Source organism: Cervus elaphus, chromosome 19 (assembly GCF_910594005.1).
Source record: "Cervus elaphus chromosome 19, mCerEla1.1, whole genome shotgun sequence".
NCBI classification, from domain to species: domain Eukaryota; kingdom Metazoa; phylum Chordata; class Mammalia; order Artiodactyla; family Cervidae; genus Cervus; species Cervus elaphus.
Window position 1 is genome coordinate 31,937,658 of NC_057833.1, and position 144,179 is coordinate 32,081,836.

Below are 144,179 nucleotides of genomic sequence, written 5' to 3' on the forward strand. Positions count from 1 at the left end.
TTATCAAGCATGTCCTAGATGATGAGGTCCTGAGTTTAACAAAAAGATGTGAATTTGTAAAGTCAGAATGCCTCTCTGTTATTTTGGGAGGTGACATGAAACTACCAAGTAAACTGGGTATTCATATTCACATTCAAGCAACAGTTAGAACTGGATATGGAACAACAGACTGGTTTCAAATAGGAAAAGGAGTACGTCAAGGCTGTATATTGTCACCCTGCTTATTTAACTTATATGCAGAGTACATCATGAGAAATGCTGGGCTGGAGGAAGCACAAGCTGGAATCAAGATTCCTGGGAGAAATATCAATAACCTCAGATATGCAGATGACACTTCACATTATGGTAGAAAGTGAAGAAGAACTAAAGAGCCTCCTGATGAAAGTGAAAGAGGAGAATGAAAAGGTTGGCTTTAAGCTCAACATTCAGAAAACTAAGATCATGGCATCTGGTCCCATCACTTCACGGTAAATAGATGGGAAAACAGTGGAAACAGTGGTTGACTTTATTTTTCTGGACTCCAAAATCACTGCAGATGGTGATTGCAGCCATGAAATTAAAAGACGTTTGCTCCTTGGAAGGAAAGTTATGATCAACCTAGACAGCATATTAAAAAGCAGAGACATTACTTTGTCAACAAAGGTCCATCTAGTCAAGGCTATGGTTTTTCCAGTGGTCATGTATGGATGTGAGAGCTGGACTATAAAGAAAGCTGAGTGCAGAATTGATGCTTTTGAACTGTGGTGTTGGAGAAGACTCTTGAGAGTCCCTTGGACTGCAAGGAGATCCAACCAGTCCATCCTAAAGGAGATCAGTCCTGGGTGTTCATTGGAGGGATTGATGTTGAAGCTGAAACTCCAGTACTCTGGCCACCTGATACAAAGAACTGACTCATTTGAAAAGACCCTGATGCTGGGAAAGATTGAGGGCAGGAGGAGAAGGGAACGACAGAGGATGAGATGGTTGGATGGCATCACCGACACAATGGACCAACCAAACATGGGTTTGGGTGGATTCTGGGAGTTGGTGATGGACAGGGAGGCCTGGTGTGCTGCGGTTCACGGGGTTGCAAAGAATTGGACACGACTGAGCGACTGAACTGAATTGAACTGATCTGTGGACAAATCTGGGAAACCCAATTATAAGCAGAAGTAGCATGAGGAGTACCAAGCTGAGTGAGTAGAGTTGGTTGGATAATCATAGCAGATGATGTTACCAAGCCATACTCATCTGAGGCAGACAGCTCCACCAGGTGACTCTTACACACCTGTTGCGTGGAACGGGTTCTTGTGCTCTGATTACCTGGCATTGCAGTATTACAGACCCTTGGCCTCCCTTCACTCACTACTCACTCTCCCTTCATTATTTTCTTCTGGTCACTCCTCTCCCCACAAGCAAGCTGTTTCTTTCGATGTGGTGAGATTATCAAGTCTTAGGAGCAAAAGACCACATATGTGGGACAACCCACGGATGTTAATGCACAACATAGTTGCCCACATTTCACAGATTTCTGACTTTTCTCATGGAAAAAGGGAATTGGGCAACAATGAGCTGGAGTAATAGGAGCAGCACGAAATCCCCAGTTCACCATGAGCTCCGCCCAGCCCACATCACTCGTTTCTGTCCCCTGTCTCGCTGCTATAGGCACTGAGCTTGCAGCTCTTATTTTCAGGGGCCTCTGTAGAATCAGTCACTCTTCTGAGCCACTGCCCTTGTTCAGTAGCTAAGTCTCAGAAAGTAAGCTTTCTTCCTAGAGTCCAGCTTCAAGGCCAGAGTAGGACATCTCCCTGTTGGTCAGCTGTCTGCATTTGTACCATCTACTGATGAGCTGGTAAAGCTATGAAATAGAGTGACTTTACTGAAGAGAAAAAACCTGAGGCCTGAGCCTGGGGGAAACCCACAGCAGAAAAGTGAGAGAGAGAAGCCTCTCTTTAGAACAAGATTCCTATTTGCTCTTTTCGTTCTTTTTAATTTTTTTTTTCTTTAACAAGATTTCCTGCTTACCGAGTTAAGAATCAGCGCTCTTTCTGGAGCAAACTGTCTGAACTCAGAAACCCTGAAGCAAATCTGTAACGTGAAGTTTCCTCACTGAGTTTTGCACACACTTACTGTGTCACACACACCACTGACACAGGCCTGCATTCTGGTACCTCTATGTTTAAGTAGTGCGCAGGCTGAACCCCAAATTATTTTTGGTCGCCATTACAGATGTTAGCCGGTGTTCCATTTTTAACTCTGACGGAGACACATACACTGGTTGCCCAGGAGACAGGAATCTGGGCAACCCAGGAAGAGTGCCCTGAGTAAGGGCAAATTTTGTTTCTCTGTGATCCTGCTCACTCAGTCCTCCAACCTCACCGTCTTCTTCCCTCCCACTCCCACAGAGACCCATAGTGAACACATCACTGGGGGGGAGCAGAGCTGATCCTCACGACTGGCAGTGCCAGGAGCGTGGAGACCCCCTGATCTCCCCTCATCTGTGTGTTGATTTCACTGTTCATATTTCATCAGCTCAAAAGAGCCACCCCTGGCCTCTCTGACTGGGTCAAATCTCAGTATCCCGCTAAACTCTCAGTTCTGCAGGCCAGTCCTTAGTCACACTTCTCCAGGCAATTGTCCCGTGAGTTTATGTTTGATTAATGTCTGCTTCTCTCACTACGAGGGACCATGTCTGCTTTGCTTGTTGATGTATGCCCAGCATATACTTCCTCTCAGAGTAGACACTCGACAGCCACTGCATAAGTGAATAAATTCTAGGCCATCAGCCCTGGAAAGGACTTCCGGTGGCATTTGGTCTGCTTTCCTCATTTGATGAGTGAAGTGAAGCAGTTTCCCCAGGTCACATGGATTTTCAGAAAGACTGCGTTAAACAGTAGTTAAGGCCATGGACTCTGAAGGTATAACGCCTGGATTCCTAGCCAGCTTCTACCTTTACCGGCTCACTAAGTTAATGTCTTTGTGCCTCAATAGCCTCATCTAGAAAATGGGGGTAGTCGTGAGGTTTAAATGATTTTATGTGTGTATGTGTTTGCTCAGTTGCTCAGTCATGTCTGACTCTTTGTGACCCCATAGACTATAGCCCACCAGGCTCCTCTCTGTCAATGGAATTTTCTAGGCAAGAATACTGGAGTGGACTGCCATTTCCTCCTCCAGGGGGGATCCTCCTGACCCAAGGATCGAACCCGGGTCCCTTGCATCTCCTGCACTGGGAGGGAAATTCTTTACCACTGAGCCACCTGAGAAGCCCCAAAGTGGTTTTAATAGAGTGCTTAAAATTATACTTGGTAAATAGTAAGCACTATTTAAGGGCTTGTCAAAAAAATAGAAGCTGGGATAGGACCAAAGTCTGGGTCTTTTGATTCCCTAAATGCTTTTTACAAAAGTGCCTGAGATTATTTTGTCATTGGGGTAGACCAGTGCTATCCAATTGAATTTTCTGCCATGATGGAAAGGTTCTACACTGCCCAGTATGGTAGCCTGCTAGCCACCTGTGGCTACTGAGCACTTGAAATATGGCTAGCATGATAGAGAAAATTACTTTTATTTTAATTAATTAGAATTTGAATTTAGACTCAATGAGGGACAGTCAGGAGCTGGTTCCTTGCAGCAGCCAAGTCATCATGGCTGATGGAATTAGTGTCTGGCTACCCTGGGAGATCCTTCTGAGCATGAGAAGCTCAGTGTCTTGGAAGCCAAGAAATTTCCCACATCTCTATTTTGGTCAGGCCTCCCCGACCAGGCACCTGGCACCAAGGCAGAGTTGCTATTCTGTCAGGTAGCTGGGCAGGCTGGCTTCCCCCCAGAACTTGCTTAAATAAACGCATCTTTCCTTTTTTAGGGCCATACACTGCAAATTTTAAAACATCAGTTTATGGATAAACAAAAACTTTCAAAGCTCTAATATAAATTTTTTTTTCAACTGGTTTCGGAATATATATTCTTCAAGAACATTTAAAATGCTTCTTTTGGAGAACTCCTTTCCCATACGTATAGATATCTATTGCCATTAAAAAAAAAAAATCAATCCAAGAAAAAGCAAGACCTCAACTGGTTGGATTCCAAATTAAGCTACAGCTTAAGCTAAAAATAGCTTGCCAGTGTTGAGAATCTGTTCTCTGAATTTAAATGGCTTCCTCACTCCCAGAGGACAACATTCACTGTGTTCTGTGGCAGGATTGAACTTTGGGAAAGCACACTTCATGTTTTCTCTGGACTCATTTCTGCTTTGGGCGCAAAGCAGAGTGAAAGTAACCGACCGTAGTTTTAGGTTCTACGCTACATGTTGTTATGTGTAATGAACATAAATATCTATAATGTAGTAGGAGGTGTGTATGTGTGTGTGAATTCAGCTTTGTATTGATAATTCTAAAGGTATGCCTAAAACCTGAAGGAAAATTCTAAAGTAGGTTTTACCTTTTTTCCCCCCAACCCATGTTATCATTTACTGTATAAAATTTATCTTCTAATTATCACTGACTCTGTGCTCCTTAATTTCAAAAACAATCTTTGTTTTGTTTCTGGAATTCTGGGATAGCTTTCCATGTAGCAGTGAAGACTAGAAAAGAAAAATAAGTTGGAGACTCAATATGTGGCAAAAATTTTATTTCAAAATGGATTGGATTACATACACTTAAAATTTTTTCAGTACCACAGAAAGTCAGTATAAGGCATTTATCATGCATAGAATTTTTTTCAAGTTTTCATTTTTGTCATTATTCATGAAGATGTTTTAAATAATCAAGTAATTCTGAAAACCTTGTAAATTATTTTTAGGGGTGAGCCCCTCTGCATATTTACACACCTCAGTTGCCTCCAAAGTCCTCCTCCTTCACTGTCTTGGCCACACAGACCATGCATTTTAGAAATAATAGCCATGCTTCCTGACATCAATCTTCTTCCTCCCACCTACCTCTTTTTAAAGATGTTGGGAAAAAAAATAATAAAGATGTTGGAAATTTCCAGTACTTTTTCTTATTAAAAAAGTAAGGCATGGGCTTCCCTGGTGGCTCAGTGATAGAATCTGCCAGCCAGTGCAGGAGAGACGCGTTCAATCCCTGATCCGGGAAGATCCTACATGCTGCGGAGCAACTAAGCCAGTGCACCACATCTATTGAGCCTGTGCTCTCGAGCCTGGGAACCACGACTACCAAAGCCCAAAAGACCTCGAGCCTGCAACAAGAGAAGCCACCACAATGAGAAGTCCGAGCACCGCAACTAGAGAGTAGCCCCACTCATGGCAACTAGAGAAAAGTCTGAGCAGCACTGAAGACAGCACAGCCAAAAATAAATAAATAAAATTATATAAAAGTAAGGCACGTAAGTCAAAAATTCAAATGATTCAAAAATATAAAATGAAAGATCTCTGAAATCTACTCCTCTAAGAAAAACCACAGTTACACTTTGATGTTTGTCCTTCCAGATCCTTCCTACTCTCTCTGCTCCTTCCTGATTTTCACTGGCATGCAATCAATATTTCATTCAATTCATTTTTGGGGAACATCTATGTAGAATAAGGGGCTTCCCCGCTGGCTCAGTGGTAAAGAATCTGCCTACAATGCAGGAGACTGTGGGTTCAATCCCTGGGTCAGGAAGATCCCGTGAAGGAGGAAACAGCAGCCCACTCCAGTCTTTGTGCCTGGGAAATCCCATGGACAGAGGAGTCTGGCGGGCTCCATGAGTCCATGGAGTCTCAAAAAGAGTCAGACACGACTGAAGTGACTAAACAAAATCAGCAACATGTTGAATAAGGCTTTCTACTGGGGAAGGATTATGGCAGATGAATCAGAACTGGTTGGCACCCAGAGAACTCATAGAGGAGCTAAAACACAGATTAATATAAAATGGAGAAAATAAAAAGTTCTGAAAGGGAGACTTCATACTTTGGGAGCTCAGATGAGAAGAGAGGCTTTCCATCAGGGACGATTGGGACAGGCTTCCTGAAGGAAGCTGCATCTAGGCTGGCTTCTGAGATATAGATGTGATATGGACATGTAGAGATGGAGAAGGGCATTCTAAGAGTAGGAACCAGGAAGACTATAGACAAAGAAGAGTGTACCTCAAGCAAAACAACTTATGATAAATTTTACTTAAATCTTAGAAGAAGCAGGACTTCCGGGTGTCCTGTGGCTAAGATTCCATGTTCCCAAATGCAGGGGACCCAGGTTTGATCAGTGGTCAAGGAACTCGACCCCATACACTGCCAACTAAGAGTTTTCATGCCACAATTAAGACCTGGTGCAGCTGAATAATTTTTTTTTTTTAAAGACATGGAAGAAGCCTAGAAGTGTGGTGGGAAGGAACCCTCTTAGTCATCATGACTTAGGTTGGACCTACTCTCAAGCCAGGTAGGAAAATAAAAATTTTAAGACAAGGGAGCAAGGTAATGTGTTATGGATTGAATTGTGTCCCTGTCCCTCCCCACTTCACCAAATTCATGTGTTGGAGTCCCAACTTCCAATGTGACCTTTAAGAAAGTAATTAAGGGCAAATGACGTCACGTTAATGAACTGTAATCCAGTAAGGCTGGTGTCCTTAGAAGAAGAGAGATACCAGGAGTGTGCATGCACAGAGGAAAAGGCCAGGTAAAGACACAGCAAGGAGGTGGCCACTGGGAAGCCAAGAAAACAGGCCTCACCAGAAACCAACTTTGATTTAGAATTCCAGCCTCCATAACTGCAAAAAAAAAAAAAAAAATCTGTTTAAGCCACTCAGTCTGTGGTATTTTGTTGAGGAAGCCCTAACAGACTAATAGTTAAGCATATTTGGTTTAGAATATTTCTTGATTCTTACTGAAGAATAGACTTTAGAATAGTCACATCTTAATATGATGAAGTTGTCCTTATCGCTTCATGCTTTGCTTCTCCATTTAAACAAGACTGACACCATTGCTGTGTGTTATTTAGTATGACAGCCAGATATTGAATACTCATTCATATTTTCAGCATCCTGAGTTCTATACAAATAATCGAAGGTCACAATCTTAGCACACTGAGTAATTTTAGGTAAAATGGCTTGATAATAAAAATAATAGCAAAAAAATTGACGTAGCAGTTAATAACACTGCTTATAGTGCGGCAGACACTATTTTAAGTGTTCGTGTGTACTGACTCATTTAATCCTCACAGCAATCCTGTCAGGTAGTTACTATTATCATCCCCATTTCATAGATGAGGAAACCAGGCCTGGGGAGTTTACTATTAATAACTCATCCCAGATTTTACAGCTGGGAAATGCAAACTGAGACTCATACAAGTAGAACTGACCTAGTTTACCTAGACATGTGTCCATGTAATTAGCATCCTAATAGGAAGTATTACCACTTGACAATGTGTTGAGGATGACTTGCTTATTTTCAGATGCAAGTCAAAATTTAAACTGAGTATAAGTTCTGTGATGAGACTATGTGCTATGTGTGATGTTGTGAGTCTAAGGCAAGATATGAGTATTTAGCTTCAAACTGAATCTAAACTTTCTTTGCCACTTTCTGATGACAACTTTGACATCACTCAGTCTGCACTCAGTATCTTTTCATCCTTTCTGAAACAATGGGAGAAGTTTTCTGGCCAATATTTGACTTCAAATTGTGAAAGTTTTGGTTGAGAACAACTAAAAATCCTCCCCAGTATCACTGAAAACATATTATAGTCCAATTTGCAGATATGTGACCAAACATTCCTCACAATTCTAATGTCTGAACAAAAAATGGAGCTTCTGGGCCCACAATGCTGAGGGCTACCCTTGGACCCTGGAGGGCTTTTCCCTAAAGCTCTGAGTGATTTGCTGACCTCTCTCCAGACATCTCTATTTCATTCTGTCTAACTCAACACTGTCTCTGCTATCTCTATTGCAAAAGTCTGAACTGTGCTTCTGTGCCAAGACCCTGTCAACTTACACTCTAGACTGAGTTTTCTTAGTCTGGTTATATAAATTTAAAAAAACAGAGAACAAATTCTCTTTTCTATGTCAAGTAGTTCCTTAGATGATAAAGAAATTACAGTGTTGTACATATATAGAAGATCCTCAGTAAACAGTTCTGAGCTACAAAGAAATTATCTCTGACACCATTCCCATTATTCACAGCAGCAACAAAAATTTAATTTTATTTATGAATGGTACAAATGGGTATTGTACAATGCATAAGAAGGCTTATGGGAATGGGGAGGGGAAATCTGTGAAGAGTTTTCCATCCCAGAAGCTAAGAATGCTGTAAATTTGTACATTGTTCTGGGAAAAGGGTCTTTAGCAATTAAAGAGTTAAGCCCCGAGTGAGGCAGGCAGCAGCTGGAGGGAGTGTTTATAGAGCAAGGCAGGAAGTGTGGAGTCCGGGATTTCTGCTGGCAGGAAGAGGTAGAGGAGAGAGGAGGGGAGGAGAGCCTGGAGGGGAGGATTTTTAGTTGTTCACAGCCTGGAAGACTTTCACAATTTGAAGCCAAATATTGGCCAGAAAACTTCTCCCGTTGCTGCAGAAAGGATGAAAAGACGCTGAGTGCAGATTGAGTAATGCCAAAGTTGGTAGATTCAGGCCTTGTGCCCAGAATACATTTGGGACTTCCAGCATTTGAATGGACCTACATGGAAGTAGGAATTGAGGCGCATAAATATCTAGAAACACACTGATAAAGCATTCTTAAATAATAATAGCAACACCTAACATTTATTTAGCAATTTTTATATGCCAAGAGCTGTATTAAATGTTTTATATTTATTATCCTGTTTAATTCTTAAGAACCCTATGAGGAAAATCCCTGTTTTAGAAAGTATTCCTCAGTAAGACTTTCCAAGTTAAATAGTTTGGCCAAAGTATAAATTTAAATAGTATTGAAATTTCCCTGGCCATCCAGTGGTTAAGACTCGTTGCTCCCAATGTTAAGATCCCACTTGCCCCTTGGCACCCCCCCAAAAAAAAGTTACAAATTTTTAAAACTTAGAAATATGATAGTCATAAAATGTATAATGTCCAAGGTTTGCTGACCTAATTTATGAGGGAACCATCTGGTTCAGAGGGGAGGACAGGAAATTGTATGTGTGCACTTGCAACTTAACAATCTTCTAGATATTAACATCTACTTTTAAAGACTTGGAACCCTAATCAGTAAAACATAGTAAGTCAAAATTGCATTCCCCCAGACAATTGGGTGACCTTAGGTGGTCTTATTGGATGATGTTGTCTCTAGCACTACCCAAGGGAACTTGCCATAATGATGGAACTGCTCTATAATTGCACTGTCCAATAAATAACCAGTGGTCACATATAGCTAGAGAGCACTTGAATTAGTGATTAGTATAATTGAAGAACTGAATCTTAATTAATTTAAATTTAAATAGTCACACCTGACTAGTGACCTCTGTATCAGATTATGTTAGGTGACACAGCCCTCCTCCCCTTTTTTGACGTGACTCTTTGACTTGAAAGAGCACAGTCTGCAGAATCTGCACATGTTTCAGATAAACAGTAAATATTGAGAGGCATTTTTTTTAGATGATACTGACAGAAGTCTATTTTTTTAAATTAGACTATAGCTGATTTACAATATTGTGTTAGTTTTAGGTATACAGCATTGTTTATTGTTTTATGCTTTGAAAAGCACTGTTCTAATCCATTCTCTCCTAGAATGCACTTTCTAAAAATGGCACAAGTGGTATTATTGATCCCATTTAACATATTGATAACTGAGGGTCAGCTGTTGAAGACAAAATGATTAGTAGTAAAGTGGGATTTGGACCCAGGAGTGTCTGGTTGAAAGTTTGCAACCTCAAATTCCTACAGAGGCCGAGTAGGGCAGACAGATGGGTCAGGAGCTTTGGTTATAAAACAGACTAAAACAACTAGCCTGCATCTGGTTGATTACAGTTTCAGAATTGCCAGATCACATCTTGTAATTTTTCAGGAAAATCCATAATTCCGGACTCTTGTCTATGATATTTTTGATTTTAAGCCCCTGTATGGACCAACCAAAACAAATTTGCAGTCCTGATACTGCCCACAGGCCACCAGTTTTCAATTCTAACGAGAGTGCAACAGTGGGAGAGCTTTCCTCTTTGCACGGCTGCATCTGCAGTTAACTGAGGACATGGGTTTGGCCTTTCCAGTCCTTTTCAGGCTGAGTCAAGGGCTTCTCACAACAATGACCCTTTTAATATTTGTCACTCTAGATGGTTATTGACATGTTTGTCTTCTCAGCTAGATTGCAAGTCCCTGGAGGAGAGGAACATCTACTCAGCTATCTGTTGCCTATATAACCCTGCAAATAGAAAACATTTAACAGATGTTGCTTGAATGAATATGTAGAAAAATTAGAAGCTTAAATAAATACAGCATTTATGGGCCATGTCTTCATTTTCACTTTAAAAGTTAATTTTATTTATTTATTTTTTTATTGTGCTGGGTCTTTGTTGCTGTGCATGCTTTTCTCCAGTTGCAGAGAGTAGGGGCTACGCTCTAGTTGCATTGTGTGGGCTTCTCATTGTGGTGGCATCTCTTGTTGTGGCCCACTGGCTCTAGGGCAAGCAAGCTTCAGTAGTTGGGACTCTCAGGCTCTAGGGCACAGGCTCAGTGGTTGTGGAACACAGGCTTAGTTACTTACTTTGCCCGGCATGTGGGATCTTCTCGGATCGGGGATTGAACCCATGCCTCCTGCATCAGCAGGTGGATTCTTTATCTCTGAGCCACCAGGGAAGCCCCATTTTCACTTTAAATTTCTTTTTTTTTTAATTTATTTATTTTTTAATTGAAGAACAATTGCTTTATAGAATTTTGTTTGTTTCTGCCATATATCAACATGAATCAGCCATAGGTACATAGGTCCTGTCCCTCTTGAAACTCCCTCCCATCTCCCTCCCCATCCCACCCTCTAGGTTGTTACAGAGTCCCTGTTTGAATTCCCACAGTCATACAGGAAATTCCCATTGGCTATCTATTTTACATATGGTAGTCTAAGTTTCCATGTTACTCTCTTCATACATCTCATCCTCTCCTTCCTCCCCTCTTCTCCCCTCCATGTCCATAAGTCTGTTCTCTATTGCCTGCATTTTCACTTTAAATTTCTGTGGGCCAAACTGATCTATTTCTCTGTTGTGATGTTGTTGTTGTTATTGTTTGTAAGCCTAGACTCAGACTTCCACACAATAATTCAGAAATAATCTCAAAGTAGTAATGGCTACTCTCTTTTTATTTTATTCTTATTAAAAAGTTTTTATGACTATCAGTTTTTTTTTAAAAGCTTGCTGTGCTTAAGGTTCTTTTTATACATGATCTTAATTCCCTCCAATAAGCCAGTGAAGTAAGCATTGTCATCTCTAGTTTACGGAAGAGAAAACAGATTCAGAATTGTTAGGTAATTTACCCAAGGTCACATAGCTCTCATCTCTGTTGCTTCCCAGTATTAACACTCCGTGAGCTCTGCTCAGTGACCCTCGGTGCATTTTAAATCTACCTGGTAAAGTTAACACATCTAATCCCTTTCCTTTGGTGGAAAGGCTGTGAGTGGAAGAAGAAGGTGAGCCAGGGCAGGTCCCTGGGGCCGGGGCTAGTAGGATGAGACTCTCAGTGGGTGCAGTCTGCCAGAATTAAGCAAAAATTAAGGCAGTGCAGAGCTGATGTTGGTGAAGACTGGTAGGAGGTCTAAGAATGTCACTGTAAGAAGGAGAACTAGAAAAAAGAACCCAGCTAGAAAATCTGTGAATAATAGGAGCTTAGGGAAGCACAGATTGTATCTGCACCAAAGAGTCTGTTAGGTTTTCTTTACATGGTCTCTGAAGCTTGATATTTGGGAGAGTCACAGGAAGGCACAAACTGTAATATTCCAGGGCAGTGCCAGACCCTAAAATAAGGGCTCACTCATGCTCAACATTTGATTAACTGTCATAAGTTTGCTTGTAAGAGATGTGCTAATGGATGTTTCTTACCCTTAAAATTCAAGCAAAGCAGAGGTTCAGAAAATTTGAGAAAGCCAACACAACCCAGTGGTATTTCAAATTGTAACTTTCTCCTCCCCGCCCAATTCCCACACTAGCAATTTCTCCACCCCATGAAGATGTTAGCATTCAGCATCTATTAACCCGTCCATTGGTTTTAAGGATCCATTTGCACACTCATGAAATGCTGATCGCTCTCAAGGAAGACATTGTGAATCTGGCAAAGTTCCAAAATAACCCAAGGAGACAGAATGACCTCCAGGGGTTTGGACTTTGAGTCCTGGGCCTCCCGTGGAGACTCAGGAAAGTGGTATGATTCCATCCCATGAAATGAGGAGAGAAGTGTACGCAGAATTTTCCATCAAACTCCATAGCAAAAGGGCACATGATTTGAGGCTTGAATCTTATAATTCTAAGATGTACAAAAAAGAGATATACTACAGTCTTACAAGCTTGGTGCTAAGTTTATGGAATCTTTTGCCCAAGAAGTGATTCAGGCTGGAAATAGAAATTGTCTCCAAAAAAAGGTAAAAACCTCAAAACGTATTTGAGGACAGATTTGTTTCACACCCTCTATAATTGGCATCCTAGAGGACAAGCATGGTCAAAAACAAGAAATCCCTGTATATCATATAAAACATTGAAAAATGTTTGTTCACACATAAAAAGATTTCTGCATCTTGCAAAGATCTCCTTAGAAAATGACTTTTGTTTCATGTTTGGACTTCACTTTAAAGGTAAATAAATGAATTTCAATAATGCCAAAATATACACAATTAAAAGTATACAATAGTAAGAACTTATTTTGAAATGAATGAGCCACTAACAGAAATAGAATATTGAAGTTCTTGCCAGCATGTAATTTTCCAATATTAGGGTGACTTCATTTCAAAACAGAATGAAGTTCAACTGAACTGAAATGAGTTCCTCCTCAACCCACAGTGGTTTATTTATTGCTGCCACAAAATAAAAATATACTTGTCAACGTGGAAAGTTGTAACACTTATATGCTTTTTATTGATGGAAAACTTAGTGTGATGTGACAAATCTGTCCCTTTAGAAACAAGTCAATTAATCATGCTGATTGATAACCCCAAGTATCGTTTCTTAATTTTTAAAAACCACATACTTTCCAAGGAACCTGAAATCTTCCTTTTTGAAACAGATCTCAAATTTTCCCATGCCTGCCTTTGAGGTAAACTAGGTCTTTCTGTTGACTTTACCAAAAATGATTTTATAAAATACAGCCAGCACCTCCTCATATTTTTTTCCCAGGAAAAAAAAGCACGGCATATGTAAAAGCCTGTATGCGGTTTTCAAATAACTCCAGTCATTAAAAGCAGAGCTGCAAACACAGGGCTGGGCAGGGTGGGGGGGCTTAGGGGAGTCCTTCTCTGTACAGTGAAGTCTGGTTCTCTGTGAAGTAGAATTTCATCAAACTGAATGTGTTATGAATTTTAAATATATTTGATGCTAAAAGAGAAAAAATAAATACGTTGTCCTTTCTTGTGGGCCTGTCTTTAGATGCATCTGGTCATTACCTTGGCAACCCTTACAAATGGCAACTGACGTCAAGAAAAGAGGAAAAACACCGCTGAGAGCATACACTCCATGCATTATAGATCATCCTGAGGACTCAGGCTCATGCAGGCACTAAATGGCTTTGAGATGAGCACAAGCAATCTCTCATTTTACAAGCGTTCTTCATAAACTTTTTAAGGACTTAGAGATCTGAAAAGAGCATCTTCGAGTTTTTAATTTAAGCAAAATACAATTCAGCTATTAGCTTAGGTGTTCTGACTCACGATAACTGCCAAGTCCATTAAAGTGTTTGTCACTAGTAAATCTTAGAAACAAATGGAAGCTGTTCTTTTAAGAGTTTTTTCCCCCCAATTTTCATTATGAAAAAGTTTAGACATCAGAAGTTGAAAGAATTTTACAGTGAACACCTGTATACTTATCACCCAGAGTCCTCTGTTACCATTTAACTTTACTGGCCTATTACATACCTGTCTGTCTGTCTATCTATCCACCTGTACATTTGTCCATCCCCTTATATATACTGTAATCCATCTAATTTTTGATGCATTTCCAGCATTGAAATTACAGACATGAGTGTAGTTCTCCCTAAATATTTCAGTATGCATATCATTAACTAGAGTTAAATATTTGCTTATGGGTTTTTTTTTTTTTTTATCGTCTGTGTCACAGGGCATATGGGATCAAACCCATGCCCCCAGAAGTGGAAGCCAGGAGTTTTAACCACTGGAAAACCATGGGAGTTCCTATAGGTTTTCTTTTGATACAACATTTACAGTGACATGCACAAATCTTAAATGTACATTTGCTGAGGTTTGAACAATGCATACAAAGTCCCATCAAGATGTACAACATCACTGTAATCACAGTGCCCATGTGACTCTTCTCATCAGTTCCCATCCCCAGCCACCTCCACAGGCAACCTCTCTTTTAATTTCTGAATTAGAACTTTAGCCTAAATGAGGGCTTCCCCGGTGGTAAAGAATCTGCCTGCTAATGCAGGAGATGCAATAGATGTGGGTTTGATTCCTGGTGGGGAAGATCCTTTGGAGGAGGAAATGGCAACCCACTCCAGTATGCTTGTCTGGAGAAATCCAATGACAGAGGAGCCTGGTGGGCTATAGTCCATGGGGTCGCAAAGAGTCAGACACAACTGAGCACACATACATACTTGACCTAAATGGGAAGGAAATCCAAAGAATAAGGGATATATGTATATGTGTGACTGATTCACTTTGCTGTATGGTAGAAACTAACATGACATTGTAAGGCAATTAAACTCCAATAAAATAAACAAAAATAATTTTTAAAAAGAGCCTTATATTGGGTCTTATTACCTCTAAGAGCCTCTTCTCCTGAACTGTCCCAAGGACTTCATCCATCCTTCAAATTACAAGTGTACGTGTTCAGTGACATGTAATGCTTGCAAAGCCAGCATTTACTTCTCCTCTTTTGTAACTTTCCCCTGACTTCTACCATGTAATCACAATACCTCCGCTCTACTGATGAAAGGCAAGATCAGAACAGGGTGTGTAATTTTCTAGACTCAGTGCAAAATGAAAATGCAAGGCCTGTGTTCAAAATTAATTAAGAATGTCAACATGGTGACAGCCAAGCATTAAACTAAATACAGGGCCCTTTTAAATGCAGGGCCTTTTCGACTGCACAGGTTACACACTTGTGAAGCTGGCCCTAGTCAAAGGTTGAACTGTTATAGTGCGGCCGATTGATCAAAGTGTTGTTCAGCCAAAGCAGCTAAGCTGGGTTGTGGAACTACTCATTTAGAAGCTGAATGGTGAGGGGAGGTCCGGGAACCTGGCAAAGGGTCAGAGTAGTCCGCAAAAAAGTACCTGGGGGATTCTAGCAGTGGGTTTTGGAGAAGGCAATGGCAACCCACTCCAGTACTCTTGCCAGGAAAATCCCGTGGAGGGAGGAGCCTGGTAGGCTGCAGTCCATGGGGTCGCAAAGAGTCGGACACGACTGAGCGGCTTCACTTTCACTTTTCACTTTTCACTTTCATGCACTGGAGAAGGAAATGGCAACCCACTCCAGTGTTCTTGCCTGGAGAATCCCAGGCACGCGGAGCCTGGTGGGCTGCCGTCTATGGGGTCACACAGAGTCGGACACGACTGAAGCGACTTAGCAACAGCAGCAGTTTTATATATATAACAATGTATATGGATGTATCAGGGTTTCAGCCTTGGGGATGGCCCTTCTGCTGTCCTCTGGCTGAAGATGTCCCTGGCAAGTGAATCTGGTTCAGTCTTTCTTAGTAGCACACTCTCCCTGAGTCATGAAGGAGTCTTGTAACCCAAGCTAGACTAACTGGAGATTTTCCCTATGGTTTTTGTGCTTGGAGCTGCAGGCATTACCTTCCCAGTCTCTTCCTTACTTTTCTCCCACACTGTGCCACCCTGAATCAGGGATGGAACTCATGCCCCTTGCAGAGGAAGCAGTGTCTTAACCCCTGAACCTCCAGGGAACCTCCTGTGCTGCAATCTTATAAGAGAACCAAAGTAAGATTTTTCAGGATTTTGATTAATTTCAGAATTTAGTAGTACAGGTTTTCTAGATTTATGGTCCATTTTTCTCCAGGGTCTCTACACATACTATTTTAAAAATAAACTTTGTTTTTAGAGCAGTTTTTTGTTTCATAGCAAAATGGAGCAAAAAGTACAGAGAGTTCCCATATACCTCCTGTCCCCACACATGCATAGTCTCCCCCACTATCAACACTGTGAATTAGAGGGGTAAATTTGTTGTCATCAATGAGCCCACTTATCACCCAAAGTCCATAGTCCATAGGGATCACTCTTGGTATTTTGTATTCGATGACAAATGTGTAATGGTGTGTATCGAACATTAGAATATAATACAGAACAGTTTTAACTGCCCTGGAAATCCTCCATGTTCTACCTATTCATCTCTTCCTCTCCCCTCTTTCTTAGTAACCACCAATCCTTTCATAAACTCCATACTTTAGACATTTCCAAAATGTAATACAGTTGAAATCATATAGGATATTGTCATTTTAGATTGGATTCTTTTACTCAGTGATGTGTATTTAAGGTTCTTCCACATCTTTTCATGGCTTGTAGCTCAGTTTTTAAGTGCTGAAGGATATTCCATTGTCTAGATGTGCCACACTGTATTTAACCATTTACCTAATGAAGGACATCTTTGTTGCTTGCAAGTTGGCAATTATAAATAAAGCTGCATAAAACACCTGTGTGCAAGTATTATGTGGACATAAGTTTCTTGGTTTTTTTTTTTTTTTGGACATAAGTTTCAACTCATCTGGGTAAACACTTAAGGAGCCACAATTGGTGGATCATATGCTAAGACTATGTTTAATTTTACAAGAAACTGTCAAATCATCTCCGAAAGTTGGCTGTACCATTTTGCATTCCCACCAGTAATGAAGGAAAGTGCCTGTTGCTCCACATCCTGCCAGTGTTTGATACTGTCAGGGTTTTGGATTTTGTCCATCCTAATGCATGTGTAGTGATTTTAATTTTAATTTGCAATTTTAAACTTAATTTGCAATTTCCTAATGATCTATAATGTTGAGCATCCATCTTTTCCTATTCTTATTTGCCATCTGCATATCTTTTTTTTTTTCTTTTTTACTGAAAAACTTTTGTTGGCTTTGTTTTAATTTTTGTTTTAATTTTTTATTTTTGTTGGGTTGGGTCTTGATTGCTGTGAGCAATCAGCTTCTGTGAGCCGGGGCCACTCTTCACTATGGTGCATGGACTTATTGCAGTGGCCTCCCCCATTGCAGAGCACAGGCTCTAGGTGAGTGGGCTTCAGTAGCTGTGGCACATGGACTTAGTTGCTCAGTGGCACATGGACTCCTCCCAGTCCAGGATTCAAATCCGTGTCCCCTGCATTGGCAGGCAGATTCCTATTTAGTGTACCACCAGGGAAGTCCTATTGGCTTCTTCATAATTAAATCTTTTCATTAATATATATCTGACATATTATATTAGTTTCAGGTATACTTTCTTGGCCTTTCAGAAAGAAACAGGAATTTATTTGCCAGTAATGATGATCCCATCATACTTCTGCTGAAAGCAGCGCATGGCCTATATTCTAAGTCTCTGTCTGTCCCCATGCAGCCTGTTCTGCCCTTCTGTGATGCTGAAACCTGGCCTACCCAACACCACACATAAGCCCAGACCGTAGACGCCAGTGCTTGGGTCACATTTGATTGCCAGATTGATGTGTTCCTTGATCCCCAAACCAAAGTTTCCAGTATCTGAGCAGTTCTTTTTTTCTTAACTTACACTTCTGTGCCTTTAGACCTCTCTCCAGGATTTCTTCTCCCTTGGCCACACAATGGATGGCAATCTTTTCATTTCTCCTGATACCAAAGGACCTGATGGCGTATCTAGCTTTGGCGAACACAGGGTCTGGCCTGTGGGCTGCTCCTGCCCTGAGGCTGCCCAGGTCAGTCAGTGTCTGCTCTCCCTGCCAGAGAGGTTGAGGCAGAGCTTACAGATGGGAAGTCCCCACATGGGGCTCTCCTTTCCACTCTGATTCTGAGCTGTGATGGAAAACAGGAAGAGTATCTGTGTATCTTCTTTAGTGAAGTGGCAGGTTGTTGGCCCATTTTTTAATCAAGTGGTCTTTTAATTGCTGAATTTTAAAGATTCTTTGCCTGTTTTAGATAGTAGTCCTTTATCAAATATGTCTTTTGCAAACATTTTCTTCCTGTCTGTGGCTTGTCTTCTCATTCTCTTAGTAGTGTCTTTTGCAGAGATATTATTCTTTTTTTTTTTTTTTCACTCAAGAGATAGTTCAGGGCTTCCCTTGTGGCTCAGTGGTGAGAAATCTGCCTACCAATGCAGGAGACACTATTTTAACCCTTGGCCTGGGAGGATCTCACATGCCTTGAAGCAGCTAAGCCCATGTGCCACAATTATTGAGCCTGAGCTCTAGAATCCAGGAACCACAACTACTCAGCCCACGTGCCATAACTACTGAAGTCTGTGTGCCCTAGCCAAAAATAAACAAATAAATAAAATTATTTTTTTAAAAAAGGAATAATCGTTTCAACTGAGGGGATGACAAGAAGATCCTTGCCTTCATAAAACCTACATTTTAATGAAGAAAATGACAATAAATAAATAATTGAATAGACATATGACAGGCATTTATGTGGAGAGAGTTCCTGGGGAGAAAATTTAAACAGGGTAAGGAGTTAGAGAGTGACTAGAGAAAAATCACTCTAGTTACTATGTGGACCTAGCAGAGTCTAAAGTGGAATCAGCTGTAGTGGGAGCCAGAACAGGTGGGGAAGCCAGGTAGTCATCTGTTGCATTCATACAAGCAAGATATATGTGGGTATGGATGAGGTTGGATGCTGTGCAGGTGAGGAGGATTATCCACATTCTAGACAGTATGTTTGTTTGGGTTTTTTTTTTTTTTTTTTTTTGGCCACACCATGTGTCTTGTGGGATGTGGGATCTTAATTCCCCAACCAGGGATTGAACCTGGGCCCTTAGCAGTGAGAGCACGAAGTCCTAACACTGGACTCCCAGGAAATGCCCTGGACATTAGTTTAAAGTGGAGCTGAATTCTATCCATTAAACCATTGATGTCCATCTCTGTCACACACACAAAAAGTGGAGCTGACATACTTGCTCATGGATTGGGTGTAAGAGAAATCAATGATTCAGGGATGAAAGCTAGGTTTGGGCCTAAGCTATCAAGTGAATGGTGGTAAAACTGGGAGGGGAGTGGGAAGGAGTAGGGAAGGAACCAAATAGGCAGGGACCAGGCCTGGGCATGGGACCCTCAAGTGAAAATTTGGGTGGCCAATGGGCCACTGTGATTCAACTCAAAAAGTTAAGGTTGGTGCTATGCAAATTTGTGACTCTTCCACAGAGGAGAGCATGCTGGACATCTTTGCAGGCCTTCCAGATTCTTTCCCCATGCCACTCCACCCTGCTCCCTGCCTTCATACAGACTAATCCATAGGGATTAAGTCAGTGGACTCCAACCTTCTGGTGTCCAGCTGGATTCAGCCGCTGGCAGTGCATCAGAAGAAAGGAGAGCAAGGTGGGGTGACTTATTCCCCAGCTCCCTCCCTTCAGTTCCCCTTAGCTGCCTGAGCCCCTCCATGAAAATTTACAGCTCCTGTCAGGCAGGCCTCCACACAGCTGTCTCTCCAGACGCAGTCACTGTCCCCTCTCTTTACCCCCTTCTAGTCCTGGGGTGGAAGCAGCCCCCCTCCCCCTGCTAACCTCAGAGTACTGCTGTCCGTGAAGTGAAGTGTTAGTTGTTCAGTTATGTCTGACTCTTTTTCGCCCCCACGGACTGTAGCCTGCCAGGCTCCTCTGTCCATGGGATTCTCCAGGCAAGAATACTGGAGTTGGTTGCCATTTCCTCCTCTAAGGGGTCTTCCTGACCCAGGGATCGAACCTGGGTCTCCTGCATTGTAGGCAGATTCTTTATCACCTGAGACACCAGGGAAGCCCCACTGCTGTCCTTGTGCCTTTACAAATAGTCCCTGTAGTGAGCCCTACTTGAATTACTGTAATTTCAGTGAGCCATCTGTTTCTCGCTGAGTCCTTGACTGAATTTAAAACCCTGAGACTGGGTACTTCCCTGGTGGTCCAGTGGTTAAGACTCTGGGCTTCCACTGCAGGAGGTGCAGTTTCAATCCTTGGTCAGGGAAATGAGATCTCACATGCTGTGTGGCAGGGCCAGAAAAAACAATTAATTAAAAAACTCCTGAGATTGGATAAGATCACTTAGGGAGTGAGAAGAGATAGAAGAGAGATTTGTGGACTGATTCCTAGGACTATCTTATTTAGAGGCTGGAAAGAGGAGGTGTATTTCCCAAAGGGAGGTCAGAGGGCAGGAAGAAAATCAGGAACTTGTGGTGATGTCTGGGTAGCAGCTCTGGGAAGACAAGGTGCAAGAAAGGGCTCGCCCACAGGTGGGTCAGTGGTAAAGAATCCGCCTGCCAATGCAGAAGACATGTCTCGGATCCCTGTTCCAGGAAGATCCCACATGCTGCAGAGCAACTCGGCCCATGTGCCACAACTACTGAAGCCTTCCCCATGCTGTAGAGCCCACGCTCCACAACAAGAGAAGCCACTGCAATGAGAAGCCCCTGATTGGCAACTAGAGAAAAGATGCTGCCCTGGATTCCTGGAACCTCTGGTTGGCCTTGCTTATCGTTCCTGATGCCTTAGGTATGGGAGGGAGAGAAGAGGAGAAAAAATACCACGGAACACACACAGGCACACACAGTTACACCTGCCTCAGGAACTGTTCTGTGATTATGGCCAGGGCAGCAACTATTTCATATTCACCCTAATGTTGAGGACCTGACATTCAAGTGGCAGCTTAGTGGTTTTCTGGATGAATAAATGCTTTTTTTTTTTTTTAATGGCTTATACACTATGCTTTTGGTGCATGAAGGCCCCTTTACAGACTTGACCACTAATTCCTTGAATTGCCCTATTATAATATGTCTCTGATTATGCTTTTGTATACTATGTAATGCCTGGGTGTGAATGTACTTATTTTTTTTTCCCCAAACAGAATTGTATTGAGAAGATGACAACATAAACTCTGCAGAAACAAACGCTGTGGGTTTTGGTCACTTGAGCTCTAGAACCATCAGATAAATCTATTACTACTGTACTTCTAAGAACAATCCTCTTTGTTTAAAGTGTGAAACTGCTCTTCACTAATATTTTGGTGTCATTCCCAGAAAGCATGCTTTATGTAATTGGCAAGTTTTTGCAAAGGCTATTCGCTATTTGCAGCCTCTGTATTAGTGTGCTTGACTGATTTCCTCAACTCTGTTTATCCTATCCTGACTCAGTACAGGTGAAAAAAAATCTTCTACAAGGTGAAATTCGAATCCTGGCTGTGCCAACTTCACAAGCAGTGACCTTGTGAAAGATCTTAACTGCTGTAAGTCTTAGTCTCCTTATCTATAAAATGGGATTAATAGTATAGTCGATCCTCATTACTTACAGATTTCACATTCTATTTTTTTTATTCATTTATTTTTGGCTGCGCTGGGTCTTCATAACTGCTTGTGGGCTTTCTCTAGTTGCAGCAAGCAGAGGTTACTCTTTAGTTGCAGTGTGCAGGCTTCTCTTGCTGCAAGAATGGCCTCTAAGGCATGCAGGCTTCAGTAGTTATGGCGCATGGGCTTCGCTGCCCTGTGGCATGTGGAATCTTCTTGGACTAGGGATCAAACCCTTGTCCCCTGCACTGGCAGGCGAATTCGTAACCACTGGACCACCAGGGAAGTCCAAGATTTCATATTTTCAAATTCATCTACTTGCTAGAGTTTATCTCTGACTCCAAGATCAGTACTTGAGGCACTTGTGTAGTCATTCACAAGCACATGCAGTGCAGTGAAAAATTTGAGTTGCTCAACATGTGTCTTCCCAGCTCAGTTCAGACTGTAAACAAGTAATCTTTTTATGGTCTGTTTAGTGCCATGTTTTTTTATTTTTTGTGCTTTTTCTTGTGATTTTGCTATTTAGAATGACTTCCAAGCATAGTGGTGAAGTGCTGTCTGATATTCTTGGTACAAGAAGGCTGTGAGGTGCCATACAGGAAAAATACAGTGTTAGATAAGCTTTATTCAGGCACGAGTTATGGTGCAGCTGGTTGTTAGTTCAGTGTTAATGAATCAACAATGTATATTAAATAAGGCATCTTTAAACAGAACAGGGGGCTTTCCAGTGGTACATGTCTCCAATGCAGGAGACATGAAAGACATGGGTTCGATCCCTGGGTTGGGAAGATTTCATGCAGGAGGGGCAGCCCACTCCAGTCTTCTTGGTTGGAGAATCCCATGGACAGAGGAGCCTGACGGGCTACAATTTGTAGGGTCGCAGAGAGTCAGACATGACTGAAGTGACTTAGCACACACGCATGTGCAGGCACAAACAGAACACACCTAAAACAAATATGTGTTCATTGGTTGATGAAAATGTAATCAGAGGCTCGCAGGAACCTAATCCTGTATTTCCTTTAGGAGAAGTGGTTCAGAATAGTGGCTAAATCAGTGTTTGCAGAGACTTTATAAAAGATAGTTAGGGTTAGGATTAGGGTGTACCTTAAAGACCTCGTTTTACCTTATGTGCTTGCATGCCAAGTTGCTTCAGTTGTGTCCAACTCTTTGCGACCCCATGGACCGTAGCCCACCAGGTACCTCTGTGCTTTTTGCCTTAATTACCTCACTGAAGAATGTATCTCCAAATACAGGTACATTCCGAGATCCTGGGGATTAGGACTTCAACATATAATTTTGGGGGGACCCAGTTCAGCTGGTGACACCACCTATCCATCCTCATCTCCCACACCTGTTTCTCTAGCCAGGTTTCCAAACTGGCCACTCATTACTCCCTGAGGTTTCCTTGCCAGGTTTTGGGACTTTGTTCATAATAATGCAACCTTACAGCATCCCCTATTTCTGCATGTCTAAGTCAGATCTACTTTTCAAAGACAGGATTACTGACAAGTGCTCATTAAGGAGGTGATTAAGTTAAATGAGGTCTTTAAGACTCATTGGTCCTAATCCAATATGACTGATGTCCTTATAAGAAGAGAAAATTGGGACAGAGACATGGATGCACACAGAGGAAGGACCATGTGAAGGCAGAGATAGAAAGTGGTTGTCCAGCCAAGGAGAGAGGCCGACACCTTGATCTTGGATTTCTCTGCCTCCAGAACTATGAGAAATACATTTCTGTTATTTACAGTTGACCATTGAACAATAAAGGTTTGAACTGCTTGCGTCCACTTACATGTGGATTTTTTTCAATAGTAAATACTGCAATACTACACAATTCTCAGTTGGTTGAATTCCAGGTGCAGAACCACATATACAGATGAATCTTGTGTAGGGAGGACTACCTATAAATTATACCTGGATTTTTGAATGCACAGAGGGTAGGTGCCCCTAATTCCTACCTTGCTCAAGGGTCAACTGTATTAAGCTACACAGCTGATAGTATTTTGTTATAAGCAGCCCAAATGGACTGAGACACCAGGCAAAGGACTTTGGGTTGGATTCTGTAGCTAGTAGGGATCACTGAATTTTTTAAAGAGTGATCCATGTTGTCCTTCAAGAAAGGAACTGGAACCATTTTCTGAAGAGAATGAGCTAAAAAGGGAGGCCAAGACTGGAATGTATAGATCTGAGAGTCATTTGCCTGTGGGAAGCTGGGTAGATGATCACTGTTAGAGAAATTCTTACGGGTTTATACATCTATAGTTGAGAGTTTTATAATATGGTTTATTGTTGGGCTCTGTTACAAAAACCTTTTCAGGATAGTAGTGTAATGAGAAAGTCAGAGTCTGGGACAAGACTGGGCAAACATTCTCTAACAAAAAAATGAATTCTGGAAAACCTTTTGCAGTAGCTTGTTTGAAACTTTTCTGTGGGGCCATGAAGACTCTGAAAGAATTTTGTAGCAGTGGCCCCTGAGCATGAGATTTCCTGAGGATATCATTGCAGATATGGAATACTGAGATCTAACTTGTGAAAATAAATAACAGGGGTCTAGCAATCTGGCAACCCACTCCAGTATTCTTGCCTGGAGAATCCTGTGGACAGAGGAGCCTGGTAGGCTGCTGTCCATGGGGTCGCACAGAGTTGGACATGGCTGCAGCGACTTAGCATGCATGCATTGGAGAAGGAAATGGCAACCCACTCCAGTATTCTTGCCTGGAGAATCCCAGGGATGGAGGAGCCTGGTGGGCTGCCGTCTATGGGGTTGCACAGAGTTGGACACGACTGAAGCGACTTAGCAGCAACAGCAGCAATCATTCACCTGAGAGTTCTGAGCTGATGTATGTCCCTGGACAAGAGGTAGCAAACAAAAACTTAATTTCAGTTTGTATCTTTTTATTCCGTTTTGTTTTTTGCCATAGAAACCCAGTTTCTATGGATACTGAAGCAATGATTGCATGAGTCTGCAAAATAGATAATAAAAGCCCAAACTACAAGTATGTTTGTAGTAAGGAGGGTATAGTTTGTAGAAGTACTATAGGGTGATATTGATATGACATAGTAACTAATTGGACCTGAAGATACAGAGGAGAGAAACTGAGATTTCTCAGAATAATTCGGAGCTTGAATTTTGAAAGAGCAGAATAATTTTACTTTTGGACATGGTGACTGTGAGGTGTTTTTCCAACTGGGGCATGTGAATGCAAAAGCCTAGCAGGCCAAGACTGGATTTGAGAGCCCTTTGCCTGTGGGTGACAGATGAAGCCAAAGGAACAGATAACAGGAGTCTGCACACTGGAAGAAAGGGCAGGTAGACGCTTTGAACAGCTGTTCCCTGGTTGCAGTGGAAGGAAATGGAGACACAGGAGTGGTTGGAGATATTAGAAGAAAACCAGGACACAAACCACTAGGAAAGGAAAAAGCGATATGGTTAAGTTTGGAAAGAGATGGCTAGGTGAAACTACATAGGAATAGGGTTTAAGTGGAGAATGTTCAAGACAGATGAATTTGATTTCAGAGACATGAAAGGCTAGCTCGTCTTAGGGAACAGGAAGGGAATTTAGAAGAATAGAGAATGTCTGGAAAAAGGTACCATGGGGAATACAGTAGGAAATAAATAAAGATGAGCAAGAGGAGTGCTGATCCCAGTGAGAATTTAGTTGATATTCTCTAGGGTAAAAGTATAAGGGAAAATTGTATGGTTTCCTGATGTTTCCATTAATGCTTTGCAGCTGTTTTAATCAGCATTTTTTTCAGTTGCAAGTGACAGAAATCTCAATTCAAAATAATTAAATATTATTAGATTTATATAATTTATATATATAAATTATAATTTATTATATATAATTTATATATATAAATTATAATTTATATATAAATTATATATAATTTATAAAATTATAAAATAATTAAAGAATAAAGGAAATGTATTGGCTTACATCACAGGAAAGTCTGAAGAGTATAAGGATTTATGGCATGGCTAAATCCAATGCCTCAAACAGTATCATCAAAACTATATTTTACTCTTTGGACTTCTCTGGAGGTCCAATGGTTAATACTCCATGCTGCCAATGCAGGGGGCGTGGGTTTGATCCCTAGTCAAAGAACTAAGATCCCCTCATGCCATACAGCGCTGCCAAAAAAAAAAAAAAAAAAGAACAACAGTGAAAACTATGTTTTTCTACATTGTTTGCCTCCACTTTCCTAAGTATCCACTGACAGCCCCAAGAGTACAGTCTACCTGCTTAAGCAAGTCCATACAAAAAAAAAAAAAAATTTCTCTCCAAATTTTCCAGCCTAACCCTGATATAAACTATAGTTGGTCCAACTTGGGTAGTGTGACCAACACTGGGCTAATCGCTGGGGCCAAAAGGATGGGATAGTTTGATTGCTTGGTTCTGAGTCATATACTCACCTCTGAAGTCACGAATTACATAAACCCAAAGTGGAAAAGCAGTGGTTTTCAAAGGAATACTGGTCAGGTAAAATACCAGGTTCACTACAGACTGGAATATGAGTGGAGAAAACAGATGGTAGATTAGTATCTGTACAAAAACAACTCCCTAATCTCAAATGCTTCAAGCAACAAAGATTTCTTTCTTCTATTGCTCCATGTTCACTGCAGGTTGGTTGGGGCTACTTTTCTCACTCAGAGTGTGTTGTTGGTCACGGAGGCAAGAGGAAAGAAAATATGGCAAAGGAAGCATTATCTCTTTAAAAAATTTTTTTATTGTATATTGGAGTACAATTGATTAACAATGTTGTGTTAGTTTCTGGTTTACAGCAAAGTGATTCACTTACACACATACGTGCATTTTTTCTTTTGCAAATCCTTTTCCCACTTCAGTTCAGGTCAGTTCAGTTCAGTCATTCAGTCATGTCCAACTCTTTGCGACCCCATGAACCGCAGCACTTAGGTTAATACATGATATCGAACAGTTCTGTGTGCTATACAGTAGGTCCTTTTTGGTTATATTATTTTATTAAAAAATTTTTTTACCTTTTTATTTTATATTGCAGTATAGCCAATTAACAACGTTGTGATGGTTTCAGGTGGACAGCAAAGGGACTCAGCCATACATACACATGTATCCATTTCCCCCCAAACTCCTCTCCCATCCAGGCTGCCAGATAACATTGAACAGAGTTCCCTGTGCTATACAGTAGGTCCTTTTTGGTTATCTGTTTTAAATACAGTAATGTGTACAAGTCCATCCCAAATTTCCAATCTATCCCTATCCCCAGCCTTCCTGCTAGTAACCATAAGTTCATTCTCTAAGTCTGTGGGTCTCTTTTATAAATAAGTTAATTTGTATCATTTTTTAGACCCCACATATGTGATATCATGTGATATTTGTCTGTCTCTGTCTGACTTACTTCACTTAGTATGACAATCTCTAGGTCCATCCATGTTGCGGAAATGACATTATTTTGTTCTTTTTTTATGGCTGAGTAGTATTCCATTCAGAGAAGGCAATGGCAGCCCACTCCAGTACCCTTGCCTGGAAAATCCCATGGACGGAGAAGCCTGGTAGGCTGCAATCTGTGGGGTCGTGAAGAGTCGGACACAACTGAAGCGACTTAGCAGGAGCAGCAGCAGTATTCCATTATATATGTACACATCTTCTTTATCTATTCATTTATCAGTTGACATTTAGGTTGAGGAAGCATTATCTCTTAAAGCTTCTTCCTGGAAATGAGACTTTTCACAATTACATTTTGTTGGCCAGAGCAGAGAGGGTAGAGAAGTAGGACTCTACCAGTTACCTAGAAGTAAGAGAACTGGAAGTTTTGCAGATGGTCCTAATGATGACCCCAGGAACTACCAAGTTTGAAATACTGGCCGAGAGAAGATGGCACAGAAACCAAGATAAGAAAGAATCTAAAATCTTTGGAATGTCCTGGAGCCGTGAGGGAAGGAAATAATGCAAGAAAAAAGCCTGTGGGGTAAGTGACTAGAAAACAAAGGAATAAGGAAAGTCCCATTTGATAACAGTAGGAGAGTGGCAGAAAGCTTGGGGGCTATTATCATATCTCACTTCATAGCTTGTCGCAGAAAAGTTCATTGAAACTTGGTAGGGTAGATTGAATTGAAGCTGGACCAGTCTCCTTGGGTGAGCAGATATCAAGGATAAAGATCCAGCTGTTGGCACTGGGAGAACGTCTAGCCAGGCAGGCAGAACACAGTGGTTAGGAGATACATGAACCTTTAAAATTCAGGGTCCAAGAGAATGGTCAGCCTCAGCATGGATGTGGCTGCTGGATTCTCGACAGAAGTAGTGTTCAGATTGAAGATGACACAGAAAGGCAGGTTTTAAGTGCCAGAAAAATTTGTTACAGATAAAACCCCAGCCTTGAGCTGGGGGAGGAGCAAGGTCAGGACCCCTGGAGGCCTGTGGGGACAGAAGACTGTCACAGGTCTTAAACACAAGGGAGCAAGATGAAAACCATTTTTATCCCTTGGTAACTTCTTGACATCAAGTCAAACCTCAGTTTCTAGAACTGAGAAAAAAGGTCAGAGTTCAACCACAGGAGATCTATTTACTTTCAGATCAGTTCAGTTCAGTTCAGTCGCTCAGTCATGTCCGACTCTACGTGACACCATGGACCACAGCATGCCAGACCTCCCTGTCCATCACCAACTCCCGGAGTTTACCCAAACTCATGTCCATCAAGTCGGTGATGCCATTCAACCATCTCATCCTCTGTCGTCCCCTTCTCCTCCTGCCCCCAATCCCTCCCAGCAACAGGGTGTTTTCAAATGAGTCAGCTCTTCACATCAGGTAGCCAAAGTATTGGAGTTTCAGCTTCAACATCAGTCCTTCCAATGAACACTCAGGACTGATCTCCTTTAGCATGGACTTACTGGATCTCCTTGCAGTCCAAGGAACTCTCAAGAGTCTTCTCCAACACCACAGTTCAAAAGCATCAATTCTTCAGCAGTCAGCTTTCTTTATGGTCCAACTCTCACATCCACACATGACCACTGGAAAAACCATAGCCTTGACTAGACAGATCTTTGTTGGCAAAGTAATGTCTCTGCTTTTTCACATGCTGTCTAGGTTGGTCATAACTTTCCTTCCAAGGAGTAAGTGCCTTTTAATTTCATGGCTGCAATCACCATCTGCAGTGATTTAGGAGCCCAGAAAAATAAAGTCAGCCACTGTTTCCACTGTTTCCCCATCTATTTGCCATGCCGTGATGGGACCAGATGCTATGATCTTCGTTTTCTGAATGTTGAGCTTTAAGTCAACTTTTTCACTCTCCTCTTTCACTTTCTTCAAGAGGCTCCTTGGTTCTTCTTCACTTTTTGCCATAAGGGTGGTGTCATCTGCATATCTGAGGTTATTGATATTTCTCCTAGCAATCTTGATTCCAGCTTGTGCTTCATTCAGCCTAGTGTTTCTCATGATGTACTCTGCATATGAGTTAAATAAGCAGGGTGATAATATACAGCCTTGACATACTCCTTTTCCTATTTGGAACCAGTCTGTTGTTCCATGTCCAGTTCTAACTGTTGCCTCTTGATCTGCATACAGGTTTCCCAAGAGGCAGGTCAGGTGGTCTGGTATTCCCATCTCCTTCAGAATTTTCCACAGTTTATTGTGATCCACACATTCAAAGGCTTTGGCATAGTCAATAAAGCAGAAATAGATGTTTTTCTGGAACTCTATTGCTTTTTCAATGATCCAGCAGATGTTTGTAATTTGATCTCTGGTTCCTCTGCCTTTTCTAAAACCAGCTTGAACATCTGGAAGTTCATAGTTCACATATTGTTGTAGCCTGGCTTGGAGAATTTTGAGCATTACTTTTGAGCTTTCCAAATGATGATACAAAGCTTCTCAAAGCCTTTGACCATGGAACGTCAGGGCAGGATCAATGAGTGAGCATTACTGCTCCAGCTGGCAAGGAGAGGAGGCATGTGAAGATTAAGGAATTATATTGGTCCTCAGAAGAATTGTGAGGTTAGAATGTTGGGAAGTTTGTATGCAGCTGTTGAGGTTGATGGTGGTAGATAGGGTAGACAGAAAGACTAAAATCCTGAAATGATCAAGGAAAGTGGAGAGTATCCTGAATTTCCATAGATAATTAGGGAAGGTGGGGGAAGGGATGTGTAAGTGAATGGCTTGGGCTTCCTTCCAAAACACATATGGTACTGAGAGCAGTGGTGGAGAAAAAGTAGGAAGTAACAATGAAATAAAATATACCAATGCCTCCTTACCCTGTGAGCAATGAGGAAACACAATGGGATGTGGCCTGTATTAGAGATGACAGTGGTATTGGTGGAAAACCAAACTCTAATCGTAGTGAATCATGAACTATATTTAAGATAAACCATGTTCAAGGATGTAGGGGAGCTTGTTGATCCTAGAATGGGGAGTTCCTAATGCCCAAAAGTAGATCTTAGTTTTAATTAAAGGCCAGGCAGAGAGGTGTGAGAATGGATGGAACTGAAGTATGAAAGAGAGGATCTGGCAGCGAGAACGTGGTTGTGTAATTACAGAAATACAGCATTACAGAACTGTATTTGCCCTAATATCCTTTTCTGTCTCTTTTCATGGACATAGCTATCGCCTTTACACTTTAGTTTTAAAACCAAAAAATATTAATGGTGTTTTCCCATTAGTGAGTTATCCAGACAAAATTATAAAATAGGTTCAAGTATGTGACTGGCTTGGGCTTCGCAGGTGGCTCAGTGGGAGAGAACCCTCCTGCCAATGCAGGAGACAAAAGAGACATGGGTTTGATCCCTGGATTGGCAAGATTCCCTGGAGGAGGGCATGGCAACCCACTCCAATATCCTCCCCTGGACAAAGAAGCCTGTTGGGGTCGTCCATAGGGCTGCAAAGAGTCGGACATGACTGAAGTGACTTAGCACGCATGCACATGTGCCTGGATTAGGACAAAATAATGGTCCCCCCAAAGGTTTCTGCATTCTAATCCCTGGACCTTTCCATGGCAGAAGGAACTTTGCAGATGCAATTAAGGTTAGGATCTTGATTCTGGGAGATTATTTTAGATTATTTAGGAGAGCACAACATAATCACAAGAGTCCTTATAAAACAGAGGTAGGAGTGTCAGAGTCAGAGAAAGAGATGTATTGACAGAAGCAGAAATCAGAATGATGTGGGACCATGAGCCAAGGGTTGCAGGCAACATCTGAAGCTGAGAAGGACAAAGCATGGATTCTTCCTTTGAGCCTCCACAAGAAACATGGCGCTGTGAATACCTTGATTTATTCCTCGTAAGATTCAGTTTTGGACTTTTGACCTTTAGCAGTATAGGAGAAGAAGTTTGTGTTGTTTTTAAACCATGAATTTTGTGATGCAATGTTACAGCAGTAATAGAAAACTAATCACCATCTAAAGACACGATTAAGGGAAAATCCAGACTCTGACATCCCAATGTCTCAAAAGGCAGGAAAGCAAGGGCTGGAGTTAGGTGGCAAAATCATAAGAGGTTATCATTTGCTATTCTTCATCTTTAAAACTGAATAGCAGTCATAGCCAAATTCTCTCAAAAAGAAATGCAATGACCCTATGTTTATACACAGATTCCAGGGTGATTTGAAGTTATTTTGTCAGTCTACAAAGAAAGTTGGAAATTTTTTGAAAGATTCAAAGAAAGAGCTCCAAATGACAAAGAGGAGAGAGGATAAAAGAAAACAATTACTGCATTTTAGAAATACTATTCCATGTGTTTACATTTTACAAGATATTCTGTATAATTTGTGAGAAAATGAATTTTTAGGAGATCAAAAAAACAACCTGTGGCAATGAATTCTCATAAACTTCATGAAAGAGTATTTTTAAAAGTTTATTGAAACTTCCACACTGTTCTGTAAATTATTATGCTGTAATGGCATCCTCTAGGTCTTCTGAATCAGTTTATTTTCATTAAAAAATAGCTAATTGCAAAAGTTAACTTTATTAATATAGACACGTCCTCTCTCTCTTGCCCTCTGCAGATCTCTTTGTGGATGGTATTAGAAGTATACTGTGATGTAATTTAGGTATTTGAAAGTACATGTGAGGCATTATCTTCAGCGGGCTAATTGGATTTTTCTTAATAATGGATTTTTTTCTTGAGGTACAAATACATGTTATTCCAAGTTCCATACACTGATAACTATTTGAAGGGGAATTTCATTTGGCATTGGTTCTGTTAGCCTTTCTGAGCTGGTGACCACACAACAAACAAGGCAGGTCAAACATTAAAAAGCTGCAGCCCAGGGTGTGAGCCTAGTTTGGAAAGCATATAAAAAAGTATAGCATTCAGGAAGCCCAGAGAGGTTGGCACTCTGTGAGTTCAGCTGTGCCTGGCTAGCTAGAGACATGGGCAGAGTCATGGGAAGGTGGGACCCCAGGCAGTGTGCCTCAGTGTGCCAGTCAAAATTTGGATTTAGCCTAGAGATAGAGTTCAGCCAGAGCCTGGGAAGATTAACTCAGCCATCAGTCAGAGCACAGAGTGGCTGTGTCATGGGCAGCTGCTCTCCCCTTCCTGCTCTCGTTTTTAGCCATTTTCCTGATATAAATGGAAAAAGAATGAGCAGGGCCATCCAAGTACATATTGGAGAATTCAACCGCAGGTTAGATTTGCTGAAAAACAAGCAAAACAACAAAAAAAACTCCAGTTCCCAGTAGCTATCCACCTTTCTATGCATGATACTAAAGACAAAAATTATAAAAGAAATGACTGATGTATTAACATCAATGTCACTGTGAAAAAGTTTTCAACTTATATACATCAGTCAATATTCACAAGTGTGCAAAGACACAGACTTCCAAAATATCTGTAATATGAGATCAAACTATCATTTAATCTATATGAATATTTATAACAGCAGAACATTAGAAACGATTGAAATATCAATCAATAGGCAATTGCTTAATGATACACGATCCCTACAGTGAAATTTGAAGGCTTTTTTGGTAAAATGCCAAGTAATAAATATTTTGGGGTTGTGGGCCATAAAATTTCTTTTGGCACTACTCAATCTGCAGTTACAGCACGAAAATGTCCATAGAAAATATGGAAACAAAAAAGCATGGAAAACAGTTCGTAATGAGGACGATAGTCAACGCTTTTCTCCTGTCAGGACTAAGACCTTCATTTCCCATTAACCTAATGTGATGGTGAAGTTTTTATTATCTCAGGCAGTCTATATATATTAACCCAACCAAGGAACTTAGTCCATTCAGTTAAAAAAAAAAAAAGCATAGAGTGTTCCAGTAAAAATTTATTTACAAGACTATGTGGGTGACCCACTGGTCATAGTTTGCTGACCCTTATTTTTAACAATCATTTTTTTTAAAGTATGTAAATCCAGGTAGCTCAGACAGTAAAGAATCTGCCTGCAATGCAGGAGACCCAGGTTCAAAACCTGGGTCAGGAAGATCCTCTGGAGAAAGGAATAGAAACTCACTCTAGTATTCTTGTCTGGAGAATTCCACGGAGTCAGAGGAGCCTGACAGGCTACAGTCTATGGGATCGCAAAAAGTTGGACATGACTGAGCAACTAACACACACACATATATATAAAATGGTGGAAACCTGTCCAAATATATTAAGTGAAAAATGCACATTTCAGAACAGAATGTGTACTTACATAGTATGTTGCTACTTTATTAAATATTATATGTGTCAAGTTATAGAAATAGAACTATGTGTAACTATATATAATTATATTATATAATATTTATATTTTATATTATACATAATATATATTTATAATATATAAATGATAATTATAATATTTTTAATAAAATGTTATAATTATATAAATTATATCTTTTATTTTGTTTGTTTTTTTCCATTTATTTTTATCAGTTGGAGGCTAATTACTTTACAATATTGTAGTGGTTTTTGCCATACATTGACATGAATCAGCCATGGATTTACATGTATTCCCCATCCCGATCCCCTCTCCTGCCTCCCTCCCCATCCCATCCCTCTGGGTCTTCCCAGTGCACCAGCCCTGAGCACTTGTCTCATGCATCCAGCCTGGGCTGGTGATCTGTTTCACCCTTGATAGTATACTATCAACACTATCAATGCTATCAATGTTTCAATGCTATTCTCTCAGAACATCCCACCCTCGCCTTCTCCCATAGAGTCCAAAAGTCTGTTCTGTACATCTGTGTCTCTTTTTCTGTTTTGCATATAGGGTTATCGTTACCACCTTTCTAAATTCCATATATATGTGTTAGTATACTGTATTGGTGTTTATCTTTCTGGCTTACTTCACTCTGTATAATGGGCTCCAGTTTCATCCATCTCATTAGAACTGAGTCAAATGAATTCTTTTTAATGGCTGAGTAATATTTCATTGTGTATATGTACCACAGCTTCCTTATCCATTCATCTGCTGATGGGCATCTAGGTTGCTTCCATGTGCTGGCAATTATAAACAGTGCTGCGATGAACATTGGGGTGCACGTGTCTCTTTCAGATCTAGTTTCCTTGGTGTGTATGCCCAGGAGTGGGATTGCTGGGTCATATGGCAGTTCTATTTCCAGTTTTTCAAGAAATCTCCACACTGTTCTCCATAGTGGCTGTACTAGTTTGCATTCCCACCAACAGTGTAAGAGGGTTCCCTTTTCTCCACACCCTCTCCAGCATTTATTGCTTGTAGACTTTTGGATAGCAGCCATCCTGACTGGCGTGTAATGGTACCTCATTGTGGTTTTGATTTGCATTTCTCTGATAATGAGTGATGTTGAGCATCTTTTCATGTGCTTGTTAGCCATCTGTATGTCTTCTTTGGAGAAATGTCTGTTTAGTTCTTTGGCCCATTTTTTGATTGGGTCATTTATTTTTCTGGAATTGAGCTGCAGGAGTTGCTTGTATATTTTTGAGATTAATCCTTTGTTGCTTCGTTTGCTATTATTTTCTCCCATTCTGAGGGCTGTCTTTTCGCCTTGCTTATAGTTTCCTTTGTTGTGCAAAAGCTTCCATGTTTCATTAGGTCCCATTTGTTTATTTTTGCTTTTATTTCCAATATTCTGGGAGGTGGGTCATAGAGGATCCTGCTGTGATTTATATCGGAGAGTGTTTTGCCTATGTTCTCCATTAGGAGTTTTATAGTTTCTGGTCTTACATTTAGATCTTTAATCCATTTTGAGTTTATTTTTGTGTATGGTGTTAGAAAGTGTCCTAGTTTCATTCTTTTACAAGTGGTTGACCAGTTTTCCCAGCACCATTTGTTAAAGAGGTTCTTTTTTTCCATTGTATATCCTTGCCTCCTTTGTCGAAGATAAGGTGTCCATAGGTTCATGGCTTTATCTCCGGGCTTTCTATTCTATTGATTTATATTGATCTTTCTATTATATTGAATCTTTCTATTCCATTGATCTATATTTCTGTCTTTGTGCCAGTACCATACTGTCTTGATGACTGTGGCTTTGTAGTAGAGCCTGAAGTCAGGCAGGTTGATTCCTCCAGTTCCATTCTTCTTTCTCAAGATTACTTTGGCTATTCAAGGTTTTTTGTATTTCCATACAAATTGTGAAATTATTTGTTCTAGTTCTGTGAAAAATACCGTTGGTAGCTTGATAGGGATTGCATTGAATCTATAGATTGCTTTGGGTAGTATAGCCATTTTCACAATATTGATTCTTCCAATCTTTGAACACGGTATATTTCTCCACCTATTTGTGTCCTCTTTGATTTCTTTCATCAGTTTTTTATAGTTTTCTATATATGGGTCTTTCGTCTGTTTAGGTAGATATACTCCTAAGTATTTTATTCTTTTTGTTGAAATGGTGAATGGTATTATTTCCTTAATTTCTCTTTCTGTTTTCTCATTGTTAGCATATAGGAATGTGTGTTAATTTTATATCCTGCAACATTACTGTATTCATTGATTAGCTGTAGTAATTTTCTGGTAGAGTCTTTAGGGTTTTCTATGTAGAGGATCATGTCATCTGCAAACAGTGAGAGTTTTACTTCTTCTTTTCCTATCTGGATTCCTTTTATTTCTTTTTCTGCTCTGATTGCTGTGGCCAACACTTCCAAAACTATGTTGAATAGTAGTGGTGAGAGTGGACACCCTTGTCTTGTTCCTGACTTTAAGGGAAATGCTTATTAATTTTTCACCATTGAGGATAATGTCTTTTTAGAGATAAAGAGATAATATAAGCAAAAGAAGAAAGCCTGAAATAATCCATGCCAAAATGTTACCCTGGAAATTAAAACCCAAATTTAGGATTGTAAAATTACTTTCTTAGGGTAAAATTTTAAATGTGTTTTTAAAAGCAATAATGTTTAAAACAAATTTAGGACACAAAACTTTAAAAAACCTACACATATCTCTGCTTGCTAGTCACGTGCAACCATTTTCATTTCTCTGTGTTCCCTTTCAGTATTTATCTGCTTTATATGTTTGTCAAAGTATGTCAGGTTTCCTGGTTTTCTCTGCCTTATTCCTATTGTACACTCAGAGGCAGCAGTTTGCAATAAACACAGCTTAATAAATGTTAGTTAATAGTTCTGATTATGATCATGGCGATAACTCTGGTGAAGTAGAGCAATTTTAGGTAAAGTTTTTAGAATAAAGCTTCAAACTAGTAATTAAAACTGTTATTGTCAAGTGTTTCTTAGGAACCTTTCAGAAAGGATATTGCATTGAGTCCTTTAGAATCTCTCAGTTCACATGTCCCCAGGGAGAGGCACCAGAAAGGAAGCATTGCTGTCTCTTTCTTACTGCAGCCCAGCGGGCACAGTAGGAATGGTGTGGATCCTTCTAACAACTGACAGAACAATACAAAAGGATCAAAAGTTCAGATTGTAAATTATTCTGCTTGCTTTTGTCACCCAGAGTCTAGAACCCCTAAACATTCTCCTGGATTTGGTGCAGCTGTAATGGTATAAGCAGTAAAATCAGAGGCTTTTTAACCCCTGTGTGACATTATCAACTATACAAAAAAGACCTTCATGACCCAGATAATCACAATGGTGTGATCACTCACCTAGAGCCAGACATCCTGGTATGTGAAGTCAAGCAGGCCTTAGGAGGCATCACTATGAACAAAGCTAGTGGAGGTGATGGAATTCCAGTTGAGCTATTACAAATCCTAAAAGATGACGCTGTCAAAGTGCTGCACTCAATATGGCAGCAAATTTGGAAAACTCAGCAGTGGCCACAGGACTGGAAAAGGTCTGTTTTCATTCCAATCCCAAAGAAAGGCAATCTCAAAGAATGCTCAAACTACCGCACAATTGCATTCATCTCACACGCTAGTAAAGTAATGCTCAAAATTCTCCAAGCCAGGCTTCAGCAATATATGAACCATGAACTTCCAGATGTTCAAGATGGTTTTAGAAAATGCAGAGGAACCAGAGATCAAATTGTCAACATTCGCTGGATCATCAAAAGAGCAAGAGAGTTCCAGAAAAACATCTATTTCTGCTTTATTGACTATGCCAAAGCCGTTGACTGTGCAGATCACAATAAACTGTGGAAAATTCTGAAATACCAGACCACCTAACCTGCCTCTTAAGAAACCTGTATGCAGGTCAGGAAGCGACAGTTAGAACTGGACATGGAACAACAGACTGGTTCCAAATAGGAAAAGGAGTATGTCAGGGCTGTATATTGTCACCCTGCTTCTTTAACTTACATGCAGAGTACATCATGAGAAATGGTAGGCTGGAGGAAGCACAGGCTGGAACCAAGACTGCCAGGAGAAATATCAATAACCTCAGATATGCAGATGACACCACCCTTATGGCAGAAAGTGAAGAAGAACTAAAGAACCTCTTGATGAAAGTGAAAGAGGAGAGTGAAAAAGTTGGCTTAAAGCTCAACATTCAGGAAACTAAGATCATGGCATCTGGTCCCATCACGGCATGGCAAATAGATGGGGAAACAGTGGAAACAGTGGCTCACTCTTTTTGGGCTCCAAAATCATTGCAGATGGTGATTGCAGCCATGAAATTAAAAGGCGCTTACTCCTTGGAAGGAAAGTTATGACCAACCTAGACAGCATATTAAAAAGCAGAAGACATTACCTTGTCAACAAAGGTCCATCTAGTCAAGGCTATGGTTTTTCCAGTAGTCATGTGTGGATGTGAGAGTTGGACTATAAAGAAAGCTGAGCACCAAAGAATTGATGCTTTTAAACTGTGGTGTTGGAGAGGCCTCTTGAGAGTCCCTTGGACTGCAAGGAGATCCAACCTGTCCATCCTAAAGGAGATCAGTCCTGGGTATTCACTGGAAGGACTGATGTTGAAGCTGAAACTCCAATATTTTGGCCACCTGATGCAAAGAGCTGACTCATTGGAAAAGACCCTGATGTTGGGCAATATTGAGGTCAGGAGGAGAAGGGGACGACAGAGGATGAGATGTTTGGATGGCATCACCGACTCAATGGACATGGGTTTGGGTAAACTCTGGGAGTTGGTGATGGAAGGGGAGGCCTGGCGTGCTGCGGTTCATGGGGTCACAAAGAGTCGGACACGACTGAGCAATTGAACTGTACTGAACTGACATTATCAAAGTCTGACAGTTGGTAACCAAAGTGAGTAATCTTAGAGTAGTGTAATGTGATTCTATATAAACTATCAAGGGAATGTATGAAAATAATTTCCCACAAAATAAAGGCTTTCCTGTAGTCAGTTTAGGGACAGCTGGAAGATGGCAGTTGTTAGAATCATCTTCAAATACTGATGATTTCACAATTAATTTCTTCTGTTTCTCATATGTTTAAAAAAACAAAACAAAACCAAACTTTGATATCATTTTCTTGCCACCCAAAAAAGAACAACAACAACAAAAAACCCACCTTCTCCCCAGTCACCAAGAAGCTAAACCCTATAGCTTGTTCCTAGGCTGGAGATACAGAGCATACTGCAATTAAAATGTGCGTACCACCTATTAGGTATACCAAATGCTTTATCTTTTGTTTGTAACTGTCTTATTCATATGACAGAGTGAAGATAAAAGACATCAAGTGGAAAGGTTGTACACCCCACCCCCCCACCGCCCGCCATCTTCTCAAGCTTTGGTGGAAGTCTAAGCCTAAATGGTAAAGAATCTGCCTGCAGTGCAGGAGACCCAGGTTCGATCGCTGGGTCAGGAAGATCCTCTGGAGAAGGGAATGGCAATCCACTCCAGTATTCTTGCCTGGAGAATCCCATGGACAGAGGAGCTTAGCAGGTTACAATCCATGGGGTCACAAAGAGTCATACACGACTGAGTACCTAAATGAGCATTTGGGATCCGTTCTCCAAGTAGCAATTGAAATGTGTCTGAAGCCATTTTCACCAAAACGTGGGGACAGTTATAGTCCCTGAGTGGAACCAGGGCTCATTTATCCCTGTATTCCCATTGCCTGGCCTAAAGTAGGTACTAAATAAATTAGCTGATCAAAGGTTCAGCTTGCTTTTGTCATCCAGAGTGAATGAATTTTGTCTCATGAATGTACTCCTGAGTGTGGTACACAGTGAAACAGTAAATTTAATCCGTAAAATCAGGAGCTCTACCTATACAGCTAATAAAGGAATGAAACTCAGTCTTGACAGAAGTTTGATAAAGTTCTGTGTTGGTGAGGCTTGGATGAAAAAGTGTACTTTCAAACATGTTAGTGAGGAAATGTAAACTGTACAACCTCTGTAATTTGGCAATGACCATTGAAATAAATGCATATGCCCTGTGACTCAACAATTCTATTTCTGAGAATTTATCCTGCATAAAACCTTTCTCACGTATGCACACAGATGAGGATAGTCGTTGAAGAATTCTTCACGCTAGCAGGAGACAAGAAATAATGTAAATGTCCATGCATAAAGAACTGGTAAAATAAATTATGGTCTATACATGTAACAGAATTTTGTCTGATGTTGAAAATGATTAAGATAGAATTATACAAACTAACATAGAATGATCTTCAAGGTATTATGGTTGAGTGAAGGAAGTCAGGTGCAGAACAATATGTTCAGTATGCTGTTGCTTATGTAAATAAACAAAATATAGTGGGAGGAAAGGATACAAATACATGCATTTATTTGAAAAGGAGATATCTGGAAGGTTCCAAAAGAAACTGAACAGTGGTTCAGTCTGGCAGGAGAAATTGAAGAATTTCAAGGACTGGAGGAAGAGACTTGCTTTTCACTCTGGATTGTTTCAATTTCCAGCCATGTGTATAGACTATCCACTAAATTTTTTAAAATCAAAATGTTCAAAAGTAAACATCTTAGTTTCCAAGGAGAGTGCTTTTTAAAACTCACTGGCATAATGTGAGTTACCATTTATATCAGAAAAATTGGAGAGGGGGGAGTATGTCTACATAATTACTTGTAGAAGCATAGAACATCGCTGAAGAGGAGGTTTGGCAGCTGGGGACTCAGGTAGGAGGGAGACGTTTCTTTTTGTAACTTTTCATTAAAAAAAAAAAATATATATATATATATATATAATAAAAATGAACACTTTTGTTTTTAAAGTATACAGAAAGTGTAGCAGAAATAGAAAGGAAAAGGTATCTTAGGAAGTAGGAACAGAGTGCTTGGTAGTTTAAAATCCTGACTTTCAATTACTGTTGTTACTGTGTGCATACTCAGTCACGTCTGACTCTTTGTGACCCCCGTGGACTGTAGCCCGCCAGGCTCCTCTGTCCATGGGATTCTCCAGGCAGGAATACTGGAATGAGTTGCCATTTCCCACTCCAGGGGATCATTCTGACCCAAGGATTGAACCTGCATCTCTTGCATCTCCTGCACCAGCATTTGGATTCTTTACCACTGCACCACCTGGTAAGCCCTGACTCTTTTAATAGCTGTGTCATATTGGGCAACTTGCTGAATCTCTAGGCCTATTATGTAAAAGCCTCATGGGGATGTTGTATAGATTACATGGAAAATATATATGTAGAGCACATTTCCTATGATAGCATCTATTAGGAGGTCAGTAATTTGTAGTCATTATTATCACATGGATGAAATTCTTCTGATTCCAAAAATGGTTTCAATTGTTCTAGTGAAGCAACTGAAGAGCATAAACCTTGGACTCTGTTCAGTTCCTTGGGCTGTGTAACACTCCCATAACATGGTGTTGGCACTGACCTATATAAATGGGAAGCCCAAGAGTTGCTGCAAAGCAAACCAAGGCAGCATAGTACATCTTTATGTCACCAGTTGATTAAATGCTGACATCGTTTACTTGTGACTTCTCACAGAAGCTGTATCAAATGAACAAAGAGATTTTTAAAATGATAATGAAACAGTAAAGACTTGTAAAATCCAGAGAGCATCCAGCACTTCATCTGCTGTCCTTTTTTGTCTTTTCAGAGTCACATTGTTAATACTATAACAAACCTATTCGTATGTTATAAAGGTACTAAGCATGATCAAATATAGTTTCATTTTCTGTCTCAGTCATTTTGTTTGAAATGATTAGCAGATCTCTTAATTATTCTAATGGCAAATAGATGTACGAACCTGACTGATGATATGCCTGTTGGTAAAAAAAAAAAATCCAGATATTTATTCTTTTATCTCAGTAGTGCTTGCATGAGTGTTTCATTTTTGGAATTTCCATAAAAAGAGGAGGGTACTTATGATGACTCTTTATACATACAAATATCCACATAAAAATGTTTACACTGAAAGTTTGTTTTCATAATTGTTAATGTCATGTATTTTGCAGCATGAAATAATTCTAAAATGTATGTAAGTTTTTGTGTTATTCTTAATAGATGATAATCCCTTGAACTTGTTTCCTAACTTGCATGGATAACAGTTACAGTTCTTCTTTTCAGTCTAAACTTGATACAGGCTAAGGCAGAGGACAAAAGCAGTAACATTTTGTAATGACTGCTCTGATCTGAATTCTGACAGAGCTGGTGAAAAGGAGCTAGGATACAGCATTAGATGCTTTCTGGTGCAGAGTTACAATAATAGAAGACCAGCGACCCAGTGAGGCAAAACTGAAGGTTGCACCTTCATCCCAGGAAATTCTTGATGCTTGGAGATTACAAAGGATTTCTGAAAGGGCACTTATTTTTATAGATCTGGATTCAGAGTCAACCACTGAGCAACTCCTGTGGGCAGATAAGTTTACATACATGTTACTTCAGTATCTTTTATTTTTAGCTTGACATACAGAACATGCGGACTCAGGTGGGGAAATACCAAGTGTTTTTTGGTATATTATGCTCTTGAGAACTGACACACAGACAATAACCTTGAGTTGTTTAATCTGAGTAGCTATCAGTAACAATAATGTAGGCTGAGCCAAGACTTTAGAGAAAATATATTAGGCTATCAAGGAGAAATATTAATGTAAAAAAACCCCTCAGATATTTTATATTTCATAAAGTAGATTCTGCTGGGTCAGTATTTTTCTTTTAATGTATATTTTACTATTTTTCCTAATTATGGAAGAATGCAAGAAAATAAGCTGTCATGGAGTAAGTCTTGCCTTAAAGGGAACATTGTCATGACTCCTGAGGATGCACACAGCTCTCTTAGAATGCTGAACAGGTTTTCTTTCTCAGCAGTCCCTTCCTCCAATACATGAGGACCAATACGTTCATTGTCCTATTACATCTTTTGCTGATTAAAATTTATGAAAGTCTTATGTGTGCCCTTTTATCTGCATTAACATAGGATTAGTCTTGACATATCAAATGTGTTCTGAAGTTCATTTCATTGGAAGTGTATTCATGTGTTTTATAAAGCAATGTGTCTCCACTGATACATTAAGAGAATAAGCTGACCTGAAATTACAAATGATCTTGTTCTTCTAAAATGAAGTATAATTGATTTATAATATTATATTAGCTTCAGATGTTCAACACAGTGATTCAGAAAATTTTTATAGATTATAGTCCATTTAAAGTTACTATAAAATGTTGGCTGGTCCCTGCTTTTATCTGTTTTCTAATAATTTTCCAAATTATAAAGTGAAGCAGAACCCTTACTTTAAGTAAAAACATCTAACTGTGATTTTCAGTATTTTCTCAAGCAATCTCTTTGTGCTGTCAGATTGAAGAGTCCCCAGCACTCCTGTGTGTTGTCTGTAGGAGAAGACAGAAACTGCATCTCAGGCCTCCCTGGAGGCTAGGGATGTGGTCCTTTGTAACCCTGAAGAACTGTTTTGTTTCCTGATGGACTCTCAACTAGTGGGACAAATATTTCAGTCTTTTTCAACCCAGATGGTATCTTAATTCCATGGGAGATGTTAGAGACAATACTGAGGTATCAGTATAATCTATTGATATTGCGCTATATGAATTACTCTTCATTTAAATGGTAAATTGATAAAAATGGATTATTGTGCACTCTAAACACAAACAGTCTCTCTTCAATATTTAACTACTAAAGGGATAGTTTTTATATTTTATTCATTTTTACACCTCATCAGCTTTATTAGTCTAACACAATATAAAAACATACAGTGGAAATGGGAAGTCCCTGGTGGCTTAGCCTGTAGAGTCTGCCTGCAATGCAGGAGACCTGAGTTCGATCCAAATGGAATTGTTTGGGGGGTTTGCTGTGTATCCACAGCGAGAGCTGTAGTCATAGGGACCACCGTTAACCCGTAGTACCTGGTGCATGTGGTAGGTGTGTTCCATGCACTGCCTCAATAAACTCTTTCTATAAGGGATCCAATAGTAAATATATCCTCCAGCTAAGTGCCACACAGCCTTTGTAGTAAAACTCAACCTGCCCTTACAGAGCAAAAGCAGCCATAAATGAATAAGCTCGGCTGTGTTCTAGTAAAACTTGGTTTATCATCACAGAAATGTGAATTTCATATAATTTTCATATGTCACAAAATGCTTTTCTTAAAAATAATTTTTAAAAAATTTTAATGGAATAATTGTTCTTAACTCACTGCACTGGTCATACAAAAACAAAGCAGATTGCAGGAAATTATAGTCATTATCTTGTAATAACTTATAAGGGAAGAGAATGTAAAAAAGGAATATATATTTATATGTGTGTGTAACTGAATCACTTTGCAGTACACCTGAAACTGACACATTATAAACCACTATATTTCAATTAAAACTTTTTTAAAAAATTAACATTAAAACAAACAAAAACAAGGCAGGGTAATTTGGCCCTGGGGCCATTGTTTGCTGACTTATGCATTATCTCATTGGGTAAATGATGTTTCTAAATGATTGGGATATCCTGATGCAGGGAAAGATTGAAGGTGGGAGGAGAAGGGAAGGGCAGAGAATGAGATGGTTCGATGGCATCACCATCTGGTGATGGAGAAGGAAATGGCAACCCACTCCAGTTCTCTTGCCTGGAAAAGCCCATGGATGGACGAGTCTGGTAGGCTACAGTTCACGGAGTCACAAAGAGTCAGACACGACTGAGCGACTTCACTTCACTTCACCTACTGGACGGACATGAGTTTGAGCAAACTCTAGGAGATGGTGAAGGACAGGGAAGCCTGGTGGGCTGCAGTCCATGCAGTTACAAAGAGTCAAACACAACCTAGTGAGTGAACAACAACCGAGATTATACTAAGTGAATAGTAAAGGGTTTTCTCACTAGCCTTGTTCCCTACCCTACAATCACTTTCTGCCACTCTGCTGGCACTGAGATTGATGGAGTTATTCAATTGTTCTTAAGGTTAAAAACTACCTATAGGTCTAGACTCTAGACAAACTAATTTAAGGACGGCTATTAACCTGTTTTATTGACTATGCCAAAGCCTTTGACTGTGTGGATCACAATAAACTGTGGAAGATTCTGAAAGAGATGGGAATACCAGACCACCTGACCTGCCTCCTGAGAAATCTGTATGCAGATCAAGAGGCAACAGTTAGAACTGGACATGGAACAACAGACTGGTTCCAAATAGGAAAAGGAGTACATCAAGGCTGTATATTGTCACCCTGCTTCTTTAACTTATATGCAGAGAACATCATGAGAAACGCTGGGCTGGAAGAAGCACAAGCTGGAATCAAGATTGCTGGGAGAAATATCAATAACCTCAGGTATGCAGATGACACCACCCTTATGGCAGAAAGTGAAGAGGAACTAAAAAGCCTCTTGAAGAAAGTGAAAGAGGAGAGTGAAAAAGTTGGCTTAAAACTCAACATTCAGAAAACTAAGATCATGGCATCTGGTCCCATCACTTCATGGCAAATAGATGGGGAAACATTGGAAACAGTGTCAGACTTTATTTTTGGGGGCTCCTAAATCACTGCAGATGGTGATTGCAGCCACGAAATTAAAAGGCGCTTACTCCTTGGAAGGAAAGTTATGACCAATCTAGATAGCATATTAAAAAGCAGAGACATTACTTTGCCAACAAAGGTCCGTCTAGTCAAGGCTATGGTTTTTCCAGTGGGCATGTATGGATGTGAGAGTTGGACTGAGTGCCCAAGAATTGATGCTTTTGAACTGTGGTGTTGGAGATGACTCTTGGGAGTCCCTTGGACTGCAAGGAGATCCAGTAAGTCCATGCTAAAGGAGATCAGTCCTGGGTGTTCACTGGAAGGACCGATGCTGAAGCTGAAACTTCAATACTTTGGCCACCTCATACGAAGAGCTGACTCATTTGAAAACACCCTGATGCTGGGAGGGATCGGGGGCAGGAGGAGAAGGGGACGACAGAAGATGAGATGGCTGGATGGCATCACCGACTCGATGGAGGTGAGTTTGGGTAAACTCTGGGAGTTGGTGATGGACAGGGAAGCCTGGTGTGCTGTGATTCATGGGGTCGCAAAGGGTCAGACACGACTGAGCGACTAGACTGAACTGAACTGATTAATCTCAAGGTTTACAACCGATCTGCTGAAGAGTTTTAGTCAGAGTGACAGGACTGTGGTTTGGGAGTTTTTATATATCAAGCTGCCTGCCAAAAGGCAAAGGGACAAATTGTTGTAATAATCCTGGGGAGGGACAACGGTGATCTGACTGGGTTGGTAGACACAGGAGACTAAGAACAGACCCATCCGAGATGTATTTAGGATTAGGTGCTCGCTCAGATGAGGATTGATTACATTGCATTACACCTGCCTCACAGGATAAAAGGAATTTGATGACACATTTTAAAAAGCTACTAAAGTTAACTGGGATACTGTATCATCTCCTCCTTTTAATTATTAGTAACCACTTTTAAAATTTCAGGGCCTTATCGTTTTGTCTGGTTTACTGATGCCCTCTACCCCAACGTGGAGCATAACATTCAATTTCTTCAGAGTTAGTTGAAAATACTTTTTCTGAAAACAAAACAACCCACCAAACCTCATTCACTACAAGCTCAAACCATGGGTACTCCTCTTGGAGACACTTTCTCAAATTCCAGACTTTTTTCCCGGAGGCTTATCTTGCTTGCTCTACCGGATTCCCACCTCTCCTCCGCTCCCAGCTACATCCTAAGCCCGCCCCAGAGTCTTGCCTCCAGCCTTCCTCCTCCCACTCCAGCTCCCTCCGCCCCACTTTCCCTCCCACTAGAGAAGCCCCGCCTTCCCGGTTCCGCAACCCAACTCCTTCCCTCCTTCCGTCGCTTTCCTCTCTCCCCGCCCCTATGGCTGCCTTCGATTGGCTAAACTGGCTGTGCCGCGACAAGGACGCAGCACAGCCTTATTTTTATTGGTTGATGTGTAGCCGGGCCTCTCGTGATTGGCCGATAGAAGGAGACAGCAAGTGTGACTGCGCTCCGGGTGTGTGTGGCCGCCGCTTTGTTGCCTGAGGGGGGTGGCAGTGGAAGTTAAGGGAGTCGGGGGCTAGCGCTTCTGCAGACCCGCAGTCGCAGCCGTTGCAGTCACTTCGCCGGGTGGCCCTTACGTGTAGAAGTCTCGTCGACAGCAACCATGAGCGGCGGGGTATACGGGGGAGGTGAGTGCGGTCAGTCGGGAGAGCGCGCCTTTTTATCTTGTGGGGTTTGTAACCGCCGCCCCCAGCCCTCCCCTTCCCGGCGGCCCTTCCGGTCTCCCCCTGGGGACCCCGGCCTCCCCGCCCCATCCCCGCCCCGCGCTCTGCCCGCCTCCGGAGCCCACCCGGCTCGGCGAGCGCTACCGGCGCCGGGAGTCGCCGCCCCCTACAGCCCCTTCCAGCCTGGGCCCGCGGAGGAGCCGGCTTTCAGGGCTGCGCGCGGTCCCGGGGCTGGCCGGTCAGCTCCACTCGGGGGCTGGGCCAGTGAGCCGCGGCTGGAGTGACTGGCCTCAGGGTCACCTCTCTCCCAGCCGGCTCTGTCGCGGTGTGCGCGCCCGTTTAAAGTTGGGAGGTCCCAGCAGTTCGTCGGCGTGGGTGGAGGGTTTCCGCGGCGTCCCGGAGGTGGCACAGCGAGCCGCGAGGAGTGGAACTGATTGGAGGAGTCGTGGCCACTCAGGACACAGCCTCCTTCTCCATCCGCGCTCACGCAGCCTCACGCCTTTCAATAACATCTCCCTGTTTGTTGACTGTGGATGCTCCGGAGTTATTCGTGGGCGACTCTGCCCCGGCATAATTTAGGAACGTATGCAAATTAAGGTGCTTAAAGATGGGTGGGCACTGGTGTAGTGAAAGATTACCACGGGCCTGGGTTGTAATATCAGCCTCACCACTTAGTAAGCTCATTGGCCTTGGGTAAGTTACTTAACTTTTGCCAACTTCAGGCTCGTCGTTGGTAGAATGATAATTCCTACCCATTGGGGTGGTTGTGAAGATTAAATGGGGGTAGTGCTACCCTTACTACTAAAAGTATGATCCAAGGAGCAGCGAAGCAGCATCACCTGCAAGCTCTTTAGAAATGCAAAATCTGAAGGTCCAGTCTAAATCTACCGAATTGGAGCCTCCGTTTTTGCATGATGCCTAGATGAAGCATTGATGTATATGATTCATGTTTTGTGTTTGATGAATTAGAGAAGAAAGAAACCCAAAGTCGTGCTTTTGTTACTGTGTTTAGTAAGGATACTGTTTTCTGAAGGGATGGAATATTAAAGGTAGGAGGTGAAAATAAGCTTTTCAAAGTTTTTAGTAGTTTTGAAGTGAAGCTTGAGTTTCTGCTCAGGTGACACGCTGGCCCTCACCATCTCCTCCATGTATGTTTCTGGTTTTGATTTCTGACATGTAAGAATCAGTAGTTTTCCGTTTTTACTTTGGAGAAAGCCTAGTGGATCTTCATGATTTACTTTTTCCCCATCTGAAGATGTAATCCTGACAAAAAGCTGAGTATATGTGCTCATGGAGGCTGCTGACTCCGTTTTTTGTTTTGTTTTGTTTTTGGCCTTACCATGCAGCCTGCGGGATCTTAGTCCCCAGAACAGGGACAGAACCAAGCCCCCTGCATGGGAAGCACAGAGTCTTAACTACTGGACCACTAGGGAAGTCCCTGCTGATTGTTTTGACTCTCAGGTTCACTCCTCCAAGAACCTAAAGGCTGTCCACTGAGTATTTCCTTACAAGTCATTGTTTAATGTGACTAAGGTAGTAATGGATACTAATAATTCCAACAGTTAACATTTACTGAGTGCATCCTGTGTACCAGGAACTGTTCTTCATGACAGAGGCTTGTCATGCATTGTATTTAATACATGCATTGTCAGTTAATCCACAATAGGCATGGGAAGTGGTTCTACTTATCCCCATATTATTAAGGAAGAAAACAAGGCATAGAAAAGATTAACCAGCCTAGAGTTATGTAACTTTCTGGCAAGTGGGCAGCAAGAACTTCTGGGATAAAGAAAAGGCATTTCAGTAAAACCTTTCCTCATTAAAAAAAATTTTAAGTCGTTTTTCAACTATATAACCACAGCATGTTCATGTATGATTTAGATATTCAGAATAAACATCCCTTTGTTCATGTCGAGGAATATATCTTAAAGCCTGTTTCACATATAAAGTATTTAGAACTGACAAAAATAAGTGTATGATTTTATGTTTGAGCTACTACTGTATGACCAGTATTTATATTGGGTCACATTTTCCAAAAGGTTTATTGTGAAAGGCAACGAAACCTCCCACCCACATTTTGTGTGTAATTAACTTAGTAGACTGTATTTTTAACTTACTTGCTTATAAAATGAATGTTTGTAGTTTAATTTTGAAAATTGGCAGCTCTTTTATTCCAGTGGTTATTTCTGATCAGATCTAATACTCATCTTTAACTTTAGATATAACGCGTAGTTCATCCAGATTTTCATGCTTTCCGTGATTGGTTTCTGGGCCTACTCATTGCTCCTGTGTCTGTCTTACATGGTACTCCTCTGCTTCAGTCTCCTTTCCTTGACAAAAATAAACAGGTATACTACTGGTCCATCTTCGATAAATCATTACTTTTATCACTCCACCTCACCCCTCATCTCTAATCTTAAAAATTTCTCAAAATCATCTTCCCTGTGAATTGGGGCACCCTTGTCCAAACAAAAAAGTAAAACAACCTTCTCACCTCCTCGCAAAGTCATTAGCTTCCAGTGTCATGTTGGAATGTTTTTAAGATCAGGTTAGAAGATTGTCCTCATTGCTCCGTGTTTTCTCAGAAAAATCACTTCACCCCTAAACTTGGAAGCCATTTACTCAGGAGTAAAACGTGTGTGTGCCCAGTCGTGCCCAATTCTTTGTGACCCCATGGACTGTAACCCACCAGTTTTCTCTGTCCATGGGATTTTTCCAGTAAGAGTGCTGGAATGGCTTGCCATTTTCTTCTCTAGGGGTTCTTCCTGACCCAGGGATCAAACCCAAGTCTTCTGCATTGGCAGGCGGATTCTTTACCACTAAACCATGAAGGAAGCCTTAGTTTTTAACAGAACAATAGACTTACACAGGACGACAGAATAGACTTAACTGATAGACTTAATAGAACTACAGGAAATAGACTACCTCTCATCCTTAAAAAAAGGAAAATGAACATATGGAAAATTCCAAGAATCAAGAGTCTTCCTCAAATTAAAATTCCACTGTGTCCAGTTTACCACACTAATTCAGTTCAATTCAGTTGCTCAGTCGTGTCCGACTGTTTGCGACCCCATGGACTGCAGCACACCAGGCTTCCCTGTCCCATCACCAACTCACTCCCGGAGCTTGCTCAAACTCATGTCCATCAAGTCAGTTATGCCATCCAATCATCTCATCCACTGTCATCCCTTTCTCCTCCTGCCTTCGATCTTTCCCAGCATCAGGGTCTTTTCAAATGAGTCAGTTCTTTGCATCAGGTAGTCAAAGTATTGGAGTTTCAGCTTCAGCATCAGTCCTTTCAGTGAACATTCAGGACTGATTTCCTTTAAGATTGACTGGTTTGATCTTGCCGTCCAAGGGACTCTCAAGAGTCTTCTCCAACACCACAGTTTGGAAGCATCAGTTCTTCGGCGCTCAGACTTTGTTATAGTTCAGCTCTCACATCCATGGAAGTGATGTGAAAAACCATATCCTTGACTAGACGGACCTTTGTTGCCAAAGTAATGTCTCTGCTTTTAAATGTTCTGTCTAGGTTGGTCATAACTTTCCTTCCAAGGAGTAAGCGCCTTTTAATTTCATGGCTGCAGTCACTATCTGCAATGATTTTGGAGCCCCCAGAAAAATAAAGTCAGCCACTGTTTCCACTGTTTCCCCATCTATTTCCCATTGAGTGATGGGACTGGATGCCATGATCTTAGTCTTCTAAATGTTGAGCTTTAAGCCAACTTTTTCACTCTCCTCTTTCACTTTCCTCAAGAGTCTCTTCAGTTCTTCTTCACTTTCTTCCATGAGGGTGGTTGTCATCTGCAGATCTGAGGTTACTGATATTTCTGCCTGCAATCTTCATTCCAGCTTGTGCTTCCTCCAGCCCAGCGTTTCTCATGATGTTCTCTGCATATAAGTTAAAGAAGCAGGGTGACAATATACAGCCTTGACGTACTCCTTTCCCTAAAGACAGGTATAACTGAATTGTTAGATTTTTCTTTTCACAAAAATTTTTTGGTGCTTGTTATATGCAAAATATAGCTTCTGCCTTCAAGAAGCTTGAAGTCTTATAGGTAAGTCAGCCAAATAAACAGACACTGTATTTCATGTATTTTTAGTTGTACAACCACCCCACCCTGCATACATTTAAAGAGCTGAAGTTGGAATAATATTGATGGCATGGCAGAGTTTAATCGGCAGCATGGTTTTTTCTTAGTGGTACATGAAAAGTCTTTTATTGATGAGAAAGGATGTTGACTAATTCAGTGGAGTATGTCGGTAATGACAATATATAGAAGGTACAAAGGTAGCACAGACAAGAAAGTTCTTAACTCAGTGTGGAGGAGTCAAGGGACCTTACAAGGGATGTTATGAGGATGATGAAAGAGGAATAGAGAGGGACAGCATATGCGGAGTAAATGGTGTGTTTAGGAGACAACATAATCTTCAGTAATGCAGGTGTATGAAGTGGGAGGAGAGACTGCTGCCAGATTACGCTAGGTCTTGTATGTCACTCGCGTGGAATGATTTGAATTTTATCTTGCAGATGATGAGAAAGCACTGCATGATTCTCCCCTTTGTTTTCGTTGAAGAATTTATGTACCAAAATGTTCAGAGTTAGTTTTGAAAGGAAAACTAGGTAAAATCCAGAAGGTAAAGATGGAAGCAGAGTACCATAGGGAATTATGGTAATTCCCAGTTGAGATAAGAACTTGACTCAGGCAGTGGCAATGGCATTAAAGAAGAAGGGATTTGAGAAATGTTTAGCAGAAATATATGGCAGAATTGGATGAGGGATATGAAATAAGAAGGCGTTCAGGAAAGTTGTTGCCTCTGATGACTGGGACCACTAACTGTGATAAGCACTGCTGAGATTTAGATTAGGCAAGGTGGGGGAAAGGAGACAGTACTTCAGGTATGTTGAATTTGAGGTACCCAAGGGACATCAGGTGGAAGTAATGTACAGTAAGAAGTTTGAGATACGGATTAGGTGAAGGTGAGGGCTTGAGGGGTAAATTTGAGATTGGAAGCATCACTAGGTAGAAGTTGAGGCTGTAGGAGTGGAGCAGGTTACAAAGGCTGGGTTAGAGGAGGGGCTCCCTCCCTAAGGAGTCCATGGATATAACTATCTATATTTTATCTTATTTTTTTTTACATTCTATCTGAGAACATTCTAAGAAGATATTCATAAATGTCCCAAGCTGTGTGTATTAGTTTGCTGCCATAACAAAGAATGAGTGACTTAAACAACAAAAATTAATTTTTTCATAGTTTTTGAGGGTACCAGTCTGAGATCAGGTGTTGACAGGGTTGTCCTTTGGAGGTTTTTTTCCTTGTAGGCCTTTCTCCTTGGCTTACAGTGGCCATCCCTTGTTGTCTTCACATGGTCTTCCCTCTGTACATATATGTGTCCAGCTTTCTTCTTCGTGTGAGGATCTTCGTGTGAGGAGAGTAGTCATACTGTATTAGAGTCTACCATAATGATCTTATTTTAACTTAGTCATCTCTTTAAATACGTTATCTCCAAACATTTAGTTACTTGGGGTTAAGACTCCAAAATCACTGCAGATGGTGAGTGCAGCCACAAAATTAAAAGATGCTTGCTTCTTGGAAGAAAAGCTATGACAAACCTAGACAGCATATTGAAAAACACAGACATGACTTGGCTGACAAAGGTCCGTATAGTCAAAGGTATGGTTTTTCCAGTAGTCATGTACAGATGTGAGAGTTGGACCTTTAATGAAGCAGACTGAACACTGAAGAGCTGATGCTTTCAAACTGTGGAGTTGAAGACTCTTGAGAGTCCCTTGGACTGCAGGGAGATCAAATCAGTCAATCCTAAAGGAAATCCGTCCTGAATGTTCACTGGAAGGACTGATGCTGAAGCTGAAACTCCAATACTTTGACCACCTGATGTGAAGAGCTAACTCATTGTAAAAGACCTTGATGTTGGGAAAGGTTGAAGACAGGAGGAGAAGTGGGTGACAGAGAATGAGATGCTTGGATGACATCACTGACTCAAAGGACATGAGTTTGAGCAAATCCTGGGAGATAGTGAAGGACAGGGAAGCCTGGCATGCTGCAGCCCATGTGACTGAACAACAACAGGACTTAAGCATATGAATTTTAGGATGAAACGGTTTAGCCTCTATCATTGCACAAGGGTCTGTGACACAGAAGAGATTAAAAGCCCTGGTGCAAGGTAAGAGGTTGATCCTTGAGAGCAGGAGTAGAAAGTTTTGGTTAACCAAGCAATTAATTCATTTAGTTAGGATATTTCTTTTTTTTTTTAGTTAGGATATTTCTTTACCCAAGAGTATTCTGGTTAATTAAAGTCTTAGAGCTTACCAGTTCCTGTTCTTTGGGATACTGCTTTACCTACTGTTTATACTTAAGTTTACATGCTGTGGTGAAAATAATTGCAGTGTACTGCTTTTAAGGGCCTTTTCTTTAAGACAAAATAATTTGGATCAGAGATTGTGTAGAGAAAAGTTGATTACTTTGGGAAATATAACAAATGCAGAAGATTCCTTTCAAATTAGAAATAAACATAAGTGGCTCTTCATTTTATTTCAATAAAAATGAGTTACTGTGCTGTAAAGAAACCATCTCTCAACTGTGATCATTGTAGTGTAATAATCTTTAATACTTATTTTAGTTTTTGAATACTTAATATTAAAAAATATAATATTAAGTTTGTATGTGATACTTCTGTATTCACTGCTAAGATTAAATAAGTGTAATATTTTGTCATATTTGCCTCAGTTTATGAAATAAGATATTGTTGATACAGATTCCTCCTCTCTGCTTCCTTAGAGGTAACCAGTGAGCTGAAGTTGGGATGTAATATTCCCCAATCCTATGCATATTTTTATACTTTGATTAAGTGTGTGCAAATCCATAATGAATTAAATAGTATTAAAATATGTGTGCATAGTAACTAGGTTTTTAAAATAATTCTTTTGAGATTTATCCATGTTGATACATGCAGATCTGGACTATTCACTTTTAACTGCTATGTATCAATAGTAAATATTTCACTGTATGAGTAAGCTGTAGTTTATTTCCCTACTGAGAGACCATTTAATCCACCTTTTCCTGTGGCAAGCAGTATGATGATAATTATACCAGTACACTTATGTGCTTTTTATGTACCAGGTATTGCTCTAAGTGCTTCCATACTTCGAGCATCTTCTGAGATAGAAACTGTTACGCTCATTTTACGTATGAGAAAATTGAGGCAGAGAGGTTAGTAAATCACCTGAGGTCACATATATAGCTAGTGAGCATTCCTGTACATATCTGCTTGTGATATACGTGAGAGAGTTTCTCTAGAGAAGATATAAGTGTAATTTCTATGTATGCACATTTTCATCTTTAGTAGATGTGACTAAATTCCCCAGAGTGTTTGCATCAGTTTACAACTTTTGCTGGCAAATGTGTAAGAGCTCCTCTTTTTCTACTTCTTTGACAATACTTGGTCTTACCAGACTTGACTTTGTCAATTTAATCGAGCTAAGCAATATTTATTTTTAATAATTCAGTGAAAAATTCCTTCTTTCAAAATCAATACCTAGAAAACCCAAGTGCTTTCTTTTATGAAGTGTGCTGTTTTGAGTTAGAACCTGCCTGCAGTGCAGGAGATGCAGGTTGGATCCCTGGGTGGGGAAGATCCCCTGGAGAAGGAAATGGCCACCTACTCCAGTATTCTGGCCTGGAGAATCCCATGGACAGAGGAGCCTGACGGGTTACAGTCCGTACGGTCGCAGGGAATCAAACATGACTGAAGTGATTGAGCATGCATGCATGCGTGCACATTTTAAAAGTATAATTAGAGGCTTTTCTCTGAATTTGAATATGAAAAAAAAGACAGCTTTCTCTCTCAGCGTTAAACTTTTATCTCTACAAATCTGTGAAATGTGTAAACTTTGGTACCTTCATTTTAATGATTTTTACCTGGCCCATGTTATACCTTAAACTCTTATTCTTCTGGTTCCTTATTTTTCTTGGGGTTTTGCTAAATTTCTTCCCAAATTCCATGAAGTATAATATTTAATGTATGAAAAAAATGGTATACCTCAGTGTACTGGATATCTCTCCTTGGCCCTTCCAGATCCACTTTCCTCCTATGTCTGCCCGCTCTGTCCCTTAAAGGTTGACCCTGGTGTATCTGTGGACTCTGTTGACTTTTGGTTTGGCCCATGGTACAGAAAGGCCTGGTGGGCTACAGTCCATGGGGTCTTAAAGAGGTGGACATGACTGAGCGGCTAAGCACACACACAGGGTAATGGTACTTCCTGCTTTGTGCCTCTTGTCCTGGTGTAATTATTAATAGGGGCTCCTGCCACGTTTAGAAGTAGCTCCGTTTGGATGAGAAATGATATGATCACCCTAGCCAGTGGGGAGGGTTGGCAGATGTATTAGGCTGACTCCATCCTCAATTGAAGATCGCAGCTCCTGTCAGGTACCCTCCCAATACAAGTCTCTCTCCAGGTTCTAGTAACAGTTCCTCCCTCGTGTTGCTTCAATTCTAAGTGTGGCAACAGACTTCTGTTATCACTCGTCCTAGGATATCATACTGTCCTTTCTGTTTTTCCTGTGTTATTCTTGTATCTTTGTAAGTAGACCCTTTAATGAGTAAACTCTCCTTAAATTACCTAATTTTAGCATACCATCTCTTTCCTGATTGAATCTCTACTAATATACTATATTTGGCCTGTTATATTTTAATTAAATAAGTCTTTAAGGCGTATTTAAAACTAGGTTCAAAGTAGTAGTGATATGAATATAAGCACATTAAGTACTCTTTAATTTTCATATGGTACTTGTAAGTTGTTAATGTTAGTTATCTTTTCATCTTTTCAGATGAAGTTGGAGCCCTTGTTTTTGACATTGGATCCTACACTGTGAGAGCTGGTTATGCTGGTGAGGACTGTCCCAAGGTCAGTGTAATGTTCGAGTTAACTGGATATGCAGGGGCCATTCATGCAGAGTTAAGTTCACAGAAAGTCTGACTCAAATATGGTAAAAGACATTAGTTGGTGGGAAATGACTCCTTGATAAAAGCATATAAAACTTGTTTTTGACTCTTCAGGTGGATTTCCCTACAGCTATTGGTATGGTGGTAGAAAGAGATGATGGAAGTACACTGATGGAAATCGATGGTGATAAAGGCAAACAAGGCGGTCCCACCTATTACATAGATACTAATGCCCTGCGAGTTCCAAGGGAGAACACAGAGGCCATCTCACCACTGAAAAATGGAATGGGTACGATGTTTTTTTCCTATGGATTTGATTATAAATGTAGAGTATATATAGTATATTTCAGATATAAAGCAGTGACTGCATATAAGTTGAACATCAGCTATCTTCTTGTTTTTATTCCATGAACTGATGTCCCGGGCACTGAGAATACAAAGATACATAAAACACGTTTCTTTTCCTAAGAAACTTAACAGGTGTTGAAGCTGGATGTGTGCATATAAATATAACTGTGTTTGATAAGCAGTAGGGTTACGGAGGAGAGATGTTTAACTCTGTGGGGGTCAGAGATGGTTTTCACAAAGGAGGTAACTGTGCTGAATCTTGATCATGGAATAAGAATTAGCCTGACTGACAAGACTGGGTAAAGCAGAGCAACCAGCATGTGTGAAGAGATGATACTGTGGGAGAAACTTACATGTTTAGAAATGTCATCAGTTAAGTATGGCTGTAACAGTAGGTGCATTAGGGCCGGTTGCATGAAAGGCAGGCAGAGACCAATCATAAAAGGGCTTGTAATGCCAGGAGTATATTAAGCAGGTAACTGAAATGTTACCCCAAAGGAATTTTTAAACAGAGATGTGAAATGCTCATATATGCCAACTGGAAAGATTATTCTAACAGTAATAATAGGCGTGATTGGAGGGAGATACTAGAAACAGGAAGATCAGTTAGGGAGGTGAGTCCAAATGAGAAATGAAAGGTTTTAAATTTTAACACTGATGGCAGAGATCCTTAGGTGGCTGTCTGAGATATCCAGGACAAATGGTACTAAGAATTTAAACTTTCAAAAGTTTTAAAAAAAGTTTCCTAGATTTTTGGAGTTACTGAGTAAGGGGTACCATGCACTGGGGAAGGAGCAAGTTTTATGGTCTTAAAAAGCAAATGTAAGACCCACTATCACTCTCAGGTCCAGTTATTTACTAAAAGGATTCTCAAGATTCAGCATGTAATGGTACCCATAGCTAAGATTTATTATGCCGAAAGGACACAGAGCAGAATTGACAAAAGGAAGAAAAGGGCATGCAGTGAAGTCCAGAGGAAACCAGCGCAAGCTTCCAAGAGCTTACAGTGTAGTCATAAAGGATGTGCTTGAACCTTTCAGCAACCGGGAACTGTGTCTGTGATCTATTGTGCATGCTCAGTTATGTCCAACTCTTTGTGACCCCATGGACTGTAGCCTCCCAGGCTCCTTTGTCCATTGGATTTCCCAGGAAAGAATACTGGAATGGGTTACCATTTCCTTCTCCAGAGGCTCTTCCCGACCCAGGCATCGAACCTGAATCTCCTGCATTGGCAGATGGTTTCTTTATGACTTAGCCACCTGGGAAATCTATGGTCTACTAGGGGAGCACATTAAAGACTCAGCACCCTGCTTCACACTCACAGGATAGCTGTATTATAAAGACAGACAATAGCAAGTGTGATGATGATATAGAGAAACTGAAACCTCCATATCTATTTCTGGGAGAGAACATAAACTAGTACAGCAGCTTTGGAAAATAGTTTGACAGTTTCTTAATAGGTTAAATATAAATTCACCTTATAATCCAAACAGTTCCACTTGTAGGTATCAGTACAAGAGAACTGAAACCTATGTCCACACAAATACTGAAATGCAAACGTTCATAGCAGCATTATCCATATTAACTGAAAAGTGGATATAGTCCAAAGGTGCATCATTGGATGAATGGGTATACACAGTGTGCTATATCCATAAAATGAAGTATTAATACTATTTGACAATAAAAGAAACAAAATAATTGATACAAGTCAAAATATGGATGAACCCCAAAAGCCTTATGCCAAATGGAGGAAATCAGATGCAAAATTCCACATAATGTAGAATCACTTGCTCTAATATGGAATGACCAGGAAAAGCTAATTTATACAGACAGAAAGTAAAATAGTGGTTGCTTGGGGCTGTGGATATTATGAGAATTGACAGTTAAAGGGCATACAGTTTCTTTTCGAGGTGATGGAAATATTCTAAAATTAGGTTGTAATAAGAGTCACACAACTGTGTAGGTTTACAGAAGAAAATCTCTTCATTGTACACATAAAATTCATGTTATAGAAAATTATATCTCTATAGAACTGTTAAAGAACTGGAAGGATATTTTTTGTTGCAAATGTTTTATTTCTTATATTATCCTGATACTTGGAATAAATAACTATCTTTTGAATTCAGAAAAAAAGGACTCAGTACCCATGGTTTTTATTGGTGACTGGTCATGTAGGTACCTTGTGCCCAACATGTCCCAAAACCCCAGACTCCCAGTATAAACCACACTGTTTGTATAAATGGTTTAGGCACAGTGGACTACTCTTATTTGGGGAAAGTTTTATCTCAATGTAGGAAACTTGTTTACAGACAGGTTCCCAGATGCCAGCCAAGGGTCAGCCTTGCAAGCAGGCCTTTCTCAGGTTTGCTAAGTTAACTCTTTCTGCATAGCAAGTGAGTTTATTAGTTCAAAGTGTTAGAGTATAGGTGCTGGTTTAATAAGCAAGTGAGAATGATTTTAAGACATGGAATTGATTTTTTTTTTTTCTACCCAGAAAGAGTTTGGGATGTGAAAACAGGATTGAGGGTGAGATTCCTTATGGAAACTTACTCTGTATTTAACCGGTAAAGGTGCCTATGAAGGGGAATGAGATGAGCAGTTAGAGAAGTAGGAGAAAATTCAGGAGAACACCAAGAAAAGAAAAAATTCTAGAACTAAAGAAGTCCAATGAGTCTCAGTGTTCTTAACTGTGGCATTGAGATTTATGCTAAGAAGGGGAAAGAGAAGTTAAAGCTACAGAGGAAGTGCATTGACCAAAATATCCCATTCTGGACTTTCCCTGGTCTGCCTGCCAATGCAGGGGACGCGGGTTCGATCCCTGGTCCGGGAAGATTGCACATGCTGTAGGGCAGCTAAGCTACTGAAGCCCATGCACCCTGCAGCCTGTGCTCTGCGACGGGAGAAACCACCACAGTGAGAATCCTGAGCACTGCAGCTAGAGAACAGCCCCTGCTCACCAAAAATAGAGAAAGCCCATGGGTAGCAGGGAAGACCTAACAAAGCAAAAAACAAAACAAAACAATGAGTTAAAAAAAGAATCATCCTGATCGGCCTATAAAAATATTAATATTTTTTGTACAATTGTACAAATGATGCCATTTCTTTGTTGGTCTGTGGCAGAAAAAGTTTGTAAACTCTTGAATCAGTCAATGGTATCAGTAATTTCGAGAGGTCAGATGAGATTACAGATGCAAAGGATCTACTGGATCTGCCTGTTAGAAGATCATTAGTGACTTATGTGAGCAGTTTCAGTGTAATGGTTTGATGGAAAGCAAATTGAAAACATACTCTTCTTTAAATTTTTTATAATGTCTTTTTTCATACAGATTGTAGCTGTTAGCTCCAAATCATGCAGTTCTGTTTCCTCTTAAAATTTGAATTGTGTTTTGGGCTTTATAGTTGGTACTTAACCGAATACTGTTTATTTGGTATTCTAGGTCTGTTAGATACCTTAATTACATCTGGGTCAGGTCTAGGGGTTATGGTACTCTTGGGGCTAGAGGAGCCGTATCTAGAAGACAAAGCTGATGTCTCTAGGAAGTACTGTTTTATGATGTAGAGCTGTAAAATAAGTCAATTCTGTATATTAAAGTATTAGTGCTAAACCACTAGAAACAGTCTGTCAGAAGTTGCTGTATTCATCTTCAACTAAGTGTTGTTTTCAAGGTATTTATCTTATATTCTAGTTGAAGATTGGGATAGTTTCCAGGCTATTTTGGATCACACCTACAAAATGCATGTCAAATCAGAAGCCAGCCTGCATCCTGTTCTCATGTCGGAAGCACCGGTAAGACAAACTTTTTCGTTTCCTAGGTTGTTTTTTAACTCATTTGAAGAATGTTTCCTTTTTCTTTAAAGAGATATAGCAATTGATATTTTGAAAATGAGGGTAAGGGGGATTCTTTTTTAAATACTCTTACAACTTTTATTATTTCAATAATAAAAATACTCAAAGAACAACAGTAAAGCACCCTAGTGGGTTCTGGTGGTTATTTATCTATTTTTTTCCAGGAATTTAATATCTAATTTCCTTTGATTGCTTCCCATTTTGGTTTATGAATTGTCCCTTATCCCTCAAGGACAGTGTATATCTGCTTTTATACTCAATCTTAGGAGTGACTAGATTCACTCTTAAGATTTAATACTTCATGTTTATAAGAATACTGATTACACTTTGAAAAGTCTGCAGTTTCTAGAATTCATAGCAGCAATTTTACTTTTCAAATAATAAACTTTATTAAATTTATTACGAATACATAGAGGTAAATGTTGTAAAGATATTATGAAGATTTCCATGGTACTTTACTGTTTTACATTTTTGTTAATACAGTACTGAAATGAATTTTGAGATAAATCAGCATTTTAGTTTTTAAACAATAAGTAATTTGCATTTCTTTTTCCCTCCTCTCAAGTGGAATACCAGAGCAAAGAGAGAGAAGCTGACAGAACTGATGTTTGAACACTACAACATTCCTGCGTTCTTCCTTTGCAAAACTGCCGTTTTGACAGCGTATCCTTGAAAGAGTAATACTCAGCTTCTCTTCACGAGTAACTGGTGCTGCCAAAGGTGATGTGCTCAGCAGGAAGACAGGAGTCAGTTGCTGCTTGTCAGAAGTTGAGGGGGTTTTCCCCATTGCTTTTTAGATATCTGTCTTTCAGTGTTTCTTACTGCAATCATGCGCATGAAGATGTGAGAGGGAGATGGGAAAGAAACACTCAAATTCTGCTCATTAATTTAACAAAGTTTTTTAAAAACTGTGTTTTTAAAAGGGGAATATGAAGAGAAGGCCTAGATGAGTTCAAAGAGTGTCATTTCCTTCCTCCTCTCCAATACCTGAGAAAAGTGGAAGTTGTCTGTAAATTCATTTAAGATTTAATCACCAAATATTTTTATGAGCATATTAAGGGAAAGACAAAGAAATATTATGTCCTGACCTCAAAGAATAATGTAATATTCTTGTTGAAAACTAAATAACAGATTTAAATAGTACTTCAAAATAGCACTGGCAAAAGTCATAAAGAAGTACGTGATACATTTGAATTTTTCAAATAGCAATTATAGTTCAGTGGAGGAAGATCGAAGCCTGACAAACCTTGTAAAGAAAAGAGAATTTCTAGACTTCCCTGGCAGTCAGTGGTTAAGACTCCACACTTCCAGTGCAGGGGACATGAGTTCAATCCTTGATTGGGGAACTAACATATCCTGCACGGCATGTAGCGTGCCTGCCCCCCTCCCCCTGGTGCCCCCCACCCCCCAAAAAAGTGAGGGAATTTAGTTGCAAGGGGAAGGAGTCCTATATTTAGAGTTCAAGTAACAGTGCTTATAAAGTGATCTTGAATTAGGTACTTAAAATCAGCCTCGCCTTTTAAACTTTTATCCTGTGTACCTTCCTGGATTGCTATAATATTCAAGTGAATTTTATATGTGTGAGAATCACTGTGGTAGGTGTAATCTAACATTTGTCTGTCGTGCTGTGTCTTGGAGATGACTTTAGCAAAAGTGTGGAGGTGGAAAGGGTAAGCGTTCTTCACAGTGAGTTTAGAGTTGAAGATTTATATTCAGCTTTAGTGGGAGTTGTAAAAATAGGTTTAGGTCAGACTGTGGAAGCCTTGCATGTTGTATTTTTAAAGTGTGAACTTTAGACTTGCGAGAACCATTGCAGGCTTTGAGTAGAGGATGGAGAGCACTAGCAGACTCACTGTGTGCATTATCATTTAATTTTCGTAATAACCCTGTCAGGAGTCAGAGTCAAAATAAGCAAACTGGTCCTAGTCCACAGCTTGAAAATGGCAGTTATGAATTTGAACATAAGATCTGTTTGGCTGCTTCCTTACAAGGAGTATGTAAGCGGAATTGGCATTGTTTTATTTTTTAACTTTTTATTATAGAAATTTTCTTACATAAAAGAAGATAGAACATTACATTGCACTGCCATGTGCCCGTCACCCAGGTTCAGTCGTTTTTAACACAAAGCTAAGTTGTATTAGCCATGTAACCATGTCCACTCCCCTCTCCTTCCACGACTTTGAAATAAATCCCAGACATGTAGCATGCCTCTCTAAAAGATTTCACTATATGTCTAAAAGAAAGGATACAGCCACAATTTATTTAAAAACAAACAAACAACATATTTGAATCAGTACCCAAACAACAAGGATCATACACTATATTTGTTTGATGTGTCCCTTGAGTCTCTGGTCTAGATTGTAACCACCGCCTCACCCCTTGCTTTTTTCCATCTTGTGATTATCTGGTAAAGGAAGTAGATTGTCCTGTAGAATTCCTAACATTTCTGGCTTTTGCTGACTGATGTTTTTTACTGTGTTCTTCTAGCCCAGTGGTTCTCAAACTTCTATACCTAGAGCTTTTATTTATGTGGATCATATCAGGAAGTATTTACCATATTAGTAATTAAACTTGAAAAGCTATATTTGCTTATTTTAAGTAAATTAATAATAAGCCAATTGCATGTTAATATAAATAAAATATTTTAATGACAAATAACTGTTTTCCAAAACCAAAGGTATTAATGAAAAGAGTGGCTTCATTTTGCAATTTTTCAAATCTCTTTGACGTTGGATTTAATAGCAGAAGTTGGATTCTCATATCTAGCTTTTGCATTCAGTCTGCTGTGTATCATATATGACATAGCCTCTGGAAAACTCTGGTACATTCATGAGAGAATGACAATGAAAAGGGCAAGTAACATTTTAGTATTATTCTAAAGATTGTTTTGACTTCTCAAGCATGGCCTTGGGATCACTTTAAAAATTACTGAGGGACTTTCCTGATGGTCCAGTGGTTGAGAATCTGCCTGCCAGTGCAGGGGACACAGGTTTGATCTCTGGTCTGGAAAGATCCTACATGCCACAGAGCAGTTAAACCTTGTGTGCCACAAGTGCTGAGCCCATGCGCTGCAACTACTGAAACCTGTGTGCCCTAGAGCCCATGGTCCGCAACAAAAGAAGCCACTGCAGTGAGAAGCCTGCACACCACAGTGAGGAATAGCCCCCGCTCGCCACAACTAGAGAAAGCCTGAGCGCAGCAACAAAGACCCAGCTCAACCAAAAATAAATATATAAATAAAATTATTAAAAAAACAAGACACTGGAAAAGTGCAAGAAAAAATACTGAGGATGCCACAGAGCTTTTGTTTTTATAGGTTATAGCTATCAACATTACTGTTTAAGAATTTAAGACTTCTTTTAACATTTTATTAGTTTAAAAAAAAAAGGATAGATACATTAATGTCAACACAAGTAACAGTTTTATGAAAAAGATAACTGTTTTCCAAAACAAAAACATCAGTGAAAAGATTTTTGTTTGTTTTATCTGATTTAACTGATAGCTGGCTTCTCATCTGCCAGCCTCAGGCTCTGCCCTCCTGACACCTCAGTTTGAAAGGCAGGCTTCAGCTATCTGCTGGCCACCTGCATACTCATGGAAAATTCATTTAGTTACAAAGGTAGCAAAATCACAGAACTCATTGGTGCCCCTCATTTTTCAAGAATGCATTACTCTCCTTCTCTCTGCATTTTATTGGTCCCCCTGAAGTCCTGCACTTGAATAGTTCAGTTGTCAACCAAACATTTGGGTAGATTTTATACCCAGGTTTTGTGTTTTGCCTGTTGTGTGGTTCTGTTGCTTCCAGAGTTTCTACCTTAAATGTCCAGCTTTTCTTCCAGCCCTGAGGTCCTCTCTGTGTAGACTCAGGTGGTAAGACTGCAGTTCTTCACTGCTTTCTTGAGCTGTAGCCTGGGAGCTGGGAAGTACTTTCAGGCGAGGAGGCTACAGACTTTCAGTTCACACTCCTTCCAGTTGCAGTTTCATGAGAATTGGTTTTGGCTGAATTTTGACTACTTTTAAATACTTTGCAGTGTTTTGAAATGGTCACTTAAAATAATTTGTCCAGATTTTAGAATTGTCATCTACAGGAGGGCTTACCTACTTTTAGTCTGGTGTCATTGTATCACTTTGTACTAATAGAGATAAAATTAGTGTTTATGTATATGAACAATGAAGTAGAAGTAATAGCAAAGATAAATCATTAACCTACCTTTCTGGCCATTTATTCTCAGATCTCTTTTCTCTGTTCATTCCTGCCCATGCCTTGGTTTTCTGCCCTTAGCCTTTCACCTCTCTGGACATGTTCTTTCTGATTTAACTATCTAGTTCCTTGACTTCAGATACCTGTTATACACTGACCAGTTCCAAATTATATCTGTATCCCAGATCTTTCTTGTGAGCTCCAGGCCCATGTCCAGCTGCGTACTAGAACTTTTTCTATTAGTTATTTGTTTAAGCACTTTAAACTCAATATATCCAAAATTGAATTCATCTTCTCTCCCATCGAATTTATTCCTTCTCCTTTGTGTCTTATCTTATTCCCAGTTGTCTAGACCAGATATCTTTCATATTAACCCTTCAGATTAAGTAGTAATCAAGCCCTGTGTATTATCCAGCCTCCCCTGACTCCAATCCAAACCCACAGATCCATTTATTTCTCTGTGCACTGCCATTGTATTAGGTGTAGCCCTTCCTCTTGCCCGTTCTTCACACTGCAGCTCTAATCATCTTTGTTAAATGCCAACCTGCTGATTTAAGCCATAATCATTTCCCACAGTCTTGCTTTTCTTATTCTTTCAGGCTCTGCTGAACTGCTCTGCATTTCCCTGACCTCTTCCCATGCTCTCTTGCCTCCTGTCCTTCCCACATGTTTCGACTCTTTCCCATGCCCCCCTCCTCAGCTTTCACTTGGGTTTCCTAGGGACAGGTTATACTCCTTTATACTCTCCCAGGGCATCCTGAACTGCTGTTTGTATAGCTTTACTGAAGGTGAAGAAGGTCTCCTCTTCACTAAACAGGATGTCCTTCAGGGCAGAGACCCCTTTGTGTCTTCCGTGCCTAAGGAATGCTAGTAAGAGACTGACCTCCCTGCTTCCCTTCTTTATTGAGCACCAGACTCATCACTTGGCACACAATAGATGCTCAGTAAATATTGGATGACCCAGTGAATGGCTGTACTTCTAAATGTCGGTTTGTGATGTTCATGTCATGTAGGGCTTCTGCAGCACAGAACTGTGGAAAATGGGATAAATTCTGTCTGCTGATATTCGCTGGCTGTTGAATCTACCTGGAATAGCTCTTCATATTGAGCTGGGAGAGATGATAACTGCCACTCAGCTGCCAAACTGCTGAAATGGTTCTTTAATCCTGTGTGAGAATGGTTTTAGTTTTTAGCTCAGATGGCACAGCCTCCCACTGTTCTTACCAAGTTTCTGTAGATTTTGTTAAATGCTTCTCAATTTGTTGGAAGCCCTTTTGATCTGTGCCAGAGACTTTGAATAATTGTGCTAATTTTGACCAGCTTAACAGATGTCTCTCTCTGGGATAAAGGTTTCTCTGACTTTCTCATACCACCATTCTGAAAGTCCTGTCTGTTGTCTTTTTTTTTTAAACCTGAGTTATTATTTGATACCAACTTTCATCCCTGTATTTACTTTAACACATTTTAAAGCCATGATGCACGTTTTAAAAATACCTTAATAAAAACCTTCCCTTTACAAATAAACATTATTTTAGGAACCTTGATACTTTCTTTTCCTTAATGCTTTAAACTAGATTTGCTAATGGTCGTTCTACCGGGCTTATTTTGGACAGTGGAGCCACTCATACCACTGCAATTCCTGTTCACGATGGCTATGTTCTTCAGCAAGGTAAGTTTCTAACCAAGGTGCAGTGAGGACACGGATCATGAAATAAAGCAATGACTTGGGCTATCAAAGTCGTTTCCAAGTCATGCCCTTTTTTAGAGTTTTTAAAAAAAAAATCTGTAATAGTGTATATTATAATGTATATTTATAGTGTATATTTAAAATTGATGCATGGCTTCATTCATGCTTGGAGGATAGTTCTGTTAATTCTACTTGAAAAAAATTAATCATGTGTAAAAACACAGGAAATTCATCCCAAGGAGCTTGGATGGAATGCTTTCTTACTGAGTCTTGTGTAATCTGTTTCATAGGCATTGTGAAGTCCCCTCTTGCTGGAGACTTTATCACTATGCAGTGCAGGGAACTCTTCCAAGAAATGAATATAGAACTGATTCCTCCATATATGATTGCATCAAAAGTAAGTGATGATTGAATTTTATTTCTGGGGCTTACCTTCACCTCCGCACCCCCATGTTGTGAACTCTTAACCTAGCACTTGTTCTTGGCACTTAGGAAGCTGTTCGTGAAGGGTCTCCAGCAAACTGGAAAAGGAAAGAGAAGCTGCCCCAGGTTACAAGGTCTTGGCATAATTACATGTGTAACGTAAGTAATCCTGTTCTCTTCACAAAAGCATTATAGGCTGTAAGTCTTTGAACAGAGGATGAGTGTTTTATAATTTTAAACTTATATTTTTAATGATATTTGCAAACAAAATGAATGACTTTTGGCGGGACTGGGGGAGGGTGTGCTTTTCATGCTCGTCAGATATCAACAAACTACTCTGTATTCACCTGGACTACTATGGTGAGACCTGAAAGGAGCTTTGGGGTAAAAACAAGCTAGTATGGCTCCGTTAACATTTTCTTTCCTAAACTTGAGTCAGCTATATAAAAAATGTATTATTGTTCATAGCAAGGAGCCAGTGAAAGGTTTTCTTTACTGAAAATCCATCTCTGACCATGAATGACTTACTGACGGGGGAGAGGTTAGTAAAACAACCTCTCACACCACAATATGCATTCTTTTTTTCCTTCAATATTTATTTATGGCTGTGCTGGGTCTGTGCTGCTGCACTGAGTTTTCTCTAGTTGTGGCGAGCAGGGGCTCTCTTCATTGTGGTGTGTGGGCTTCTCATTGCAGTGGCCTTTCCTGTCGTGGAGCACGGGCTCTAGGGCGTGGTGGCTTCAGTAGTTGCGGCTTAAAGGTTCTAGAGCACAGGCTGGGTAGTTGCATGGGTTTAGCTGCTTCGCTGCATGTGGGATCTTCCCAGATGAGGGATCGAACCTGCGTCTTCTACATTGGCAGACAGATTCTTTACCACTGAGCCACCAGGGAAGCTTAATATGGCAGTGATATAACATATTTGACAAGTTTTTTACACCCAAGGATAAAGATTTTTTGTGTGTTCAATACAAGGAAAAATTGTGAAGATGATTAATAATTGTACCTAGACCTTAGAAGATTTTTCCTTAGCAGCTCAGAGGGCCTATATATTTCACTGCATGTTTTGTAACTGTTTTATACTTTGTCAGTCATTAAAAGTTCCATAAGATACAATGTATATGCATTTTATATATGTATATTCAGTTAATGAAGTGTTGCCTTTAAGCTTATTAATCTCATCCTTTTTTTCCATAACAGTTGTAATTTAAATGTTAAATAATTTAGTTCCTAATACAAGTGTTTAGAATTAGGTTTCTTGATGCTCAGAGTCCTTGCTGGGTAGATTTATACCCTTGAAATGAGTTAGGCATCCAGGAATGTGGTCTAGTTGCATTAAGAAAAATGTTTTGGATGGAAAAGGGAATAAAAAAATGTTTTGAAAATAATGTTATGAAAGTATAGATTACAAAGACAAATCTCAATAATCTTGTTTCTTAACCTTTTTTTTTTTAATTCATAGTGTGTTATCCAGGATTTTCAAGCCTCAGTACTTCAAGTATCAGATTCAACTTACGATGAACAGTATGTTTTCTTGTTTTTTTTGTACAAGACTTAAAACTTAAACTGTATACTTCATATATATATATATATATATAAACTGAATCAGTTTGCTATACACCAGAAACTGACACAACATTGTAAATCAACTATGCTTCAATTTTTTAAAAAAACTGTATATTTCATGAATGAGGAAAGAAATTGATTTGTTTAGTTAAAAATTTGTAGAATATACTTAACTGGTCTAAAGATAAAAAGTTAAATATTGAATAACATTTTGAAAGAAAATAAGATTTTACCACTCTGCTTTCTTACAAACTGATGATTCCTCCCTATTGTTTATAATAGTTTGTAATTTTGAAGAGGATGTGTTTGTCTGTTTAATATTGTCTGGTACACTCTCAGAGTAGCTGCACAGATGCCAACTGTTCATTATGAATTCCCCAATGGCTACAACTGTGATTTTGGAGCAGAACGGTTAAAGATTCCTGAAGGTTTATTTGACCCTTCCAATGTAAAGGTATAAAAGTTTATTTCATAATCAGCCTGTTTTTTTCCTTTAAAGATCTCTTGTAATTACAAAAGCTAAGTAAGACTGTAAACTCTTTTGGATGTGCTTTATGGTTTGAAGGTCTTCTGTGTGACTGCTGGTTTCTGTTTGGTTGTAGGGGTTATCAGGAAATACAATGCTGGGCGTCAGTCATGTTGTCACTACAAGTGTTGGAATGTGTGATATTGACATCAGACCAGTAAGTGCCGCTCTTGTTTATGGCATAAGAGTATCTTTTAGGGCAAACCAGTACCCCCGGTATTTATAATGGCCATCATTTTTTTTAAGTTGGCAACTTTGGCCACTGACTCTGAAGTCAATTTTATGAAAGAATATGTAAAAAATGAAGTGCTACTAGAAAAGGGAAAATGCAAAACTCAGGAGCTGTTGTATCCAATGTAGTTAGCTTTTGGCCATGTATGGCAGTTCAACTAAAATAAATAGAAATTTACATTTCAATTCTTCAGTTGGGCGAGCCATTATAAATGTAGCTAGAACATTTCCATCAGCACAGAAGTTCTTTTGGACAGTGCTGGTCTAGAGATTTCCTAAAATGTGACAAACCAAACTATATACTAGTGGTTTTTAATGTATATAGTATATACATTATATATAGTTTATAATGTATATAGTACAGTTTTACTTTTTAGGAAGGTGTGGTTTAAATTGTATAACTTTTACATGGAGTTTATATGTAAACTTTGTATTTTTTGTACTTTGCCACGGTTTTTTTTTTTTTTTCCCATCAGTTTATTTCTTGCCAAGTTTTAAGGACTAACTGCATATTCTATACCTCTTCCCTGGTGGCTCAGGTGGTAAAGAATTTGCCTACCAATGCGGGAGACCCAGGGTTCAATCCCTGAGTTGGGAAGATCCCCTGGAGGAAATGGCAACCCATTCCAGTATTCTTGCCTAGGAAATCCCATGGACACAGGACCCTGGTGGGCTATAGTCTATGGGGTCACAAAGAGTCAGACATAATTCTGTATTCTATACCATACTAATTATTAAATAGACCATATCTTATTTAAACCCTAGATTTTAATTTGTAGCCAACATGTTACCTGTTTTTTTAGTTCCTTCATTTACTTAGAGTTTAGTGCTAATAGCTAAGGTTATATAGACATTTGGAATAAATTTTTTTTAATATGGAATAAATTTTAAAAATATGAACTTAGCCACTAAAAAGGCAGGCTGATATTTAACTTTCTGATGCATACATGCAAATTAGAGGTAAAATATACTCCTTATTTGGGCTTCCCAGGTGATGCTAGTGGTAAAGAACCTCACCTGCCAATGCAGGAGACATTGAGTCTCTGGGTCAGAAAGAGATCATAGCAACCCACTCCAATATTCTTGCCTGGAGAGTCCCATGGACAGAGGAGCCTGGTGGGCTACAGTCTCTGGGATCGCAGAGTCAGACATGCCTGAAGCAACTTGGCACACATACTCCTTACTACTAGGAATTTGTTTTTGATGGAGGAAGCCTCAGCATATGGATTTTGAAAAAGGTCATCCCTGCCGAAGAGAAAGGTAGCAGTCATTTTGGCCAGGACTATTATGAGAGTATGTATTGTCCACCATAATCTGTCCAATTTTAAATGCCATAGCTTCTAGATGAGAACTCTGAGATGATGTAATTAGGAAATACACTTCTTAGGTACTGGCTGCTATCTGCCAAAACATTACAATTGGATTTTAGAGTAACTGCCTTAAATTAGTGGTTTTTAAACTTTAATACACAAAAGAATCATCTGGAGAGTTTTAAACAAACCAACAAAAAACTTTTCCTAGACTCCACCCCTAGAAATTTGTATTTAATTGCCCCCAGCACTGGTGTTTTAAATATTCCCTAAATGAGTCAAATGTGCAGCCAGGATTGAGAACCACTGGATTAAACTACTAGGCCTGTGTAGAAGTGAAAAATTAAAAAAGCAAAAACTGTAGTGGAACACATGGTTTTGTCTGTAGCTGTGTTTAAAATGGTTGGAAACATTTGAAGCTCATTTATTTTTGTTTCATTCCAGGGTCTCTATGGCAGCGTGATAGTGGCAGGAGGAAACACGCTAATACAGAGCTTTACCGACAGGTTGAACAGAGAACTCTCTCAGAAAACACCCCCAGTAAGTTGTGTGTATTCTTCAGTGGTATTTTTCAGTCATATATATCCTAACTACTGGTGGAAAATCTATGTAGATACAGTTTGTTTTTGGTATCTTGTGTGTGCCTGGTATAGCATTAATACTGCTTATTAATCAAATTTTTCTAGATGACATCTATTAGTTACTCCTATTACACCCCATTACTATTTGAATCTCATTTTATTCATTGATTCCATACTTAAGTGCCTACAGTCTGCTAGGCACTAGGGATAGAAAATATAGTCCTTCCCACCAAGGGCATAGTCAGCTAGGAGGACTAAACCTGCAAAAAAGAAAACCTGTAATGTGCTAAGTGGTTCAGTATGTCATCAGCCAGGCAGGCTGGAGTGTCAGAGGAAATCCTCCTGAAGAGCTGTTTCAATGAATGAGTTCAGTTGGTTAACAGTTTATGAAAGAACATCTAGGGGAAATATGTGCAAAATATGAAGGGAAGAGGGTATATTCTAACATTTTGAAGTAGTTGGCTTGTAGTCTGTATACAAGTGGGGCGTGCTATATGGCTGGAAAGATGAATGCAATGGTGTATTATGTCCTAGGGATGCTGTAACAAAGTGCCACAAAGTAGATGGTTCAAAGAATTCTGAAATCAACATGTTACCAGGGCCATGCTCTCTGAAACCTACAGAAGAGAATTTTTCCTTCCCTCTTTCCATCATCTGATGATTTGCCAGCAATCCTTGGCGTTTCTTGGGTTGCAGTTATAGCACTTCAGTGTCTATCTCCATCATCACATGGCATTCTTCCTTGTGGGTCTGTCCTCTTCTCCGAGACTGTTTCTAAATTAGGTCACATTCACAGGAACTGGGGATTATCAACATACCTCTTTGGAAGATACAGTTCAACCCAGAAGGATAGGTACCAGTCATGTCACTTACATAGCAAATTTACAGGGTAAAATATGGCAGAGGACTGAAGAGCTTTTATGTTTTATTAAAAACATCCCTTGGTACACTTGGTATAACTTTCAAAGGGATAGAAGAATCTGGTTTAGAGAGAAGGTAGTGTACACGGTACATTAGTAACAGGAATTTTTAGATTTTTAAACGTCCATCAAGTAGTTTTTTGTAAGGTATTCTGCAATAAATACTACATTTTAGAAAACTTATTAAGAGGTTACATAGGCCCTAACAGAATCTAGAGAATCTGTATATGTGAATGTTTTACATATGCCACCGTCTTTATAAAGTATTGATACAGGCATAAGATTGACACCTCCTTACATTTTTGGAGATCCAGACTGACCTGGAATATACCTTGATTATAGTACTTTACATTTCATAGAAGGTCCCGGAATAATGAATATAGACATGGGCTGTCCAAGGTCTGATCAAGACCAGTTAGATACTATCCTTGTCTTTTAGGAGGCAATTAAAATTTAATGAAATCCATTGTAATAGGATTTGACCAGTTCCTCACCTACAAAACCCCGTTAATCCCTTTTGCTTCCAGCACCCCTCCTTCCCATTCTACATACTCCACCCCTGCTGCATGCAGACTCAAACTGAATGTTCATGTATAGCGTAATTGGTAAGTGTCAACAATCTGAGAACGATCCCCAGAAGCAAATTCCTAGGTAGGGGGGAGATCTCTCCATACAGGAAGTGAGAGGGGTAGTGCTGAGCCATGAAAACATGGTTGGTTATATAACACTACCCGATATATAGTAAGTGTTCAAGTACATGGTTGGTTATATAACACTACCCGATATATAGTAAGTGTTCAAGTACATATTTGCTGTTTTAAGATGAAATTCTGAATACTGTACTCTCTAGCATGCAGTTTTCTAAGGTTTATATAATTTATTAAATTTCACAAGACAAAAGTACTTTAAAATCCTATACAGTTCAACCTATGCCTATTATTAACCTAGCTACTACAAAATAATCATGTATAATTAGTGCTTGAACCAGATCCACTAAAAAGTCATCAAAATTGAATTTCCTAAGTTGAGGCCCTTGTTCTATTTGATAACACTAATACTTATTCTTCCCTTTCTGTTTTTAGAGTATGCGGTTGAAACTGATTGCAAATAATACGACAGTGGAACGGAGGTTTAGTTCATGGATCGGTGGCTCCATTCTAGCTTCTTTGGTTAGTAGATAAACTACTTTGCAAGATAGTTTAAGATTCTTATTTAACTTGAATGTATCACTTAAAATACTAAATTTAGTAAAAAAACTAAAATAATTCCTATGCATCATCTTTGCATTTTATATATCACATTTGTAGAGGACCTGATGCTAGTCTTAGCTATTATGAAATGACAAAAATGCCTCATTGCCTTATTAGTGGGTATTGTCAATCTGATCAGTTTCCCTCTCCAAGGTGGGAATCTGTGAACTTATTCATGCCTCTTCTAACAGTACTCACACATTGGCACTGGTCAGGACTTATCTGCAGCCCACTTAAAATTAAATCATTCTTCTTGGATTCTGGTTGCTCCCTGGCCTGTTGCCAAGGTAGAAGTCACGAATTGGTTCCTGGGGCAGATGGTGAAGTCATGGTATTAAGGTTTGCATGTTGCTTGGACTGGCTTCCTACCTTGAAATCAGGAGGAAATTCTTATACTTACCTGTACCCTAAATTTAGAAAATTTCCTTCACCTCAGAGCAGCCAAAGTAAATGATTAATTAACGCTAAATATTTTTTAAAACCTATTAACTATTAAATGTTTTTAACTGCCCATTTATATATTTCTGGTCTATGTTTTATTTCTAGTCTCTTAATAGATCTTAGTTCAAAACTGAATACGTACGAATCCACTTGAATAATCACAGGGAACGGATTTCTCCTGCTTACACGTCTTAATAGTAATGTAGTCCAGGACCCTTCCTCCTTTGGTCCTTTTCCTTCTGTCACCTTCTGTTTATTTTGTATAGTGCACGTGTACTGTTGTTTGTGTACTTGCCAAACTTTATCCTAGTCTGACTTCCAAATGTTACCGTTAATCAAATGCTAGAACATTGCGTAAATACTGTAGTAGGATCAAGCCTTCCAACAATTTCTCCTGTTGCCGTTAACCAAGCCATCAGAGCGAAACTCTTCATCTTCCTTTCTCAGCATTTTCTAAGTCCTCAAGACAGTATAGAAAGATGTAATATCCTATGTAAACTTAGGTAAGACTAAATAGTGTCTTTGGGTATTCTAGAGGAGGGCAGAAATAAGAATGGTGTAATTTGAGTACTATTTGGGGAGAGGTATAAGAGCCTTTACGGAGAAGGCAATGGCACCCCACTCCAGTACTCTTGCCTGGAAGATCCCATGGACGGAGGAGCCTGGTAGGCTGCAGTCCATGGGGTTGCTAAGAGTCGGACACGACTGAGCGACTTCACTTTCATTTTTCACTTTCATGCATTGGAGAAAGAAATGGCAACCCACTCCAGTATTCTTGCCTGGAGAATCCCAGGGACGGGGGAGCCTGGTGGGCTGCCGTCTATGGGGTCGCACAGAGTCGGACACGACTGAAGCGACTTAGCAGTAGCAGTATAAGAGCTCTTAAAAGACTCAGAATTGTGAAAATGAAGATATTAAAAAATTTTATTCCCAATAGAAAGGTACATATATGTGATTTTTTTCTTTCCTTTCACAGGGCACCTTTCAGCAGATGTGGATTTCTAAACAAGAATATGAAGAAGGAGGGAAGCAGTGTGTAGAAAGGAAATGCCCTTGATAAGTTCCCAAACCTCTACCTTCTATGTCACCTTACGTTTCATAGCTTTAGTATACTCAGGAAAAGAACAACCATCTTTTGTAGAATGTTTATACATTTTTGCATATTTCAATTCCACTTAAATTTTTTAAGGCTTTAACTGGTTCTATAAATTAAAATAAGTTTGTGCTTTCCTTGAAATGCACTTATTCTTATTACAAGCATTTTATAATTTTGTATAAATGTCTATTTTCTCTAAATATTTTGCTTTCAGTAAAATGCTTTCCAACTCTGTTTAGTATATTACCAGTGGATTGGTAGAATTGCTTTTTATTGACTAGTAAAACTTATTGCCTATGCTTTTTACATTAGGCTTTTAAAATTAAATAAAAATTACTAGCCATTCCAGAAATATTTTTTTGGACTGCTGTGTTGTAACTTGCTACTTTAAATACTAAATGTGTTTATCATTGTTTTGAATGGAAGTACCCACTGAATTCACAGTTCCTTCATATCTAGTAACAATAGTAGGTAAGGTTACCTGAATTCCAAAATTACCTTCTTGCCTATTTGTTATAGCAGTTGGTATCACTTTCCCACTCTAAGATGCAGGCAGTTAATTAAAAGTCTGCTTAGACACAGAATTTATAAAATGGAAATTTAATCTAACTTTATATTGATTTTGACCACTTCCAAAATTAGCATGCCATAATAACTCTTAAAACAGTCAACAGTCCTTTGACTAAAAACACAAGTTATTTATAAACCACTTAGTATTTACTTTTGTATGTGGACTGTAATCCAAGAAAAACAAAATAGTAAATTATGGTTAAGATATCTTAGGCAGCACTTGACTTCTGGGCTTCAGAAAGATGTGGAAACTTTTTCTGAAGAAACTTTTCTTTCTTTCGTGCTAAATTTATCTTCCTTGCTTTGATGCGGGCTTGTTTCTCAATTCTCAATCTAGGAAAATAAAAGCATAACAGCAATTTATGCAAAATGACTTCCCTGTTACTTGGTACTGTCAACATACGTCCAAATCAATTACTTAAAGACTTCAATCATGCCAGTCTATTAGGTGTGTCATGTTTATTATTAAACTTGAATAACCATTGTAAACCTACACAAGTCAAAGATAAGCATGAGGTCTAGTGGTTAAGACTGTGCTTCCACTGCAGGTTCGATTTGGGGAACTAAGATCCCAAATGCCATTTGGTGCGGCCAAAGAAATTAACTGCATCTATAACCCTACACCAATTCTCTTTGCTACTTTCTGACTGGAAAGTAAGAACAGATCTCATGAGTCTGCAACAAACTGGGCTTTCTCCTTTATTTTAGAAATAATGTAATTTTATTGAATACATTAGATATTTTTTATGTCCTACATCCTGAGACATTTAGAAACTCCCTAATTTCAAATAGCACCCAGTCCAGCATCATTTCCCCTATGCTGAGAGAATAAAACCATGCTGAGAGATGCTGCTTAGTGCTCCTTGGACTTGCCACCGAGTTGGCCTCTACCTATCAGCATCCTGGGGCATTAGGCCTTCATGCCTTAGCTAAAATGTTGACTTCTAGAGTCATTCTGAAATCATCAAAACTGCAAATGATAAATTCATGGATGCCAGGCCTCTACTGTATTTAAACTGAAATAATGCAATTAAGAGACAGGCATTGAATTTCAACTGCCATACAACAATGAAAATCAGTCACAACTATACATATATCCCTGCCTTCTTGAGACTCCTATGCAAGGTTTACTATTCTTGAGAATGTTCAATAATTCAATTTGATGAAGACAGATTGCACTAAGGCAGAACAGAGTAGGAAGGACAAATTCTGGAGACACCCTTGCAGGAAGTTAAATCACTGAATATAGAGCATTTCTAGGAACTAATGGAGGTAATAGAATTCCAGATAAGCGATTTAAAATCCTAAAAGATGATGCTGTTAAAGTGCTGCACTCAATATGTCAGCAAATTTGGAAAACTCAGCAGTGGCCACATGATTTGGAAAAGGTCAGTTTTCATTCCGATCTTGAAGAAGGGCAATGCCAAAGAATGTTCAAACTACTGTACAATTGTGCTCATCTCACATGCTATAGCAAGGTTATGCTTTTAAAGGTCCTTTTGTTTTTTCATTATGGAAACAAGCTTTGAGAGGAAAAAATTAGTCTTTAAAAGAATTAATGCTGAAAGGTGGCTGCATTATCTAAGGCAGTTGTTAAAAGCTGTGGTTCTTGTGCTGCTAGGATTTTCCCCTTAGATTTCCAGCTGCTTTTCTGCCTTGAATTCTGATCTGTAGCACCTTTAGCCAGTAACCAGGCAATTTCCCCTACCTTGTTTCTGCAGCCACAACCCTGGATGTTAAGTGGCACTCTGACCCCAGAAAGCATACACTGGCAATTGTTTTCCCGTTCAATTCCAATTCTGGGGATTAAAATTCTTCTCAGGCTTCTGTCTGTTTTTGGATGTGGATCCAGTGTTTTCAAATAGCTGTTTCTAAAAATCTTGTTTTTATAGTTCTCAGCTTGTAACCATTTCACTCAGGTAACCACTCCACTCCTCTACTACAACAGAGGCCCTACTTCTCCCTGTTCAATAACAAACCTGCTATACAAAGTATCTGGAAATCACCATTCTACAGGGTAACATGATTTCAGATATACTACGACAGGCTCCTTTCCTCACCAAGCCCCCTCTCATTTCATCATTCCTGCAATAACATAAGCTCACAGTCTATGCAGCTGAAGTGTATGGAACTTTAACATTACAAAAAGATTTAAACAACTACTTATATATATTGATGAAGAGAAAGACAATAAAACTTCTGAAAGGATATATATTAAAATGTCAGCAGCAGCTATATCTGGATGGTGAAATTATGTAAGACTATTTTTTTTTTACCGATTTTTCTAGCTTTTCCACAATGAACATGTATTAGTCATATAAAAGCTTAACACACCGTCTGATGTAAAGATATGTTTTAGTACTAAGGGTACTTGTGCTCACCTGACAAAACGTTCCACGTAGGGCATTGCAAAAAATCGTTTTCTATTATATCTTTTATTTAGGTACCAAGGTATAGGCCACTGCTTGAACTTGTGCCTGCCAAGAAAATAAAAAGGTATCACCCTACAGAAAATACGTAATAGATTTTCACTTTTTACAGATTTAGCCTTCTTTGGACTAGATATGTTTTCAATAAAATGAGATGTAATTGGCTTTTTAAAGATTTAAAATTTTTATACAGTTTACATTATGAAGTATTCTAAACTAAGAGGTATCAGACACTCATGAAGCTACTGCAAAACTGCAAACATTAATATTTTGCAATGTTTGCTTCAGATCACTCTTTTAAAAATATACATATAAAAGTTTAAAAACACAAGTTCTCTACTTTCACAATAGCTTCCAGTCATAAACTGGAGTGTATCATTACCAGATATATTTTGTAATTTTCCTACATATATATGTGTGTGTACTAATTTTATATATGTACACATATAATTTGAAACACTGATACTCACATGTATACATTTTATGATTTTAAAATGTACACAAATTGCACCAAGTGATTTAGTGCAATATATGCCTCTACTTATATATGCCTCAACATAACAAAACCTAAAAAATAATGCTAAGTGGGAAAAAAAGGAAATTGTGAATTCATACGATAACATTGGAAAATATTTCAATTAAAAAAGTAACAGAAGGACTAACTTCAGGGCATTTAGCCAATCTTTTGGAATTGTAATGTTTGATTCTGATAAGCTACGTTGGTTAATAAGATGACGTAATTGCTTTGTTGACTACTTTAACTCCAGGAAAGTTAAAAAGCAAGAACTTTTAAACTTTAACAAGATTAGCACTCTTACAGATTCTAAAGTTGACTGTTTCTCTCCGCTATCCTCACCCTTTCTATCTGACCTCAGCTTGGATTAACCCCAGTACATTTTTGTAGAAAATAAAACAGATCAAAGTTCTTAGGCAGATGTTTTGGCAATTCCTCTCTTTTCTGCACTGGATCACACAACCACTCACCTAAATTTGGCTCCAGCAGCCCCACTACCACAAACTCCATTAAAAGAATGACATAGAGTTAAAAGAATCTCCCAGGACTTTGCGATGCAGGGGCCACAGGCTTGGTCCCTGGCCCGGGAGGACTCCACCTGCTGCAGAACTAAGCCTGTGCACCGCAACTACCGAGCCCACACTCAGCCTGCGAGCTGCCACTACTGAAGGCCGAGTGCCCAGAACCTGGGCCCTGCGACGAGAGAGGCCCCGCAATGAGAAGCCGAGCACTGCAACGGAGGGCAGCCCCACTCGTCGCAACCAGAGTCCATGCGAAGCAACAGAAGACCCAGCTCAGCCAAAAATAAAATTAGTTAATTAAAAAAATAAATTTACCAAATGCATGACCACTATTATGCAGTGTAATTTCAAGAGTACAGAGAAGGTCTCCAACCACCCAAAATTCCTTCCTCATCTTGCTAACTGATGTTTAAATTTCTAATGATGCTTCCTTTCGGCAGGTCAACCAAAATGCAAATAAGCCCCTGGAAGAGAGAATACACTGGGTCTTCTCAATTTCTCATAGCTCAGTGTGAATGTTTATTACCAGATCCTTTCCCAAAGTCTAATAGGACTTTGGAATTGGACCCAGGAGACTAGATGTCACAGAAATGGAAAGATGTAATGAAAATAAACTGTTTCAACATTTGGACTAGGGCTTATCCTAAGGGCAATGGGGCAAACTTGAGATTGGTCCACATGGTCTTATTCCTCAAGAACTTAAAATAGTTTCAGGTTCAGGTTCTTAATGGGTGAAGAGGATAGATGTGTCCTAAAATGAGCTTCATGGGATTTATAACTCTCTGAAATTACACGTGCATATGTAACATTTTCTGGGGAAAGGATCTATAATTTTCATCAGATTCTCCAAAGGTCACATGATTCACATAAGATTCAGAATCATTCCTATGAAGAACCTATAAATAACTGAACCATGGGAATGGGATGCCAAGGGATACCAGACAAAGCTACCTTCATTCATATTCTGAAGTTCCAAAGGGATCTGGGGACCTCTATTTATATTAGATACATCTCTAATGTATCTAAATATTCTTAAAAGATACTGGATAGAGGAGGAGGCATGAGACTTCACTGTCATCTCAGAAGAGCTACTATGTACCAGATGATTCTTCCAAAGATGTCTCTTCTCCAAGCACCAGGTCTAGGCTTTTCTTGACCAGTCTGAAGAAGTCTGAGGGCATCTTCCCTTTCCTGGACAACTTTATCTAATGCATCCATGGAATCTACCACCTGAGAAAAGAATACAAAAATACAATTTCAACAATCATCCAGGACAGAATTCCAAAGAAAGAGAACACATAAAGACTATGCTACAGAAAATCTATGATGAATCTTTTTGTCAAAGAACCATTCTGTCAAATATTTTCTAAAAATATTTTTGGCTTAGGTATACATACATATAGGTGTCTGTAGTACCACTTTCTGTAACTTTTTTTAAAGTTTAGTTTCAGTTCAGTTCAGTCGCTCAGTCGTGTCTGATTCTTTGCGACCCCATGAACCGCAGCAGGCCAGGCCTCCCTGTCCATCACCAACTCCCAGAGTTTACCCAAACCCATGTCCATCGAGTCGGTGATGCCATGCAACCATCTCATCCTCTGTCGTCCCCTTCTCCTCCTGCCTCCAATCCCCTCCCAGCATCAGGGTCTTTTCCAATGAGTCAGCTCTTCACATGAGGTGGCTAAAGTACTGGAGTTTCAGCTTCAACATCAGTCCTTCCAATGAACACCCAGGACTGATCTCCTTTAGGATGGACAGGTTGGATCTTCTTGCAGTCCAAGGGACTCTCAAGAGTCTTCTCCAACACCGCAGTTAAAAAGCATCAATTCTCCAGCACTCAGCTTTCTTTATAGTCCAACTCTCACATCCATACATGGCCACTGGAAAAACCATAGCCTTGACTAGACGGACCTTTGTTGGCAAAGTAATGTCTCTGCTTTTTAATATGCTGTCTAGGTTGGTCATAACTTTCCTTCCAAGGAGTAAGCGTCTTTTAATTTCATTGCTGCAATCACCATCTGCAGTGATTTTGGAGCCCGGAAAAATAAAGTCAGCCACTGTTTCCCCATCTATTTGCCATGAAGTGATGGGACCGGATGCCATGATCTTTTTTTGAATGTTGAGCTTTAAGCCAACTAAAAATCTATTGAGCTCAAATTTCCGTATGTTACTTTTTTTGAGTTAGGATACACTCGCACAGATTCCTTTTGGAGATCCAATTTGACTCATCATCTCAAAACTCAATGACCTATTACAAAATGATAACAATCAGTGACTTTTAAAATATTAAAACCTATGTTCTGGCCTTAATTAGTCATTTGTGTCCCAAACACTCAGACACAGATATTTTGACCTGCTTGACTCAAAGCCACACTGACTGGCTGAATCCACATGCTACCTCCTTTCGACAATATGATTTTCTACAAAATTCATGAGAAATAAAAGATGGGTAAGAACAACAAATCCTACTTTGAGGACAAACTTAGAAGAGCAAAGGGACCACAGTGATCAGAGCCTAATGCAAAGTCTCTGACCCTCAGGCACTCAGTAAACCTGGCTGCTGACCGACTACATTGAAGAGTCTGCCCAAGGTCAGAGCTGAGGTTCCTAACTGAAATCTAATGTTAGCTCACACAGACAGAAAAAAAGTGGCTACAAGAACACAGAGCTAACATCCAGTTATTCATGTTAATGCTAAGAGATAAGAAAGAAAATCAAAAGTATCAATTAGATACACCTCATTCAAAAGTCACCCTCAAAGAGCTTTCTTTTCTAGTTTATAACTTTCCCAGAGGCAAGAGTATCCTTGTATAGTTCCCAAAGTTTCAACTTATATCTTAAAATGAGCATAATTCTTTTAAACTTTTTCTTGATAAATTTTCATTAGTCACAAAAGTACTAAGAAAATTGCATATATTTGATGTTAAAAATTATAATCACTTTCAGTTCATCTGGAGAAAACTTTTATTATTTTAAATTCTACTAATTAAGAAAATACAGTACATATGATCTCCTGGGCTGAGGCTCACCTCTAAAATATATGTTTTAAAGCAAGGAGAGGGGATTGTCTATTATTGAACTTTAAGTCTCAGAACAGCACCATTCTAGCAAGAGTTTTTTTAATCAAACAATGAGCTATTTATAAACAGCCAATACACTTAAAAGAGTCTCTGAAGCATAACTTTCCTTAAAAGCAGAGTTGGCAAACATACCTAAAAATAAAATCACATTACTTTACAAATGTTTTGCAGCAATGAAAACATGTACCACAACTCAGACCTTAGTTTCTAAATATACCATTTTCCATTCAAAGGCAGCAGGGTTCCTCCGTAAAATGGCTGATTCCAGGGTTGGGGCAGAAAAAGTACAAGATGAATCCAGCATATCCTGCTATTCCTCATCAAAGACTGATGAGAACACAGAGGCCAGCTTGAAGGAACCCACACTGGCCAAATCTCGAGTGATGATACTAAAGGATTTTAACTCATTGAATCAGGTTGGAATCCATGAATCAAGAAAAAAAAGGGAAAGGAAGATAGGAAGAAATGGAGAAAAGGAAAAGCCCTTCCTTACAGAAGAGAGCTCACTAACAATGTAGAATGAACAATGAAATTAGACAATCACCATTTAGCAAACATCATGGCAGTAACTGATTGAGGCAAGAAATCATCATTAAAGGATGCTAAAACCAACAAGTACAAGTTTGAGGATTTACACGTTCCCAAAAGAAAAATCAGTAACTATACAGTGAAGAAACCTAACACTACAATAACCAAACTACTAATGCTAAGAACTTCAATAACAGAATGTATCAACACTGCATGCCTCCTCACCTGATGCACTGTGAAGAATACAGCATCACATCTATGATATTCCTGCCAATCATGATTATTATCATGAGAAATACCATACAGGGCCAAATTGGCCCATTTTCTTCAACGATGTCAATGTCATGAAACACAAAGAAAGACTGAGTAATCAGATTAAAGGAGATTCAAGAGACAAAACTGAAAACACATCAGTCAGGATTTTCTTTAATATAAAGGATATATTGGGATAACATGAAATTTCAATAAGATATATATAGTATTGTATCAATGTTAATTTCCTGATTTTGAAAACTGTACAGTGGTTATGTAAGGAAATATCCTTTTTTGGGGGGTGGGGCAATATACACTTAAATACCTACAGGTAAAGGGATATCACATATAGAACTTATTCTCAAACAGTTGAGGAAGAATGTATCTTTGTAGAGAGGAGGCAGAGAAGGATAAAGCAAACGTGGTGAAGTAGCCACACAGGGAATCTGGCTGAAGGAGGCCTTTTCGTATTGTTCTCATAATTTTTCTGTCAGTCTCATATTTTACCAAAATAAAGCTTAAAAAACCCAAAATATGATGCAACTCAACTTTTATAAAGGCAGATTAAACTTCTCCATAATTAGGGTAAATAACTGAGATTTTATCCCACCCCTTCTTTGACTCTCTGCAGGGATACCCAGATCCTAACAGTGGTGAGCAGCGTGGGGAAAGAAGCCTGAAGCAGTTGAGGTTAGGAAGCAAGACTGAAGCAATTACAAAAAGCTGGGTTCTAATCTCACTGACTGACTTACTATGGAATGGAAAAAACATCAATAAAGAGCTGACTTTGAAAGTGCTCTATGGATAAACAAACAAATCTAACTAAATAAAACATAAAACCTCTACACGGAAGAAATAATTGCAGATCTGCATTTACTGATGTGGGAAAACCTCTAAAATATATTAGTAAGTAGAAGATGTAAGTCTCAGAAGATTATATACAATATAAACAAATGTATGTAAATAAAAATAATCAGGCACATTTCTATATGCAGAGAAAAATTCTGATGGATATATAGGAAATACACAGGATTGACTACCTCAAGGAATGGAAATAAAGACACCAAATGATTTCTTTTTAATGATGAAGAAAACCTAACTTAAATAACAGTTGACCTTTTCAGAGTAATGTGAAAGTACTTAACATTGCTGAACTACAGGAAGGGAATCAAGATGATGGAGGAGGAGGAAGTGGAGCTCCTCTCCCCCAACAAACACATAACGCGGAACGATTCTCACAGAAAACTAACTGGAAACTGGCAGATCTCCCGTACACCCAAAGCTGCCCGGAGATCTCCCTGTCACCAGGGAGAAGGCATCAGGTCCAGTACCTGTGCCACTGGGAGGGATCTGTGAGGAACAGAAGGTCCAGAGGGAGTGGATCAACCCACAATTTGGGCACTCCCATGCCAGTCCTAGGGTCCTACATGAGCAGTCAAGCCCTCTAGCCTGCTGGAAATCTGCCAAGACAGACAGAATAATGGAAATCACCCAATCAAAACAGCAGACAGAAAGACAAATGAAAAAAATGAAAGCAACATTATGAGGTCTATGGGATGATCATAAAGTGTTCCAACTTGTGCATAACAGGGATTCTGAATCCTAACAGATTCAGGGATTCTGCAAACAGAGAGGGAGAAGGAAATCAAAAAACATTATTTCAAGAAATTATGACTGAAAACTTCCTAAACCCAAAGAATGAAACAGATATCAAGGTACAGGAAGCATAGAGAGAGGGTCCTAAACAAGATGAACCCAAACACCCAAACTAAGACATACCATAATTAAAATGGCAAAACTTAAAGAATTTTAAAGGCAGCAAGAGAAAAGTCAGTTACTCAAAAAGTCACGGAGCTCCCCTAACACCAGAAGGGTGTGGCATGATATACTCAAGCCCTGAAAGGTGAAAATCCTGCAACCTAGGTACTCCACCCTGCAAGACTGTCATTTAGAATAGAAAGAGAAGGAATTTCTCAGAAAAGTAGCAAAAACTAAAAGAATTTATACACCATATAAAAAGTACACTGTATAAAAAAATGAACTCAAAATGGTTTAAAGGCCTAAATAAAAGACATGACATCATAGAACTCCTAGAAGAGATCACAGGCAAAATGTTTTCAGACCTCAATTGTAGCAATGTATTCTTAGGTCAGTTTCCCAAGGCAAAGGAAATAAAAGCAAAAATAAACAAATGGAACATAATCAAATGTAAAAGCTTTTGCCCAGCAAATCAGCAAAAAGCTTTTGCCCATCAACAAAATGAAAAGACAACATATGGAACCGGAGAAAATATCTGTAAATGATGGGACTGACAAGAGGTTAATATCCAAAATATGGGCAGAAAACCTAAATAGACATTTCTCCAAAGATATACAGATGACCAACAGTCACATGAAAAGATGATCAACATCCCTAATGACTAAACAGAAGCAAGCCTAAATCACAGGGAGGTATCACCTCACATTGGCCAGAATGGTTACCATCAAAATACCTACAAACAATAAATGCTGGAGAGGGTGTAGAGAAAAGGGAACCCTTCAAAACTCTTGATGGGAATGTAAACTGGTGCAGCCACTATGGAAAATAATTTTCCCTAAAAACACCAAAAACAGCACTACCATACGACCCAGCAATCCCACTCCTGGGTATACTTCCAGAAAAAAGAACTATAATTTGCAAAGATACAGGCATCCCAATGTTCACAGCAGCGCTATTTACAACAGCCAAGACATGGAAACAACTGAAGTGCCCGTCAACAGACAACTGGCTTAGGAAGATGTAATATACGTGTATACACATACAAACACCACAATGGAATACTACTCAGACAAAATAAAGAATGAAATACTGTCATTTACAGCAATATAGATGAACCTAGGAAATATTATACTTAGTCAAGTTAGAAAAAGACAAATATTATGATATCACATGTGGAATCTAAAAAATAATACAATGACTCTAATATGAAACAGAAACACACTCAAAGACATAGAAAACAAGCTTATGCTTACCAAAGAGGAGAAGGCATGGGGAGAAGAGTAAATAAGGCATAAGGAATTAACAGACAAAAACTACTATACATAAAATAGATAAGCAACAAGGATTTACTGTCTTGCACAGGAAATTATGTTCAATTTCTTTTTTTTTTCCTTTTGCCTTCATCTAGATTTATTTTATGTCTTTGGTTAAATATTGAAAACCAATTAATAGGCTATTTTAACAGTGGCATTCTTTAAATTCCAGAAAAATATTTAATGTCAATTGTTAATATTAGTTCTAGTCATTAACTATAAAGTTTGGTTGAAAATAAAATACAATCTTTACACCACTAAACGCAATGGTATTTCAGGTAACAAATGAAGCTACTATTTACAGAGACTTTGCCCAGAAAACCTCCATTGCTCATTAGGTGAGACTTACTGATGGAGACCTCTGTCTCTCTGTCTCTCTCTCTCCATCATTTAAAAAAGCCAATTTAAAACACGTTCCAATTAAATCTTTGAAGTGTTGTCCCTTTGATGGACACTTTTAGTTCCAAAAAACAAATTGGTGGTGCTGGTTTAGTCGCTGTGTCTGACTCTTGTGACCCTATGGACTGCAGACCACCAGGCTCCTTCGTCCATGGGATTTTCCAGGCAAGAATACTGGAGTGGGTTGCCATTTCCTTCTCCATGTTCAATTTCTGTAGTAACCTATAATGGGAAGCAATCGGGGTCGGGGGAGGGCGATGTATATATATATAAAAAAAACTGAATCACTATGGTGTACACCTGAAACAATTTTATAAACTATAAAAAACTTATTAATTAAAATGGTTAAGATGGGGCTTCCCTGGTGGTTTAGTGGTTAAGAGTCTGCCATGCAACAATGCAACGGACACTAGTCTGATTTCTGGTTGGGGAAGATCCCCCATGCTGCATAGCAACTAAGCCCATGCGCCACAAGTACCGAATCCCACGTGCCCAAGAGCCCGTGCTCCGCAACAAGAGAAGCTGCAGCCAAGAGAAGCCCATATACGGCAACTAGAGAAAGTCCCTGCACACCAACAAAGACCCAGAGCAGGCAAAAATAAATAAATATTTTTAAAAAATGGTTATGATAATAATACTTCTGTTATAGGTTTTTTATACCAATTATTAAAAAAGCATTAAACAAATTTGACCTAGTTGGTACAGAAGTAGTTAAAACCAGAACTAGAAATCTAAGAGGGTGCAGGTACTTTAGAAAATGGTTGAACTGTTTCCTAAAATGTTAAACATGGATTTAGCACACAACACAGCAAGTTTACTCCTAGGGGTTTACCTAAGATAGGTCCATGCACATTTGGGGCTTATAGGTAGAAATGTGAATGACTGAAGATGGGTCTGAGATTTCCTTTTGGGAGGATGGAAATATTCTAAATTATATAGTAGTAATAGTTGCTTAAGGATGTAGATTTCCTAAAAATCAAGCAGAAATAGAAAGAAACCTACTTGCCAAGAATTGTAGGAACGATATGCTCACACCTTTTAGCTTTTATCCCACACTCAGCAGTCTCCAGACTCCCACAAATCTCACCTTTTCTAAGCGCTCCGGGCTTGGCATTGGCAGCCTCTGTCGCTTAGCTTCCTGTTCTAGAGTTAGGAGCATGTTTCTTTCTTTCAGGAGAACATACCTATATGAAAAACAGAACTAGTAATGCTATTCTGTGGTTATAGTAATAAAATTGTGGCTTTTGACACGAAAATTAATAATCTGTACTCAAAAGTCCTTTAGAATAACCCTTTAAACAAGCTGTATCTAGTCTCACTCATTTGTTCACTAGATTTTCCAAGTGCCACATACTGTATGAAGGAAGTACCAGAAGAGTCACAAACAAGCATAAAGTAGAGTCCCTACATTCCAAGTGGAAAGAGCAGACAGAAGGCAACTAACACCTATTCAGCTCCTGTTTTAAGCACATTATATACATTTATTTCACTGAATTCTCACAATAATTCTGAGGTTGGAATCATTTCCATTTTCTAAATGAAGAAACTAAAGCTAAGACATGTAAGGTATCTGGGGGGCACGTAGCTAATTCAGCTAAGTCAAATCGTGAACTCCCTGTGTATAAATCCATTCTATTTTTAGCCCATATGCCCCCTCCACGATTGTAATGTGCTGTGGTGTATTGAGTGGTATAGACAGCAAGTACCAGAGAATTAAGTGGGAGAGACGAGACATTCCTTCTGGCCAAGATAGTCAGGGAAAGCATTAAAGAGATGGGATAAGTTAGGCTGGAAAGAAAACCTAAGCAAACACAAATACTGAGATCAAAACACTAAGTGGCAAAGCTTGAATGGGAGTGAGTTTTGTGAATAAATTATGTTTGATTGAGAATTAGAGCTGGAAGAAAGGAAATAAACGTGGGGGGCATAGAACATGACACAAAAGAAATGGGCTACTTTTTGGTGTGGAAGAAGACAATTTGGAGGGGGAAAAGTGACAGAAGATAAACGATTTGGTTTTCGCCAGGATGAACTGAAACTGCCTTAACTCTCCCCTTACCAATAAGCTGCAGTAAACACGCTGCAAGACAACACATTTTTATAATGAATCTGTTGTGCTGTGTTACATATCTGACACCAAATGAGGGTTTTTCCTTCTTATACTGTCTTTTCTAACACAACTTTTCCCACTCCTCTGACACTAACTACCTGAAGTTAGTGCCAGATTCCACAAAAGGATTCAGTCCCACAAAAAAGACTGCCCCACTTTAGATGCCAATAATGATTTCTAGGCCTTACATATATCTGACAGACCTGCTGTAAGTTAGGGGTTCCACAAACCCTCTCCTTGGGTTTGATATTTTGATAGAACAGCCTACAGAATTCAGCAAAGCACTTTACTCTCTGGTTTATTATAAAGGATACAACTCAGAAACAGCCAGGTGGAAGAGACGCACAGGACAAGATATGGAGAAGGGGTGCAAAGCTACCCTGCCTTCTCAGGGCACAACACCCTCCCAGAACCTCCATGTATTTACCAGCTTGGAAGCTCTCCAAACCTAGTTGTTTAGGGTCTTTTATAAAGGTCTTATCATGCGGGGATGACTGATTAAATCACTGGCCACTGGTGACTGAACTCAATCTCTAGTCCCTCCCCGCCACCCCCCCAGAGGTGGGCATGGTGGTGAGGCTGAATTCTTTACCCTCTAATCATGCCTTGGTCTTTCCTGAAGGTGTGCAACAACGCCCTCCCAGCCCACTTCACCCAAGAGTTGTTTAATTAGAACAAAAGACACTTACATCACTCAGGCAATTACAAGGAATTAAGGAGCTATGTGTGAAGCCATCAGAGACAAAAGACAAAGTATATTATTTCTTATTGTATCACAAGAACAAGCCTGTAGTATTAGTGATCTTATAAGCATTTTACAGTTCTTTAATCTGCCATGAAAGACAAACCACTCTTTAAATCAAGGGGTAAACCTTTAACTGCCTACTACAGTGCCTGGACAAACAGCAATGCTGAGTGAAGGCTGCCTGGTTAAAGAACAAGATGGGTAAGAAGTGGTATGGACCGCTTCATTTAGACCAGCCAAGTGTCACCATGCAGGGGACCTACATGGAGGAATGTAGGTTCAGTGCTGCAACATCACAGGTCTGATTATTCAAGAAGAGCCAGAAGTCCTTATTTTTGCATGAAATTTCCCAATTTTTAAAACACAGTACAGTCCAAACAAACATATCTTCAGGCTAAATATAGTCAATGAATGCAGAGGGTGGGGGTGGGGTCAAAAGGTACAAATTCCCAGTTATAAAAGTGACTATAGTTAGTAATACTATATCACATAATTGAAAGTACCTCAGAGAATGGACCTTGAAAATCCTCACCACAAAGAAAAAAATTTCTCTAAGTACAGTGACAGTATTAACTGGACTTATTATGATCATTTTGCAATACATACAAATACTGAAGCATTACACTGCACATCCAAAACTAACATAATGTTATGTCAATCATACCTCAATTTATATTCAATATATGTATATATACAAATCAACTGTCTCAAATCCTCTCAACTCTTATTCATCAGGAGAACCTGCCAGCAAAACCTACCTAAATTTCTACTTATGTGCATCCTCCAACACACTACTTTCTCAAAGTAATTAAGTTAAAGCTTCCAGGCCATGCAAAATAATAAAAAGTAAGAAGACCGACATGTGACCAATTAATCCCCATTCTGTTTTATTAGTTTCTTGAAATTGGTAGTATAAAAGTGGTAGTAGGACTGGTAGCAGTTACAATAAAATTTCTAAACTCCCAACTAACTCTGATACATCTCTCATAATGTAACTTAACCTCTGGAGTATTCATAAAAATTTTAATCATCTTATATATCACCAACAGTACCATAAATCATTTCACTTAATTTCCTACATCAGATAAAGTTTATATCTCATTATTATACTATAACTGCCTCAAACTCTTAGATGTTAATGTACTCAGTATACTTACCAAAGTTTATGTAAATCTTCATTACTTTTGTTCCTTAATTGCTGACAGGTCCATGAAGCTCCTATTAAAGTGATAAACTCATAACGTGAAATGAGTTACATAATTTTCTAGTTACGTGTCCTTTGGCAAATTACTTAATCTCTCTAAACCTGTTTCCTTATCTATAAAATATATAATAGCTTTTTATACTATAGTACAATATATAATTAGAACTTAATTGTGATTAAATTAGATATTAGTAATGTGACTGGCAATAGCATTCAAAACATCTCAGTATTAGTACAAAATATATTTTCAGTCTAATGTCAAAATACTTACTATTCTTATAAATTAATATTCAATTATCTCTGAAAAAGTGAAATCTAAAACAAACCCCAAACCTCACTTTAGTTAATAATTTCAACCCACTCCTCTTCTAAACCTTTTGTCAACCTGCCAAAGAATAGTTTACTATTATACTCTCCTATTTTTCTCTAACAGACATTCCCAAAGGAACTGAAAAAAGAAAATAACATAAGCAATTCCCAAACTGGATAAATAATCCAAATATGATAGAAAGTTAATAAATATATTTAATACTGATCAACCCAAGTATCTCACCAGATTTCACCTTTTCTTCCCCCCAGTTCTTTGGGTCATCAAAAAATTCTTCCAGTCCTCTCCTAGACAATGTGGTATGAAGTAATCTACACTGGTGAAAAGATGTGACATCTGATGTATTCTTAGTCAACAGACTAAGAGAAAACCTGCAACTGAACATATATGAACAAGTAATTAAAGTTTCATGACATCTGGATTTTATAGGCAATAAATGGAATCATTTCCTCATTTACAATATCAAAAAACCAACTTGGGGATTCTGCACAAGAAACAATAAACTCATAAAATGCTTTAGAAATTATTTTTAATATCCCCAGTATAGATGCTGTAATTTATCCTGTAATTTAGAGCATAATTCAGAGATAATATATTGACATAATTATATTTTACGGTAAAATTTTTAGCTCCTTCATATGCTGCTGGTGGGCATATAAGTAGATAAAAGCATTCTGAAGTTTAATTTTGCAACACATCTGAGGCCCAATGCTTCCTCCTGTAAGCCAGTAATTCCACTGGATTTAGAAATTTCAACTAAAGAAAAGATCATGTACAGGAATTGATAAATCAAAATGTCTATTGTGGTGATTATTTTGAAATGTATGAAAATATCAAATCATTATGTTGTACACCTGAAACTAATTATACTTTTAAAAAGTCTATTAAAGCATTATATATGATAACAAAAAGCAGACAATAATGTAAACATGCAACTTGGAAATGGTTAAAATAATTATTGTGCATCTGTATGATAATTTATTATGTAGCAATCTAAAAGTCATACTTGTAAATAATATTTAATGACCTGGAGAAATAATTTAAAATACAATAATGAAATGTATCACAAGTGCTGTATTCCTACTCCCTCCCAAAAAAACTAACCTGAATCTAATCATGAACAAACAAGCAGACAAATCCAAATGAAGGAATATTCTAAAAAGGTTGACTTTATTAAAAAAACATTAATGAGAGAAAGGCCCTGAGTGTACTTTCCAATCCTGTGTAATGTTTAATTCTTGGCAACTGAATCAAAGCAGTGTTAAATTATGGCAATATTTGCACTTTGGGAATGAGTACATACCGTATGATCACATTCTGCAAATGACACTTTTAAAGCTGTTAATAGACTTTGCACCTTTTCTTTGACAAGGATGTGTCATATTTAAATTTTTACATTCATCATGGCTACAGGTAGAACTAGGGAGGGGGGAATGTTAATTTTTTATGGGAATTTTGATATGAAAAGAAACTAGTCATTTAATTATACAATAGGCTTGGCTCAAAAAGTGTTTTTCAACTTGGTATTCCTAATGTGGGATGTGACTTTATTTTATTTTTAGTAGCCGATTTGGATGTAGACTGACATAGCTGAATGTCTTAATAAATTTAAATTTGAAGATTAAAAAAAAAACATTAATGACATGAAAGAGAAAAAAAGAAACTGCTTTGGATTAAAGACTAAAAAGATATGACAATTAACATGATAAATGATCACTGATTGAACCCTGAATAAAAAAGAAAGAAAAAATATTCCCAGTGTGATCGTTGTAGTATTGTGGTTAAGACATTTCTTATCTTTAGGAAATTCATGCTGAAATGTCATGATGCTTGCAATTTTGACATGCCTCAAATATTTCAGAAGAATAAAAGCACGGACATAAAAAGTATAAAAAATGTGACAAAATACTGGGTAGTGATTAATATAAGTGAAGAGCATATGGTTATTCTTTGTACTACTTTTACAACTTTTCTTTTGGTTCGAAATTGAAAAAAAAAAAGCTGGCGAAACAAGGGTAGAATATAAAAATGCATGTATGTAAGTATGATCCTGATTTTATTTTAAAATTACATGTATGTGTATATTCTCAAAGTGAAAACGAAGAAAACCTGTTTATCTCTGAATGGTAATATCATAGTTGATAGTTACTTTCTTCTTCAAAAACACTTTCCCTTATTTTCCAAAGTGTCTGTAAGTGAACAGATAACTTAATAGTAATGATAAAAATCTAAACTTATTTTTTAAGGAAAAACGATGATGAGATGGAAGAGACAATTGATTCAAGTCTGCCACTTTTCAAGTTACAGCCCCTGAACCTCTGCAAAAAAAAGACAAAAAACCAAACCAAACCACTGCTTATCTCTGAGGTTAACGTAAGGAATTACATTATAGCTGAGAGATGCCCAATAACAGTGCTGAATTCAAAGAGCACATACATTACTTCCTTTTGGGGAAAAAAAACAAAAACAAAAACCCAATAATTTGTAAAATTCAACTCATTAAAAACAAAAGCTAATAACAGGGAGGTAATCGTACAGCTTAACGTCAAACATGATCTGTCTGTCCAGAAGACAAGCGGTCTTTCTAGAAATAACCACCGTTTGTAGTATATTCTTTTCGCACACCTGCAAGGCGACTGTCAGTTCACTCGGCTTTCATTTATTCACTCAAAATTTACTCAACACCTCTTTTTGACAGGCTCTGGGAGTACACATCCCCTTCCCCCCTTTTTAACCCACAGAACCTGACAAAGCGCTCAGTTCCACATCCAAAAGCTCTTCAGTGAATTTTTTTAAAAACTCACCCAGTCAAGGAGAATGCTTCTGTACCTCCACATTTAATTAAACAAATACTGGGTTTCTACAGACCCTAAGAACTGCCTGGTCCACAGTAGGTGGCAACAAAATGTTTGAGGAAGATACAGACATGTCGCAGATGGGAGACTTCTCCAAGGTCACTGACTCCTCACGAAGGTGGGCTCGCGCCTAGCCATCAAGGCGGCCTTTCCAGCCCTAAACGTTCTCAGCATCTCAACAATCAAACAAGTTCCAAAGTTGGGGAAGTGGACAGACCTACCCCTCAAATAACTTACCCTGTGCTAGCAAGGGCTTGGGGACTTATTAACGACGTAGAAGCCTTCAGAGCGGCCGAGACTCTTCTGCAGAAAACAGCCAAACTGGCAGCAGCCATTTTTCGTATCAGCAAGCAAACCGCATTTCCGCCAAACTGGCGTCACTTCCGGAGTCTCACGCCGACCGGAAGGCGACAAAGGGAATTGACTTTGCCCTCAGTCAACATGGCCCCTTTCCGGCTTCGCCCTCTTTGGAAGATTGGCTCTCTCGGCCTCCGTTACTCTCCGCCGCTGTTCTCTTGCCCGTAATAGCCATGGCGGCGATGAGTCTTTTGCATCGGGCTTCGGTTTCTGCAGTGGCCGCTCTGTCCAGCCGCCGTCTTGGCACTCGACTTGGATTCGGAGGCTTCCTCACCCGTGACTTTCCGAAGACTGTCGGTGGGTACTAGCTCTGGGAGAAAGCGGGATTAGGGAACGTGGGAGGAGAGATGGAGGGCTCTTCCCGGGTGACCTTGGTGGAATCCAGAGGGAGCCGGGAATAAATTGAGAACTTGGGGTTTGTGAGAAGGAGCATAAGCTGTGTGGGGAAACTTAGGGCTTTCCTGAAGTAATCAGGTCGATCGTATTTAAGTCAGTAATTAGAATTTTTGACACACTTTGTCACTCACCTATCCTGTTGCTAATTTGTGCATGAAGCTGAGGTTAGAAAGCGAAGAACTAGGACCTCTGTTTCTCAGGCACACGATTCTTTGTATCTTGCACCTGCGCTAGATTTTACTCTCACAAGGTGGGAAGTAATGTTGCTGAGGGTCCTGACGATGCTAAGTGGTAATATATGGTCAGGTGGAGAGCTCGGGGCTAACTCACTCTCTAGGCACAGTGATCCGCCTTCATGATACTTTCAGGTGTCCACGAAAATGTTTTCATTTATATTTCTTTTAAAATCAGAAGGTAAAGGACTGTAATGTTAATGTGTATGTGATGGTAAATCTAGCCTGAATTGTATTCGTTTTATATCAATGCAGTCACAAAATAATTATTTTTAATGTCTGTTTGGAGAGGAGGGGATCTATATAAAGATCATAGGCCTTTTCCTAGGTCCTAGGAAAGTCAGGGCAGTCGTGGAAGGGTTATTTGGAGCCTCTTGGAGACTGTGGACTGAACTCTAGGGGAATGAATAATCATAATAATAATCGCAAAGCATCAGATGCTTTGCATTCAGTCTGTTTGATTCCCTCTTGGTTTCTGCAAAGTGAATACAATGTTATTATCCCCATTTTACAGATGAGGAAACTGTGACTCAATTATTACAAAAACAGTGCACTACTGTATTAAACTGAATAATAATAATGACAGTTAACACTTATTGAGCATGTATTATGTGCTGGACACCATACATATATTAATGATATTCATTTAATCCTCTTGATCGAAAATGTGCTGTAAGCTAATTGTCCTATACAATAGATGTAGATACATAAGAAGTGAAATTTAAAGGCAGAAAGGTTCTTCTCTGACTTAAAAATATCCTTTTCTGTTTACTGCTCTTCTCCCAATTTAATTTGAGTTATGTCATTTCACATGAAGAGGCATTATACATAGGGACTTAGTGGAAAAATGATGGAAAGGACCAATGGTATTCAATGAATTTCCAGCAGGAATTTGAACCTGCTACAAAGCCACATGTGCTCACATTCCTTGATAAAAATCCTTTGTAAGTCTTTTCTGATTACACATATCCTCTTCACATACCCGCTGCTGCCCCATAGTGTTTGATCATGCCTATCTGGAGATAAACAGAGGTAAAATTTCACTCCTAGATTCTGTTTATACACTACTCCCCGTTCTTGAAGTTCTGGAAGGATCCTTGCAGGTAATCTACACCCTTTCCACTGAGAGCAGAAAAGGATATAATAGCTATAGCGAGTGTTACTGTGTTTTAGCTGTGAACCTGTTTTCAAAGGTATTTTGCATGTGAAGCCTAATCTGTCACTGTGGAATAAAAGTTCATAATCTGCTTTATATTGTTTATGCCTGCCTCTGGGCTTCCCAGGTGGCACAGTAGTAAATAATCCGCCTGCCAGTACAGGAGATGCAAGGAGATGGTTTGATCTCTGGGTCAGGCAGATCCCCTGGAGAAGGAAATAGCAACCCACTTCAGTGTTCCTGCCTGGACAATCCCATGAACAGAGAAGCGTGGCCGGCTACAGTCCATGGGGTCACAAAGAGTTGGATACAACTAAGCAATTGAGCGCATACAGGCACGCCCGCACACATTTGCTGCCTCTCTGAGAATGTAAGATCCAGCAGAGTAGACAACCTTGTCTGCTTTTGTTTCCTCTGGAGCTGAACTGTTCAGTTCAATTCAGTCTCTCAGTCGTGTCCGACTCTTTGCGACCCTATAAACCGCAGCACGCCAGGCCTCCCTGTCTACCACCAACTCCCAGAGTTTACCCAAACCCAAGTCCATCGAGTCAGTGATGCCATCCAACCATTTCATTCTCTGTGTCCCCTTCTCCTCCTGCCCTCAATCTTTCCCAGCATCAGGGTCTTTTCAAATGAGCCAGCTGTTCGCGTGAGGTGGCCAAAGTACTGGAGTTTCAGCTTCAACATCAGTCCTTCCAATGAACACCCAGGACTGATCTCCTTTAGGATGAACTGGTTGGATCTCCTTGCAGTTCAGGGGATGCTCCAGAGTCTTCTCCAACACCACAGTTCAAAAGCATCAATTCTTCGGCGCTCAGCTTTCTTCACAGTCCAACTCTCACATCCATACATGACCATTGGAAAAACTACAGCCTTGACTAGACGGACCTTTGTTGACAAAGTAATGTCTCTGCTGCCTGGGTTTCAACTCTGGCTCCAGAATTCAATAATTCTGTGAATTTGGGTCATCTCATCTGGGAAGTTAAGTAAAAGACACTTAATTACTCTGAACCTACAGTTCTTCATCTTTAAAAATAGAGGATTTCTTTTTTTTTTTTTAAGAGAGGATTTTTACTACAAATGTGCTTATATTCTGTTGACTTAACAGGGAAATAAAACCAGTCTTATTCTCACTGACAAGTACTTATAACCCTGAGATGTGCTTCCACATGATTTTGCATCTTTTTAGAAATGTTATTTTGAAATAAATGTATCTTACCATAAGAACTGTTTTAAAAAAGAGAGTGATAATTTTAACTTACCTCAAAGGTAGTGGTAAAGAGTGAGTGGAGCGGATCTGCAGCACCAAGCAATACCTTCTTCAAGGCCCTGTGGCCACAACCTTCTTAAACATTTAGTACTGCCATGTTATCATCACCCTCAGCACAGATTAAAGTGCTCTATTTAATTAAATTATTAAGTGTCAAGCATCAGTGGATTCTAGAAACGAGCTTAAGTTCTCTCCTCAACTGCAGAGAACTTTTGTGTTGAAGGCTGATGTCCATATGTTATGACTTTAAAACCTGAGAAGAGTATTAAAATGATTTTATAAACAAAAGTCACGTGGACTGAGTTCGGACATGGATGATGGGGCATGTTAATAGATTCTAGGGACAGTTTTAAGAGGTGTAATTGTCAGAAAAGTAAAGGTTGTGTTTTCTGATACATCTGAAAATGGGGCTCTTGGAATAGGTAGGTTTTGAGAGAGAAGGCTGCAAAAAGGGAAGTCAGGACCACATTAGGGGAGGGGGTGAATACAAAAGGACTTCCAGATGGCGCTAGTGGTAAAAAAAAAAAAAAAAAAAAAAAACCCGCCTGCCCATACAGGAGAGAGACGCTGGTTCGATCACTGGGTTGGGAAGATCCCTGAAGGAGGGCACAGCAACCCACTTCAGTATTCTTGCCTGGAGAATCCCATGGACAGAGGAGCCTGGCAGGCTACAGTCCATGGGGTTGCAAAGATTCAGATATGAACGACTGAAGCGACTTAGCACATACATGCTGAATACAAAGCCAAAGTATCTTAACAATTTGGTAGGCAGCCGAGAGTATTCAGCAGAAGAGCAGCATCAGTAGTATGTTTTAGGAAGATGCATCTGAATATTGGTTGACTTATCAAGCGTATTGATTACTTATGCCAGTGAGGTGAAGTGGGCATGGAGAGAAATGGAAAGTTTGAATTTTAGAATCAAGAGGCCTTGACAACTGATGGATGAGGTGTAGGAAGACAAATGAGATTTTTAGCCTGGGTATTTGAGTTGGTGGTACAATTTACTGGGAATAGTCAGAGAATGAGGGAAAAAAATTTAGTTTTGGGGGTTGTCTTAGAGACACACACAAAAATCTTACATTGAACTGTTTGATCTTCACAAGTATCACAGTTGTCCACAACATAACTTTCTGAAGTTATTTGCATTTAAAAAAAAATGGTTATTGAAACCTTCCACATAATTAATGAATACCTAATTGAGAAATTCCAGGCTTTAGAGAGTGGTAGAAAATGCCTGTTTTTGTGGCAGAAGGATCTGAGTTCCAGAAATCCTGCCAGCCAGCTGGTTGTAAGCAGTGTTCACGCTAGTGATTTTAGACTGTAAGCAGATGGTCCTACTGTTAATACAACAACAAATCATGAAAAGAGTTTAGTGCTATGAGGTGTCTTTTAGAACAGTTAATAGTATAACAGTTATCTGGTACATTTAATGACATGAATATTTGTTGTTCAACAGTAGGGTAATTAATATGCAAAGAAAGCAAGAAGTTTACATTACTGTTTAATGTTGCTAGAATGCAGCCAGTCCAATCTTCCTTCCATAATTTTTTTTTCTATTATAGTTTCTGTATTTATTAATACTTGCATTTGTAAACAGTTGTCCCTAAAACCCCACATAGAGTTTAATCCTTGTGTGTGTGTGTGTGTGTGTGTGTGTGTGTGTATGTGTTTCTGTCTGAAAGAGAAAGTTGAGACTTTACTGTCTTTTCTGGGTTTACTTTCAGGGCTCAAAGAAGGATTCCCTCCCAATTTTTTATTTACTTAATAAATGTAAATTCAGTGATAGGGAGCTCCTGCCACTTGCAGACACTAAAGAGCACTGGAGATACAGTACTGAATAATTCAGCTTAGCGCTTATTGTTCTAAAGGAAGTAACCAAATGACATTAAGGAGAATAAGTTGGCGACCAGCTTTGGATAGGGTAGTCAGAGAAGACTTCTTTGAAGAGGTGACATTTGATCTTATCTCTGAAGGATGGAATGAGGAGGTGGCCATCCAAAGAGCCTAAGGAAAGGCTTTCAGGCAAAGGGGAAAGTAAGGGCAAAAACGTGAAAGCAGGAAGGAGTTCTTGATGATGGAAGGAAACCATTGAGATTGATCAGTAGGAAAGATATCTCTTTTTATTCTAAGAGGAGCCATCTGTCAGATTCTTTGAGAGAAAAGACCTTAGAAATCTTCTAGGCCAATCCCCTGTAGTATGCATTGTTATATTCCATTATTGACACTCAAATAACTTCAGAGTGGGGGGGGGGGGCGGGTGGAGAGGCAGTTCAGTTTTATTTTCAACTGCTAAAATTGTCAGAAACTTCTTTCTTGTATTAAGCTAAAAATAGTCTTTCACACATTGATCCTAGTTCTTCCTTTCGGTTCAGTACAGCCGCTGTCAGTTGACAGCCCTCAGCTATTTAAAGACACTTGTCTGGTCTCCATCCTGACTTCTTTTTGGTAGACCAGTAAGCTTCCGTTCTTTCAGCAGGTCAGTTTCCAGGGTGTTTGCCATCCTAGTTGCCCAACTTGGGGCATGCTCCAGGTTGTCCCTCTAAAACAGTGTACTCTGGGATGGACACGCTTCAGCAGGTCTAATTAAGAGGTAGGTTGAGGGCTCCTTCTGTTTTGACCCTGTATTTCTGGTACCTCAGATTAAGATTGGATTACCTTTGAGATTTTTTGGTAACCACATGACACCAGTGACTTTTCTTTCTTTTTCTTTTTTGCTCACACCACAGAGTTTGCCAGATCTCAGTTCCCGGACTAGGGACTGAACCTGGGCCACAGCAATGAAAGCCCAGAATCCTCACCACTGGGCCACCAGGGAACTTCCACCAATGACTTTTCTTAAGTTTGTGAGCAACTAAATTTCTGGATGGTTCAGACAGGACTTCCCACTTACTATACTTAATCCTTTGAGATTCAGCATTTTGTAAATGCAGTAGGAGGGATTTGGGGAGCATCCTATTTAATCATTGGTGTGGTAGCAACTCTTAAAGCAGTAGCTCTGTAATGTCAGGAATACCATCTCCACCTCATCTAGGCCATTCATAGAAATCGTGAGAGAACGCTTTGGCAGGTTACTGCATTAAGTAATCCGTACCTTTTGGGTATGATCAGGATGCCCAATGACCAGTTGCCCATTAACAATTTCATATAACTTGCTACTTCTCTCGGCTTATAATGTACCTTCCTTGTACTCCCCTAGACCCCACCAACCTGTCTAAAGAGGAACTTTAATTAGGGCCTGTTCTTTTCTGAGACTGTATTCCTTTCTTTCCTTTGTTGTCCTTATAGATTTGTAATTTTGTTAACTACTTTTTCTCACCCAGCAGGATCTATATACCTTTTATGGTATATACCTAGCAAAGACCTGTATATAGTGGGCACTTAAATAATATTGAATTAGTGAGTGGTTTGTACTATTATCCAACCCATTTTTTTAATGTCCTCTACAAAAATTTCTATTGTATCTTTCAAATAGTTTATGGAACTACATACTTACCTTGTCAAATTCTCTTGTTATTTTAGAGGCCTAAGTAGTATGATTTATACTTAGTAAATTCATGCTAGCTTCTAATTTTCTTGTGAATTAACCTTCTAAGTTCATTGTTCAAGCTGCTGGAGGTGATAGCAAATTTTAAAAGACAGTTCTTGTTTTCAAGGTACTTATATTTCAGTGGGGGCAATTAAAGCAGGTTTGCACACCAGTAGAGTATACAGCAGTTCAGAGGTAGGAGAGCTCTCATCTTGGTTGGGAAGCATTTGGTTTCTTAGAGGATAAGAAGTCATCTGGGTCTAAACAGTAGACTTCAGGAGGGGGAAGGTCATTCCTGACATTCCTGACATTCCTGAGCAGTGAGTACAACCTTTCTGACATCTGTTATGACTGAAATTCCTTTAATAGTTCAAATTCCTGCTGGAGAAGTGTTGAATAATTATCTTTCCATTTATTTTGCATCAAGTCCCTAATGTATATTTCCTCATCATATGTGGCAATTTAAATTAATTTCTGTTGCAGCATTAGCACATATTTATTGCAGAGATAAACAAAGAGTTCTGTGATCCACCAAGAGGGTCTGATCTTCCCACCTGCTACTGGAACAAATTCAAATAATCATTTAGATATTTTTTCAATAAATATCTTGAATATTGATGAATAAATTTGATGAAAATGTTGAATAAAAATGAGAGTTAAAGTTTAGGACAGTACATCTTAAACACACACATATATATTTTGGCAGAGAAGAGATGCTTTATCATGATTCACATTAAACATTTATGCATGTAAATTTTCTTATAATCTGATTTTTATCTCCAAATATAACAATATATCTGTATAAGCCTTGTGTATAATAGGGTAACTTAATATTTTTAGCTCCTGTGCGACACAGTGGGGACCATGGGAAAAGACTGTTTATCATCAAGCCTTCCGGATTCTATGACAGACGTTTTTTGAAATTACTGGTAAGTTAAAACTTTGGTTGAACTAAACTCTACGTATAAATAGGATTTTTTTTTCCTATATAGAAAACATCTTTCATTTTATAAAAGATTTTGTTTTATAAATGCATATTCCTTTTCTCAAAAAATATTGAGATTTTGTAGTAAGGTCTGGTTTGTTATTGAATTTATTTTTAAATTAGTGAGACTTTCCTTTTTTCAAGAAAAATTCAGACATATTGGAGGAATAAATTGAACTATTTCTTTCTTCTCAAGATTATGGGGTTTTGAAATAATCATCTGTGTTCCTTGCCCCCCTCCCAGTCTATAAATTTTAAAACTGAAAATGGATTCATTTGGTAATAATTATTTGTATTGCTAAAATATTCTTTAAATTAGCAAAGAACTTATTGAAGGACTTCTTTAAATATGTAACTCCATTATTTTGAGATGATTTTTTAATTCTTTGTTGTTTGGGAACATTGATCTCAGAGAGTGAAGCAAATATACAGTTGAGTGTGAGGAAAGATAGGAAACAGTTATGTGAAAACTTTTTTTTTTCTTTTTTAATCTTAACAGAGATTCTACATTTTGTTGACTGGGATTCCAGTAGCAATTGGCATAACTTTGATAAATGTATTCATTGGTGAGTATCTTCCCCACCGACTAGACTAGTAAGTTTTTAAGACCTATATACATTAATATAAAAAAGAAATTATGGTATTAGAAGGAAAAGTTCTTTACATAAAAAGCTTAAGCATGAGAATTCACTTCAACCAAATCTTAATCTGCAGTAATGTATGGTGGTTCTTTTTCTAACTTTTTTCCCCCAAAAAACCTTTAAGGTCACTGACTCTATAGACCACATTAAAGACCTGACTTCTTCCACCTTCTCAAACCAGCTTTGATAAGTCTGAATAAGGAAAACAGAAATAACAGGTAGAAGACAAGCTGAGGGATAGAAGAAATTTTTTTATCCATCCCGGAATATTTTAAGTTATAATCTTCTTAAAAGAATGGATTTGTGAATGACAGTAAATACTAGGTTTTCCTGGAAAATTCTGCTCGAAGTACTTCTAAAACTTGAATCCTTGAATATTTTGTCTACGAGTTTTAGGAAAACTCAGAGGAATAATTTGTTTTTTTTATATCTTGTTACACTAAATAAAAACAAAATGAGAACTCTTGTATAATGCCTATATGCAAAGCCTTACACATAGAAGACATCTTAAAAAATGTGAATGATTTTCCACCAGGTTGAAGTAAATTTAAAATATTAGATATCTTTGTTGCTACAAAACAAAAGGTTCTTTAAAACCACAAGAGATAGGTTTCTTATTTAAATGGTGAAGAATTAACATAAACTCCTGTTACTAAAGTTGAACATCACTGTTTTCTCTTATTAGGTGAAGCTGAGTTAGCAGAAATTCCAGAAGGCTACATCCCAGAACACTGGGAATATTTCAAGGTTGGTATAGGTCACTGAAAGTTATTTTCAGGGTTAGGTGCCTTATCAATGTACTGGTTAATAGCTTAATTTAGCAATTGTGATACAGTTTTAAATTGAGTTTTTTATATCAAGTAAATGATGCATTTTGTGTTCACTTTTTATAAGCAACTTCTTTGGGTAATTATCTGCATTGTTGTATTACCTTAAGCTTCATGGTTGTTTAAAGACCGACTCTGTACTATATTATTAATCTAGCATAATAACAGAATTTATCTTATGTTCTACACCATAGGAAAAAATTGCCCTGATACTAATGCTGGCTGTCATTTTTTGAATACTTACTATATAGCAGGCACTTTGATAGTGTTTTGCAAATGTTATTTCATTTCATGTAAATGGTACTATTATTTTTCCCACTTTAAAGCTGAGGAAACTGAATCTTAAAAGGAGGTAGGTGACCTGTTTCAGGGATAGGGTCGGTATTGGTACCTAGAGGGCCTTGACTCCAAAGCCGGTACTATGAATTAATCATTTTACCATACTGTCATTGCTACTACAGTCCCAGATAATTCTGTTACTTGTCTTTGCAAGTATTGTGGTTAGATGGCCTTGATTACAGTGTGTGTTTCCATGTTTTGTTATCTGAATGAATTATATTTTAGAAAAGAAATATTTCATTATTAAATCTTGAGGTAAAGCCATACAGTTAGCTTCTCTTTGCTCACTGGTAAAAACAGCTCCATTTTGGGATCACCAAACCCCACTTTCACTCTGAAATCTGCCACTTAAGATACTCAGAGCATACTGTAATAAGAATTAGCAAAATTTTTGGAGTCAGCCTGGCCTGAGTCCAGACACTGCAACCTAGTAACTGTACAGCCTTGTAGAATTTGCTCACCTGTAAATGAAGACAAATGTGGTATCTACAGAATGAATTATGTAAAAGTGTTACTGATTAACTTGCGATGATCATTTTAGGAAAACAGTACATTGGAAAAGAGACATACTTGTTAGATACTAATCTTAAAACAAATTTTCTCTTGTAGCATCCTATATCAAGATGGATTGCCCGAACTTTCTTTGATGCTCCTGAAAAGAATTATGAAAGAACAATGGCTATCCTTCAAATTGAAGCTGAAAAGGCTGAATTACGGTAAAAGAAGGGTGGGGGGTAGAGTGCAGGGAAGAAAATCCTTTCCTACAGTTGCAAACCACAGGAAGAAATTGAATAAAACTATTTCTTCAACACTGTAAGATGCTCTGTGTAAAAGGGTGAAGATGGCGAGAGGATCAATCTCTTTAGAGTAGAGATGATGCATTGGAGACTAGGAGACTATTAGCAGATAATATCTGTCAGATTACAAGGAATTCTTTTTTTGAAATGTCCTGACTCTTAAGTGCAAAGCAGCCCTCTCCTTCCCCTTCTCTCCACAATTCCCTTTTCTTCTGCACCCGATCTGATCCTTCAAGGTGACCACTATTTAATAATGATTTATTGTATACATTCCTAGAAAAAATTTTATACATTAAAAATATATACTGTATATATCATTTACAAAATGTATTAACACAAATGGAATCCTGTTACCAACACTGTTCTGTGCAGTTTCTTCATTTCATGTAAACACATAGTCATCCCTTGGTATCTGTGAGAGATTTGTTCCAGGACCTCCAGCAGATATCAAAAATCTGAGGCTGCTCCAGGCCCTGTATAAGATGGTGTGGAACAGTCAGCGCTCCGAGGATAGGGAGGGCCTGCTGTATCTTGATGATCTTCCTGTAATAGCATATACTCCATGCTTTCTAATGGTTGCACTGCATGGATGTGCCTTAATTTTTTTAACCAGTAGGGGACCTATTGTTGGTATTTAGGCTCTTTTCAAGTTTTTTGATATTGTACATTGTGCTGTGCTGAATATCCTTATGCATATATTTTGCATATTTATTCAATATATCTGGAATATAAATTCCTAGCACTGGCTCTGTTAACCAAATGTTATGCTTTACATTTTTTAAAAAATTTATTTGTTTATTTTTGGCTGCGCTGGGTCGTCTTTGCTGTGCAGGCTTTTCTGTAGGTGGTGACAAGCAGGGACCACTCCCCAGTTGTGATGCACAGGCTTCTCATTGCGGTAGCCTCTCTTGTTGTAGAGCATGGGCTCTGGGGTGCTCGGACTTCAGTAGCTGGGGCATGCGGGCTCCAGAGCACTGGTCCAGTAGTTGTGGCACACAGGCTTAGTTGCTCCAAGGCATGTGGGATCTTCCCAGACCAGGGATCGAACCTGTATCTCCTGCATTGACAGGCAGGTTCTCTACCACTGAGCCACAAGGGAAGCCCATGCTTTCCATTTTAGATAGCTACTGTCACATTCCTCTTTAAAAAGTTGTACCAGTTGTCTTTCCTGTCATCAATACATAGTAAGTAATTCTGTTTCTCCATACCTTTCCCAATAAAGGAATTTATCAAACCTAAATATTTTTGCTCGTAAGATAGCAAAATTAGAATGTTATCTCATCATTTCAATTCTGTATTTTTTCATTGTCTATTGGTTGTTTGTGTTTCTTTTCTATAAATTGCTCATTTTTCTACTAACTTGTGCATTGATTAAAATAACCCCTTTTGTTTTTGTTGCAGATTTGTTTTCTCTGGCTTGTCATTTGTCTTCTGACAGGGTGGAATTTTTTTTGCAACATAGTGTTTTTTATGTTTCAGATAACAATGCAGTAATACCTAATATATTTTGAACACTTACTAGATACTGATACTTTAATTACTTTATATATATTTGTTTGTTTAATTATCGTTAGGTTTGTCAGTCTTTTTCTTTAGCTTCTGGAATTGTATGTCATGTATACATCTCCGGGAGTAACAAAATAAGTAAATATACAAGTGCCAAATTATTTTTGTAATGTTTGCTCATATTTCCTTTTGCTACTCTTAAATATGATCTTATTTGAGATTTATTTTGCTATTTGGAGTGAGGTTTACACACAGTCAAATGTACCCGTTAGTTCAGTGAGTTTTGACAAAAACAAACTGTAATCACCACCATCAGGTCATTTTGATCACCTGGTGAGTCTCTTTCCTGTCCCTTCAGTCAGCCTCCCTTCCTCTACTCTTGACCCCATGCTACACTGATCTACTTCCCATTCGTTCTGTTTTAACTTTGTAGTTTACAAAAATTGCTATGATATTGAAGAATATTTAAATGATTAAATGAACATATGATTAGCTTGTTTTCTGGATGTAAAATTACATGTACATGTAGTTACCATATAAAACTGTCATTAAGTATTTAAGAGTGTGAAACAGCATTATGCTTCATATTTGGTTAACTTTGGACATTTTTGAACTTCAGACATATACCTTTGGTAAAACACAAGATTCTAAAATTTCTTAGACATATGGAGATCCTGAATAATTTTAAAACAAATTAAAAATAAAAGCAGGACCCTGACTTTTACCCCTAAAAGAAAAATGCCAGTGTGAGCATGGAATGGGGAGTATCTACAGTTTTTTAAAAAATACATGTTTAGGTGTGTAGAAAACTGAAGCGTAAATGAAAGGCATAAAATAGGAAGGGACTGTCTTCCATAGGGAGATAACTATTAGTTTCGATCCTCCACAATTTCTAATACCGTATGCATGTGTATATATACACAGTCACAAATGCTTTTTTCTGTTTTTTAATGAAATGGGAAGATGCTACACATACTCATTTTATACCTTGTTTTTTTAACCTAACAGTATATCTGCTCTCTCCTTTCCATGTTACTATGTGTGTAGATTTCCCTCATTCTTTTTAACAGGTGTGTAGGCTATTCATTATATGGGTGAACCATAATTTGTTTAACCAGTCCTCTGTGATGAATATTTTAATTACTTACATTTTGAATGCAAGAGTAAAAAAGAAAAAAGATTATATTTAATCCCCCCAAAAGAGAAATATGGTTTCTTAATAAATATATTATCTTATACTACCACAAAGATATATTATCTGTCATAGATTGGGTTGGCAAGCTGGTTAAGATTAATAAAGTGAATAAATAACTATGATAAATTTCCAGTGATGTAAACAGTTAGTACCTATGTAGTCTATAAAAATGGAAAGTAAAAGGCCTGATGGAAAAGGGATTATTCCAGGAATGTGTGGTAGTTTATGCAAAGGCTTGGCTGTGAAAGAAGGAACCTATCTTTCTAGAGCAGAGATTATTCAGTTTGTGAAGAAGGATGAGAACGGATAAGTAGACCTTAGAGCTGGAGAATGTTTTTCTTTATCCTGCTTTTCCTTTTCTTTACCAATATTGATGGTCTGTTGACCAGGCTCAGTGTGATGTTGGTGGCTGGTGAATGAAATACCGTCCCTGCTCTCAAAGGGTTTTCTGTCCTAATAGTGATGGGCAGCCAGTATAGACGGCATGCGAGCTCTTCCAGGAAGGCCTGTTCCTCTTTTAATTCCTAGCATTTGGCACAACAGGTAGTCATAATAGTAGACATTCTGTAAATGACTCTCCTAACATTTAAAAGGCAAGAAGACAGGAAATGCATTACCACTGTTCAAGTGAAAGTGATTTGCCCAGACAAAGAATAGGGACAGGAGGAGAGAATTCATTATCATTTCAAGTGATGCTTGAGTGATTAGAAATAATATTCATTGGCTAACTACAAAAGCAAGATAATAAAAGCCAAAATAAGTCCCAAATTTTGCTTATAGGTGTGTATCAGATATATGCATACACATGGATCTGTGGAGGGACATTATATTTTACACAAAAGCAAGACTCTCAAATGGTTGTTCTTCACAGAGATAATTCATTAAATTTATATTTGGAAATGCTGTAATCACAACATCACTATTCTATTTCTTACAGATTAAAGGAGCTGGAAGTACGAAGATTAATGCGAGCAAGAGGCGATGGCCCCTGGTTTCAGTATCCGACCATCGATAAGGCACTTGTTGATCGTTCTCCAAAAGCAACACCTGACAACTAATCTTTCATTTCTCTAAATACAAAGTATACTGTATTTAGGTGAAAATAAATTACTAAATATATTCTGTATTTTTTCTGTGTGATAAAAGATCATTTTCATTGCTCTGTTTCTCAATATTGGTTCAGATTAAGGCTGTTTTGTGTGCGATTTCAGTTTTTTCCTCAGCTTTACTGAGGTGTAACTGATGAAGTTGTAAGATGTTTAAAGTGTACATCATGATGATTTGATATATATTGTGAAAGGCAGATTTAGGTGTCTGGTTTGGGGCTTTCTGTTTCCTCTTTTAAGAAGGTTTAAATATGATAAAAAAAATTCAGAGAAATTGGAATTGTGAACTCGTAAAGGTGTAGCTTTGAACGATTAATGTTTTACTTGTCTGATAAATGGAAGTTAGAGAAATCTATGTTGAATATCAGGAAATATGCAATTTACATACATGTGAGTGTTATAGATACCTGGATTACTACTCAAGGGCAACTCAGAATTTTAAGTTATACATATGTTGCATCAACTATATAAAACATTAACATCTTAATAAACAATTTTTCAGTGAACAGATCTCAAACTTTAATGTTTTCATGGTTTTTAGCCATAAATTGTTCTTTTTAAATATATACACGTGTTCATTTTTTTTTTTTAGATGCAATATGCAGTATTCCTTAGGGTCTTATTTTGTAAACACTGGAGAGGTTCCACAAGGTAAAATTATCACTGCAAAAAATTATGAAATGAGTAAAAGCTAAAATAATGGCTGTCGTCCTTTAAGCATTTACTGTCTGCTGAGCACTGTGCTGAATAACTGCACATTATTCACATTATTTTCAAAATGACCTTAGGAGGTAGTATTACTTTCTACATTTTACAGATGAGAAATTGAAGCTCAGAGACTTTAGACACATACTTAATGCTTCAACTTCCAAAATGAACTTTTAGCTTCAAAAATTCATTTTCATTGAATAGCTTTTGAATAACCTTGTGCCCTAAGGACTGTTTACAATCCAGCCATCATCCTTTGGTGTGGTTGCATTTTCTCATTTCCCCAGAAGAGGGCTGCCTCACCCAGCTACTTGCAGATTTTTTTTTTTTTACTTGCAGATTTTGATCTGAGGATTCCTGAAACAATCAAATTACCACCTCATAATTCTGCCAGAATGTTTGAGAGAAAGATGTCCTATCCCTGAGTCCCTGCTTGCATGAACCATTCAGTTTTGTAGGAGAAGGGGAAGGAGCATGGAAGCAGATAAGTCTTGTCAGAGGAAATTATTAATGATGCTACACCCACGTTCCTTTACATTCAGTATTTTTAGACTTCACATGTTATTTTTCAACACTAATAAGTTTTATTTTATTTTCTCCTTTCTATTATATACAAAAACTTCTAGAAAATATAGAAAAGTGTTACAAGAAGTACTGTTAATCCCACCATCCATAAAGAAATCTGAGAAATTTTCTTAAATCTTTTTTTTTTAGCATAGCTGGGGTCATATATAGATATAATGGAGAGATTTTTTTTAAAACAGATGGAAAGTGTTCTTGGAGGAAAACATTAATAAAACTTTTTTTTATTATCTCCAGTGGGTCACAAAGATACCCCCTGGAGATAAAGTAGTCATCACAGTAGACATTTTCCTCCAAAGAGTTTACTCCAGCACAGGCAATAGGCATTAAATAGCAAATTACATGCATTGGGGAGAAAGAGCACTATAGCAACCTGTGGCATCCTGAGCTAGTCCACGGAGACAAGGGATGGTTGGAAGCTCTTTCCATAGCATCTGGAACATTAGTAGACAGGGACAAAGATCTACTTAGTGAATGATTCATAGCTTTAACATGAATCTTAAATTATCTTTTTTCTTTTCCTGTGTTTCTATAGGGCCCAGTGTGGTGGTATGTAAAGACATGGGCTTGAACTAAGCAGACTTAAGACTAAATCCTGAGCTTGCCAAACACTGTGGCAATAATAATGACTACGTATCTATTTAGTATCTGCTGCACCAGCCAGACACCAGAAGCTTTGTATTTAATCTTCCCTCTATCCCATACTGCAAAAATTCCCTCACTGCTCTAAGCCCTATCTCTGAAATGTGAATTCTTCATCCTACAATACTGTTGTGAGGATCACTGGGATGACGCAGATAAAGCAGCTACAGTCACAGTTCAGTCGCTCAGTCGTGTTCGACTCTACGACCCCATGGACTGCAGCACACCAGGCCTCCCTGTCCATCACCAACTCTCTGGAGTTTACTCAAACTCATGTCCATTGAGTCGGTGATGCCATACCCTGCTTATTTGACTTATATGCAGAGTATTTCATGAGAAATGCTGGGCTGGATAAAGCACAAGCTGGAATCAAGATTGCTGGGAGAATTATCAATAACCTCAGATATGTGGATGACACCACCCTTATGGCAGAAAGTGAAGAACTAAAGAGCCTCTTGATGAAAGTGAAAGAGGAGAGTGAAAAAGTTGGCTTAAACATTCAGAAAACTAAGATCACGGCATCTGGTCCCATCACTTCATGGCAAATAGATGAGGAAACAATACAAACAGTGACAGACTAATTTTTTTTGCTCCAAAATCACTGCAGATGATGACTGCAGCCATGAAATTAAAAGACGCTTACTCCTTGGAAGGAAAGTTATGACCAACCTGGACAGCATGTTAAAAAGCAGAGACATTAGTCAACAAAGGTTCATCTAGTCAAAGCTATGGTTTTTCCAGTAGTCATATGGATGTGAGAGTTGGACTATAAAGAAAGATGAATGCCAAAGAATTGATGCTTTTGAACTGTGGTGTTGGAGAAGACTCTTGAGAGTCCCTTGGACAGCAAGGAGATCGAACCAGTCCATCCTGAAGGAAATCAGTCCTGAATAATCATTGGAAGGACTGATGTTGAAGCTGAAACTCCAATATTTTGGCCACCTGATGTGAAGAACTGACTCATTTGAAAAGACCCTGATGCTGGGAAAGATTGGAGGTGGGAGGAGAAGGGGACAACAGCCTATTACACACCTTTTCAAACTTAAGTAATAGGTGATAAAGACCTTGGTCAACTAAAGATTGAGACACTGCATTCCTTTTTCAAGAAAATTACTGAATAACACACTATCTTGGCTGGAGGTCATGAGGAGTTAGCAGTAGAGCAATAAATTCCCTGTGCTCAATCTCTCTTTTCGTAATTATTTCCAAGTTGCAGTCCTCAATTTCATCTGTATTTGTTTCTAATGAAAACAGTGGTGAATTTACATTGTAGAATTTTGTACATTTGACTTTTCCATAATCTGGAAATAATTTTAAAAACATTGCTCATTGGCTGTAGTCTAACAGTAATCCCATTACTCTTTAAAGTCAACACACTGTCTGATGCATCAAACCTGGCCTGGCGATCTGTTTCACACTTGATAATGTACAAGTTTCAATGCTATTCTCTCAGATCATCCCACCCTCGCCTTCTCCCACAGAGTCCAAAAGACTGTTCTATACATCTGTGTCTCTTTTGCTGTCTCGCATATAGGGTTATCGTTAACCATCTTTCTAAATCCCATATATATGTGTTAGTATACTTATTGGTGTTTTTCTTTCTGACTTACTTCACTCTGTATAATAGGCTCCAGTTTTATCCACCTCATTAGAACTGATTCAAATGTATTCTTTTTAATGGTTGAGTAATATTCCATTGTGTGTATGTACCACAGCTTTCTTATCCATTTGTCTGCTGATGGACATCTAGGCTGCTTCCATGTCCTGGCTATTATAAACAGTGCTGCAATGAACATTGGGGTACACGTGTCTCTTTCAATTCTGGTTTCCTCGGTATGTTCATCATTACATTTAATTCGAGGCGTGTGGTGGGCTACAGTCCATGGGGTCACAAAGAGTCAGACATGACTGAAGCAGCTTAGCATGCCCTTAGCATATAATTAGGTTCAAATATTCATGTGCGTGTGTGTGTACACATACAAATGGGTTGAATTGTGTTCCCCACAAAAAAATTCATATGCTGAAGTGCTAACTTCCAGCCTCTCAAAATATGACTATATTTGGAAATAGGGTCTTTAAACAAATTAGGTTAAAATGAAATCATTTGGTGGGCCCTAATCCTATATGACTGGTCTTTTAAGAGGAGGTTAGAAGAAAGGTATTTACAAAGGGGTGATCATGTGAAGACACAGGGGAAAGATGGCCATCTAAAGCCAGGAAAGAAGCCTCAGAAGAAACCAATCTGCTGACACCTCTATCTCGGGCTGGCCTCCAGAGCTGTAGGAAAATAAATGTTAGTTGTTTTAGTCACCCAGTCTGTGTACATCTATCTTCTTTCTCCTCCTCCTTTTCCTTTGTCTTTTACCTTCTCTCAATAGTTTCATGGGACAAATTTTTCTTGAGAAATAGTCAGGTACTTAATCTGTTCTTGCAAACTGCTTATATTTATTGGGGCTGTCACAGTGACAGTGGAAATAATACAACACAATTCAGATGAATGACACTATTTATCTGTCAGAAGTTTCATTAGAATATCTCGACTTCTTTGTACACCTTGGAACTTTCCTTGTGGTCTCTTGTGGTGTCATCATTTTAAGAGAATTTAGGAGAAAACAGATTTTTAAATTATTTTATGAAAGTATAGTTGATTTACAGTGTTTGTTAATTTCTACTGTGCAGCAAAGTAATTCAAAGGTGTTCATTCCTTTTTATATTTGTTTCCATTAATGTTTATCCCAGGATATTGAATATACTTCCCTGTGCTATACAGTAGGACTTCATTGTTTATCCCTCCTATATCTAATAGTTTGCATCTGTTAATCCCAAACTCCTAATCCATCCCTCTCACACTCTCACCCCTCCTTGGCAAGTCTGTTCTCTATGGCTGTGAGTATCTTTCTGTTTCATAAATAAGTTCGTTTGTGTCATGTTTTAGATTCCACATCTGAGAAGGTATCTGAATTTTAAAAAAATAGGCAGTGAGAATAAGAAAGAGGCAATGAGAATGAGAAGAAAGTAAGGGAAAAGTGCAATTCTTACATGACTTTTCTTCATACACAAAGTTTTTGTGTTTCTTTTTTTTAAATCTTCCTAACATTTTACAAATTTAGAGGCCAAAGTATGGAACAGTTAATTAATTATCTCAGGTGATGTGACCAGGAATCAGAGCTGGATAGCTGTAGCTCAGAGTAACACTGGGGACTTCCCTGGTGGTCCATGACTAAGACTCCACACTCCCTGATCCCTTTTAGTTGCATCATGAGAACTCTTCAATCCCTGACTGGGGAACCAGATCCCACATGCCACAACTAATAATTCTCATGCCATAACTGAAAGATCCTGCATTCCACGACTAAGACCTGGCAAAGCCAAATAAAATGATAGTTAAATAAATATGTTTTAAAAAGTAACATCAGCCTTTTATCTTCCCAATCAATGTTCTGTCAATTTTTACAAGTTCCCTCACAAAACATGGTTTCCACTGTTTCTCCCTGGCCGGGTCACTTGTCGCTGCTCTTTCTGCAGCAGCCACCGTCCTTGCAGCCTGTGCTACACTGGATCACCAGACTTATCTTCCTCAAAGATCACTTTCATGAGAGTCACTTTCCTGTTTAACAGTCTTCAGTGACTCTCCACTGCCTGTGAGGAGGAAGACCCAAGTCCTCACCCCAGTCCAGACTGTCTGCCATGTCACATTCTTTTCAGTAGTAAACTTTCTGAGCTCTCAATTCTTGCAAAACCAGTCTATCCTTTAATTTTATTTTGTGCATTCCCCCAGTAGGTGAGTTTTTATCATGCAGTCAGTGACTAATCACATGTATATTGTGGAATATTGCATCTGAAGTGGGCAAAGGGAAAACGTGTGAACTTACACATTTACCAAGTATATTCTGGGCATCTATAGAGTCAGGCATGAGATGTTGGGAGGTAGGAGTTAAGAAGTGAAGTGAAAGCATTGCTCGCTCAGTTGTGTCTGATTCTTTGCAACCCCATGGACAGAGGAGGCTGGCAGGCTATCGTCCATATAGCCAGACCGTATGGCTAGACTGTAGCCTGCTAGGCTCCTCTGTCCATGGAGTTCTCCAGGCAAGAATACTAGAGTGGGTTGCCATTCCCTTCTCCAGGGGATCTTCCTGACCCAGGAATCTAACCTGGGTCTCCTGCATTTCAGGCAGTTTCTTTACCATCTGAGTCACCCCAGAAACAGAAAACGACAGGTGGTTTTTGGAAGAAAGTATAGTTCCTCATTAGAAGAGAAGCAGAAAGGTAATTCAAGGTGCATTAGTTTCCTCTGACTGCTGTAGCAAATTACCACAAACTTGGTATTGAGATGGCAGAAATTTATCCTTTCAAGGTTCTAGAAGCCAAGTCTAAAATCAGTATCACTGAGCAGAAATCATGGTGATAGCAGGTCTCTTCTCCCTCTGGTGGCTCCAGAGGAGATCCCATCCTTGCTTCTTCCAGCTGCTGGTGGCTGCCAGCTTTCCTTGGCTTGTGGTCACTTCAGTCCAATCTCTGCCTATGTGGTCAATTGCCATTTCCTCTTCTGTGTGTGTCAAATATCATTCTGCCTCTCTCTCTTTTTAAAAAGATTTATTTATTGAGTTTTTTGTCTATGTTCTTTCTTCATTGCTGTGCGTAGGCTTTCTCTAGTTGCAACGAGTGGGGGCTACTCTTTGTTGTGGTGCATGGGCTTCTCATTATGGTGGCTTCTCTTGTTGGGGAGCATGGGCTCTGAGCCTGAGAGCTTCAACAGTTGCTGCATGTGGGCTCAGAAGTTGCAGCTTGAGGGCTCTAGAGCACTGGCTCGGTAGTTGGGGCGCACAGGCTTAGTTGATTCGAGGCATGTGGGATCTTCTTGAATCGGGGTTTGATCCCATGTTCTCTGAATTGGCATGCATATTCTTAACCAGTAGACCACCAAGGAAGCCCCTGCCTCTCTTTTATAAGGACATTTGTGATTACATTTGTGGTCCACCCAGATAATCTAGGATTCCTATCTTAAGATCCTGAATTTAATCACAGAAGCCACACACAAAGCTTTTTTTTTTTTTCCATATAAGATAATATTCACAGGTTCCGGAATTAGGATGTGAATATCTCTGAGGGGCCATTTTTCAACCTACTACACAAATCTGAAATAATAAAAGTTTTTAGAAGATTTTCACGTGTTAAAAATAGAGTACTTAGTACTAAGTAATAAGAATTTTAAAAAATTGATCTGTATTTTTAAATTCTCTAATGTAGTTGTATCATTTAGAAATTGTATTCAACTACTTGTAACAACGCATTTCCCACTGTCTCTTTCAGAAATGGTAAATTAAACAGATACAAATTTAATTTTCTTTTATGAAGACCATTCAGTGGTAGGCAGTCCAGGGCTGACTAGTATGCAGGTTTAAGAAACCATCAGAGACCCAGTATATTCCCATGTTCATGCTCTACCAAACCTGGATTCCACCTTCAGGGTCACTTCATGGTCCAAGATGGCTGCTGGAGCTCCCGGCATTACATCCAGATCAGAATGACATCAGAAAGGCAGAACACTTTCTCCTTACATCTTAATGTCTAAACTATACTAGACGCGCCCAGATGCAAAGTTGGAAAATTTAGTTTTCTACCTGGGCATATTATCCAATTCTTTTTTCATTTTAAAAAAAAATTTATTGTCGTATAGTTGATTTACAATGTTGTGTTAATTTCAGGTAAACAGTAAAGTGAATCAGTTATACATATATATATATACACTCTGTTTTAATTTAATTACTATTATTTGTTTTGGCCCTGTGGTACAGCTTATGGGATCTTACTTAGTTCCCTGATCAGAGATCAAACCCAGGCCCTTAGCAGTAGAAGCATGAAACCCTAACCACTCCACTGGACCACCAGGGAACTCTCAATCCACTTTTTTAGCTTCATTTTTTCATATAAATAAAAGTATTGAGTACAGTTCCCTGTGCTGTGCAGTCGGTCCCCCAGTTTCTTTTTCTAAGAGAGGAGGAGGGACAGATATTGAAAATCAAAAACATTTTTTTGAGCAACATCTGTATATAAAAGCTCAGCTTGGAGCAGAAGTGTGTTATGATGGTCTCTGCCCTCAAGTGACTTGAAATCTAGTCAGGGAGACAGAGTGGATAAATACAAGATTTTTAAAAATACACTTAGTATCTAGTGAGTGATATAGTCTGAAAAATGTGAAGCAAATTGGCTTTAGAAACACCAGATGAATGAGGGAGGATATTCCAACTGCAGTTCATCATGAGCAAAAGTATAAAAGCATGACTGTTCCTGAAGTGATTGGTAAACACTTTGAGAACTATTTGGTTAGCTACATGTATGGAGGAAAGCAGTGTCCCACAGTACGGTCCCTCCCAGAGAGAGGAAGGAAGGGGTCCAGTTTTATGTACAGTGAAAGAAATAATAAGAATAGTTAGCCTGTTCCAGGAACTCTGTGAAAAGCTTTACAAACATTTCACATTCTTGTAACAATTCTGCAAGGTCAGAACAGTATTTATTTATTGAATTTTGGTCCGCTCAGCATTCCTTATTTCCAATCATAGGCATGGACACATTCAGAAGCTCAAACAAGCAGACTTTCTCCTAGAAATATGGATCTTGAGTAGTGACACATATGGATGGAATGAGATTATTGGCTCATTAAGTGGAGGCACCGTTTGGAAAGGTGCACAAGTGGCCGCTACTGTGAATTTGGAGCTTTGTCTTCTGATAGTTTAGCCTGTTCTTCAGTACCAGGAGTCAACAGATACTTTTCCAAAACCTCTTCTGATTGCTTTACTTTGGTCAGAGCTAGTTTCTGTTGCTTACAATAGGAGAACGCCAACGTTTTCACTTTCAGAGAATGTGTTAAAAGCAACAGATGCTGGGGCATACGAGGTGAATATTTGGAATTGCTTTTCAGTTCAAAATTGGGTAGGAGGCAGTTAGATTTCCATTCAGATTTCAAGACAGAAATGAGCAGGTTGTATTACTCAGTGGTGAAATAGTTCAATTAGGTGAGCAATTGTGTTGTGTGGGACTATATGCCCAGAGCCATAAAGTTCTGGGAAAGGTGACTGGGGTTCTATTTTAAAAGACATCAGATAATCTGATGCAAAGAATGGACATACTCAAAATTTTAAGTCTTCAAGGAGCAGGATGAATCTCAAAATATTTAAGTAATCAAGATAAAAATAATTGCTTCCTGCTTGCAGCTGTAGAATGAGAGTCCTGAACATTAAATTCTACCACTGAAAATTCTGTCTTTTTTACTTTAATATCCAAGTAATGGCACATGTGAGGAAAGAGTAGGATTCCCGTAACTGAAATAGAGAAATCTAGGAGTATATAGGGGACTGGGAATCCTGAATTCTGAAACCCTTCTAACTTCTACCCACACTCTCTTGTTTCTTTTTTCCCTTCCTTCTAAGCGAGCCATACTCCCATTCAGGAGTAACTCAGCAATTTTCTCAGCGTCCGATCCTTTAGTGTTTTCTACTGATAACCATTTTCCCTTATAACTCAACATGGTCCCCAAGACTAAACTGCAGAATCAGAGTGGAATTTTGAGGATCTTGGACCAAAGAGGGCAAAACACAAATTTGGATCAGGTTAAACTGATCGATACAGACTTACTCAGCAGACATTCCATATGGAATGTATTAGTGTGTGGCATTGTCCTAAAGCAAACTTTGGTTGTCCAGCCCAAACCTACAGTGAATGCTGGCTCAGACTAAATGATTACAGAGGGCTAGAAATTCCTTGGCATAGTGTAGAATAAGGGACTCAGGTGATAGAAATGCTGAATTTGATCTGTCAGATATGTCTCCAATAGGGTCCATAATCTTTCAAAGGCAGTTTACTAATCATTCCAATAGGCTCTAATACTGCTTACAGCAGTTGCCCATGAAGTGGGCCTTTTGATTCCTGTAGGGCTGGAGGAGTCTGGGGTGGATAGTTATTCACTACCAGGAGTAAAACCAGCACAGTTTTGATATGAGGCAGCAGTTCAAATGTGATCAAAAGATGTTAGGGAATGAAAATTAGAGATACCAAGGGAACATTTCTGCAAAGATGGGCACAATAAAGGACAGAAATGGTATAGACCTAAGAGAAGCAGAAGATATTAAGAAGAGGTGGCAAGAATACACAGAAGAACTATACAGAAAAAGATCTTCATGATCCAGATAACCACGATGGTGTGATCAGTCACCTAGAGCCAGACATCCTGGAATGCAAAGTCAAGGGGGCCTTAGGAAACATCACTATGAACAAAGCTAGTGGAGGTGATGGAATTCCTGTTGCTATTTCAAATCCTAAAAGATGACGCTGTTAAAGTGCTGCACTCAAAATGCCAGCAAATTTGGGAAACCCAGCAGTGGCCACAGGACTGGAAAAGGTCAGTTTTCATTCTAATCCCACAGAAAGGCAATGGCAAAGAACATTCAAACTACTGCACAATTGCACTCATCTCACACGCTAGTAGAGTAATGCTCAATATTCTCCAAGCCAGGCTTCAACAGTACGTGAACTGTGAACTTCTAGATGTTCAAGCTGGATTTAGAAAAGACAGAGGAGCCAGAGATCAAATTGCCAACATCTGCTGGATCATCGAAAAAGCAAGAGAGTTCCAGAAAAACATCTATTTCTGCTTTATTGACTACGCCAAAGCCTTTGACTGTGTGGATCCACAGTTGTGTGGATCACAACAAACTGTGGAAAATTCTTAAGGAGATGGGAATACCACACCACCTGATCTGCCTCCTGAGAAATCTGTATGCAGGTCAAGAAGCAACAGTTAGAACTGGATGTGGAACAACAGACTGGTTCCAAATTGGGAAAGGAGTACGTCAAGGCTGTATATTGTCACCTTGCTTATTTAACCTATATGCAGAGTTCAGTTCAGTTCAGTTCAGTCGCTCAGTCGTGTCTGACTCTTCGCAACCCCATGAATTGCAGCACGCCAAGCCTCAGAGTACATCATGCTAAATGCCAGGCTGGATGAAGCACATGCTGGAATCAAGATTGCCGGGAGAAATATCAATCATCTTAGATATGCAGATGACACCACACTTATGGCAGAAAGTCAAGAAGAAGTAAAGAGCCTCTTGAAGAAAGTAAAAGAGGAGAGTGAAAAAGTTGGCTTTAAGCTCAACGTTCAGAAAACTAAGATCATGGCATCCGGTCCCATCACTTCATAGCAAACAGATGGGGAACAATGGAAACAGTGACAGACTTTATTTTTTGGGGTTCCAAAATCACTGCAGATGGTGACTGCAGTCATGAAATTAAAAGATCTTGCTCCTTGGAAGGAAAGCTATGATCAACCTAGACAGCATATTAAAAAGCAGAGACATTACTTTGCCAACAAAGGTCCATCTAGTCAAGGCTATGTTTTTTCCAGTAGTCATGTATGGATGTGAGAGTAGGACTATAAAGAAAGCTGAGCACTGAAGAACTGATGCTTTTGGACTGTGGTGTTGGAGAAGACTCTTGAGAGTCCCTTGGACTGCAAGGAGATCCAAATAGTTCATCCAATTTGACTATCCGACTGACTAAAGGAAATCAGTCCTGAATATTCACTTGAAGGACTGATGCTGAAGCTGAAATTTCAATATTTGGCCACCTGATGTGAAGAACTGACTCACTAGAAAAGACCTTGATGCTGGGAAAGATTGAAGGCAGGAGGAGAAGGGGCCAACAGGGGGTGAGATGGTTAGATGGCATCACTGACTCGATGGACATGAGTTTGAGTAAGCTCTGGGAGTTGGTGATGGACAGGGAGGCCTGGTGTCCTGCAGTCCATGGGGTCTCAAAGAGTTGGATACAACTGAGTGAGTGAACTTAGCTGAAATCCACAGAAAACTCCGCATTTTACCACGGGGTTCCCAGGAGTGTAAGCACTGGATCTTCCACTAAGATATCATACCTCACTGTCCCAAATGGCACGTTTAGCAAGCAGAGACTTTGATCAAGCCACCTTACTTGATAGTCAGGAGGAGTTAACTGAAACCCACAGAGCTTTGTGATTGGAGTGGTGGCTGGGTCCCTTAGGAAAGATGCTATAATATTCTCAAATATGGACATTCTGAACCTACCTCCTGGGTTTCCCTGTAGCTGCTTCCCTAGCAGCAGTGCCTTGTGAGATGGGAGATATCCAGACTCTTTAAAGACCATTGGAAATTGGCTCTGATTGAAACTATAACTTCTGAAATGCCACTCCCATCTGCCAGGGTGAAGGCTTATGGGGAGCAGATGGACTATGGACTTCTGATTTAGTTCGGCTCACGGTACCCCAAGCGGGACTCCAAGCTCATTCTGTGGCTGGTACTCCAGTTTCTGAGAGCATTATTGGAACACATGACCTTAGCAAATTGTAGAATCTCCACATTGGCTCCCTGAACTGTGGAGTAAGAATTACCATTGGAGGAAGTTTAGCCACAAGGGATTCGGTTGCTAGTCACTCAAAAGTCAACAAAGAGGCAAGTTGGTGGAAAGCTAAGTTTGCTCTATTTTGGATGCTGGCAACCCCGGGGATGGGGGTTGGTGAGAAGGTGAAGGTCGACTCCCCCACTGACAATTAGGGGGCTAGATACTTGTATAGCCTAGGGGAGGGGACTACATGTAGAAACAGCACAGTCATCTCTGACAGTCATTTTGAAATTGGTCATGTGGTGGTCTAAGCAGCATCATCTTGACCTTTTTAAGTACAGCTAATCTGTTTCAGGGTTGTTTTTTTCTCATTTCCTTGAGGCCAATTCTCACAATTGCAGTAGCTTAAATCATGGCTTCCCTGATAACTCAGTTGGTAAAGAATCTGCCTGCAATGTAGGAGACCCTGGTTCAATTCCTGGATTGGGAAGATGCCCTGGAGAAGGGATAGGCTACCCACTCCAGTATTGTTGGGCTTCCCTGCTGGCTCAGCTGTTAAAGAATCTGCCTGCAATGTAGTAGACCTGGGTTTGATCCCTGGGTGGGGAAGATACTCTGGAGAAGGGAAAGGCTACCAACCCCAGTATTCTGGCCTGGAGAATTCCATGGACTGTATAGAGTTGGACATGACTGAGCGACTTTCACTTTTCAAATCATAGCTTACAGTTTGGTCACCAAGTAGTTAACTTCTTCCACCTGGTTGGGGTTTCAGTCTCTACAGAACAGCTCATAGCCTATGGTTCAGAATATTCTCTATGGTACTTGTGGAGGAACTGGAGGTCCTTGACTTTGCTTAGTGACTACATTATTATTATTTGGTTTCCTTTGACTGCTTTCCTTTGTTTCTACATTTTCTCACTTCTCTGATGAAACTTATTCTTTGGCTAAAGTTTTTCCACAGACAGAAGGCAGGAAGAGGACTCAATGTGGGGGCAGCGGGGGGTGAGGAGCAAGGACTATAGTATCTTGCTCTATTTCAGAAGGACAAAGAAGATGCCACTGGTGTTTCCGTTCCCTAAAAAAATTATAAATGTGAATTAAAGTACACTTTGAGTGGAGCTGCAGAAATTTATGCCAATATCAAAGATCAGGAAGACATAGACTTGGTGATTTCTGTCATACTCCCCATCGTTTCCTGTCATTTTTCTAATTAGAATGGAGAATGATAGTGGACTGTGGTAAAGTGAACAAGGCGGTGATTTCGATTTGGTTGAGGTTCCACGGATGATCTCCTTATGAAGCAAATGAATACATCTCGTGGCATTCAGTTTGCAGCTACTGATGTGGTTGAAAGCATTTTCTCCGTTCAGATAAACAGGTTTGCCATCACTTGAAGGATGAGTAGCACAGCTTACTCTCTTGCTTAGGGTTGTGTCAATTCCGATTCTAAATCATAACACATGGCCTGTAGAGAGCTTGATCAGGGGTTGGCAAATGTTTTCTGTAAAGGGCCAGATGGTAAATACTTTGGGCATCAGTCCATGTGGTTTTGGTTGCATCCAGTCCACTTTCCCATTAGAGTGCCAACGCGGCCACAGACAATATGTAAGTGGATGAATATGGCTGGGTTCCAGTAGAACTTTATTTACAAAAGCAAACTGCAGGCTGGATTTGGTCCATGTGCTGCAGTTTGCCAACTCCTGATCTTGACCATCAACATCTATAGGACATCATGCTAGTCCTACAGTGATGACAGTGTGCAGACAGGACCTGGAGAGAGAAAGTGACCTGTGACCGAGGGCGAGAGAGACTCTGAGAAATACGGGGATTTGCCATCCCACTGAAATCCAGAGGGAAGTTTAATAATCAAGAAAAGTGAAGATCAAGTTCTTTATCTCAAGCTCCCTACCACTAAGAATGTGGCACTATGTTTGCTACATTTCTTTGATTTTGGGGCCAATCTGTACCATGTTTAGGTAACTTCCTTTGTCCCTTATTAGGAAATCAGAAGAGCAGCCTGTGGCTCTATGGTTAATTTTTTTTTTTTTTTTTTTGGCCACACTGTATGGTATGTGGGGAATCTTAGTTCCCTGACCAGGGATTGAACCTGTGCCCCTGCAGTGGAAGTGCAGAGTCTTAACCACTGGACCACTGGGGGAAGTCCTGGTAAATATATATATATATATATATATATATTTTAAACTCTGTTCACACCAGGTTTGTCTACATCTGAGTGGAGGCTCCATCTTTCAGTGTGTGCATGGAAATGGTGGTGGGCATGAGTAGGGATGGTGTCAGATTGGCCAGAAAGGAACCTTGCCTACCTCTGTGAGTAACTTATGAGTCAGTCTCCTGAAAGGACTGTAGTATTACACATCACGAAACCCCAAAAGATGAATAGAGATCTCAGATTTCCTCTTAAGCAGAATAACAGTTTACCTCATCTTGATGTTAAGAGCTTGTCATGGAGCTTGCTCATTCCAAACGGAACCTCCATTCTATTTAGGCAGATTGTCTATAAACTTAACACCAGAAACTTGCTGAGTTTTATATGGAAGGTAAAGGGGACAAGCAAGTAAGAAAGAAGGCAGGTGGAAGAGAAAACTGACATAATCAATGGTAATATAAAGAGTTAACCTTTCATTTAATGTAAAAAAAAAACCTCTTATTTACAAAAGGAAATGGAGACTTAATCGAAAACATTTAGATAACATGGAAGAGGACAAAGAAAAAAGAAATAAAAATAATTTTTGCAGTCAGAGATACACACCACTAACAGCTTATTTGAACTTAGTATTTTTTATGCTATGACTATGTATATGTGTGTATGTATTTAGACAGAATGATAGTATATATGCTCATTGACAGTCTCTTCTTGCTGTTTGCATTACAGAGATCATTTTTCCATGTCAATGAATATTCTTAAACCATATGACTTTTGGTTGTTATATAGAATTGCTTCAAGCAGAAAATGCCTTACATTTCTTAACCAGTGACCTATTGTTTTATATTAATAACCAGTGCTTCTTGCAGGGGCTCTCTGCCAGGACAGAAAATTTTATGGATGTCTCCACAACAAGCTGTCACCATACATGGCTTTAACAGATCACTGCACATAATTAGAGGACATCTGAGGTCAAGAGCTTTTCCATTAATTGAAATAATTAAGATATCTTTTTCTCTGTAGATTTTCCCAATTCTCCTTTTTGGCATTAGTCACAGTAACTAATATTCATGTCATGTTTTAATGTAACCTCTGTCAGTTCTGGGAACATTTATGCAGCAATGAATTTTACCTAAAAGGAACAAAGCTGACTGCAAAACATATCTATTACAATGTCAGAGATGTGAGTCATTCATTGGTAGGTACTTATTGAGTGTCTAAAATAAGCAGACAACTCCATTCTGGGTGGGCAATATTCCATAAACACTGAGTTTCCACGATGTGCAAGGATGCTAAGAAATATAACTTCTTTTAAAAGATTTTTCTCTTGGGGACTGTCATTTTTAAAAGATTGATCCCTGAGGGTTGGAGCAATCAGAAAAGGTTTCATGGGAAAAGTCTTGAAAGGATTGAGAAGATAGAAATGAGAGGAGAGAGCTTTCAACCGAGGCTGAGACAAGTACATTTATCCTTGGGGGACAGTAAATTGTGTTCACCAGGAGTGTAGGCATGGGAGTAAAGTCTGACAAGAAGGAGTGTTAGTTGGGGGAGGTTCCTGAATGCCAGGCCAGCGGAGTCTGGGCTCCACTGAACATCATGGGAGGAGGCTTTTGAGCTGTGGAGTGACTTGGTGGTCTAACCACCTTGACGTGACGAAAGTCAGTTCATCTTCAGTCCTCTGAAATCTCTTTGGTAAGACTTTAAATTTATGTTGGAAGTTAAAATTGTGTATCCATCACCACTTTATTCCTGCTCTTTGATCAAGATTAGCATGTGGAAACTGACCCAATAGTGACACAGTCCAGTTATAAATTCACATTGAATTTGCAAAATTAAGTTTCAAAAATTCCAGTAACAGAACTAGAATTTTTCCCACAATGGCACAATTAAGACATTATCTCAGCTTTTTTGCCTTGAAATATTTTTTATAAAACAAATGTGGCATCATTGCAGAAATTTTAAAAATATAAACAAAATCTTATAACCAAATCCTAAATGTAACTCTTTAAATTTTACGTCTTTCCAGTTTTGTCAAAAATGCATGTTTATTTTTAATTGAAGTCTCACAATAATATTGTATAACTATTGTAAATAGATTAAGCTAACATACTACAAATGGATTAAAACAGTCATTTTTACAAAAATCCTTTTTAAGACTTATATAAACATTTTTGAATAGATATACCCAATTTAATCATTCATCCATATTTAGATGGTGTCATTTTCCCTTGTTTTGATTAAAACTTTCCATCTGGCATGCCATTGACAATTTGATATACAGAGATGGTATTCGGGTGTGATAATATCTCTTTGATCCTTGGGAGTGCATGGGTGGGGCTTGGGGTCACTGGGACCCCCCCCAGACTAGTAGCCCCAGGCTTCATGAATTGAAGTAATTAACCAATTACTTTAGTGGGCTGTACAAATATTGTCATTTTCAAAGTTTCATTGCATGAAAAAAGTTGGGATGTATTTTTATAGTGGTGCAGTAATTGTCCTCAACCTCTATTAATATTACTGGTTATTACTGAACTTAGATTATTTTCACAATTGAGTTTTAATTACTTTTTAGAGCAATACTTGCACATGATAAAAATTGTTAATGGTACAGAAAGGTAAAGAGTGGTAGTAAGTGCCTCTTTAAACCTAGGCATTGTGTTTCTCTCCACAGAGCCTGTCATTAATTTCTTGTGTATTCTTCCAGAGGCTTCCAAAGGCCAAACAAGCACCTATTCATCTACAGTGTTGCATAAATTTACTAATAGAATATTGATATCTAAATCTGTAGCTATTTAGGGGCAACATTAAAAATATTTAGCACAGTTACCGACACGTAGAAGGAAGGCCCACAGTATATAGGATGTGCAGTAGGCATTCTGGCATATCCTTAGCCTTGAACGCATGGTCTTGCTTTTACACATTAATTCTCGGCTCTTTTAATCTAGTAATATGATTTGAAGATTATTTCACAGCAGCACATACAGGGTGCTTTATTCTTTCAGCGGTACTGTGTTTTAACCACTTCCTATAGATGGATTATTAGGCTCTTCTTAGTTTTTTGTTACTATAGCAATGCTCCAACAAATAGCCTTATATAGTGTGAACTTATCTGTAGCATAAATGTCTAGATGAAGAATTGCTGGGGGAAATTAGTATAGGCATATAAAATCATACTTAGTATTAAATTTCCCTCCAAAGAGATCGAATGTTTCAGTCTATCAGCAAAGTATATGAGGGCCTATTTCCCAAACCTGGGCCAACTCAGCATATCTGTATTAATGTGAAGTGTGAAAAATGGTGTCTTGATTTAATTTGCATTCAATTTAAAAATATTTAAAATATTTGGAAGGTTCCTGTATCAAGTTTTTCTCTGTAATTAGACAAGCAAGCTTCATCCTTGAACCTGAAACAGGCACAGATACTACAGAAGGTGATAAGTGGGTGAGGATAATAAAAAGCAAAAACTTCTTGAGAGTATCTTCCCAAGGATGAGAGTAGCAACAGTGTTTACTTTTTTTACTTTTGTCTCCTCTTCTCCATTTCCATTAGATTGAGTTAGAAAGTTGTGAGTTACATAGATGTGTGGTGTGTTTGAGCCTTGCTTGAGGTTTGGAAATTTAGAAGTGCAGAAAGAGTTCATCTGTCTCTTTCGGGTAACTCACGTCAAATTCCAGGTACCATCATTTCTCCCTCGCAAAGCCAGCACATCTGCAGAAGCAGACAGAGTGACAGAAATAATGAAAGAAAAAAGAAAAATAATTTAAGTACTATTTGACCTGGGAAAGGCTTATAGAAATCAGCATGTTTCTTTGTTTTTGTTTTTTTCAAATTGAAGTACAGTTGATTTGCGATGTTGTGCCGATTTCTGTTGTACAGCAAAGTGACTCAGTTATACACATACATACATTTTTTAAAAAATATTCTTTTCCATTATGGTTTATCACTGGAAGTTGGATATAGTTCCTTGTGCTATACATTAGGACCTTGTTTTTCATCCATTCTAAACGTAATAGTTTGCATCTACCAACCCCAAATTCCCAGTCTTTTCTCACTCTCCCCCTGCCCTTGGCAACCACATGTCTATTCTCTATATCTGTAAGTCTGTTTCATTTGAGCCATATTTTAGATTCCACACATAAGTGATATTACATGGTATTTGTCTTTCTCTTTCCGACTTACTTCACTTAGTATGATAGTCTGTAGTTGTATCTAAGTTGCTGCAAATGGTATTAGTTTGTTCTTTTTCATGGCTGAGTAGTATTTCAATGTATACATGTACCACCTCTTCCTTATCCATTCATCCGTTGACAGACACTTGGGTTGTTTCCGTGTTTTGGCTATTGTAGATAGTGCTGCTATGAACATAGGGGTGCGTGTACCTTTTGGAATTATAGTCTTATCTGCGTATCTGCCCAGGGGTGGGATTGCTGGATCATATGGTAATTTCTGTTTTTAGTTTTCTGAGAACCTCCATACTGTTTTCCACAGTGGCTATGCCAACTTACATTCCCACCAACAGTGTAGGAGAGGTCCCTTTTCTCCACACCCTCTCCAGCATTTGTGTTTGTAGACTTTTTATTGATGGTCATTCTGACCCTCTGTGAAGCGGTACCTCATTGTAGTTTTGATTTGCATAAAAATCAGTGTATTGAGTCACTTTTTCTGTTTCATTAACTGGTAAGTGTCACTGGTATCCTGCCCTTTAGATTAGATGTAGTTAGGGAAATTCAGGGGATTTGGACTCATGTTCTGAGTTTCTTTTCTTTTTTTTTTTGAAGAAAATAAGAGTATGCTGTGACACATGCTCTGTTTTTGCAGATTATTATATCACCTCCCACCCCAACCTATTCCCATTTATTATTTAAGGAACTGGATATGCAAAGGCAGGGAAGAAGTATGTATGAAGTAAGATCCCAAATCAGTCAACTGAAATGGTTCACGAAGAGAAGACTTTCCAAAGAGAGACAAAAATATACCCTCCCTCAAATAATCTTGATACTCTCTCCAATACGGAAGAAAAGTCAGTATTACTGGAAAAATATACATTTATCCTTACTTAATCTTACTCTATGCTCTTTCAATGAGCTTTAGATCTTAGAAAGGTGAGGAGCAAGTCTTAGCTTAATATCGAAGTGCGAAAAACAAATTTAGATTTGGGCCCCACTTTAGGTTCTAGAGTCTCACCCCCATCCAATCAGGGTACGTCCCCGCTATTATCCTGGTTGTTTAAAAGCAAGCGGTTTAAAAAATCTCAAATCCTGCCCTTTGTGTTGGCTGCCTCGGAGTTGCCCCTTCACAGACTAGCGATTTAGGATAGAAAACGCGGCGGTGGTGCCCCACCGCAGCGGGCTCCGAAGCCTGAGCCCCCGGGACGCGCCCTCCGCCCCGTCCTCCAAGCCGGGCCGGGGCCCCAGGCCCCTCGCCAGCGCCCCCTCCCCGCGCGCTGCGGCGGGTGCTCCCGAGCGCCCCGCCTGACGCTGCAGCTGGGCCGGCGATTCGCCATTGGATTAAAAATAGCAGCGTCCCCTTCACCCGCCAGCCCAGGCCCGGGGTGCCCGCTCCCGCCCTGCGGCCGGCTCTGCCCGCCCGTCCCGGCTCGGCTCCCGTCGCCCGCGCAGCCCGCCGCCGCCGCGGTGGGCAGACCCAGCGCTCCGCTCGGCTCGGCTCGAGTGCGCACCGCGGCCATGCAGCGCCGGGGCGCCCTGTTCGGTATGCCGGGCGGCAGCGGCAGCAGGAAGATGGCTGCAGGAGACATCGGCGAGCTGCTAGTGCCCCACATGCCCACGATCCGCGTGCCCAGGTCCGGGGACAGGGTCTACAAGAACGAGTGCGCCTTCTCCTACGACTCCCCGGTAAGTGAGGCTCGGCGGCGGGACGGCGCCTCGGGGGAGGTCGCGGTGCCCGCGGCCTGGGGCGGCCGCGAGCCGCCGAACTCGGCCGCACGTGAAGCGCGGGGTAGGGGGGAGAAGATGCGCGGTGGCAGCCCGGGACCGGCTCCTCCGGGCTCCAGAGTTGGCTCGGGGGCAGGGCAGTTCGGCAGACACTTAAGGAGTGCCTACTGGGTGCCCGGCGGCGCTGGATTCCCCAGGGCTGCTGCAGCCGAAGCCCGGGGCGGCCGGGGTGGTTTGCTCCGCCAGCCTTCTTAGGCTGCCAGGACCCCAATTCCTAGCAGCGGTTCCAAAGCCCCGCCACCGTTTGAAAGATAGATCGAGTCGAAGAGTTCCCTAATCTTAACTATGCGTTGCAGATGGTTTGCGTTCTCTTTGGGGCGAGCGCGGAGGGCGGGTGGGCGGACGAGATTGATTCACCCCGGATGCACGCAGCCCCTCTCTTTGTGGGACCGTTTGCTTTGCTCAGGGATTCCCACTCCTGGACTGTTCTGCTTTCCTCTCTCCACTTTAAATTACTCCCCACTCCTTTTCTTTCCGTCAGAACATCGGAAGAAACCTTCGGGTGCTTCCACTGGGGCAGCAGAAATCGAGGGTCTGTTGGATTGTTACGGTTTCCCGAATCTTCTCTTTCCCTCCTAAACGAGTCACTTTGAGTGAAATGCACCAGTATAAATTATTAAAAGTTCAGTCGCGAGTCGTGACCTCAGAGACTGGCGGGGGAAGTCGAGACGCACCACCGCCGTCCTCCCGGCGCTGTTGGTGTGTTTTTCACCAGGTTGTATGTGTATGTGTGAGACGGAAAAAGGAGGGTGAACTGTCCTTTTCGGGAGTCAAAATGGGCTTCAAAGTGACTCAGCTGTCTGGCGTTTATCATGTCTTTTTGAGGACCAGGTTATTTTTATCCACCCACTTTAGAGCTCATGTGTCACTCGGCAGATCTCAATGCAAAAGGGAGGTTTCTGGATTGGAGGCGCCGAGGCAGGTTTCACAACAATAGTCTAACACAGTTTATTCATATTATGTTTTGTTGGATGAAAAAAAAAAAGCCAGATAAATGGCACATGTTCCAAAGTATCCTTATTATCTTGAGTTGCTTTCGGCTGATTTCCAAGGCTTTTTGTTTTGTACACAGTGGAGTTGCAGAATTTGTATCCTTTCTGTGATATTTTTCTTTTATGCTAATAAAAGATCGTTTGGGAGATAAAAGTCTCATTTATTTGCTCATTGCTTCTTTTTTCTTTTAAAAAGGTGTGTAGTGTGAAATGTAATGGTTACATTTATTACTTAGCAGCTTGTGATCACACTCCTGAGTGTGTCTGTCAGCAGTGTCATTGTATCCACAAAGTATCTGAAAAATGTCATTTTCAGATTTTGTGTCTAGTGTTGAGCAGGTTTCCACTAATAGCTTCTAAAGGTGGAGAAGAATGACCCTAATTAACTTAAGTAATCGAAGATTGTGAATGCCATGGGGAAAGTAGCCCCTAGGATAATACAACATGTAAAGTGGGTAAAACCGACTTCTCTTTGTTTAAACTGGGTTACTCTTCAGATTCTTCTTACAAACTTTGTTACTGAAAGTCTCTACTGTATTTTATAGTGTATGGTAGGAGTGAAGAAAAAAAGCTGATTATTTTACTCACTTTCACAAATAGTTACTGGAAGCTTACTGTGTGCCAAACACTATTCTAGAAGTATCTTGTCCAGTGTAAACTGATTTCATTCATGTCGAAGTAGTTCCTTGGGGAAGACTGGGCTTATTTACAAGCCGATGAATCAGTATATTTCTTTATCTATGTTTCAAGGGAGGAAGAGAAAGAAGATTTTATAACAAGTTATATTAAAGTACAGTGCATGATAGTTCGAGACCTTTCCCTATGGTACTTATTTAACACTTCATCATGAATCTCATAAGGGTTCTAGAGCACCCACTATGTGCCCGCTGTTACATGTATGGTTATAAGAACCATACAGAGCAAAGTTCACTGGTGCCAAACAGCAGAGGCTTTAATTCACCAGTGCGGTAAGACCGTGGTAGAGAGAGGACCAAAATCATCTGAGTGGAAAGAATAGTCATCCTTGCATTGGATACTTTTGAAAATGGTCATAAATAAAGATGATTAGAAATAAATAGAACAACATTCTAGGCCACATAAACTATATGTGCAAACCCAAACTGTGAATATTTTCTTTTTATTTGCTAATAATGTATTTGGAAGAAAAAGACTGATTTGATAAGCAGTGAGGTCAGAACCAGGTAGAATAGAAGATGGGGGCCTTGAATGCCAAGAACAGGATCTTGAATTTCATGCGGTCAGTCATGGAAAGCTCCTGTGAGTAATGTGGTTTAAAGGGGTGTTAGAGGAAGACTGAACTGATACATTTTTATTTTGCGTCTCCCATGTCTAAGGTGTGGTGTGACCACTGTTGCTATTCTTCACCTTCGCGGTGTGAAGTGGGACAGCGTGACAACTGATTTCGGTGTCCCTCTCCTTCCTTTCTTCCCACTTGCTAGGGATTTGCACAGAGCAGATGCCCAGTAAAAGTTATTTTGGAATGAGTGAGAATTTGTCTTTTCACCTACCAGTTTGGTCCACTGTCTCACCGTGACCAGTAAGGTTCACCTCTCCAGGACTTGGTTCATCTTGCAGGCTCTGTAATGGGACCTTCCTGGAAAGGGGGGCTTTGTGTTCCCAGCTGCTGGCCGAGCATCTGGTATATGTACCAGGAACTCAATGAATGTCTAGGAAACATACAAATTATCTGTGGTTATGGGTTATGAAAATGGTAAGGATACACCACATGGGAAACACTGGGAAAGGAATCTTGTGGGATTCTCATGTAGAAAGTGGGACTTTGTTGTGGGGGACAGATGTGAAAGAAAGAGCTGGACTGGCAGGGTTGAATTCCAGCTCTGTCACCCAGCTTTGTAACTTCTCTGTGTCCCAGTTTCTCCAGTCTGCAAAATGAAGACGATAATAGATCCTACCTCATGGGGATGTTTTGTGGATTAAATAAATATATGTGCCTGGCCAATTAGTAATTGCTATAGGAAGAAATGGGGCTTCCCTGGTGGTTCAGATGGTAAAGAATCTGCCTGCAATGCAAAGGATCTGGGTTCAATTGCTGGGTCAGGAAAATCCCCTGGCGAAGGGAATGGCAACCCATTTCAATATTCTTGCCTGGAGAATTCCATGGACAGAGGAGCCTGGTGGGCTTCATACAGTCCATAGGGGTGCAAAGAATCAGACATGACTAAAAGCTACTAACACTTTCACTTTCACAGGAAGAAAAGAAAGAGATAAGAAGTTGTAAGCCCAAGTGTTTGATTGTCAGGGGTTATGTAGAAAGTTTGATGTAGTTAAATGGGGGACATTGGTTCATACTTATGCTCACAACCTTCATGAACTACCATGTAATAAAATCTCTCTCCTCCTTAGTCATTGAACCCCACCTTCATCTGAATATACCGTGTCCCACCTTTCCCCCCTTTCTAGGTTGCCAGCTCTGGGGAGTCCAGACTCTGGGTCTTCAACCTGTTGGAGACTTTTTTCCTTTTCTAGGACCACTTTCCTCTCTTGGTAATCTTTCAAAGCTCTTTCTCAGCCCTTTCCTTCTGCTTTAGACTTCATCCTTTCCTCTGAAGCTTACATTACTTAGGGTCTGTGTTGTACAACACAGCAGTTAGAGTGTCATATAGTTTGCCATCATTTTATTTCTTTTTACCCAGTTAACTGGTAGTTTTAAAGCATCTACCAGGTGCAAAGCCTTGTCCCTTTCACTAGGTAGGAGAGGAGCAGGGCCACAGGGCTGGCTGCTAATTATGCCCCCGCCCCACCTATGTGGGTGTGGGGAGCTGAGCTTTTGTCCTGTCTCAGCTGGGGTCAATTGAAGACTGAGAAAAGGGCTTTGGCCTAGGCCTTTTATTTTGGAAAGGTATCCCAGGGAACAGAAGGGGAAGAAGGTCCAAAGGAATAGGGACAAAGGGAAGGAAGGAAAGCCAAACGAAGGTGAGTTACTGGGCCCATGCTCCCCACCAGGACTCTGGCGAACTATCAGTGCCCCTCAGCATTGCCTTCCCGCCCCGGGCCCCGGAAGAAGAGAGTGTTTATCCACTGGCTCCTGTGGCCGGTTGGTCAAGGGTGTGCCCCAGGGCTGAAACACTTGGACTCTTCTACGCTTGTGTTTGTGCCTGGGAGGCTAAGCAGGCTCCCTGCAGGCTTGCTGAGACCAGCAGCCTCTGAGAATGGAGAGATCCCAGTGCAGCAACGAGGCTAGGACTGTCAGGCCACTTGCTACTGTGAGCAGGGGCACACACCCCAAAAATGGCTGTGAGACCAGCTTAAGTCCTGTCCCCCTCACCTCTTCTTCCCTTCCAGTGTCAGCACTATTTTGTAAAAAGGAGCTCTTTCCCCATTCTCCAAAGTTCTGAGATCTCTTAGTGATGTTGAGAGGTCACTGTTGGTTCTCTGCCTTCCTTGGGAGTCTTTGCAAATCTCTGGGAGCCTCAGTTTGGTAGTTGCTGGTGTAGATATTCATTGGGAAAGGCTTTGAGATCCTCTCCTTGTAGGAAAATTTCATATTAGGGGCTCAGTAAATTCTTCTGTGATTTACGGTAAGAAATGTATATTTGATTTTTGTTCCTATTCTTGACACAGAGCTCCTAAAACTCTTGGGATTTCCTAAATGATAAGAGCCATGAAGGTGTCTTTCATTATTCTTAACAATCTCCTTTCAGCCACACCTGAGTTTATATCAGAGGCTTTTGGAAAGCCCCTGGTTGCCAGGGAAACCACCCTAGTGATTAGAAGGTTGGAACTATCAGCCCCTCCTCATCTCCTGGGTTGTTGTTCAGTCACTCAGATATGTCCAACTCTTTGTGACCCCGTGGACTGTAGCCTGCCAGGCTCCCCTGTCTGTGGGATTTTCCAGGCAGTAATACTGGAGTGGGTTGCCTTCTCCAGGGGATCTTCCCCACCCAGGGATTGAACCTGTGTCTCCCTTTATATTGAGCCACCTGGGAAGCTTTTCCCTCCTGGAAGGGGAGAGGAACTGTAGATTGGCGTAATCAACAGTGGCCAGTGGTGCAGTCATTCTCACCTGTCTGATGAAGACAGCTGCAACAAAAATCCCTGAACTCGGGTTGGAGGGTGCTGAGGGTCACAGAACTCCACACGCCTTTCCCCCTGCCCTGCCTATCACTTCTTCTGGTTGCTCATTGATATCCTTTGACATCCTTTGTAATAAGCTGATAATCCTGTAAGTAAATTGTTTTCCTGAGTTCTGTGGGCCTCTCTAGCAAATTAATTGAACCTGAGAACGTCTTCGTGGGATACTATTTATAGCCCGTTCTTCAGGAGCACAGGTGATAACCCAGGCTTCCCATTGGTGGTTAAGGTTGGGGGGGCAGGGGGAAGCAGCCTCGTGGGGCTGAGTCTTTAATGTGCGGACTGTGATGGTAACTCCAGGTAAAAAGCGTCAGTGTGTGTTCGTCACTCAGTCGGGTCCGACTCTTTGCGACCCCGTGGACTGTAGCCCACCAGGCTCCTTAACTGAGTTAAATTCTGGGGCACTTGGTGCCTATGGAGAGATGGAGAATTGCTTTCTGTGGGAGAAACACCCTCTCCCCATGCCCCCCCTCCCCCCACATTTGGTGGCCAGAAGGGAAGTATTCTGTAAGTAGAGGAGGAATATACTTCTGTCTTTCCTTCCTTCTCCCAGTATTTGTGGATTTGCCTGGTACTACCTCAGACATTGCTAATAATAATAATGACAGCTAATATTTGTACAGAGCACTGGTTCTCAACCTGTGCTTCCTGGACGAGCAGCACCAGTAAGTCCTGGGAACCTGTAAACATGCCAATTCTTGGGTCCCTTCTCAGACCACTGAAGCAGACACTCAGGGGATTGGGGGTCTAGCAAGCCTGATTTGAATAGGCTTTCCAGGTGATTCTGAGGCATGCCAAAGTTTGAGAGTCAGTGACAGGGCATTTACTAGGCGCCTGGCAGCATTCTAGGCTTGTGTTTATTCATATGTTAACTCATGTAATCCTCAAAACAACCTCATGCTGTGTGTTATCATCATTTTGCAGATGAGGAAACTGAAGCACAAAAATCGCACAAAATATTAAGTGGCAGACCTGAGATTTGAATCCAGGTTACCTGGCTCTAGAATCTCTTTTTGTTCTTTATTTATACCACTTTAACCATGTTAATTGTACAATTCAGTGCTGTAAGTACATTCACATTGCCATGCAACCATTATCACCATCCACTTCCAGAACTTCTTTATCATCCCAAACTGAGACTCTGTACCCATGAAGCAATAACTTTCCATCCCCCACTACCTCCATCTTGTGGGTTGCCACTGTTCTATTTTCTGTCTGTGTGAATTTGCACATTCTGGATACCACATGTAACTGGGATCACAGAGTATTTGTCCTTTTGTGTCCGGTTTATTTCACTTTGTATATTTTCAAGGTTCGTCCATGTTGCAATATGTGCCAGAATTTCCTGAGAGGGAATGATATTCTGTATTTGGTATAGGCCACATTTTGTGTATCCATTCATCTGTGGATGGACATCTGGGTGGTTTCTACCTTTTAAGGATCGTGAATAAAGCTGCTGTGATCAGTGATACACAAGTATCTGTCTGAATCCCTGTAGAAACGGTTCTTTTTACTGTTGTGCTGTGTATGCAGCCTTCTGGGCAATACTACTTGCCTTTATGGGGCTTACTTGTTTCCAAGGGGGAGAAATAATTTAGGATCTATGTGGAAAGATCCTCCTTCTAATGGATAAACAGGTATAAGATAGTAAAGCAAAATTTAGAAATTTACACATTTTTTTCCCCTCTTTGAAGGTGTAAACTTTAAGTATAATTGGTTTCACATATCGAAAGTTCCCTTCTGGGCTTTCCTGGTGACTCAGTGGTAAAGAATCTGCCTTCTGATGTAGGATACACAGGATTGGTCCCTGGTTGTGGAACATCACACATGCTGTGGAACAGCTAAACCCATGTGCCACAACTATTCAGCCAGTGCTCTAGAGCCTATGCTTCACAACAAGAGAAGCTGCTGGAGGGAGAGATCTGCATGCTGCAACTAGAGAGCTTGCTGCAAGTAGAGAAAAGCCTGCCTGAAGACCCTGCACAGCCAAAAATAAATAAAGTTATTTAAACAAACAAAAAAGTTCCCTTCTAAAAGCAACTAACTAAAAAGTTGTTTTACAGTAAGAATTCTCAAGCTTTTTGGACCCTTTATTCTTAAACATTTTTGAGGACTTCAAAGAGCTTTTGTGTGGTTTCATTCTATTGATATTTACTATGTTAGAAATTAAGACAGAAAAACTTAAAACAACTTCCATTCGATTAACTGTTAGAGTGATGATGTCATCAGATGACATGTAGACTCTGAGAAATGCTCGTGAAAGAATGTGAGTGAAAAAAGACAAGTTCATTATGAAAATAGTTTTGACCTCCCAGGTCCCTTGAAGGGTCTTGGGGCATCACAGGGTCTCTAGGCCATACTTTGAAAACCAAAGTTCTAGAGTTTAGGCAGGAAAAGTACAGCTGGTTACTCCAGTGACTTATTCTGCCTGCACTGTGGTTTTTGTAGATTCACTTTTTCACATTTGTGGTGATCAAATAACTTGTTAATCTTAGCTCAACCATAATATCATATTCTACAGGCTCATTCTTTTTAAAGCAAATTAAAACTTACAGATTTTGACTCTTTGAAAACTGCAACTATTAATATTTGGACCTGGACATTGTTGGTTCTTTCAGAGAAGAGAATTCTTCATTCTGTTGCCTGTAAGTTTTATTGTAGGGTCATCTGGCTGGGCTATTTCTTTGGGGAACCTTGTATTGTTGTATCCTGATTTTTTTTTTTCCTTTGACCACTGGTTAGGAGACTGTTGTTATCGCTTGTCTGGAAACTGAAGATCTATCTGCGAGGACTCAGGGAGCTAAGCAGAAGAGGATGAGGGTGGTCTCAGCATCTGGATATTGAATACCAGCTATTTCATATACTGTCTCCTGGTTCTCAACCCTATCCTTGTTTTGATCCCCATCCTTGATGGCAGGATTCTGATTTTGGTTCTGCCAGAGAGATTTGGAAGGTGAAAGAGAAGAAGCTACTATTGCTATTGCACATGGCAGATGTGAGTGTGTCCTTCTGGGACTCGTGGGGACATCAGTCATGGGGGGAGCTGGGATCATTTGTGCAGTTTCTTGTGATGTTTGTGTGTTCTGATTTCCTGAACTTGAGTGGTGGTTTCTCTGGTCTTGGCTCTTACAGCTCTTCTCGTGATTTTGTCTCTCTATTTCCCTGTGTTAAATCCCTTCCTGCCTGAAATACCTAGAATAGCTTGTATTTTCTGACCAATTCTGGACTGATACACGTACATGACACATACATTTCTAAGTCTCTGTGTATTGTGGCACCCCTATTTTTAACTGAACCCATTGTCCCACAGACCTGCATTTAGAGAATAAATTTTTTTTACCTGCTTTAGAGAATAAATCAGTAGTTCGCTAGTGTGGGAGGACACAACTGCACGACTACAGCAACAGTGTGGGGCGGGACTTCTTGGAATAGAGAAGGAATCTGGGGCCCTGAGTGTTACCTCCACAACTTTTCCTCTTTAACTCCTTTTCACCCTAATATCAGAGTAAGCTGGAGTTGTTGTTCAGTCCCTAAGTTGTGTCCAACTCTTTGTGACCCCATGGACTGCACCAAGCTCCTCTGTCCTCCACTATCTCCTGGAGTTTGCTCTAATTCATGTCCATTGAGTTGGTGATGTCATCTAACCATCTCATCCTCTGTCACCCCCTTCTTCTGCCTTCAATCTTTCCCAACATTAGGGTCTTTTCCAGTGAGTCAGCTCTTCACATCAGGTGGCCAAAGTATTACAGCATTAGCATCTGTCCTTTCAATGAATATTCAGGGTTGATTTCCTTTAGGATCTGGTTTAATCTCCTTGCTGTTCAAAGGACTCTCAAGAGTCTTCACCAGCACCACCATTCAAAAAGCATCAATTCTTCAGCGCTCAACCTTCTGTATGGTCCAACTCTCATATCCATGCATGACTACTGGAAAAACCAGAGCTTTAACTATATGGACCTTTGTTAGCAAAGTAATGTCTCTGCTTTTTTATATGTGTCTAGGTTTCCGAGGAGCAAGTATCTTTTAATGTCATTGCTGCTGTCACTATCTGCTGTGATTTGGGAGCCCAAGAAGACAAAATCTGTCACTGTTTCTACTTTTTCACCTTCTATTTACCATGAAATGATGGGACCTGGTGCCATGATCTTAGTTTTTTTTTGTTGTTGATCTTAGTTTTTTGAATATTGAGTTTCAAGCCAGCTTTTTTACTCTCCTCTTTCACCCTCATCAAGAGACTCTTTAGTTCCTTTTCACTTTCTGCCATTAGAGTGGTATTATATGCATATCTGAGGTTCTTGATATTTCTCCTGGCAATCTTGATTCCAGCTTTTGATTCATCCAGTCCAGCATTTTGCGTGATGTACTCTGCATGTAAGTTAAATAAACAGGGTGACAATATACAGCCTTGTCATACTCCTTTTCCAGTTTTGAACCAGTTAGTTGTTCCATGTCCAGTTCTAGTTATCTAGAGCCTTTTGGAAATTCTGGGGTGTAAATCAGATTGGATCTTGTCTTCCCTCTTGTAAGTCTAGGGTTCGGCTTTGTCAGCTCATCTTAGTCTTTAGCGCTTATCCACCTGCAGTCCAGTTTCCAGATTTTGTGGTTTGTTTTAAAATATCACTTAAATGTTCTTTTATTTGGGTTTCAGAAAGGAGCAAAATTGACGCATGTGCGTGGTCAGCCCTTTGTACCCTAGAATCCTACTTTTCTCATTTAATAATCAAGAAGTCACTTGCCATCTCTTTTTGTCTGCGGTTAATTACATTTAAAGTTGTATCAGTTTTAGAGCCCTGGTATGCAAGAGATGATGTCAGGAAACCTTTTGGGAAAGTTTGTGTTCTCAGCTCATGTTGAACCTGGTTACCTGTGCAACTCTGAATTCTCATTTCACTCTCCTGCATTCTTCTTCCTGTGGATGGAGCTTGGTTCAAGTGCTGCGGTTCAGGCTGAGGGATGTACCTGGTCATCCACTCTGCTCCCTCTCCCTCTCTGTCTTTTTAAACAGTTGTGTAAACACTCACAACATAAAATCTACCATCTTAACCATTTTAAGTGTATACTTCAGTGGTATAAAGTTGATTCCCATGGTTGTGCAGCCATCACCACTACCCGTCTCTAGAATGCCTTTCATTTTGCAGAACTGAAACTCTGTCTCAATTAAACAGTAATTCCGCATTCCTCCTCCTTCCCAGCCCCTGGCAAGCACCATCCTATCTCCTCTCTCTCTGAGTTTGACTGTTCTAGGTATCTTACATAAGTGGATTTATCCTTTTGTGACTGGCTTATTTCACTTACCTTGTTTTTAAGGTTCATGTATGTTGTAGCATGTGTCAAAATTTCCTTTCCTTTTAAAGCTGAATAATATTCCATGTATATAGACCAGTTCAGTCGCTCAGTTGTGTTCGACTCTTTGCGACCCCATGAACCGTAGCACGCCAGGCCTCCCTGTCCATCACCAACTCCTGGAGTTCACCCAAACTCATGTCCATTGAGTCGGTGATGCCATCCAACCATCTCATCCTCTGTCGTCCCCTTCTCCTCCTGCCATCAGTCTTTCCCAGCATCAGGGTCTTTTCCAATGAGTCAACTCTTTGCATCAGATGGCCAAAGTATTGGAGTTTCAGCTTCAACATCAGTCCTTCCAATGAACACCCAGGACTGATCTCCTTTAGGATGGACTGGTTGGATCTCCTTGCAGTCCAGGGGACACTCCAGAGTCTTCTCCAACACCACAGTTCAAAAGAATCAATTCTTAGGTGCTCAGCTTTTTTTTTTTTTTACAGTCCAACTCTCACATCCATACATGACTACTGGAAAAACCATAGCCTTGACTAGACGGACCTTTGTTGACAAAGTAATGTCTCTGCTTTTTAATATGCTGTCTGGGTTGGTCATAACTTTCCTTCAAAGGAGTAAGCATCTTTTAATTTCATGTATATAGACCACATTTTGTTTATCCATTCAACTGTCAATGGACACTTGGGTGGCTTCCTCCTTTTGGCTATTTGGATAATGTTGTTGTGGATATAGTGTATTCCTCTCTCTTTTATGTCACTTCCCATTAGTGATGGGGTTCCAGCTTGGCCTCCTCTCTCTTACACTGCCAAGGCTCAGGTTCTCGTCACTTCTTGCCTAGACTCCTGCAGAAGCTTCTTAACTAACTTCCTTACCTTCCTTCCACCTGTCACATTGCAGTCCCAGTTGTTTCTTTAAAACATGGGTCTTGTCACATCATTTCCCTGCCTAGGAATTTTCAACCACATTAATCTAAACAAGTAATAGTAAACAAGTCAGTTTATCTAACTTTCCTTGCTCGTGTTGTCTCTTAGCACCTGCCTACTGCCTGCATTCCCTTTGGCCTTAAGGACTTTTTCTTCAGATGCTCCATGCTTTCATTCCTCTGCACGTTGGCCTGGACTCTTCCCTTAGCTTGGAATGTCTTCTCCCAGCCCCTCACCCCCGGCACCCCACTGATCCCTAAAACCCAGCTCAGGTATTTTCCTGGGGTGTTCTGCACACCCCCACCCCCAAGCTGGGCTAGAGACTTATTGTCCATCTCTATCATGGTTGAGGTGCTGATTGTTGAAGATACAGAGTCACTGAGATCTTAGAGAATTAAAGGGAAAAGAGTAGACGACCGAGGGAATTGACGGGTGGTCCAGTGGTTAGAACTTGGTGTTTTCACTGCCTGGGTTCAATCCCTGGTCAGTGAACTAAGATCCTGTAAGCTAAGCGACACAGCCAAAAAAATAATAGTAGAGATCAGAAAGCTGTGCCATTTTGTGAACCTGTGCCAGCAAAACTGTATCTTTTGTTTTTATATTTTTTAAAAATTATAAGCATGCATTTTAGAATAAAACATGTTCTTAAAAGTAACCAATGCTGTATTTTTATTTTAAAATATTGTCTGGAAAGTTATAAGCTTGAAAAGTGAGGGAAAGGTGTTGCAGGTACTTGCTGAGTGTTCTGTGTATTGTGATTCTAGATGCTGCAGGGTCTTGGTAAAAGTGATCACACATGGTGATCTTGGGGAGATGACACGAGAGCTGCTCTCTGTGAACATCGCCCAGGCCTCCGTGCTGCTGCTCATGTTCAGTGTTGTGGGTGATCAGCCCAGGACGACCCTTGTCCCCACCCTTGTTCCAGGGGAGATGTGAACAAGAGCACCTATTTTTGGAGCTGGAACCGCAGGACAGGGCAGTAATGACAAGCATTTGATGAATCTGAACTTGCCTCCAAACTAGAGATGTTGCTTAATGTACAAAAGAATATGTGCTTCCTGCAGTAAGATTAAAAATAAAAGATTTTGTTTTGTGTCAGTTAGCAAGGACTCTTACTTATTTAGAGCCCCCTATGCTCCCAGTGCTATAGTGGAGGTGTGAGTATTAGGAGAGAAACAGAGGACCGCAGGAAAAGAGGGTATGACCTGGATCTTCCTATCATAGTGGAGTGTCTGTAATGAGTCAAATACCACATGAGGCACTTCTATACACACCACCTCATTTAATTACAATAGTAACTGACTTATAAACGACAGTTACTGTTGTTGTCCCATTTTACAGAAGAGGAAGCTGAGAGTCAGGGAGGTTCGGTAGCATGTTCAAAGACTTGTATGTGACAGAGATGGGATGTCAGCCCTGATGCGTCTTGAGGTTAGACCCTGAAGCCCTGTTAGGATATTCAGGTTGTGAACAGTGTGGCCCTGAGTGGAGATCTCAGGCACGGGAGGAGTAGGTAAAGACTGGAAGAGTTATTGGCCTGGACAGTCAGGTGGGATCTGAAGAGGTGGCATTTTGGAGCAGGGGAGACAAGGCGTGGAGGTGGGACCAAGCTTGGTGTGTGTGTGAGAGCCTTCACTGGCTAATGGGAGAGGATTACTGGGGAGACTGGAAGGCAAGGCTGACATCTCTGTGGGTGATGAAGGAGATTGTCTTGATAAGATTAGACTAGACGAGCAGGCCGGTTTAAGAGCAAGGGAACAGCATGAGGCCATGTGACTGTTCTGGAAATGAGGAATTGGTTGGAAAGTGAGGAGACTTTGAATAGTAATTCCCAGGAGTTTCTTGTAATATCAGAGGGGGTTGCCTTCATGAGGGTGTTGGCAGTGGGGATAGAGATACTGGGGTGGTAGGACTAAGTTGGTAGGGATTTCGATTGAGGCTGTGGTTCAACTTGGTGACAGAATATGCAGTGGGAGAAGGTGTGGGAGGAGTTAAAGATGACTTCACGGCTGATACCCTGGAAGATGGACTGAATCAAGGACATGAATGAGGGAGGTGAGTCAGTCAGATGCAATGGGCAAGTACTGTGTGCCCTCAGGGAAAACTGCAGACTGGCATGGTGCTCAGAGGTCAGTGTTCACACTGCAGGGTCTGGCAGCCCCTAGTTTATAGAGACCCAGGATTTGTGAGTAGCCCTTCCTTTCTAAGAGCCCCAGGGATCTTTGCCCCCTGGGGTTATTGAGGGGGCAGCAACTAGGACAGGCCTCTTGGCTTCCTGCTGATTGGCTTGAGTTCCAGAAAAACTCAGACAGGAGCCTGGGGCAGCATTTCCAGCCTGGGGTTTTGGAAGCAACCTCAGTCCGTGTGGGCTGCCTTTCCAGACCCCCAGCCAGCAGAGTGCAACCACTAAGATCAGTTTAGTAGCTGAAGTTGTTGTTGTTTAGTTGCTCCGTCGTGTTTGATTTCTTTGTGACCCCATGGACTGCATGCAACACTCCAGGCTTGCCTGTCCTTCACTGTCTCCTAGAGTTTGCTCAGACTCACGTCCATTGAGTCGATGATGCCCTCCAACCATCTCATCCTCTGTCACCCCTTCTCCTCTTGCCTCAGTCTTTCCCAGCATCAGGGTCTTTTCCAGTGAGTTGACTCTTTACATTAGATGGCCAAAGTATTGGAGCTTCAGCTTCAGCATCAGTCCTTCCAATGAGTATTCAGGACTGATTTCCTTGAGGATTGACTGGTTTGATCTCCTTCCCATCCATGGAAGTTAATATGGAGGCTGCCAAACCCGCAGATGCTTCACTAGCATCTTGGAGCACTCCCCCCGCCCCCACCCCCCTCGGCGGGTCTTCCCACTGCTGTTGTCCGGGAACCCTCAGCCTGGATGGGCCACCTCCAAGAACTGAGCTGTCCTTTTTACGTTTGGGGAGTGGAGCTGGCAGGGCCTGCCCCAGCTTCTCCCATCCCTTGCAGGATGGCCTAGCAGAGCACCCAGCCCAGGCTACTCACTTGAGTGGGGTGGCTCTCCTTTGTCTGCCCTTTCTGCTTTCTTGGAATGAAACAGCCTTGGAAAAAAAAGAAGTATTTGCTGTTTTCTCCAAGCACCTCCCCTGCCCCCTGACAGTGTGTGCTTACCGACAGCTGCGCACTTAGCTCCTGCCACCAGAATGACATCTGCTTCTCAGTTGCACCTGGAAGCATGTGGGGGCCAGACTGGCCTGGGTCCCAATCCCATCCTGCTCCCCCCTCCCATACTTCTTACTACTTAATAGAAACAGGGCTTCATCGAGTGCTTTGATTTGGCTGCCTTTCTCTGAGCCTTGATTTTCCCTTCTGTATTACCTACCTTACAAGGTTGTACTCACGGCCGCCCGTGGAGTGTTCTTTATTGCTATCCCTCTCTTTAGTGAGCGATGTGGTGGAGCGATACCCCCGAGAAGAAAGTGAAAAAGGATCTAGAGGGTCTTGAGGTTACCCCAGAGGGACATCCTGTACTTAGTAATTCTTTGTGAGGCTCTGTTCTATAGCGAAAGCCTTGGGCATGAGTGTTTGCTGGCCTCCTTGAGGAGAGCTCTGTTCAGGGCTGTGTGTGTTAGTCTCTTAGCCGTGTCCGACTCTTTGTGACCCCACGGATGTAGCCTGGCTGTCCATGGGGTTCTGCGGGTAAGAATACTGGAGTGGGTTGCCATTTTCTTCTCCAGGGGACCTTCCCGACCCGGGGATTGAACCCTGGTCTCCCGTACTGCGGGCGGATTCTTTACTGTCTGTGCCATCAGGGCTGTTATTCATACTCAAATTTAGCTCTTATTGGTGGGCTTTTATGAGTTAGCCTGGAAGCCTAATCTCTGTGTGTAATGTAGTTTATCAGGGGAAACACATCCTGAAGAAAGCCATCTATCCTTAAAAATAATAATACCTCTGACTTTAAGAGGTGTTTTACCTTTGACAAAGCAGTTTCATGTTTTTTAAAAAAGGTGTACGCTGGGAATTAGATGGATTATAGCTTCAGTTCAGTGCTGCTGAAGATGTTCACCTCATCTTCATCCTCTCACAGTTTTTATTTTGCCCATCTGTCCTGTGAGCATCGTAGTAACTACTGCTCCTCTTGTTCTGCCCAAACCCTTTCTAGCTGTTCAGGTGACAGCATCCTCACTGCTCCAAATACCCAGAGCAAGGATTTCGTTTTATGCTTAGGGGAAAGTTAATAAATGATGCCTCTGTGGAACAGTAAATTTACAGCGTGTCAAAACCTGGCTGCTCGGACTGTGCCTCTAGTGTCTGGGACCAGGCTGTGCATCTCTAAGGCGTAGGAGTTCCGTGCAGAGAGAACGTCAGAGTTGGAGCAAACTAGAAGAATCATGACTGCATAACATTTCTATTTTTTCTTAACACTTCATGGCCACAAGCAGGCTTTATCAGTGTTTAGCAGAGGCCAACAGTCTCTTGGGATTATGCTTTTTTTTTTTTTTTTTTTTTTAGCTGATATTGTTGTTCAGTCACTCAGTCGCGTCTGACTCTTTGCAACCTCATGAAATACAGCATGCCTGATGTCTGACAGATAGCTGATATGGACAGATTTATTTCTGTGGATTTGCTGTGGAAACCAGGGTTTTGGATTTTGCGACTGTTGTATTTTGGGAGTTCTGTTCTACCGGTGAACGGTTTGAGTTTCCTTGCTATTCAGCCTATATATTTTTTTGATGGTACTTTTTTTCTATTTCCCCTTTCTGTGGATTGCATGCCTGCTGCACTAGGTCTGGAACTTTGTTTTATTTTCTTATTGGACACTTGCTTCCCATCTGCATGCACTTAGTGTTTGTATTTTAAAACTGTTGTCTGTCTGTTTTGCTCTAGGAGCCAGATTGTACTGGGCATTGGAATATTCATATATACCATTCAGGTATGGAAGGACCCGAGAGGCTAAATTAATAGGCAGATGGTTGCTTGATGAAAGAGTTGAGCAGAGAGAGATGGGAAGTCTTATGAAGTAATGAGTCAACATATTTAGGGGTTGACCTCTAACTGCCCTTTCACACACACTTCTACAACTCTTCTGTCTTCTGCGCTTCTGAGCTGTATCCTAAAGTTATATCCTGAATCTGCCCCAGTTTCCCCATCTCTGCCCTCAGCTCCTTTCCCGTCTTCCTCCTCTGCCTCCCCCAGGCTCAGCCATCATCTTACCCTGTTTAGACAGGGCTGTCTAAAAGAACTTTCTAGGATGATGGGATTGTTCCATGTCTGCACTGCCCAGTGTGGTAACCCCTAGCCCCATGTGACTACTGAGCACTTGAAATGGGGCCAGTGTGACCAAGAAACTGATTTTTTTTTGTCACCTACTTTAATTTAGATTGACATAGTCGTACATGGCTAGTGGCCACTGATTTGGAAAGTGGGAGTCTAGGCTTTACAGTAGCCTCGGAACCACGTATTCTCTGGGTCTTCTCTCCATAATTTTCTCTGCGGTACCCGGAATGATCTTTAAAAAAGTAGATGAGATTATGGTGCTTCTCATCTGGGAACCCCCCAGCGCCTCTACAGGCCTGTCTTCTCTCTCCTCCCACTCCGGCACCCTGAGTTTCTTTCTGTCCCTTTGATGACACAGCCAAGCTTTTCCTGGAGTTGTGGCCTTTGCACATGCTTTCTCATCTAGAGTGTGTGCTCTTTTTTTCATTTTGCTTGTCTGATCCCTCATTCTGAGATCTTGCCCTTCTGGGAAGCCCTCCCTCCCCCCGACCCACAGCATGTTTCTCCCACCCCCACCACGCTGTATCAAGACCCAACATGTAAATCCATGGCTAATTCATGTCAATGTATGGCA

At 40.0% G+C, this 144,179-nt stretch overlaps 4 protein-coding genes and 1 pseudogene across 7 annotated transcripts in view; 3 read left to right on the forward strand and 2 right to left on the reverse strand.

Annotated features, from left to right (window-relative positions):
• Nucleotides 1–17,486: 17,486 nt before the first annotated feature.
• LOC122675207 lies at nt 17,487–22,836 on the reverse strand (annotated as a pseudogene).
• A 23,222-nt stretch (nt 22,837–46,058) lies between these two features.
• On the forward strand, nt 46,059–74,038 carry ACTL6A (actin like 6A). 2 transcript variants are annotated; one of them, XM_043873898.1, is made up of 14 exons: nt 46,059–46,258; nt 55,145–55,221; nt 55,390–55,548; nt 59,294–59,394; nt 60,020–60,117; nt 65,230–65,324; nt 65,633–65,739; nt 65,835–65,924; nt 67,225–67,286; nt 67,668–67,782; nt 67,931–68,011; nt 69,840–69,935; nt 71,979–72,065; nt 73,564–74,038. In XM_043873898.1, exons 3-14 carry the CDS (start codon nt 55,398–55,400, stop codon nt 73,642–73,644), a joined length of 1,164 nt encoding a protein of 387 aa, XP_043729833.1. In that variant the 5' UTR covers nt 46,059–46,258; nt 55,145–55,221; nt 55,390–55,397; the 3' UTR covers nt 73,645–74,038. The 2 variants fall into 2 exon arrangements, with proteins under 2 accessions (XP_043729833.1, XP_043729832.1); XM_043873897.1 differs by having other exon boundaries at nt 46,060–46,258; nt 55,374–55,548.
• Nucleotides 74,039–74,267: 229 nt separating this feature from the next.
• Nucleotides 74,268–92,681, reverse strand: MRPL47 (mitochondrial ribosomal protein L47). Its single transcript, XM_043873899.1, has 7 exons — nt 92,524–92,681; nt 89,657–89,808; nt 89,057–89,117; nt 86,132–86,228; nt 78,817–78,947; nt 76,635–76,730; nt 74,268–74,586 (listed from the first exon to the last, which is right to left on the reverse strand). Exons 1-7 carry the CDS (start codon nt 92,619–92,621, stop codon nt 74,463–74,465), a joined length of 759 nt encoding a protein of 252 aa, XP_043729834.1. The 5' UTR covers nt 92,622–92,681; the 3' UTR covers nt 74,268–74,462.
• A 26-nt stretch (nt 92,682–92,707) lies between these two features.
• On the forward strand, nt 92,708–107,130 carry NDUFB5 (NADH:ubiquinone oxidoreductase subunit B5). 2 transcript variants are annotated; one of them, XM_043873900.1, is made up of 6 exons: nt 92,708–92,940; nt 100,065–100,153; nt 100,709–100,775; nt 101,536–101,597; nt 102,626–102,732; nt 106,452–107,130. In XM_043873900.1, the coding sequence occupies exons 1-6, from the start codon at nt 92,817–92,819 to the stop codon at nt 106,570–106,572; spliced, it is 570 nt and encodes a 189-aa protein (XP_043729835.1). In that variant the 5' UTR covers nt 92,708–92,816; the 3' UTR covers nt 106,573–107,130. The 2 variants fall into 2 exon arrangements, with proteins under 2 accessions (XP_043729835.1, XP_043729836.1); XM_043873901.1 differs by lacking the exon at nt 102,626–102,732 and having other exon boundaries at nt 92,740–92,940.
• A 19,479-nt stretch (nt 107,131–126,609) lies between these two features.
• The window catches only part of USP13 (ubiquitin specific peptidase 13), a 130,571-nt gene continuing 113,001 nt past the window's right edge, over nt 126,610–144,179 (forward strand). For both annotated transcript variants that reach the window (XM_043873797.1, XM_043873798.1), the window contains exon 1: nt 126,610–126,936. In XM_043873797.1, coding sequence (XP_043729732.1) covers nt 126,769–126,936 — 168 coding nt within the window. In that variant the 5' untranslated portion in view covers nt 126,610–126,768. The remainder of the gene's footprint in view (nt 126,937–144,179) is intronic.

Excerpts from the sequence above, each read along its gene's own strand:
- ACTL6A (XM_043873897.1), top strand. The coding sequence starts at position 46,234 with ATGAGCGGCGGGGTATACGGGGGAG. Across the intron at positions 59,395-60,019 it reads TTCTCATGTCGGAAGCACCG|TGGAATACCAGAGCAAAGAG; the intron begins GTAAGACAAACT and ends CCTCCTCTCAAG. Across the intron at positions 67,287-67,667 it reads GATTCAACTTACGATGAACA|AGTAGCTGCACAGATGCCAA; the intron begins GTATGTTTTCTT and ends GTACACTCTCAG.
- NDUFB5 (XM_043873900.1), top strand. The coding sequence starts at position 92,817 with ATGGCGGCGATGAGTCTTTTGCATCGGGCTTCGGTTTCTGCAGTGGCC. Across the intron at positions 100,776-101,535 it reads TTTGATAAATGTATTCATTG|GTGAAGCTGAGTTAGCAGAA; the intron begins GTGAGTATCTTC and ends TTCTCTTATTAG. Across the intron at positions 102,733-106,451 it reads GCTGAAAAGGCTGAATTACG|ATTAAAGGAGCTGGAAGTAC; the intron begins GTAAAAGAAGGG and ends TATTTCTTACAG.
- MRPL47 (XM_043873899.1), bottom strand. The coding sequence starts at position 92,621 with ATGGCTGCTGCCAGTTTGGCTGTTTTCTGCAGAAGAGTCTCGGCCGCT. Across the intron at positions 89,809-92,523 it reads CAAGCCCTTGCTAGCACAGG|TTGCAGGTTTTCTCTTAGTC; the intron begins GTAAGTTATTTG and ends ATATATGTTCAG. Across the intron at positions 78,948-86,131 it reads GCCCGGAGCGCTTAGAAAAG|GTGGTAGATTCCATGGATGC; the intron begins GTGAGATTTGTG and ends TTCTTTTCTCAG.